The sequence below is a fragment of the Dendrobates tinctorius genome, unplaced genomic scaffold, assembly GCF_039654945.1.
Source record: "Dendrobates tinctorius isolate UK_male_01 unplaced genomic scaffold, ASM3965494v1 ptg000106l, whole genome shotgun sequence".
Taxonomy (NCBI): Eukaryota; Metazoa; Chordata; class Amphibia; order Anura; family Dendrobatidae; genus Dendrobates; species Dendrobates tinctorius.
Genome location: NW_027361774.1, coordinates 827777 through 971955, shown reverse-complemented (window position 1 = coordinate 971955; position 144179 = coordinate 827777). Strand labels below are relative to the sequence as shown.

The window sequence follows — 144179 nt, the reverse complement described above, 5'->3', positions numbered from 1 at the left end:
TAGCCCTTTCCTCAGACTGTAGCTCCTGGGAACAGGCCCTCACTCCTGTCCCTTCACTATGAAGCCTGGGCCTCATACAGCTGTACAGGGGTCTAGTGAAGGTTTTTTAGCCCTTTCCTCAGACAGTAGCTCCTGGGAAAAGGCCCTCACTCCTGTCCCTTCATTATAAAGCCTGGGCCTCATACAGCTGTACAGGGGTCTAGTGAAGGCTTTTTAGCCCTTTCCTCAGACTGTAGCTCCTGGGATCAGGCCCTCACTCCTGTGCCCTCACTATGAAGCCTGGGCCTCATTATACAGCTGTACAGGGGTCTAGTGAAGGCTTTTTATCCCTTTCCTCAGACTGTAGCTCCTGGGCACAGGCCCTCACTCCGGTCCCTTCACTATGAAGCCTGGGCCTCATTATACAGCTGTTCAGGGGTCTAGTGAAGGATTTTTAGCCCTTTCCTCAGACTGTAGCTCCTGGGAACAGGCCCTCACTCCTGTCCCTTCACTATAAAGCCTGGGCCTCATACAGCTGTACAGGGGTCTAGTGAAGGCTTTTTAGCCCTTTCCTCAGACTGTAGCTCCTGGGAACAGGCCCTCACTCCTGTCCCTTCACTATAAAGCCTTGGCCTCATACAGCTGTACAGGGTTCTAGTGAAGGCTTTTTAGCCCTTTCCTCAGACTGTAACTCCTGGGAACAGGCTCTCACTCCTGTCCCTTCACTATAAAGCCTGGGCCTCATTATACAGCTGTACAGGGGTCTAGTGAAGGTTTTTTAGCCCTTTCCTCAGACTGTAGCTCCTGTGAACAGACCCTCACTCCTGTTCCTTCACTATAAAGCCTGGGCCTCATCATATAGCTGTACAGGGGTCTAGTGAAGGCTTTTTATCCCTTTCCTCAGACTGTAGCTCCTGGGCACAGGCCCTCACTCCTGTCCCTTCACTATAAAGCCTGGGCCTCATTATACAGCTGTACAGGGGTCTAGTGAAGGCTTTTTAGCCCTTTCCTCAGACTGTAGCTCCTGGGCACAGACCCTCACTCCTGTCCCTTCACTATGAAGCCTGGGCCTCATTATACAGCTGTACAGGGGTCTAGTGAAGGCTTTTTAGCCCTTTCCTCAGACTGTAGCTCCTGGGAACAGGCCCTCACTCCGGTCCCTTCACTATAAAGCCTGAGCCTCATCATACAGCTGTACAGGGGTCTAGCGAAGGCTTTTTAGCTCTTTCCTCAGACTGTAGCTCCTGGGAACAGGCCCTCACTCCTGTCCCTTCACTATAAAGCCTGGGCCTCATTATACAGCTGTACAGGGGTCTAGTGAAGGCTTTTTACCCCTTTCCTCAGACTGTAGCTCCTGGGCACAGGCCCTCACTCCTGTCCCTTCACTATGAAGCCTGGGCCTCATACAGCTGTACAGGTGTCTAGTGAAGGCTTTTTAGCCCTTTCCTCAGACTGTAGCTCCTGGGAACAGGCCCTCACTCCTGTCCCTTCACTATAAAGCCTGGGCCTCATACAGCTGTACAGGGGTCTAGTGAAGGCTTTTTAGCCCTTTCCTCAGACTGTAGCTCCTGGGAACAGGCCCTCACTCCTGTCCCTTCACTATAAAGCCTGGGCCTCATACAGCTGTACAGGGGTCTAGTGAAGGCTTTTTAGCCCTTTCCTCAGACTGTAGCTCCTGGGATCAGGCCCTCACTCCTGTGCCCTCACTATAAAGCCTGGGCCTCATTATACAGCTGTACAGGTGTCTAGTGAAGGCTTTTTATCCCTTTCCTCAGACTGTAGCTCCTGGGCACAGGCCCTCACTCCTGTCCCTTCACTATGAAGCCTGGGCCTCATTATACAGCTGTACAGGGGTATAGTGAAGGCTTTTTAGCCCTTTCCTCAGACTGTAGCGCCTGGGAACAGGCCCTCACTCCTGGCCCTTCACTATAATGCCTGGGCCTCATACAGCTGTACAGGGGTCTAGTGAAGGCTTTTTAGCCCTTTCCTCAGACTGTAGCTCCTGGGAACAGGCCCTCACTCCTGTCCCTTCACTATAAAGCCTGGGCCTCATACAGCTGTACAGGGGTCTAGTGAAGGCTTTTTAGCCCTTTCCTCAGACTGTAACTCCTGGGAACAGGCCCTCACTCCTATCCCTTCACTATAAAGCCTGGGCCTCATTATACAGCTGTACAGGGGTCTAGTGAAGGCTTTTTAGCCCTTTCCTTAGACTGTAGCTCCTGTGAACAGGCCCTCACTCCTGTCCCTTCACTATAAAGCCTGGGCCTCATTATACAGCTGTACAGGGGTCTAGTGAAGGCTTTGTATCCCTTTCCTCAGACTGTAGCTCCTGGGCACAGGCCCTCACTCCTGTTCCTTCACTATAAAGCCTGGGCCTCATTATACAGCTGTACAGGGGTCTAGTGAAGGCTTTTTTGACCTTTCCTCAGACTGTAGCTCCTGGCCACAGGCCCTCACTCCTGTCCCTTCACTATAAAGCCTGAGCCTCATTATACAGCTATACAGGGGTCTAGTGAAGGCTTTTTAGTCCTTTCCTCAGACTGTAGCTCCTGTGCACAGGCCCTCACTCCTGTCCCTTCACTATAAAGCCTGGGCCTCATTATACAGCTGTACAGGGGTCTAGTGAAGGCTTTTTAGTCCTTTCCTCAGTCTGTAGCTCCTGGGAACAGGCCCTCACTCCTGTCCCTTCACTATAAAGCCCGGGCCTCATTATACAGCTGTAAAGGGGTCTAGTGAAGGCTTTTTAGCCCTTTCTTCAGACTGTAACTCCTGGGCACAGGCTCTCACTCCTGTCCCTTCACTATAAAGCCTGGGCCTCATTATACAGCTGTACAGGGGTCTAGTGAAGGCTTTTTACCCCTTTCCTCAGACTGTAGCTCCTGGGAACAGGCTCTCACTCTTGTCCCTTCACTATGAAGCCTGGGCCTCATAGAGCTGTACAGGGGTCTAGTGAAGGCTTTTTAGCCCTTTCCTCAGACTGTAGCTCCTGGGAACAGGCCCTCACTCCTGTCCCTTCACTATAAAGCCTGGGCCTCATACAGCTGTACAGGGGTCTAGTGAAGGCTTTTTAGCCCGTTCCTCAGACTGTAGCTCCTGGGAACAGGCCCTCACTCCTGTCCCTTCACTATAAAGCCTGGGCCTCATACAGCTGTACAGGGGTCTAGTGAAGGCTTTTTAGCCCTTTCCTCAGACTGTAGCTCCTGGGATCCGGCTCTCACTCCTGTGCCCTCACTATAAAGCCTGGGCCTCATTATACAGCTGTACAGGGGTCTAGTGAAGGCTTTTTATCCCTTTCCTCAGATTGTAGCTCCTGGGCACAGGCCCTCACTCCTGTCCCTTCACTATGAAGCCTGGGCCTCATTATACAGCTGTACAGGGGTCTAGTGAAGGCTTTTTAGCCCTTTCCTCAGACTGTAGCTCCTGGGAACAGGCCCTCACTCCTGTCCCTTCACTATAAAGCCTGGGCCTCATTATACAGTTGTACAGGGGTCTAGTGAAGGCTTTTTACCCCTTTCCTCACACTGTAGCTCCTGAGCTCCAGGGCACAGGCCCTCACTCTTGTCCCTTCACTATGAAGCCTGGGCCTCATAGAGCTGTACAGGGGTCTAGTGAAGGCTTTTTAGCCCTTTCCTCAGACTGTAGCTCCTGGGAACAGGCCCTCACTCCTGTCCCTTCACTATAAAGCCTGGGCCTCATACAGCTGTACAGGGGTCTAGTGAAGGCTTTTTAGCCTTTTCCTCAGACTGTAGCTCCTGGGAACAGGCCCTCACTCCTGTCCCTTCACTATGAAGCCTGGGCCTCATACAGCTGTACAGGGGTCTAGTGAAGGCTTTTTAGCCCTTTCCTCAGACTGTAGCTCCTGGGAACAGGCCCTCACTCCTGTCCCTTCACTATAAAGCCTGGGCCTCATACAGCTGTACAGGGGTCTAGTGAAGGCTTTTTAGCCCTTTCCTCAGACTGTAGCTCCTGGGATCAGGCCCTCACTCCTGTGCCCTCACTATAAAGCCTGGGCCTCATTATACAGCTGTACAGGGGTCTAGTGAAGGCTTTTATCCCTTTCCTCAGACTGTAGCTCCTGGGCAAAGGCCCACATTCCTGTCCCTTCACTATAAAGCCTGGGCCTCATTATACAGCTGTACAGGGGTCTAGTGAAGGCTTTTTAGCCCTTTCCTCAGACTGTAGCTCCTGGGATCAGGCCCTCACTCCTGTCCCTTCACTATAAAGCCTGGGCCTCATTATACAGCTGTACAGAGGTCTAGTGAAGGCTTTTTAGCCCTTTCCTCAGACTGTAGCTCCTGGGAACAGACCCTCACTCCTGTCCCTTCACTATAAAGCCTGGGCCTCATACAGCTGTACAGGGGTCTCGTGAAGTCTTTTTAGCCCTTTCCTCAGACGGTAGCTCCTGGGAACAGGCCCTCACTCCTGTCCCTTCACTATAAAGCCTGGGCCTCATACAGCTGTACAGGGGTCTAGTGAAGGCTTTTTAGCCCTTTCCTCAGACTGTAACTCCTGGGAACAGGCCCTCACTCCTGTCCCTTCCCTATAAAGCCTGGGCCTCATTATACAGCTGTACAGGGGTCTAGTAAAGGCTTTTTAGCCCTTTCCTCAGACTGTAGCTCCTGTGAACAGGCCCTCACTCCTGTCCCTTCACTATAAAGCCTGGGCCTCATTATACAGCTGTACAGGGGTCTAGTGAAGGCTTTTTATCCCTTTCCTCAGACTGTAGCTCCTGGGCACAGGCCCTCACTCCTGTCCCTTCACTATAAAGCCTGAGCCTCATCATACAGCTGTACAGGGGTCTAGTGAAGGCTTTTTAGCTCTTTCCTCAGACTGTAGCTCCTGGGAACAGGCCCTCACTCCTGTCCCTTCACTATAAAGCCTGGGCCTCATTATACAGTTGTACAGGGGTCTAGTGAAGGCTTTTTACCCCTTTCCTCAGACTGTAGCTCCTGGGCACAGGCCCTCACTCCTGTCCCTTCACTATGAAGCCTGGGTCTCATACAGCTGTACAGGGGTCTAGTGAAGGCTTTTTAGCCCTTTCCTCAGACTGTAGCTCCTGGGAACAGGCCCTCACTCCTGTCCCTTCACTATAAAGCCTGGGCCTCATACAGCTGTACAGGGGTCTAGTGAAGGCTTTTTAGCCCTTTCCTCAGACTGTAGCTCCTGGGAACAGGCCCTCACTCCTGTCCCTTCACTATAAAGCCTGGGCCTCATACAGCTGTACAGGGGTCTAGTGAATGCTTTTTAGCCCTTTCCTCAGACTGTAGCTCCTGGGATCAGGCCCTCACTCCTGTGCCCTCACTATAAAGCCTGGGCCTCATTATACAGCTGTACAGGGGTCTAGTGAAGGCTTTTTTTCCCTTTCCTCAGACTGTAGCTCCTGGGCACAGGCCCTCACTCCTGTCCCTTCACTATGAAGCCTGGGCCTCATTATACAGCTGTACAGGGGTCTAGTGAAGGCTTTTTAGCACTTTCCTCAGACTGTAGCTCCTGGGAACAGGCCCTCACTCCTGTCCCTTCACTATAAAGCCTGGGCCTCATACAGCTGTACAGGGGTCTAGTGAAGGCTTTTTAGCCCTTTCCTCAGACTGTAGCTCCTGGGAACAGGCCCTCACTCCTGTCCCTTCACTATAAAGCCGGGGCCTCATACAGCTGTACAGGGGTCTAGTGAAGGCTTTTTAGCCCTTTCCTCAGACTGTAACTCCTGGGAACAGGCCCTCACTCCTGTCCCTTCACTATAAAGCCTGGGCCTCATTATACAGCTGTACAGGGGTCTAGTGAAGGCTTTTTAGCCCTTTCCTCAGACTGTAGCTCCTGTGAACAGGCCCTCACTCCTGTCCCTTCACTATAAAGCTGTACAGGGGTCTAGTGAAGGCTTTTTATCCCTTTCCTCAGACTGTAGCTCCTGGGCACAGGCCCTCACTCCTGTCCCTTCACTATAAAGCCTGGGCCTCATTATACAGCTGTACAGGGGTCTAGTGAAGGCTTTTTAGCCCTTTCCTCAGACTGTAGCTCCTGGGCACAGACCCTCACTCCTGTCCCTTCACTATAAAGCCTGGGCCTCATTATACAGCTGTACAGGGGTCTAGTGAAGGCTTTTTAGCCCTTTCCTCAGACTGTAGCTCCTGGGCACAGGCCCTCACTCCTGTCCCTTCACTATAAAGCCTGAGCCTCATTATACAGCTGTACAGGGGTCTAGTGAAGGCTTTTTAGTCCTTTCCTCAGACTGTAGCTCCTGTGCACAGGCCTTCACTCCTGTCCCTTCACTATAAAGCCTGGGCCTCATTATACAGCTGTACAGGGGTCTAGTGAAGGCTTTTTAGTCCTTTCCGCAGTCTGTAGCTCCTGGGAACAGGCCCTCACTCCTGTCCCTTCACTATAAAGCCTGGGCCTCATTATACAGCTGTACAGGGGTCTAGTGAAGGCTTTTTAGCCCTTTCCTCAGACTGTAGCTCCTGGCACTGGCCCTCACTCCTGTCCCTTCACTATAAAGCCTGGGCCTCATTATACAGCTGTACAGGGGTCTAGTGAAGGCTTTTTAGCCCTTTCCCCAGACTGTTGCTCCTGGGAACAGGCCCTCACTCCTGTCCCTTCACTATAAAGCCTGTGCCTCATTATACAGCTGTACAGGGGTCTAGTGAAGGCTTTTTAGCCCTTTCCTCAGACTGTAGCTCCTGGGAACAGGCCCTCACTCCTGTCCCTTCACTATAAAGCCTGGGCCTCATTATACAGCTATACAGGGCTCTAGTGAAGGCTCTTTAGCCCTTTCCTCAGACTGTAGCTCCTGGGAACAGGCCCTCTCTCCTGTCCCCTCACTATAAAGCCTGGGCCTCATTATACAGCTGTACAGGGGTCTAGTGAAGGCTTTTTAGCCCTTTCCTCAGACTGTAGCTACTGGCACAGGCCCTCACTCCTGTCCCTTCACTATAAAGCCTGGGCCTCATTATACAGCTGTACAGGGGTCTAGTGAAGGCTTTTTAGCCCTTTCCTCAGACTGTAGCTCCTGGGCACAGGCCCTCACTCCTGTCCCTTCACTATGAAGCCTGGGTCTCATACAGCTGTACAGGGGTCTAGTGAAGGCTTTTTAGCCCTTTCCTCAGACTGTAGCTCCTGGGAACAGGCCCTCACTCCTGTCCCTTCACTATAAAGCCTGGGCCTCATACAGCTGTACAGGGGTCTAGTGAAGGCTTTTTAGCACTTTCCTCAGACTGTAGCTCCTGGGAACAGGCCCTCACTCCTGTCCCTTCACTATAAAGCCTGGGCCTCATACAGCTGTACAGGGGTCTAGTGAATGCTTTTTAGCCCTTTCCTCAGACTGTAGCTCCTGGGATCAGGCCCTCACTCCTGTGCCCTCACTTTAAAGCCTGGGCCTCATTATACAGCTGTACAGGGGTCTAGTGAAGGCTTTTTTTCCCTTTCCTCAGACTGTAGCTCCTGGGCACAGGCCCTCACTCCTGTCCCTTCACTATGAAGCCTGGGCCTCATTATACAGCTGTACAGGGGTCTAGTGAAGGCTTTTTAGCCCTTTCCTCAGACTGTAGCTCCTGGGAACATGCCCTCACTCCTGTCCCTTCACTATAAAGCCTGGGCCTCATACAGCTGTACAGGGGTCTAGTGAAGGCTTTTTAGCCCTTTCCTCAGACTGTAGCTCCTGAGAACAGGCCCTCACTCCTGTCCCTTCACTATAAAGCCGGGGCCTCATACAGCTGTACAGGGGTCTAGTGAAGGCTTTTTAGCCCTTTCCTCAGACTGTAACTCCTGGGAACAGGCCCTCACTCCTGTCCCTTCACTATAAAGCCTGGGCCTCATTATACAGCTGTACAGGGGTCTAGTGAAGGCTTTTTAGCCCTTTCCTCAGACTGTAGCTCCTGTGAACAGGCCCTCACTCCTGTCCCTTCACTATAAAGCCTGGGCCTCATTATACAGCTGTACAGGGGTCTAGTGAAGGCTTTTTATCCCTTTCCTCAGACTGTAGCTCCTGGGCACAGGCCCTCACTCCTGTCCCTTCACTATAAAGCCTGGGCCTCATTATACAGCTGTACAGGGGTCTAGTGAAGGCTTTTTAGCCCTTTCCTCAGACTGTAGCTCCTGGGCACAGACCCTCACTCCTGTCCCTTCACTATAAAGCCTGGGCCTCATTATACAGCTGTACAGGGGTCTAGTGAAGGCTTTTTAGCCCTTTCCTCAGACTGTAGCTCCTGTGCACAGGCCCTCCTGTCCCTTCACTATAAAGCCTGGGCCTCATTATACAGCTGTACAGAGGTCTAGTGAAGGCTTTTTAGTCCTTTCCGCAGTCTGTAGCTCCTGGGAACAGGCCCTCACTCCTGTCCCTTCACTATAAAGCCTGGGCCTCATTATACAGCTGTACAGGGGTCTAGTGAAGGCTTTTTAGCCCTTTCCTCAGACTGTAGCTCCTGGCACAGGCCCTCACTCCTGTCCCTTCACTATAAAGCCTGGGCCTCATTATACAGCTGTACAGGGGTCTAGTGAAGGCTTTTTAGCCCTTTCCCCAGACTGTTGCTCCTGGGAACAGGCCCTCACTCCTGTCCCTTCACTATAAAGCCTGGGCCTCATTATACAGCTGTACAGGGGTCTAGTGAAGGCTTTTTAGCCCTTTCCTCAGACTGTAGCTCCTGGGAACAGGCCCTCACTCCTGTCCCTTCACTATAAAGCCTGGGCCTCATTATACAGCTGTACAGGGTTCTAGTGAAGGTTCTTTAGCCCTTTCCTCAGACTGTAGCTCCTGGGAACAGGCCCTCTCTCCTGTCCCCTCACTATAAAGCCTGGGCCTCATTATACAGCTGTACAGGGGTCTAGTGAAGGCTTTTTAGCCCTTTCCTCAGACTGTAGCTACTGGCACAGGCCCTCACTCCTGTCCCTTCACTATAAAGCCTGGGCCTCATACAGCTGTACAGGGGTTAGTGAAGGCTTTTTAGCCCTTTCCTCAGACTGTAACTCCTGGGAACAGGCCCTCACTCCTGTCCCTTCACTATGAAGCCTGGGTCTCATACAGCTGTACAGGGGTCTAGTGAAGGCTTTTTAGCCCTTTCCTCAGACTGTAGCTCCTGGGAACAGGCCCTCACTCCTGTCCCTTCACTATAAAGCCTGGGCCTCATACAGCTGTACAGGGGTCTATTGAAGGCTTTTTAGCCCTTTCCTCAGACTGTAGCTCCTGGGAACAGGCCCTCACTCCTGTCCCTTCACTATAAAGCCTGGGCCTCATACAGCTGTACAGGGGTCTAGTGAATGCTTTTTAGCCCTTTCCTCAGACTGTAGCTCCTGGGATCAGGCCCTCACTCCTATGCTCTCACTATAAAGCCTGGACCTCATTATACAGCTGTACAGGGGTCTAGTGAAGGCTTTTTTTTCCCTTTCCTCAGACTGTAGATCCTGGGCACAGGCCCTCACTCCTGTCCCTTCACTATGAAGCCTGGGCCTCATTATACAGCTGTACAGGGGTCTAGTGAAGGCTTTTTAGCCCTTTTCTCAGACTGTAGCTCCTGGGAACAGGCCCTCACTCCTGTCCCTTCACTATAAAGCCTGGGCCTCATTATACAGCTGTACAGGGGTCTAGTGAAGGCTTTTTAGCCCTTTCCTCAGACTGTAGCTCCTGGGAACAGGCCCTCACTCCTGTCCCTTCACTATAAAGTCGGGGCCTCATTGTACAGCTGTACAGGGGTCTAGTGAAGGCTTTTTAGCCCTTTCCTCAGACTGTAGCTCCTGGGAACAGGCCCTCACTCCTGTCCCTTCACTATAAAGCCTGGGCCTCATTATACAGCTGTACAGGGGTCTAGTGAAGGCTTTTTAGCCCTTTCCTCAGACTGTAGCACCTGTGAACAGGCCCTCACTCCTGTCCCTTCACTATAAAGCCTGGGCCTCATTATACAGCTGTACAGGGGTCTAGTGAAGGCTTTTTATCCCTTTCCTCAGACTGTAGCTCCTGGGCACAGGCCCTCACTCCTGTCCCTTCACTATAAAGCCTGGGCCTCATTATACAGCTGTACAGGGGTCTAGTGAAGGCTTTTTAGCCCTTTCCTCAGACTGTAGCTCCTGGGCACAGACCCTCACTCCTGTCCCTTCACTATAAAGCCTGGGCCTCATTATACAGCTGTACAGGGGTCTAGTGAAGGCTTTTTAGCCCTTTCCTCAGCCTGTAGCTCCTGGGCACAGGCCCTCACTCCTGTCCCTTCACTATAAAGCCTGAGCCTCATTATACAGCTGTACAGGGGTCTAGTGAAGGCTTTTTAGTCCTTTCCTCAGACTGTAGCTCCTGTGCACAGGCCCTCACTCCTGTCCCTTCACTATAAAGCCTGGGCCTCATTATACAGCTGTACAGGGGTCTAGTGAAGGCTTTTTAGTCCTTTCCTCAGTCTGTAGCTCCTGGGAACAGGCCCTCACTCCTGTCCCTTCACTATAAAGCCTGGGCCTCATTATACAGCTGTACAGGGGTCTAGTGAAGGCTTTTTAGCCCTTTCCTCAGACTGTAGCTCCTGGCACAGGCCCTCACTCCTGTCCCTTCACTATAAAGCCTGGGCCTCATTATACAGCTGTACAGGGGTCTAGTGAAGGCTTTTTAGCCCTTTCCCCAGACTGTTGCTCCTGGGAACAGGCCCTCACTCCTGTCCCTTCACTATAAAGCCTGGGCCTCATTATACAGCTGTACAGGGGTCTAGTGAAGGCTTTTTAGCCCTTTCCTCAGACTGTAGCTCCTGGGAACAGGCCCTCACTCCTGTCCCTTCACTATAAAGCCTGGGCCTCATTATACAGCTGTACAGGGCTCTAGCGAAGGCTCTTTAGCCCTTTCCTCAGACTGTAGCTCCTGGGAACAGGCCCTCTCTCCTGTCCCCTCACTATAAAGCCTGGGCCTCATTATACATCTGTACAGGGGTCTAGTGAAGGCTTTTTAGCCCTTTCCTCAGACTGTAGCTCCTGGCACAGGCCCTCACTCCTGTCCCTTCACTATAAAGCCTGGGCCTCATTATACAGCTGTACAGGGGTCTAGTGAAGGCTTTTTAGCCCTTTCCTCAGACTGTAGCTCCTGGGAACAGGCCCTCACTCCTGTCCCTTCACTATAAAGCCTGGCCTCATACAGCTGTACAGGGGTCTAGTGAAGGATTTTTAGCCCTTTCCTCAGACTGTAACTCCTGGGAACAGGCCCTCACACCTGTCCCTTCACTATGAAGCCTGGGTCTCATACAGCTGTACAGGGGTCTAGTGAAGGCTCTTTAGCCCTTTCCTCAGACTGTAGCTCCTGGGAACAGGCCCTCACTCCTGTCCCTTCACTATAAAGCCTGGGCCTCATACAGCTGTACAGGGGTCTAGTGAAGGCTTTTTAGCCCTTTCCTCAGACTGTAGCTCCTGGGAACAGGCCCTCACTCCTGTCCCTTCACTATAAAGCCTGGGCCTCATACAGCTGTACAGGGGTCTAGGGAATGCTTTTTAGCCCTTTCCTCAGACTGTAGCTCCTGGGATCAGGCCCTCACTCCTGTGCTCTCACTATAAAGCCTGGGCCTCATTATACAGCTGTACAGGGGTCTAGTGAAGGCTTTTTTTCCCTTTCCTCAGACTGTAGCTCCTGGGCACAGGCCCTCACTCCTGTCCCTTCACTATGAAGCCTGGGCCTCATTATACAGCTGTACAGGGCTCTAGCGAAGGCTCTTTAGCCCTTTCCTCAGACTGTAGCTCCTGGGAACAGGCCCTCTCTCCTGTCCCCTCACTATAAAGCCTGGGCCTCATTATACAGCTGTACAGGGGTCTAGTGAAGGCTTTTTAGCCCTTTCCTCAGACTGTAGCTCCTGGCACAGGCCCTCACTCCTGTCCCTTCACTATAAAGCCTGGGCCTCATTATAAAGCTGTACAGGGGTCTAGTGAAGGCTTTTTAGCCCTTTCCTCAGACTGTAGCTCCTGGGAACAGGCCCTCACTCCTGTCCCTTCACTATAAAGCCTGGGCCTCATTATACAGCTGTACAGGGCTCTAGTGAAGGCTCTTTAGCCCTTTCCTCAAACTGTAGCTCCTGGGAACAGGCCCTCTCTCCTGTCCCCTCACTATAAAGCCTGGGCCTCATTATACAGCTGTACAGGGGTCTAGTGAAGGCTTTTTAGCCCTTTCCTCAGACTGTAGCTCCTGGCACAGGCCCTCACTACTGTCCCTTCACTATAAAGCCTGGCCTCATACAGCTGTACAGGGGTCTAGTGAAGGATTTTTAGCCCTTTCCTCAGACTGTAACTCCTGGGAACAGGCCCTCACACCTGTCCCTTCACTATGAAGCCTGGGTCTCATACAGCTGTACAGGGGTCTAGTGAAGGCTTTTTAGCCCTTTCCTCAGACTGTAGCTCCTGGGAACAGGCCCTCACTCCTGTCCCTTCACTATAAAGCCTGGGCCTCATACAGCTGTACAGGGGTCTAGTGAAGGCTTTTTAGCCCTTTCCTCAGACTGTAGCTCCTGGGAACAGGCCCTCACTCCTGTCCCTTCACTATAAAGCCTGGGCCTCATACAGCTGTACAGGGGTCTAGTGAATGCTTTTTAGCCCTTTCCTCAGACTGTAGCTCCTGGGATCAGGCCCTCACTCCTGTGCTCTCACTATAAAGCCTGGGCCTCATTATACAGCTGTACAGGGGTCTAGTGAAGGCTTTTTTTCCCTTTCCTCAGACTGTAGCTCCTGGGCACAGGCCCTCACTCCTGTCCCTTCACTATGAAGCCTGGGCCTCATTATACAGCTGTACAGGGGTCTAGTGAAGGCTTTTTAGCCCTTTCCTCAGACTGTAGCTCCTGGGAACAGGCCCTCACTCCTGTCCCTTCACTATAAAGCCTGGGCCTCATACAGCTGTACAGGGGTCTAGTGAAGGCTTTTTAGCCATTTCCTCAGACTGTAGCTCCTGGGAACAGGCCCTCACTCCTGTCCCTTCACTATAAAGCCGGGGCCTCATACAGCTGTACAGGGGTCTAGTGAAGGCTTTTTAGCCCTTTCCTCAGACTGTAACTCCTGGGAACAGGCCCTCACTCCTGTCCCTTCACTATAAAGCCTGGGCCTCATTATACAGCTGTACAGGGGTCTAGTGAAGGCTTTTTAGCCCTTTCCTCAGACTGTAGCTCCTGTGAACAGGCCCTCACTCCTGTCCCTTCACTATAAAGCCTGGGCCTCATTATACAGCTGTACAGGGGTCTAGTGAAGGCTTTTTATCCCTTTCCTCAGACTGTAGCTCCTGGGCACAGGCCCTCACTCCTGTCCCTTCACTATAAAGCCTGGGCCTCATTATACAGCTGTACAGGGGTCTAGTGAAGGCTTTTTAGCCCTTTCCTCAGACTGTAGCTCCTGGGCACAGACCCTCACTCCTGTCCCTTCACTATAAAGCCTGGGCCTCATTATACAGCTGTACAGGGGTCTAGTGAAGGCTTTTTAGCCCTTTCCTCAGACTGTAGCTCCTGGGCACAGGCCCTCACTCCTGTCCCTTCACTATAAAGCCTGAGCCTCATTATACAGCTGTACAGGGGTCTAGTGAAGGCTTTTTAGTCCTTTCCTCAGACTGTAGCTCCTGTGCACAGGCCCTCACTCCTGTCCCTTCACTATAAAGCCTGGGCCTCATTATACAGCTTTACAGGGGTCTAGTGAAGGCTTTTTAGTCCTTTCCTCAGTCTGTAGCTCCTGGGAACAGGCCCTCACTCCTGTCCCTTCACTATAAAGCCTGGGCCTCATTATACAGCTGTACAGGGGTCTAGTGAAGGCTTTTTAGCCCTTTCCTCAGACTGTAGCTCCTGGCACAGGCTCTCACTCCTGTCCCTTCACTATAAAGCCTGGGCCTCATTATACAGCTGTACAGGGGTCTAGTGAAGGCTTTTTAGCCCTTTCCCCAGACTGTTGCTCCTGGGAACTGGCCCTCACTCCTGTCCCTTCACTGTAAAGCCTGGGCCTCATTATACAGCTGTACAGGGGTCTAGTGAAGGCTTTTTAGCCCTTTCCTCAGACTGTAGCTCCTGGGAACAGGCCCTCACTCCTGTCCCTTCACTATAAAGCCTGGGCCTCATTATACAGCTGTACAGGGGTCTAGTGAAGGCTTTTTAGCCCTTTCCTCAGACTGTAGCTCCTGGTCACCATGTGAATATATATATATATTTTATTATTATTTTAGCCTAAAATACAAAGGCCATGTGTCATCTTAGAGGTTCGGCCTTTTAGAGATCATTTCATCTTCATGTTACTACTGCTCACAATAACGGTCATTTTGACCAGGGGCGCCCACACTTTTACATGCCGCTGTCAATGCTTCATCCCGCTGGTGCTCAATATTTAATAGGGTCTCTCTATTAAAGTTAATGAAAAGTTCGGTGAATTCCTTTGAGCTGTTATTACTAGAGATGAGCGAATATCGTCGGAGAAGTTGTTATTGGCTAATATCGCTTACCGAATAGCTGCATCGGGACCCCGGATCCCTGGAGCGCTCCCGATAATCAGTTGCATGTGTCGCTCTCCATGCAGGTGCTGTGACTATCACACAGCGCGACACATGCAGCTGATTATCGGGAGCGCTCCAGCACACTGAGTCCTGCACACACTGAGGCCCCTGATCATGTGACCCCTGACTCCTCCCCTCCTGTGACCTCATCACAGGTCCTGTGCACAGAGCAGCCATATATGTGGCAGACACTCCTGGATCTTCTGCTTTCTGGGCAGGTTCCTCCTGTGAGTCCTATTAACCCTTTCACTCCCTGTATTCTCCTTTCTGACAGGACAATATCTGAATTTGGACAGTGTGACAGGAATTTAAGCAATGTGGAAGGAAAAAAATGACAATTTTACTTTTTTCCTCACAAAAATGTGACTTTAGCCCCAAAATTGGCAGCGTAACAAATCCTTATTTTCCCTATTGTAGTTTGTAGACTCCATATACAGATCCCTTAAGTGCTAAAAGAGCTGAATTCCCCACTTAAGTTATTGCATTTTGGAAATTGCCCCCACTGGGAATTTATCTCCAGGTAAAGGCACAATTGTGTCTCCATGGGGGTTGTGCTCACAGCCCAACATCGTGTGGCCTCCAAAGAAATGCCACCCCACACCATTACTGACCACTGCCAAACCGGTCATGCTGAAGGATGTTGCAGGCAGCAGATCGCTCTCCACGGCGTCTCCAGACTCTGTCACGGCTGTCACATGTGCTCAGTGTGAACCTGCTTCCATCTGTGATGAGCACAGGGCGCCAGTGGTGAATTTGCCAATCCTGGTGTTCTGTGGCAAATGCCAAGCATCCTGTACGGTGTTGGGCTGTGAGCACAACCCCCATCTGTGGACGTCGGGACCTCAGACCATCCTCATGGAGTCAGTTTCTAACCATTTGTGCAGACACATGAACATTTGTGGCCTGCTGAAGATCATTTTGCAGGGCTCTGGCAGTGCTCCTCCTGTTCCTCCTTGCACAAAGGTGGAGGTAGCGGTCCTGCTGCTGGGTTGTTGCCCTCATACGACCCCCTCCACATCTCCTGTTGTACAGGCCTGTCTCCTGGTAGCGCCTCCAGCCTCTGGACACTACGCTGACAGACACAGTAAACCTTCTTGCCACAGCTCACATTGATGTGCCATCCTGGATGAGCTGCACTACCTGAGCCACTTGTGTGGGTTGTAGAGTCCGTCTCATGCTACCACAACTGTGAAAGCACAACCAACATTCAAAAGTGACCAAAACATCAGCCAGAAGCATTGGTACTGAGATGTGGTCTGTGGTCCCCACCTGCAGAACCACTCCTTTATTGAGGGTGTCTTGATAATTGCCAATAATTTCCATCTGTTGTCTATTCCATTTGCACAACAGCATGTGAAATTGATTGTCAATCAGTGTTGCTTCCTAAGTGGACAGTTTGATTTCACAGAAGTTTGATTTACTTGGAATTATATTCTGTTGTTTAAGTGTTCCCTTTATTTTTTTGAACAGTGTATATAGAGAGATAGATTTTTTTTTTCTTTACGTTGGAGGGTCCAATTCCAGCTATTGCTGTGGGATCTGTGATTTCTATCTACTCCACTGTGTACAGGATAATAGAGTATAATAAAGTAGTTATGGACGTGACGTAACTAACATTGTGCAGTGACTCTGCTTTCCATATAGTGATGGATGTTTCTTGTTGCTGAAACTGAGATATTTTTTCCACTTTATACCTTTTTTAAACCCCTCTGATCAGTGCGATCATACAACATACAAGCCTCTGATGGCTCCGGTGATGCCCTGTACTACTGTAGTGCCGTGTATCATCACTGCCTGTCAGTGTAATACTAACGGCCCCACACACATGAGATCAGAGTTGGCTGAACGGTCATTTGGCAGACGGCGATCTCTCCCGACTCCCCCATACACACAAATATTCCAGCTTTCCTGTGGTCTGTATGAGAGAGTCGCCTCCAGACTCCTCTAGAGGAGGATTATCTACAGGAAGAACAAACAGATTATCCTCTGAAATTCAGGATGCCAGATCCTTCTCTGCCCTGACATCATCTGTCAGGAGGCCCCCAAATACATTATATGGTCGGCCAAACCCCCCGAAGTCAGTGCTTTCATGGAACTTTAGTCTAATGTGTATGGGGCGTTATAAGGTAACTTATTGGACGCTGCCTCTGGCCCGATCTAATAGACCTTCATACATTGCAGCCCAGACCCCATTATTAGGCATGTAAGTATCGCAGTAACTAGGCCGCCCCATACTATCGAGTACTTGGGGGCGGGGGGCATTCAGCCAAACTCTGTCACACCTTCTTAGATGTCATGTTTGCTTTTCAGGGTTTTTGTTGAAGCCTCATCTGTGCCGTCCCTGCGGTGTACATCTATGTTCTGGGGCACAAAATATTCATTTCTTTTTAATAAATGTTTAACATGTCAACAATTATAATATGCGTCTTCTGCTTTTTGCTTATTTTTTTCTTCTTACAAGAATTGTTGGAGACAATTTTTCTTTAGAAACATTTTAACCCCTTCACCCCCAAGGGTGGTTTGCACGTTAATGCCCGGGCCAATTTTTACAATTCTGACCACTGTCCCTTTATGAGGTAATAACTCTGAAACGCTTCCATGGATCCTGGTGATTCTGACATTGTTTTCTCGTGACATATTGTACTTCATGTTTGTGGTAAAATTTCATTCATATAACTTGCGTTTATTTATGAAAAAAACGGACATTTGGCGAAAATTTTGAAAATTTCGCAATTTTCCAACTTTGAATTTTTATGCTTTTAAATCACAGAGCCGTAGCACGCAAAAAACTTAATATGTAACATTTCCCACATGTTTACTTTACATCAGCACAATTTGGGAATCAAAATTTTTTTTGTTAGGAAGTTATAAGGGTTAAAAGTTGACCAACGATTTCTCATTTTTGCAACACCATTTACTTTTAGGGATCACATCACATTTGAAGCCACTTTGAGGGGTCTATATGATAGAAAATACCCAAAAGTGACACCATTCTAAAAACTGCACCCCTCAAGGTGCTCAAAACGACATTCAAGATGTTTATTAACCCTTCAGGTGCTTCACAGTAATTTATTGAATATTTTAAAAAAAATGAACATTTAAGTTTTTTTCACAAAAAAACTACTTCAGGTCCAATTGGACTGCAAAAGTTATTGTGCAATTTGTCCTGAGTACGATGATACCTGATATGTGGGGAGGAACCACTGTTTCGGCGCATGGCAGAGCTCAGAAGGGAAGGAGCGCCGTTTGACTTTTTCAATGCAAAATTGGCTGGAATTCAGATCGGACGCCATGTCACATTTGGAGAGCCCCTGATGTACCTAAACAGTGGAAACCCCCCACAAGTGACCCCATTTTGGAAACTAGACCCCCAAGGAACTTATCTAGATATATGGTGAGCACTTTGAACCCCCAAGGGCTTCACAGAAGTTTATAAAGTACAGCCGTACAATTAAAAAATCATATTTTTTCACAAAAATGATCTTTTTACCCCCAATTGTTATTTTCCCAAGAGCAACAGGACCCCAATAGTTATTGTGCAATTCGTCTTGAGTACGATACGTGGGGGTAAACCACTATTTGGGCGCATGGCAGAGCTCGGAAGGGAAGCAGCGCCATTTGACGTTTTTGGCTGGAATTGAGATCGGACGCCATGTTGCGTTTGGAAAACCCCTGATGTGCCAAAACAGTGGAAACCCCCAATTCTAACTCCAACCCTAACCCCAACACACCCCTAGCCCTAACCCTAGCCCTAATGGGAAAATGGAAATATTTTTATTTTTTATTTTATTATTTTTCCCTAACTAAGGGGGTGATAACGGGGGGTTTGATTTACTATTTATGGCGGTTTTTATGTTTGGCAGCTGTCACACGCTAAAAGACGCTTTTTATTGTAAAAATTGTTTATGCATCACCACATATTGAGAGCTATAATTTTTCCATATTTTGACCCACAGAGTCATGTGAGATCTTATTTTTTGCGGGACGAGTTGACGTTTTTATTGGTACCATTTTCGGGCATCTGACTTTATTGATCGCTTTTTATTCCGATTTTTGGGACGCAGAATGAATAAAAACCAGCGTTTCATGAATTTCTTTTGGGGGGTGCGTTTACACCGTTCTGCGTGTGGTAAAATTGATAAAGCAGTTTTATTCCTCGGGTCAGTACGGTTACAGCGATTCCTCATTTATGTCTTTTTTAATGTTTTGGCGCTTTTATGCACTGAAAACAATTTTATATAAAAAATAATTATTCTGTGAGCTATAACTTTTTTATTTTTTCGCTGATGATGCTGTGTGGCGGCTCGTTTTTTGCGGGACAAGATGACGTTTTCAGCGGTACCATGGTTATTTATATGCGTCTTTTTGATCGCGCGTTATTTCACTTTTTGTTCGGCAGTATGATGATAAAGCATTATTTTTTGCTTCATTTTTTATTTTTTAAGAGGTTCAATAAAGGGGTTAATTAGTGGGACAGTTTTATAGGGCGGATCGTTACGGATGCAGCGATACCAAATATGTGTACTTTTATTTATTTTTTTTTCAAAAAATGAATTTATTAGGGAATATATATATATTTTAAATTTATTTAGCGATTTTTTTATAAATTATTTTTACACTTTTTTTTTTAACTTTATTACATTGTCCCAGGGGGGACATAACTGTCATGTGACAGATCGCTGATCTGTCACATCACAGATCGCTGTGAGAGATCAGCGATCTGTCACAGGCAGTGCTGCAGGCTTCCTCATGCTGTCGCTTTGCAGCCATGAGGAAGCCGCCTCCCTGCAGGCCCCCGAAGGTCCCCGCCGCCATTTTGGTTTTGGGGACCTGCAGGGAAGGAGACCCCCGCAGCAGTGCTGCACATCGCGCTGCTGTGGGGGTCTCAGGGAAGCACGGAGGGAGCCTCCTCCTTGCCGATGCTTCCCTAAACCCCCGGTACACTGCGATCGTGTTTGATCGCAGTGTGCCAGGAGTTAACGTGTCGGGGGCGGTCCGTGACCGCCCCTGACACATAGTGTCGGGTGTCAGCTGTGATAATCAGCTGACACCCGGCCACGATCAGCTGCGTTCCCCCCGTGAGCGCAGCTGATCGCGCTAGACGTACTATTCCGTCCTTGGGACTTAGGTCCCAGGTCACATGGACAGAATAGTACGTCTAATGTAGGAAAGGGGTTAATATCGGCTTTCTCTGGAGTTTTTCTTGTAATATAGGAAAGCCTAAGGCCAGAAATAATCCCCATAAATCACTGTACATGGAGACTTTGGGATCAGATCATTTCTGTCCGCGTTGATTGTGGAAACTAAAAATCTTTTGTAAAAGCCTCAAACTTCTGTGTGTGACTCAGAGCTGAGATCTAACATGATAGAAGATTCCAGTGCGGGGAAGACGGGAAACCTTCATATAGACGGCCGGTGGGGATGGAGGCAGTGACCGACTCTGGCCACATCTGTCTCTAGAGCCGTAGTAGAAGATGAAGATGTCGTCCTCATCATGAAGGAGTTATTTCTCATGTCGCGTGTAATGAATATCTCCTGCAGTATTGCTAATGCCGATTCCAGTGTCGGTAATGAGACGAGAATTAGCGTTATGGAAGATGAGTCTATGAGGAACGTGTTCAGCTGCCGAGGAAACTGCTTGTTGTCTGTGGCCTAAATATATAGGTTTTATAACTAAACCCTGTAAGATAATAAATCTCCTCATATGTTTCCCTCATTATCTCCAGTAAGTGTATTATTACACAGGATTCTTATGATGTTACATCGGATCATCTTCTTCTCATTCAGGTCTCTACAATATCGGATCCTCTCAGTGAAGATCTTCTACAGAAGAGAATTTTCCTGATTTACCCATCAAGGATGGATATGGACAGAGACAAGATGGCGGAGAGGATGTTACACCTCACCCTAGAGATCCTCTTCCGTCTCACTGGAGAGGTGAGAGATTCTGATGACGTCACATTACATCATTCTTATCTATGGGAATAACAGATGGACAGAACTGGAGAGGTGAGGACTCTGGAAATGTCTGTAGTGAGATTTATTAATGTGTCTCTCCATAACCAGGATTACACAGTGGTGAAGAAGACCTCTAGTGATCGCTGTCAGGACCCTGTGTCTGAGGGATGGGGAAGACCCGTGAGCCCAATCATGGGGCCTCCACCTCACCCCCTGATCCATGAGGACATCAATGACCAGAAGATCCTAGAACTCATCTACAAGATGATTGAGCTGCTGACTGGAGAGGTGACACTGCAGGGAATGCTGGGACATTATACAGTAACACTATGAAGGGATCGGGGGATGACGGTATCATTGTATGTGTCAGGTTCCTATAAGGTGTCAGGATGTCGCTGTCTATTTCTCCATGGAGGAGTGGGAGTATTTAGAAGGACACAGAGATCTGTACAGGAACGTCATAATGGAGGTTCCCCGGCCCCTCACATCTCCAGGTAATAGACAGGACTAAATACACACGGCCTATAATTATCTGTATGTAGAGAATGAATTCAGTCCCTGTATGTGTTTCCTCCAGATCTATCCAGTAAGAGGACAACACCAGAGAGATGTCCCCGTCCTCTTCTTCCACAGGACTGTAACCAAGAAGATCCCAGTGCTCCTCAGGATCATCAGGTAGATGGAGAGGTGTCAGGAGATCTCCCCTATGATGTGTAGACGGCTGTGAAGGTCTTGTGCTCAGTCTTGTTTTATCCACCAGTATTATATGTTTTATACTTGTGTAATGAGAACGGTAGAGATGGCAGGATTAGAGCTGATCATAGATGGGACTTCTCCATCTGTCGGTGACTTTTACAATATTTGTTTCAGGGTGAAGATCTGACCCATATTAATACTACAGAGACATATGTGAGGGGTGATGAGCGGTGTAAAGAGGAGATTCCCACATATGACTACCCAGGTGAGTAGTAACCACTGAATGCAGAGAAGTCACAGATTCCTCTCAGTCACCGGCTGTGGCTGCTTTATCGGTGGTGTAGTCCGGCCGTATTACCATGATCACCATTTTGTCTCTAGACCACAATATTCTCCTCCACCCAAAACTGTTCAAGTGACTTTGGGCATTGAAAGCCCTTTTCTATAGAACTTCCCACCTGTTAGATCCACCTACCCCGTAGTATTAGAAGACGCTGACCGTTACCTGCCCAGATCTGTAACTATAAAGCCAAATGACAGCGTACGTAGAATGTGCTGACAAGATAGAAAATCACTTGAAGAATAATATTATGCTGGGCCTGTAAGAGAAAGCGGAGGGTAATGATGCTGTTGGCTTCCTAGATCCCTGAGATCTTATCGGATGAATCTTCTCTCCCTTCTGTGCTGCTGAATGTCTCATGGTCCCTACAAGACCAGGTCCAGTCTTTCTGGCCAAACTTCCCTTTTATGAGTGACAACAGTAAATGTGCAGTGAGGCCAAGTGTGAATTTCTGTCCAATAGCAGCAGAGTTTCCCTTTATCCTGACTTTTCAATTTGTATTAAAACCAACTAACTTCAAGGAGGATTGTGATAATCTCCAGGACAAACATTCCACCTGTGCCCTGATAGATCTCTAAGCTGTGCGTGGCTGAGGGCTGTAATATACATTTATTCCCGCCTGCAGGAGATGTGTTGGCTCCAGCCCTGGTGTCATGGATTCACTCCTCGTCATAAATTACATTGTTTTTGATCCTAAGGAATTCAGATTACTGCACAATCTCTCCTGAAATGGGGGCGCTAATACTTTCTCTACTCTTCTGGTCAGGACTCACAGTGGCTCCAATGGTCCACCATAAATGAGGGCAGCTCTGTTTTAGTGTTGGAGTTCTCCATATTTACGTTGTTGTTGGTGATGTTACATAGAGTAATAAATTATGTCTTTTTTACCTGTTCATTCTGTATGATGGTAGAGGTATAGTATTGAGGCGCACACAGTCTAATAGGGGAGGTGCTGGTGTAAGGACTGAGAAGTCCCAAATAAAAGAGAGTCAAGGGTTCACCGCTCATATAATTTATAATGCAGAATTTCATTTATTACTGTCCAAAAAAAGCTGCTCTTACAAATGAGCGGGTCTTACCTTTTATGTTACTTATTCTTTTGTTCGTACTTACAGTTTTGTCTGTTTCGTTGTATTTACATGTTATTCTTTTCTTTTAGTGATTCAGTGAGTAAGACCCGGGAGGGCGAAATGTCTGATGTAGCTGTTGTCGCTTTTTACAACCTTGGTTGCTATGTTTATGACTACCGCTCATTTAGAAGACCAGTATTTTGGACTGTAATAAATGAAATTCTGCGTTATACATCTTATGAGTGTGCACTGAACCCTTGACTCTCTATTCTGTATGATATTTTGTGGCGGGATCGGCCGGCCTCACTTATGTGAGTCTGTAACTCCCTGATAGTCTTGAAAAGAATCTCCCCATTGCCTCTTCCAAATGCCTAATGTCTAAATTTAAGGTGAACCTGTCAGCAGGATTGTGCTCAGTAACCTACAGACCCTGTCAGGTCAGCGCCGTTATACTGATTACATTGATACCTGGTGATGAAATCCGTCTTGTGGTTGTTGTTTAATCTGTATTTGTAGTTTTCAGTTAATGACATTCTCGTGCTCTGGGGCGGGGCTGTGGGAGGCCTGTGGGCGGGGCTTTATGTGGTGCTCTGATTACATATTCAACTGTATTGGCTTATGACAGGTCGCTGACCCCTCACTGAACTGCCCCCATTATTACATAATGCATATAATAGCATTGATATTATTGTTGATAATGCCTATAATTTTGTGGCTATTGTGAGGCTTAGAAAAAATAATTTACATCCAGCAAAATGACACCTGCGGCGCCTGTCCAGTAGCACCTATCTCTTACTTATTATAGGTGCTTCTGTGCAGGCGCCGCCACCACTGGTGACGTTTTGCTGGCTGTAATTTTTTTTCTAACCCTCACAATAGTCATCTATAGATTATCAAAAATAAGGGAGCGAGAGCGAAACGTGCGTCGGGGCCTTGGCGTGGCGCACAGGCATCTTTGAACATGGGTAAGAGGGTTTGGTTCAATCTCATGTGAGCATTGGCTTTCATATTTTGTTACTGTTTTTTTTCTCTCCACAATACATGTGTCTATGGTAATATAATAAGGAACGATACTCTCACTTTGGCAATATGTGGTGTGCATACGTATTCCTATATTTGCCAGTGTTTATTTGCTGAATGTACATTTGCGGTTTGATTGTCTTTCTAAACGCCTCTTTTCATGTTCATGTGTGATTAAGGCATCTTTCACACATCCGGTTTTACATAACATTTGCCGGATCCGGCGCTCCGGCACGACGCCGGATTGCGCCTGACGGCGAAAAACTGATGTGTGAAAGTAGCCTAAGGGAGCTTCGCACATGTAATAGTCCTCTTAGGTTACTATCACATCGTGTTGCTCTCTGTCTTAATTACCTCATGCCTGTGTGGCCGCACCATGGTTGTGTTGCTGTCCGCCTGATTTTATTAGCTTTTGTACATAAGGTGTGGAGCATTTTATATGTATATTTATATGCCCTGTTTTGGTGGATTTAAATAAAGGCTTTGTCATACTTTTTTTGATAAGTAGGGATAAGATGGAAGTTGTGACTTTACTTATGCACACACCTTCTTTTGACTCTGTTCTAGGGATCTAAGCTCCCAAAGGTTCATTATTGCTTTTCATGATTCATGGAGAGTATATCTAATCAAGAAATATGATTGTTATATCTACCTTTGATTCTAGCTATGTTTTCATCACTATTATATGCATTATGTAATAATGGGGGGCAGGTCAGTGAGGGATCAGCGACCTGTCATAAGCCAATACAGATGAATATGTAATCAGAGCACCACATAAAGCCCCGCCCACAGCCCCGCCCCAGAGCACGAGAATCTCATTAACTGAAAACTACAAATACAGATTACACAACAACCACAAGACGGATTTCATCACCAGGTATCATTGTAATCAGTATAACGGCGCTGACCTGACAGTGTCTGTAGGTTACTGAGCACAATCCTGCTGACAGGTTCCCTTTAACCCCTTCCTGACATCCGACGTACTATCCCATCCACGGTACCCGGGCCCGTATGACCGTGGACGGGATAGTACGTCTACCGCGATCAGCGGCGCCCACGTGGTGAGTGCCGCTGATCGCGGCCGGGTGTCAGCTGATTATCACAGCTGACACCCGGCACAATGTGTCAGGGGAGGTCACGGACCGCCCCCGACACGTTAACCCCTTGCACACCGCGATCAAACACGATCGCGGTGTACCGGGGGTTAAAGGGAAGCATCGGCAGGGAGGGGGCTCCCTCCGTGCTTCCCTGAGCCCCCCACGGCAGCGCAATGTGCAGCGCTGCTGCGGGGGGCTCCTTTCCTCCAGGCCCCCGAATCCAAGATGGCGACGTGGGCCTTCGGGGGCCTGCAAAGCGCAGGCATGAGGAAGTCTTCTTCAATGCCTGTGACAGATTGCTGATCTGTCACAGTGATCTGTGATGTGACAGATCAGCGATCTGTCACAGGACAGTGATGTCCCACCTGGGACTATTTAATAAAGTAAAAAAAAAATAAAAAAAAGTGTAAAAATAATTTAAAAAAAATCGCCAAATAGAAAAAAAAAAAAAATATTCCCCCAATAAATCCATTTTTTGGAAATAATAAAAAAAAAACCAATAAAAGTACACATATTAGGTATCGCCGCGTCCGTAACGACCCGCCCTATAAAACTGTCCCATTAGTTAACCCCTTTAGCAAACCCCTTAAAAAATAAAAATAAAAAACAAAGCAAAAAATAATGATTTATTATCATACCGCCAAACAAAAAGTGTAATAACGCGCGATCAAAAAGACGCATATAAATATCCATGGTACCGCTGAAAACGTCATCTTGTCCCGCAAAAAACGAGCCACCACACAGCATCATCAGCGAAAAAATAAAAAAGTTATAGCTCGCTGAATAAAGCGATGCAAAAATAATTATTTTTTATATAAAATAGTTTTCATTGCATAAAACCGACAAAAACATAAAAAAACGACCTAAATGAGGTATCGCTGTAACCGTACTGACGTGAAGAATAAAACCTCTTTATCAATTTTACCGCACGCGGAACGGTGTAAACGCACCCCCCCCAAAAGAAATTCATGAAACGCTGGTTTTTGTTCATTCTGCGTCCCAAAAATCGGAATAAAAAGCGATCAAAAAATTCCACGTGCCCGAAAATGGTACCAATAAAAACGTCAACTCGTCCCGCAAAAAATAAGACCTCACATGACTCTGTGGGTCAAAATGCGGAAAAATTAGAGCTCTCAGTATGTGGTGATGCAAAAACTATTTTTACAATAAAAAGCGTCTTTTAGCGTGCGACAGCCGCCATACATAAAAACCGCCATAAATAGTAAATCAAACCCCCCGTTATCACCCCCTTAGTTAGGGAAAAATAATAAAATAAAAAAAATGTATTTATTTCCATTTTTCCATTAGGGTTAGGGTTAGGGCTAGGGGTGTGTTGGGGTAGGGTTAGGGCTAGGGCTAGGGTTAGGGTTAGGGCTAGGGTTAGGGTTAGGGGCGTGTTGGGGTTCGGGTTGGAGTTAGAATTGGGGGTTTCCACTGTTTAGGCACATCAGGGGCTCTCCAAATGCAACATGGCGTCTGATCTCAATTCCAGCCAATTCTGAGTTGAAAAAGTCAAATGGTGCTCCTTCCCTTCCAAGCTCTGCTATGCGCCCAAACAGTGTTTTACCCCCACATGTAGGGTATCAGCCTACTCAGGACAAATTGCAAAACAATTTTTGGGGTCCAATTTCTCCTGTTACCCTTAGGAAAATAAAAAATTGGGGGCAAAAATATCATTTTTGTGGAAAAAAATGATTTTTTTATTTTCACGTCCGAGTGTTATAAACTTCTGTGAAGCACTTGGGGGTTCAAAGTGCTCACCACACATCTAGATAAGTTCCGTGGGGGGTCTAGTGTCCAAAATGGGGTCACTTGTGGGGAGTTTCAATAGTTTAGGTACATCAGGGGCTCTCCAAACGCACATGACACCCGCAGACCATTCCATCAAAGTCTGCATTCCAAAACGTCACTGCTTCCCTTCCGAGCCCCGACGTGTGTCCATACAGTAGTTTTCTCCCACATATGGGGTGTCAGCGTACTCAGGACAAATTGGACAACAACTTTTGGGGGTCCAATTTCTCCTGTTACCCTTGGGAAAATGAAAAAATTGGGGACTAATTGATCATGTTTGTGGAAAAAAATACGATTTTTTTATTTTCATGCCCGGGCAATATAAACTTCTGTGAAGCCCTTGGGGGTTCAAAGCGCTCACCACACATCTAGATAAGTTCCTTAGGGGGTCTCATTTCCAAAATGGGGTCACTTGTGGGGGTTTCCACTGTTTAGGTACATTAGGGGCTCTCCAAAGGCAACATGACACCCGCAGACCATTCCATCAAAGTCTGCATTCCAAAACGTCACTACTTCCCTTCCGAGCCCCGACGTGTGCCCATACAGTAGTTTTCTCCCACGTATGGGGTATCAGCATACTCAGGACAAATTGGACAACAACTTTTGGGGTCCAATTTCTCCTGGTACCCTTGGGAAAATAAAAAAATGGTGACTAAAAGATCATGTTTGTGGAAAAAATACGAATTTTTTATTTTCACGCCCGGGCGTTGTAAACTTCTGTGAAGCACTGGGGGGGTCAAAGTGCTCACCACACATCTAGATAAGTTCCTTAGGGGGTCTAGTTTCCAAAATGGTGTCATTTGTGGGGGGGTTCCACTGTTTTGGTACATCAGGAGTTTTCCAAACGCGACATGGTGTCCGATCTCAATTCCAGCCAAAAACGTCAAATGGCGCTGCTTCCCTTCCGAGCTCTGCCATGCGCCCAAATAGTGGTTTACCCCCACATGTGGGTGTATCAGCGTACTCAGGACAAATTGCACAATAACTTTTAGGGTCCTGTTACCCTTGGAAAAATAAGAATTGAGGGTGAAAAGATCATTTTTGTGGAAAAAATATGATTTTTTAATTGTATGGCTTTATGTTATGAACTTCTGTGAAGCCCATGGGGGTTCAAAGTTCTCACCACACATCTAGATAAGTTCCTTAGGGGGTCTAGTTTCCAAAATGGTGTCATTTGTGGGGGGTTTCCACTGTTTTGGTACATCAGGGGTTTTCCAAACGCGACATGGTGTCCGATCTCAATTCCAGCCAAAAACGTCAAATGGCGCTGCTTCCCTTCCGAGCTCTGCCATGCGCCCAAATAGTGGTTTACCCCCACATGTGGGGTATCAGCGTACTCAGGACAAATTGCACAATAACTTTTAGGGTCCTGTTACCCTTGGGAAAATAAGAATTGAGGGTGAAAAGATCATTTTTGTGGAAAAAATATGATTTTTTAATTGTACCGCTGTACGTTATAAACTTCTGTAAAGCCCTTGTGGGTTCAAAGTTCTCACCACATATCTAGATAAGTTCCTTGGGGGGTCTAGTTTCCAAAATGGGGTCACTTGTAGGGGGTTTCCACTGTTTAGGTACATCAGGGACTCTCCAAACGTGACATGGCGTCCAATCTGAATTCCAGCCAATTTTGCATTGAAAAAGTCAAACGGCGCTCCTTCCATTCTGAGCTCTGCCATGCGCCGAAACAGTCGTTCCCCCCCACATATCAGGTATCTGCGTACTCAGGACAAATTGCACAATATCTTTTGCAGTTCAATTTCTCCTGTTAACCTTGGTAAAATAAAAAAAATTGAACCTGAAGTATTTTTTTTATGAAAAAAAGTTAGATGTTCATTTTTTTTTAAATATTCAAAAAAATTTCTGTGACGCACCTAAATGGTTAATAAACTTCTTGAATGTGGTTTTGAGCACCTTAAGGGGTGCAGTTTTTAGAATGGTGTCACTTTTGGGTATTTTCTATCATATAGACCCCTCAAAGTGGCTTCAAATGTGATGTGGTCCTAAAAATAAAATGGTGTTGTAAAAATGAGAAATCGCTGGTCAACTTTTAACCCTTATAACTTCCTAGCAAAAAAAAATTTTGGTTCCAAAATTGTGCTGATGTAAAGTAAACATGTGGGAAATGTTAGTTATCAAGTTTTTTGTGTGCTGTATCTCTGTGATTTAAGGGCAAAAAAATTCAAAGTTGGAAAATTGCGAAATTTTCAAAATTTTCGCCAAATTTCCGTTTTTCTCACAAACAAACGCAAGTTATTTGAATGAAATTTTACCACTAACATGAAGTACAATATGTCTCGAGAAAACAATGTCAGAATCACCGGGATCCATGGAAGCGTTCCAGAGTTATGACCTCATAAAGGTACAGTGGTCAGAATTGTAAAAATTGGCCCGGTCATGAACGTGCAAACCACCCTTGGGGGTGAAGGGGTTAAGACATCTCAGCTCTGCACTATTATACACAGCTCTCTATAAATGTGTAATATTTCTTCATGAAACTCATCTGACAGAAAATATTGGTCCTTACGATAGTTTAGATTGTGACGTCACCGAGACCCATACGCTATTTATACTCTGATTTAACCTCTTCCCACAGCCAGTTTTGTGTTCTTAATCAGGCCCCATTATTAATATCTGACATGTGTCACTTTATGTGGTGGTAAGTTTGGAATTCTTCACAAAGGATAATAGAAAACAAATGGATCTTACAAATTATTTTCCAGCTTCGCACTATACCCTACATACGGTTGTACACTACTGTCTGGGCACATGGCAGTGTTCAGAAGGGAAGGAGCGCCATTTAGCTATTTGAATGCAGATCTAGCTGGAATAGATTGCAGACACAATGTATTGGGAGCACTGTTCATGGTCACCTGGCAGCTCAAAAGATGTCCACCATGAACATGCTTGGCTCTATCTTCTCTGCTTTCCATATCCCAAGGATTGCCTTGCTCATCGCCCTTTAACACCCTCTCATCTGGACTTGCACTGGGACCCCTAGGCTTGGACCATGGTGTTACCTGCTATTCTGTGGTGTTAGATGGTAAGAAGAATAGTCAGGTAGCTGGGTCAGAACCAGAAGGACAGAATACAGAATCAGAAGACACAAGAGTAGTCAGTAAACGGGCCACGGTCACAGCAGGAAACAAATACACAAGCCACAAGCTGAGCACAGAGGACTGAACCAGAGGAGAACAGCGCTGTATCTGGCAGATTCCGGCCATGTGCTTTGCGCTTTAGTAGGGTGTGGTACTTTCCAATTGGCTGAAGTAGGGAGCAGATTACTCCAGCTGGACAGCAGGAACAGATCCCAGATGAGATTGGACACACCATATGCAGAAGCCCTAATGTAACTAAATGACATAAAACCAGAATAGTCGAAATCCCCATAAAGTGATTCCAGTTTATAAATTAATTCACTGAGGGTTATAATCCTTAGGAGGAGTGAATATTTTGACTCCACAGCCACTTTCTGGAAATTAACATGTAGTGGATGTTGGAGAGTGAAAATTACACATTTGTCATTTTTTTACCCAGCACATAGTGCCCAGATTGTGCTCCAGGAGACACACACCAAATATTAAGTGGATTCTTCTCACTATAATATTGCTAAATACAGGGATCCTAAATGTTGTTTGCGCACACTGCAAGACTCCGAAGTGAGAGCGGACTTTGCTGGATTGGTTTATAGAAACCTTGTTGGTTTTCAGCAGCCTTTGAGCCACTAATAGTGTGGGAACCTCTGTTTTTCCATTGACAAATGATGGACCTGAGTGGGGACTTGTTTTGGTGAGATGGGAATTGGTATTATTTTCGCCTACATAACATTGATTGGTTTCTTTTTATTCGATATTTGGGAGGCAGAATGAACAAACAGTTGAACACCACACACTACTGGCTCATCCAACAAGGTTTTCTTTTAGACTGTGAACTGTCATTGTCTTGGCACTCCCCACTTTACCCCAAAATTTGGGGGAACAAAATTGCATCTTATAAAGCGAAAAATACGGTATATGTTTTTTCTATTAGTCATCTATTGACTAACCTTCAGGGGCAAATTATGGGTATAGTTTTAGATTTGGAATTAATAAAGTTTAGTTTTATCCTTTTGTCAGCAAACATGAGGAATGACAAGAGACAACGCATTTAAGAAGATTCAATTTTGGTTAAAACTATTTCAACACTACGAACATAAAAAAGGCTTCTCTCGTATGTGACATCTCTGATGTTTATTAACACTTGATTTCCAAGTATAATATTTCCCACATTAAGAAAATGAAAAAGGCTTCTCCTCTGTGTGACTGCTCTGATGGCGATCAAGAAGCACTTTCTGGTTAAAATATTTCCCACAGTCTGAACAGGAAAAAGGCTTCTTCCCCGTGTGAGTTCTAAGGTGATTAGCCAAATTTGATTTCCGGTTAAAACATTTCCTACATTCTGAACATGAAAAAGATTTCTCCCCTGTGTGAATTCTCTGGTGATTAACCAATTGTGAGTTCCGGATAAAACATTTCTTACATTCTGAACATGAAAAAGGTTTCTCCCCTCTGTGAGTTCTTTGGTGCCTAACCAATTCTGATTTGTTGACAAAACATTTCCCACATTCTGAACAGGAAAAAGGCTTCTCCCCTGTGTGAATTCTCTGGTGCTTAACACAATCTGATTTACTGTTAAAACATTTCCCACATTCTGAACAGGAAAAAGGCTTCTCTCCTGTGTGGATTCTCTGGTGCTTAACACAATCTGATTTACTGTTAAAACATTTCCCACATTCTGAACAGGAAAAAGGCTTCTCCCCTGTGTGAGTTCTAAGGTGACTAATAAGATGCTCTTTCTTGTTAAAACATTTCCCACATTCCGAACAGGAAAAAGGCTTCTCCCCTGTGTGAGTTCTATGGTGATTAACCAAATCTGATTTCCGGTTAAAACATTTCCCACATAATGAACAGGAAAAAGGCTTCTCCCCTGTGTGAGTTTTTTGGTGCCTAACCACTTCTGATCTATTGATAAAACATTTCCCACATTCTGAACAGGAAAAAGGCTTCTCCCCTGTGTGAGTTCTTTGGTGCCTAACAAAATGTGATTTCCATGTAAAACATTTCCCACATTCTGAACATGAAAATGACTTCTTTGCTTTAGGAGCAGTTTGTTTTTTACTGCCTCTTTTGTGACTTTGATTTTCCTTAGTAGTCAGTAATGAATCAGAAGATGGGACCTGTTTCATAGGATCAGATGACAGATTTTTGCTGTGAATGGATGATGGTATATCTGGAGTAATGGCATTCACTTCAGTTGTATCTTGTAGGATCTCAAGATCATCAGATTTAAAAATTGAAGATGTGAGCTGTCCTTCTGATCTCCTGGTACAGTCATCTGCTAAGATAAAAAACATTTTTTTTAATAACATATCCTTGAGTTTTATATTTTTAAACATTTCTACTTAAACTGTCCATAAAAATGACAAGCTATGTAAAAAACTTTAATTATTTACCAAGACAATAACTGTTCACAGTCTAATAGGAAACCTTGTTGGATGAACCAGTAGTGTGTGGTGTCCAACTGTTTGTTCATTCTGCCTCCCAAATATCGAATAAAAAAGGAACCAATCAATGTTATGTAGGCGAAAATATTACCAATTCTCATCTCACAGAAAAAAAAGACCCCACTCAGGTCCATAATTTGTCAATAGAAAAACAGATAAGGCAGGTTACAGTTAGCGCTATAGTTAGGGTTAGTGTTGGGGTAAAGTTAGGGTTACTTTTAGGTTAAAGTTAGGGTTAGTGTTATGCTAAAGTTAGTTACTGTTAGGCTAAAGAATTAGGCTTTTCTCAATTGTCTCCCCAATAATTTGGTCACGTCAGTCATGTCAGAGATTTCTATTTCCGGAAAAAGAAATAAAAACAAATAAAATGGCCCGTCAGTATTATAGTGCAGAGGAGGCTTATGCACTTTTTACGTTCTGACAGTGAAAAAAGCGCAGTGTCAGATGGTGATGTGGATTTCGAGGGTTTTAGTAGCAGTGAGAGTGATAGCTCAGAAATGAGCAGTGATTCTGGTCCATCCTCACACACAAGGACCAGTACAACAAGAAGGACAAATAGCGCTTCTGGAGAAATGTCTCCAACTCAGGGAACAATGCCCAGTACTAGTGCTGTCCCTAGTGCTCGTGAATTGGTGCACACCAATGTCCAAGGGGCTTTGCCTCTCGATGTAGCATTTCCCAGATGGGAGGCTTCGGATTCGGCTACTCCATTCATCCCTAATTTTAATGCCATTCCTGGTATAAATGTGGAGGTGGAAAATTTTGGACCAATTATTTTTTTAATTTGTTTATGACAGATAGCTTGCTAGAGCATATTGTCCTACAAATTTATATGCGTCCCAATTCGTCAGCCAGAATCCACGATCCGATTATGCTAGGTCAAATTTATGGACACCAACTAATGTCCTAGAAATGAAAACATTTTTAGGACTTACATTCGCTATGGGGCTTGTTAAAGAAACGAGCATGACGTTGGTAGTGTCGAGTTGCCACCAGACAGGCGTGGGAACAAATCTCACCCTGTCACCAAACCTCCCCCCGCATCACCTACAATAATCCCCACCACAGAACACGGAGACTCGGAATTTCTTTTGGAATGTTATGGCCACAGCAGCCTTTATTATAAACACCAAAAACACAAACAGTGAATCATAAATCACTTTAACAAAAACATGAACCTGAGAAGGAGTCCTTGAAGCCCCAAGATCTTGGTGAATAACCCCAAAAATTGCTGTGGACAAAAACCCCTCATGATTGCTCCCAGCCGATACCCCACTGGCTCGGGAGCACCAACACCGATATATCTTGTCCACTAAGCTACTCGGGGATCCACCACTTCGGCCGGAAACTCCCCCACCACCTTTCACCAGATCACCCCCAAGATACCTGTTTAACGAAGGAGACCCTAGACACTGAGTCTCCAAACCCAATTTTTACCGACTTCAAGGACTCCCCCCCTCTCGAAACCGCCATGACCCAAAATAAAAATAACCAACAACACACCAAGAACACAAAGGGAGGGAGGGCGGGACTTCTTCTTGGGGGGACCAGATCCAAAGAGGAAGGGGACACCCACACCCCTCCTCTATATACTCCCCCACTCCAGGGTAATCCCCCTGGTAGCCGACCACCCCCCCGTCATGCTGGCCCCCGCCTATGCCTCCTTGGGGGGGGCAGGGGAGGCTCAGCTCCGGCCAATTCTTGACGTTGGTAGTGTCGAGTTGCCACCAGACAGGCGTGGGAACAAATCTCACCCTGTCACCAAAATTCCCCCCCCGCATCACCTCCAATAATCCCCACCACAGAACACGGAGACTCGGAATTTCTTTTGGAATGTTATGGCCACAGCAGCCTTTATTATAAACACCAAAAACACAAACAGTGAATCATAAATCACATTAACAATAACATGAACCTGAGGAGGAGTCCTTGAAGCCCCAAGATCTTGGTGAATAACCCCAAAAATTGCTGTGGACAAAAACCCCTCATGTTTGCTCCCAGCCGATACCCCACTGGCTCGGGGGCACCAACACCGATATATCTTGTCCACTAAGCTACTCGGGGATCCGCCACTTCGGTCGGAAACTCCCCCCCCCACCTTTCACCAGATCACCCCCAAGATACCTGTTTAACGAAGGAGACCCTAGACACTGAGTCTCCACACCCAATTTTTACCGACTTCAAGGACTCCCCCCTCTCGAAACCGCCACAACGAAGGCCCATTGAACACCTCAATGGCCCGAGACCCCCCGAACCCGCCATGCCATGGGCCGCTCAATACCCTCCTGGAATCCGAGAGCCCAAATGTCAGAACCAACCGAATTCAAATGAACCTCATCGGCCAGTCAGAAATCACCCTCGCCTTTTTCCAAATCAAAGTGTCGCACCGCCACCCCTCCATTCCTGATAACAAAAGAAGACACAGCCCTGTTCACTTTTATCCGGGCTTTATTAACCTTAGCGAGAGACCTCATGGAACGCCATCACCTCTGAGGAACAATGTCGGACCAAACGATAGTGACCCCTCGGTACAATAACCACAAGCGCAGACAGTCCTGTTTGATGTCCCGTATCAACTCCCGAAAAGGTCGAACCGCCAAGTCACTACCCCCCAACATGCAACACCAGGATGTCTGGAGCACGGTCCAACCGAACGCACTCGTGTATCTCCGGCAAGACACGTCTCCACTCCATCCCCCTAAAACCACACCAACGCACCAAGGCCGTGTTCCTGGAAAAGCCGAGCTGTCTGCCTTCGTTCCGGACATCCACCCGCAACGCTCCCCAGTAAACGAAGGAATGACCAAAAATCCACACCAGCAACGGCTCGACACCTGGAATAAAAAAGGCGATGCCAATATCAAACACAAACACCATTAACGTGAATGCCGCCCTCCGCCTTACCCATCACCACCCACCGACCTAACATAACTTCGGTAACGATTGGACGCCCAACCACCAATGCGCCGAATCGAAGCCACATCCAAACCCCGAACTGCTGCTTCTGATGTCGCCCCAATCCTGAACGAATTAGAAGCGAAACGGGATTCATCCAAACCCAACGATCGGATGGACCTCTTGAGAACAGCACCAAATTGGTATCTCGACAAACAAGAGCCATCCACGTGACACAAAAGGGGGCCGCTCAAACTAGGACACAGCTCCCAAAACCCCTGCAAACACTGAACGGGACACATCAAAGACCCGGGCACATGGCCCAACACCACTCGGCGACCTTTACCCGCCTGATCCATCTAAGACCGTCGCAACCAAAACTCAATGCCCCGCACAACATCCCTGGCCAATATACCCCCGGCTGACTGCTTGTTCCCCGATACTAGTTCCCCTACCCTTAATGCGCCAAAAAATGCCAACGAAAAGGCTAGGCGAAATAACAAAACCTCATAGCGTGAAGAACACACCGTCTCCAAAATGCCGCCCAACCGTTCAAGCACCTCAAAAGATATCGGACGCCTCAAGTCACCCCCGCTTTTTAACCGGCGAAACCCTTTCGCCGCTTGTTTCACCAAAAATGTTTTCGTCCAATCGCGGCAGCCGCGCAAGCGAAATCCAAAGGACAAACCCGCTAAAACACGCATGGCTTTTGCACCCGACCAACCCTCGGAGGCCCCCCACCCCAACCAAGACAACAAAACTCCCTCCTGATCCAAGCCGGGCCCGACTGCTACGTCAGCCGCTAACTTCCTCCCACTTGCACCATACAGCCCGTAAGCCTCCCAGGTCTTTGGAGCCAAAGACGACTCAATCAGCGATGCCGCGGCCCGTAGGCCACTATCCACAGCTCCTCCGGACAAGCTAAACCCATGACCTCCGCTTCTGGCACCAAAGAGCGAAACCGATCCCACTGTAAACGAGAGAGTCAGCGATATCGTTCTTAACACCTGGAACATGCGTCGCGGTCACTTGTGCATTCAGGTCCAAACAGAGGAGAACCAACCGCTGTAACACCCGAACGACTGGGGGAGACGATGCAGTAAGACCATTAATCGCGCACACAGCGCCCATGTTATCGCAATTAAAACGCACCCGCCGATCCCGAAACTCACGTCCCCACAAATGGACGGCTACCAGAATCGGAAAGATCTCCAGCAAAGTGATATTGCGCACCAAGCCATCCGCAATCCATTCCTTAGGCCACCGGGACGCGCACCACTGCCCCCGAAAGTAAGCCCCAAAACCAACACCGCCAGCCGCATCTGTGAACAACTCCAACGAGTCACTGCTGACCACCTCTTCCATCACCAACGAACGGCCGTTGTACCCCTCCAAGAATGACTCCCAAATCGCCAAATCGGCCCTGAGTTCCGCTGACAACCTGATGAAATGATGAGGGGCTCGAACACCCCCGGTCGCACTGGCCAGACGACGTGAAAAAACACGCCCCATTGGCATGACTCGACATGCAAAATTGAGCTTTCCCAGCAACGACTGGAGATCACGCAGCGACAACTTCTTGACCCTGCGCGCTCGGACCACCTCCGCCCGCAAATCAGCCAACTTATCCTCAGGCAGCCTGAACTCCCAATTCACCGTATCAATGACAATTCCCAAAAAACGCAAACGCCTTCGGTTTTTTCAGGCGCGAGAGGAACACCAAAACGCTCCGCCACCCACTCGATGGCCTGTAACAGTCTCTCGCAACAATCGGAATCCCCGGAGCCCACGCACAAAAAATCATCCAAGTAATGAATGACCGAATCAAAACCGGAAACATCGCGCACGACCCACTCCAAAAAAGAACTGAAGGCTTCAAAATACGCACAAGACAACGAACATCCCATGGGTAGACACCTGTCCACAAAAAACATGCCTTCCCAATAGCAACCTAACAACTTCATGCTATCCAGATGAACCGGGAGCAAACGAAAAGCGGATTCCACGTCCGTTTTAGTCATAAGGGCACCCCGACCACATTTTCGCACCCACCGCGCTGCTTCATCAAAGGAGGAGTAAACCACCGAACAGATTTCCGGATCGATACCATCGTTAACAGAACCCCCGCGAGGGTACGACAAATGTTGGATAAGCCGAAACTTATTCGGCTCTTTCTTCGGAACCACTCCTAGAGGAGAAACAACCAAATCCGAAAAAGGGGGGGAAACAAAGGGGCCAGCCATACGGCCCAACGAAACCTCCTTTTCCAGCTTTTCTGAAACCACTGAACCATGTAACAAGGCCGAATGCAAATTTTTTTAAACCCGCGGAATAGCAAAAGGGGTGAGGGATAACAAAACCGTCCTTGAAACCCGTGTACAGCAAAGCCGACTTCTCCCTGTCCCCATATCTATTTAGATAAGGGACCATCCTTTCCAGCCTCACTGGAGTCTCCCCCTTGGGAATTACCACCGCCGGTTCGGGGCTTCCCTTTCTTGAAACACTTGGCGGCTCCATGGGACGCGCTATTGCAGTTGGAGCAAAGATGTTTAAATTTGCAGTTCGCCCCGAATTTACATGGGCCGTCGTTGAACTGCCAGCACACCCCCAACTTATGATTTCCCGTTTGAACCTGCCCGCCCCCTCCTGAGACGCCGGAACTGCCGCTACTCTGGCTGGTACTCCCAGCCCCCCCATGAAAGGAGCTACCAAATTTATTTTGAGCTATGACCCGCATCCACAGCCCAATGTCCTTCTGGTCCCAACGGATAGCCGGACGGACGGCCTTCCTCTGCCGAAATTGCTCATCATAGCGCAACCAAGCCTGACCCCCGTACACCCTATAGGCCTCCCCGATGGCGTCAAAATAGCAAAATAACGCCGAGCAATTATCAGGGGACTTTTCTCCAATGACGCTCGCCAAAATAGCGAACGCCTGTTGCCAATTAACGAACGTTTGCGGGATCAGACGCCATCTACGCTTCTCTTTATCCTCCTTTTTGCTATCCTCCTTCTTGCCCTTATCCAAATTAAATTTCTCTAATGGCAAGAGGGAAAATATTTCCACATACTCGTCCTTCCAAATGCACTCCTTTACTTCTTTCTTTAAATGAGCCCCCAACTGACCCTCAAAACAAACATACACCTCCCCATGCGCTCTATCGTCCAAGTGTTTGCGACATTCTTTCTCTTTCTCAGTCTGCACCGACACCGGTTCACTTGCGCGCCAGGCCAAATCCGCCCCACTCCGCCCAGCAGGACTCCCAGCTTGTGCCCAAGCTGCTACTGGTGACGATGAAGCGAGACCCCGCTCCAGACGTGACACCAAATTCCGCATATCCGCAAGCACATCGCTAACCCCCCCGGCCGCGGCTACGCCACCAAATCCCAACCCCCCACTGACCCCGAGGGATTCCGCCAACGGCCCCCCACCCAACCAGGATGATGTTGCAACTGGAAGACAAACAGGGGACACAGAGCCATACTCACCGGGCTGCGAGGGGGCTGTGTGCCCTCCAGCCGGAAAACCTGGGTCCTCGGATGTACCTTCGCCAGCTTGCTGTCGACCTCTGGGACTCCCCGCAGGAGGAGCCAAATGATGATGACTGGGCCCCCCGAGGGACCCCGATGACGGGACCCCAGCAATGGACGCTGCCCGGGACACCGTGAGTTCTGCTCCCGCTGCCACGGCTGGCTCCTGCAGCGAAGCACTAAAGGCCCCCCGCTGCGCCTACAGGCCCCCGGAAAAGAGCCCATCGCCACTGTACATGGGCATCGCTGTTAGCGGCCCCACAGGGGAGCATGCCGCGGTCCTGGTGTGGAGACGTCCCCCTCCTCTTGCAGCGGCCCCCGAAGCGGACAGCTGATGCTGGGCCCCTTCACCGTGGCCCCCTGCCGCACTCGGTGTTCCCCCACTGCCTGGGGATGATGATGGCAGCCCTGCCAGGCTGCAGGCCGAAGCTCCCCCGACGTCCGCCCCCCTGCTGGAGGGGGAGGCAGGCCGCGCGGCGAGGAGGTTACCGCCGCGGCCTCCCGCTGATGCAGGAGCTTGCCGCCGCCCGGCGCCTGACAGGCCCGCCCCCCGCCTGGAGGTAGGCCGCGGGCCCTCGCCTGGCCTGCGGATTCCTCCCAGGCCGGGTAGCGGCGACAGGCACAGAATGCTGCGCCCGGCCTGGAGGGTCCCCGGAGGGGCTCCGGCGGCGTCGCCAGGCCCTGGGGGATGAATCGGGTGAGAGCCGCTCGGGATGCCTCACCCATCTGTAGCGCCGTTCCCTCCCCGCTGCTGCTGCAGACTCTCCGGATGTCCCAGGAACAATGCCGGCCACCCGTGATGCCAGCCAGCCTGGGGGCTGTGACCGCGCCGTCGCTCGCAGCTGCTCCAACACCCGCTCCACATCAGACATGGTAAAGGTGACTTCTTCTTGGGGGGACCAGATCCAAAGAGGAAGGGGACACCCACACCCCTCCTCTATATACTCCCCCACTCCAGGGTACTCCCCCTGGTAGCCGACCACCCCCCCGTCATGCTGGCCTCCGCCTATGCCTCCTTGGGGGGGGCAGGGGAGGCTCAGCTCCGGCCAATTCTTTCAGTCCTATTGGTCCAACCGCCCTGTTCCAGCCACGCCCTACTTATTTGGGGACATCCGGAAAAATCGTTTGGGAGCTGATAACTCCATTTTTACAAAAAGGCTACAATCTGTAAGTTGACAACTACTACACCAGCATACCCTTATTTAAAACTCTGGTTGAACTTAACATAGGGGCTTGTGGGACCATTTGCAAAAACCGTCAGGGGTTTCCACAATCAGTGGTCAGCAAAAAGTTCCGAAAGGGGCAGCCAGGGTCTTTACACAATGGAGAGCTGCTTGCCCTTAAGTATAAGGATAAAAAGGATATTTTCATCCTGAGCTCGATCCACACAGAAGCCACAAGGGCCACTGCAGACCAACAGGGATCCACTACTCCAAAACCTGTGTCTGTCACTGACTACAACAAATATATGGGGGTGTGGACCTTGCAGATCAGGTTCTACAGCCATACCAGGTATCAAGAAAATCATATGTCTGGTATAAAAAGTTAGTCATGTATTTGTTTCAGGTGGCCACATATATTTCTTTTGTGTTATCCAGAAAAGCCGGAAATGCAGATACTTTCCTTGATTATCAGGAAAAGGTCACTGAAAATCTTGTTTCTGACAATGTTGTCCCCGCCAATCCTTTAGAATGTGAAGATGTCAGAAGACTCACTGAGCGACATTTTATTGCACTCATCCCAGTAACTGAAACAAGAAAGAACCCCCAGAGAAGATGTCGTGTATGTTCCTAGAGAGGAATGAGGCATGATCCCCGCTATTATTACCCACAATGCCCATCATTGCCAGCATTATGCCTTCATGACGGCTTTACAATCTTCCACACAGGACCACGTTTTTGAACTGTTTTGACATTCAAGCATTTGGTTTATTTAGTGACAGACACATTTGAGTAGAGCTGACTTAACAATTTCCGGGGGTAGGTGGGGGGAGGTCTCCAGAGACACGAGCTGGGCACAATATGTTATTGTGAGGCTTAGAAAAAAAATGACATCCAGCAAAATGTCACCGGTCATGGCGGCTCCTGCGCAGTAGCATCTATAAGTAAGAGATAGAGGTTACTGCGCAGGCGCCGCTGGTGTCATTTTGCTGGATGTAATTTTTTTTTCTAAGCCTCACAATAGCCACAATATTATAGGCATTATCACCAATAATATCAATGCTATTATATGCATTATGTAATAATGGGGGCAGGTCAGTGAGGGATCAGCGACCTGTCATTAGCCAATACAGATGAATATGGAATCAGAGCACCACAAAGCCCCGCCCACCACCCCGCCCCAGAGCACGAGAATCTCATTAACTGAAAACTACAAATACAGATTACACAACAGTAAACCAGAGTTGCCCTCATTTATGGTGGACCATTGGAGCTACTATGAATCCTGAGCAGAAGATTAGAGAAAATAATATTGCTCCCCATTTCAGGAGAGATTGTGCAGTAATCTGAATTCCTTAGGATCGAAAACAATGTAATGTATGACGTGGAGTGAATCCATGACACCAGGGCTGGAGCCAACACATCTCCTGCAGGCAGGAATAAATGTATATTACAGCCATCAGCCACGCACAGCTTAGAGATCTATCAGGGCACAGGTGGAATGTTTGTCCTGTAGATTATCACAATCCTCCTTGAAGTTAGTTGGTTTTAATACAAATTGAAAAGTCAGGATAAAGGGAAACTCTGCTGTTATTGGACAGAAATTCACACTTGGCCTCACTGCACATTTACTGTTGTCGATCATAAAAGGGAAGTTTGACCAGAAAGACTAGACCTGGTCTTGTAGGGACCATGAGACATTCAGCAGCACAGAAGGGAGAGAAGATTCATCCGATAAGATCTCAGGGATCTAGGAAGCCAACAGCATCATTACCCTCCGCTTTCTGTTACAGGCCCAGCATAAGATTTTTCTTCAAGTGATTTTCTATCTTGTCAGCACATTCTACGTACGTTGTCATTTAGCTTTATAGTTACAGATCTGTGCAGGTAACGACCAGCGTCTCCTAATGTGAAGGAGAGAATGGCTAATGAAATCAGTTATTAACCTTTATACAAGTCAGTTCACATATGGTGTACCAAGATGGTGTCTGTGCCTTCAGACAACACCCTGGAAGGAATCCTTGGAATGCAGAAGCTGAGATACTGGATACCATATATGGAAGTGAAGGTGAAATGGACCTATCATAGACTGACACTGGCTACTCAGGAGATTGTGTGACACCCATCTCCTGTCTCTTTGTCTTGAGAATAAACTTCAGTTGTGTGCAAGCCTTTGCTGAGAAAGGAGTAGACATCTAACTCTGTGTTCGGTGTGACTCCTTAAGCGCGCACTCGGCCTATATTAGGTCAGGTACAAGCAATCATATAGATCTCGCTTTAAAGGTTCACCTTCACACTAATACCAGGGGGTAGGTGGATCCTCCAGGTTGTAAGTTCTATAGAAAAGGGCTTTCAATGCCCAAAGTCGTTGAACAGTTTTGGGTGGAGGAGAATGTTGTGGTCTAGAGGCAAAATGGTGATCATGGTAATACGGCCGGACTACACCACCGATAAAGCAGCCACAGCCGGTGACTGAGAGGAATCTGTGACTTCTCTGCATTCAGTGGTTACTACTCACCTGGGTAGTCATATGTGGGAATCTCCTCTTTACACCACTCATCATCTCTCACATATGTCTCTGTAGTATTAATATGGGTCAGATCTTCACCCTGAAACAAATATTGTAAAAGTCACCGACAGATGGAGAAGTCCCATCTATGATCAGCTCTAATCCTGCCATCTGCACCGTTCTCATTACACAAGTATAAAACATATAATACTGGTGGATAAAACAAGACTGAGCACAAGACCTTCACAGCCGTCTACACATCATAGGGGAGATCTCCTGACACCTTCTCTCCATCTACCTGATGATCCTGAGGAGCACTGGGATCTTCTTGGTTACAGTCCTGTGGAGGAAGAGGACGGGGACTTCTCTCTGGTGTTGTCCTCTTACTGGATAGATCTGGAGGAAACACATACAGGGACTGAATTCATTCTCTACATACAGATAATTATAGGCCGTGTGTATTTAGTCCTTTCTATTACCTGGAGATGTGAGGGGCTGGGGAACCTCCATTATGACGTTCTTGTACAGATCTCTGTGTCCTTCTAAATACTCCCACTCCTCCATGGAGAAATAGACAGCGACATCCTGACACCTTATAGGAACCTGACACATACAATGATACCGTCATCCCCCGATCCCTTCATAGCGTTACTGTATAATGTCCCAGCATTCCCAGCAATGTCACCTCTCCAGTCAGCAGCTCAATCATCTTGTAGAGGAGTTCTAGGATCTTCTGGTCATTGATGTCCTCATGGATCAGGGGGTGAGGTGGAGGCCCCGTGATTGGGCTCAGGGGTCTTCCACATCCCTCAGACACAGGGTCCTGACAGCGATCACTAGAGGTCTTCTTCACCACTATGTAATCCTGGTTATGGAGAGACACATTAATAAATCTCACTACAGACATTTCCAGAGTCCTCACCTCTCCAGTTCTGTCCATCTGTTATTCCCATAGATAAGAATGATGTAATGTGACGTCATCAGAATCTCTCACCTCTCCAGTGAGACGGAAGAGGATCTCTAGGGTGAGGTGTAACATCCTCTCCGCCATCTTGTCTCTGTCCATATCCATCCTTGATGGGTAAATCAGGAAAATTCTCTTATGTAGAAGATCTTCACTGAGAGGATCCGATATTGTAGAGACCTGAATGAGAAGAAGATGATCCGATGCAACATCATAAGAATCCTGTGTAATAATACAATTACTGGAGATAATAAGGGAAACATATGAGGAGATTTATTATCTTACAGGGTTTAGTTTTCTTCCCTGACATCTACTAATAAAACCTATATATTTAAGGCCACAGACAACAAGCAGTTTCCTCCTCGGAGTCGGCAGCTGAACACGTTCCTCATAGACTCATCTTCCATAACGCTAATTCTCGTCTCATTACCGACACTGGAATCGGCATTAGCAATACTGCAGGAGATATTCATTACACGCGACATGAGAAATAACTCCTTCATGATGAGGACGACATCTTCATCTTCTACTGCGGCTCTAGAGACAGATTTGGCCAGAGTCGGTCACTGCCTCCATCCCCACCGGCCATCTATATGAAGGTTTCCCGTCTTCCCTGCACTGGAATCTTCTATCACGTTAGATCTCAGCTCTGAGTCACACACAGAAGTTTGAGGCTTTTAGAAAAGATTTTTAGTTTCTACAAACACAACGGACAGAAATGATCTGATCCCAAAGTCTCCATGTACAGTGATTTATGGGGATTATTTCTGGCCTTAAACTTTCCTATATTACAAGAAAAACTCCAGAAAAAGCCGATATTAAAATGTTTCTAAAGAAAATTGGCTCCAACAATTCTTGTAAGAAGAAAAAAATATGTAAAAAGCAGAAGACACATTTTATAATTTTTAACATGTTAAACATTTATTAAAAAGAAATTAATCTTTTTGGGCCCCAGAATATAGATGTACACCGCAGGGACGGCACAGGAGGGGCTGCAACAAAAACCCTGAAAAGCAAACATGGCATCTAAGAAGGTGTGACAGAGTTTGGCTGAATGCCCCCCGCCTCCAAGTACTCGATAGTATGGGGCGGCCTAGTTACTTCGATACTTAGGCCTGTTTCACACTTCAGTTTTTGTCCATCAGTCAAGATCCGCCGTTTTGCAAAAAAAACGGATCCGCTTTTTTGCGGATCCGCCAAAATTTTGCCGTCCACCGACATGCCTGAACAGAGCATGTAACGTTTTTTCGGGCGGCAGGATCCGCACTTCACACTGTGCATGCCCGAAAAACTTCACTCACTCTGAAATTTAACCCTAAAGTCTGTTCTGGCGCCTGGAAAAAAAAAATCTCTCTCTCTTTCTCTCTCTCCCCCCTCCTCCCCCCCCCCCCCTGGGCTGCAGTTCCTTTAAAATTCTTCATTCATCGGATCCGTTAAAAAAAACGGTCCGGTGGCATCTGTTCACATCAGTTAGCAACGGATCCGCTTTTCGCCATTTTGGCGGATTTTAACTGACACAAAAAAACTGAAGTGTGAAACAGGCCTTACCTGCCTAATAATGGGGTCTGGACTGTGTATCTAAAGTTTAATACCTTGAATTCTTCATAACGTGTGGATATTACAGACTGCAATGTATGAAGGTCTATTAGGCCGGGCCAGAGGCAGCGTCCAATAAGTTACCTTATAACACCCCCATACACATTAGACAAAAGTTCCATGAAAGCTCTGATTTCGGGGGGTTTGGCCGACCATATAATGTATTTGGGGGCCTCCCGACAGATGATGTCAGGGCAGAGAAGGATCTGGCATCCTGAATTTCAGAGGATAATCTGTTTGTTCTTCCTGTAGATAATCCTCCTCTAGAGGAGTCTGGAGGCGACTCTCTCATACAGACCACAGGAAAGCTGGAATATTTGTGTGTATGGGGGAGTCGGGAGAGATCGCCGTCTGCCAAATGTCCATTCAGCCAACTCTGATCTCATGTGTATGGGGCCGTTAGTATTACACTGACAGGCAGTGATGATACACGGCACTACAGTAGTACAGGGCATCACCGGAGCGATCAGAGGCTTGTATGTTGTGTGATCGCACTGATCAGAGGGGTTTAAAAAAGGTTTAAAGTGGAAAAAAAATATCACAGTTTCAGCAACAAGAAATATCCATCACTATATGGAAAGCAGAGTCACTGCACAATGTTAGTTACGTCACTTCCATAACTACTTTATTATACTCTATTATCCTGTACACAGTGGAGTAGATAGAAATCACAGATCCCACAGCAATAGCTGGAATTGGACCCTCCAACGTAAGGAAAAAAGAAATCTATATCTATATACACTGTTCAAAAAAATAAAGGGAACACTTAAACAACAGAATATAACTCCAAGTAAATCAAACTTCTGTGAAATCAAACTGTCCACTTAGGAAGCAACACTGATTGACAATCAATTTCACATGCTGTTGTGCAAATGGAATAGACAACAGATGGAAATTATTGGCAATTATCAAGACACCCTCAATAAAGGAGTGGTTCTGCAGGTGGGGACCACAGACCACATCTCAGTATCAATGCTTCTGGCTGATGTTTTGGTCACTTTTGAATGTTGATTGTGCTTTCACACTCGTGGTAGCATGAGACGGACTCTAAAACCCACACAAGTGGCTCAGGTAGTGCAGTTCATCCAGGATGGCACATCAATGTGAGCTGTGGCAAGAAGGTTTGCTGTGTCTGTCAGCGTAGTGTCCAGAGGCTGGAGGCGCTACCAGGAAACAGGCCAGTACACCAGGAGATGTGGAGGGGGTCGTATGAAGGCATCAACCCAGCAGCAGGACCGCTACCTCCACCTTTATGCAAGGAGGAACAGGAGGAGCACTGCCAGAGACCTGCAAAATGATCTTCAGTAGGCCACAAATGTGCATGTGTCTGCACAAACGGTTAGAAACCGACTCCATGAGGATGGTCTGAGGGCCCGACGTCCACAGATGGGGGTTGTGCTCACAGCCCAACACCGTACACTTGGCATTTGCCACAGAACACCAGGATTGGCAAATTCACCACTGGCGCCCTGTGCTCTCCACAGATGGAAGCAGGTTCACACTGAGCACATGTGACAGACGTGACAGAGTCTGGAGATGCCGTGGAGAGCGATCTGCTGCCTGCAACATCCTTCAGCATGACCGGTTTGGCAGTGGGTCAGTAATGGTGTGGGGTGGCATTTCTTTGGAGGGCCACACGATGTTGGGCTGTGAGCACAACCCCCATGGAGACACAATTGTGCCTTTACCTGGAGATAAATTCCCAGTGGGGTGCTAAAAAGTCATTCACTAGACCCCTGTACAGCTGTATAATGAAGCCCAGGCTTTATAGTGAAGGGACAGGAGTGAGGTCCTGTTCCCAGGAGCTACAGACTGAGGAAAGGGCTAAAAAGCCTTCACTAGACCCCTGTACAGCTGTATAATGAGGCCCAGGCTTCATAGTGAAGGGACAGGAGTGAGGACCTGTGCCCAGGAGCTACAGTCTGAGGAAAGGGCTAAAAAGCCTTCACTAGACCCCTGTACAGCTGTATAATGAGGCCCAGGCTTTATAGTGAAGGGACAGGAGTGAGGGCCTGTGCCCAGGAGCTACAGTCTGAGGAAAGGGCTAAAAAGCCTTCACTAGACCCCTGTACAGCTGTATAATGAGGCCCAGGCTTTATAGTGAAGGGACAGGAGGGAGAAAACTGGGGAAAGGAGCCAGAAGAGCCGGACTGCCCATCACTAACCTGCAGAGCCGCACTCCACATATATGGCTGCTCTGTGCACAGGACCTGTGATGAGGTCACAGGAGGGGAGGAGTCAGGGGTCACATGATCTCCGGAGTGCAGACCTCCATGGAGGCTTCTCCTCAGTCAGTGACATTCCTGCCATTATTCGCCCTCACTACTGGCACAATTACCCCGCGCCGCCTTCTCTACACAGTGTTATGTGTGGAATGTAACGTGTGATTTCTCTGGAGGGAAATAGACCCCACACAGGAGGGAATTCTCACCGGTTACCGGCCGTCTACTATATGGCGGCATATGATTGTGCTATCGACTCCTCACCAGGAGCTAAAATGCCCAAATCTCTAATGTAACCGCTGTAAGAGAAGATATAACAAATTTCCCCTAAACTCACACAGCGGAGGAGGCCTCACTTGGAGCAATGTGACTCGCGCACAGAAAATCTATTCCCGGTTCTGTGATAAGTTATCGGCCGACAGGAAGAAGAAAGGTCTGAATTACAGCCCAGACTGGAGGAGAAACTGCAGGAGTTAGAATTGGCCAATCAGCGCTCTTCACCCCTATACTTATCTACACAAATACAAGATATGAAATGACAATTAGACGCCATTCTCACCACCAGAACGGAGAGGCGCCAACTTGGAGTAAAGCCGCGTTTTATCACCATGCCAATAAGCCTAATAAGATGCCGCTCGTAAGCTCAGAATGAGAGAGTCACTGCATATAATCTCCTCTATAAAAGACCCTAAGGGTCAGATCTCAGCCCACCCCGATGTCATGTATAGCACTTATAATGAATACTCCCAGAGTTTGTATTCGCCCCCACAATCACCCCCCTCACTACTGGAGTCATTCCTTCACACACTACATCTACCTAACCTGACTGAGTCCGCGGCACAACAACTCCATCTACACATCTCTGAGGAGGAAATAGTTTCATCAATCAAAAAACTAAAAAGATGAAAGGCCCCGGGGCCGGATGGTCTTACAGCAATATATTATAAAAAATGCAGCGATGTGCTGACACCACATATAAAAACCTCTGTAATTCACTACTAAATGGCTCACAGCTGCCCCCTGAGTTCTACGTGGCGCATGTAACCGTAATCCCTAATCCTAAGAAAGATCATCTCACAACAAATTATAGACCTATATCCCTCTTATACATTGACTTCAAAATCTTTACATCCATTGTGACTAACAGGATCAATCCTCCCTCACCTCATCCATCGGGATCAGGTTGGTTTTATACCAGCGCGACAGGCCCCATATAATATTAGGAGAGGGTTAAATATTATTCATACAACTAACCTACAGCGAAAGCGACTTCTCCTGCTTGCATTAGATATTGAGAGGGCTTTCAATTCGGAGTCCTGGACATATCTCTTTACGGTTCTATCGGAAGTCGGATTCTCCCCTAAACTTATAAAGTGCCTCCAATTGTTATATGATAGCCCTATCGCTTATGTAAAACTCCCGTCACCACATCACCCTCCAATTAATATTCAGAGGGTACCAGGCAGGGCTGTCCTCTATCTCCGGATCTTTTTACACTTGCAATGAAACCCATTGCGGAAGCAATAAGGAGAGATCAGAATATCCTGGGCCCTGAGAATATGGGAGACCAATATAAAGTCAGCCTCTTTGCGGATGATCTCCTGCTAACATTAATAAGTCCCCACACTACACTCCCTCACTTGTTTTCTCTCCTTCACAAATTTGAGAAGATCTCAGGGTTAAAGATTAACATTGATAAACCCAAAGCATTATTTGTAAATTTTCCTAAGACAGAGCAAACTAATATAGCCTCCCATTTTGGGTTTATACACAAAGAACATTGTCTAACATATCTGGGTATCAACTTAACAGCCAAGAGGTCAACTCTGTTTAGGTGGAATTACACTCCACTGATCCAAAACTTCCAGAGGGACCTGGATAGATGGGCTTCCTCAAAGTTATCCTGGCTCGGCAGAATACAGGCATTAAAAATGGTGTCACTGCCTCGCTTCTTATATCTATTTAGGTCCCTCCCAATTATGGTACCAGCCAGAACGATCACTCAGTTACACTCTATGATGTCTAAGTTTCTTTGGCTTGGAAAACAACTCAGAATTGTGCAAAAACTTATGTTCCGTCACAGTAAAGAAGGGGGTTTATCCCTCCCTAATTTTACACTTTATTACAAGTCGGCACAGATTGCTCCATTAATAAGTGCGTGTTCATATCCCAATAGTCCGAGATGGGTTATTCTGGAATCATTTCTCTCCAAACCATTCTCTTTATCAGGCCTAATGTGGACCACAGACCGACTTCCACAGGGGTTAATGAATGTGGCTCCTTTTACAGTCCACTCGTTGCTTCTTCGGAGGTAAGTCCGGTTAAATATAACTTACAATCAAGCCCTTCTCCCTGACAGCTATATTACAAAACCCCATGTTCCCCCCAGGCCTTGAGCCACAAATTTTTTCTTGGTGGAAGCTGAAAGGTATTCATATACTTAAACATTTGTGTTCCCCATTTAATATCTTACTTGACAGACAGGAATTTGTTCAAAAATTTGAACCTCCAGTTAGGGAGGTAATGCGACTGAACCAGATCTTCCACGATGCAAAGCAGATCCTCCCGAGCGGTACTACTCTCAGGGCAACAAGTTTTGAAAATAAATGTTTAAATGACCCTTTGGGCAGGGAAACGATCTCATTGATCTACTATGCTATAAATTCTCCACAAAATGATAAAAAATTGAAGTATACAGTATGTTACAGTGGGAGGAGGATTTGAGGTTTGAACAGTCAATTGATGAATGGTATCGTAGCTATGACACCATATCAAGAGGTAGTCACCAGACTTCCCTTCTTGAGACGTATGTGGTACAGTAAAGGGTGTTTTACTGGATGTGAGATACATTTCTCCAAGCAGGTTAATGTTTGGATGGGTTTTTCCCTAAAGACAGGACCTGCAATGATGTCATGGTCACGTGATCAGCCCATGTGATATTTACCTCACTTGTAGGAGGGGTTATGGGCTATGTAATGGAGGTTGGTGTTTGGCACATGGTGAGTGTGTGTCTGGAAGTTACAGGAGCTTGGCTAGACTTAGCATGAACTTGTATACAGGATCCCCATGCTGCAGGACTATAGCAGGAAGACTCTCAACAACCCTGGGAATGGCACCTGGCGGATGCCGCAAACCTGGAAGCCACTTAGTTAAGCCCATCCCGTGCAAGGGGTGAGTCTGGGACCAGTGGTTCTCCAAGCTGGAGTATATTTATGTTTTTCCTTACTTTCTGTTAATCTCCTGTTTGCAATGTGACATTAAACTTGGACTTTAAGCCTGTGTGTTGCCTCGTTACTGCAGCCCTGCCATTACCTACAAGAGTGATTCCCTACAATTGGTGGAGAATGTGGGCAAACGCAGTGAGGCCAGGCTGTTTTTCTTATTTTTGATTTGTACCCCAGCCTATGTCCTGGGTGAAACGAATGGCACAGACCCAGGCGGGGAACTTTCCAGAAATGGAGGCCACGGTAAAATCGCTCATAGAGGCCATGCGACAGCAGCAGCAGGTTATGCAGCAGCAGGCTACACAGCAGAAGCAGGCTATGCAGCAGCAGCAGGAGGTCATGCGGCAACAGCAGCAGGAGGCCATGCGACAGCAGGCTATGCAGCAGCAGCAGGAAACCAATCAGACATTGATACAGCATATCACGACAGCGCAGACAAAAGGAACTAACCGGGGAATCTATGATGTCCGGAAAGTGGTTCGTACCGCGGTTTTCAAAATGGAGAAGTCAGACGATGTGGAGGCGTACCTGGAGATGTTCGAAGGAATCGCTGAGAGAGAAGCTACCCCGGACCAGTGGGCAGAAATCTTCACTCCGTTTCTAGCCCCAGGACCTTTGAAAGTGTATCAGGACCTACCCACGCAGCAAAGAGCGGACTACACGGTTGTCAAGGGTCGTCAAAGCACGTCTTGGGGTAAATGTGTTAGTTCGGGCGCAGCGGGTACACCAGTGGGAGTTTACCCCCTCCAAGCTGGCTCGGTCCCAGTATTACGACCTGATGCACCTGTTGCGAAAGTGGTTGCAGCCTGAGGTGTTGTCCCCCACGGCCATGCTGGACCACATAGTGACTGATAAGTTTTGGAGGGCATTGCCCCCCCCTCCAGACATGGGTCAGACAGGCATCCCCTACTAATGCCATGCAGATGATAGACCTCACAGAAAGAGCTACAGGGAGGGACTCCCCACAAGGTAACAGGAAGATTCCCTAAGTCTCCACCCTTTGTTCGGTGAACGGAGCCCAGGAAGGCAGCTCAGGACTTATCTGTGTTTCCTCCTGCTACTAATGTACCTATACCCGACATTGCTATTTCTGTGTGTGGTTCCACTATTACTCCCCAGCAACATGCCCGCTGTCTTGGGGTCATACTTGATTCCGAGCTTTCCTTTGCCCCCACATTCGATCACTGGCTCGCTCTTGTCATCTGCACCTCAAAAACATTTCTAGAATTCGACCTTTTCTTACTTTTGACTCTGCAAAAACTCTTACTGTTTCTCTTATTCATTCTCGTCTCGACTATTGTAACTCTCTTCTAATCGGTCTCCCTCTTACCAAACTCTCCCCTCTCCAATCTGTCTTGAATGCTGCAGCCAGGATCATATTCCTCGCCAATCGTTACACCGATGCCTCTACCTTGTGCCAGTCATTACACTGGCTACCCATCCACTCCAGAATTCAGTATAAACTTATTACTCTCACCCACAAAGCCCTCCATGGCTCAGCACCACCCTACATCTCCTCCCTTGTTTCAGTATACCACCCTACCCGCGCCCTCTGTTCTGCTGATGACCTGAGGTTAGTATCCTCAATAGTCAGAACCTCCCACTCCCGTCTCCAAGACTTTACACGTGCGGCGCCAATTCTTTGGAATGCACTTCCCAGGTCAATACGATTAGTCCCCAATCCCCACAATTTTAAGCGTGTCCTGAAAACGCATTTATTCAGACTGGCCTATCGCCTCAACACATTAACCTAACCTATCCCTGTGTGGTAGAGACAAAAGTTTTACCATAACCAGGTTCCCAGCATCATGTTCCCACATGCTTTATGCATCCATTAGCCCTCTGTGTCTGTACTGTTACACACTTAACAGTTGCTCTGATTGTATGGACCAGCCATAATGTTACCACCCACCTTTCGTGTCTCCCTCTTTCCTCATAGACTGTAAGCTTGCGAGCAGGGCCCTCACTCCTCTTGTTATTTGTTATAATCTACTGTATGTGATTATTGTTATGCTGTAATGTCTATTGTCTGTACAAATCCCCTCTGAAATGTGAAGTGCTGCGGAATATGTCGGCGCTATAAAAATAAAATTTATTATTATATTATTATTATTATCTGGGGAAGTAAGGAAGGAGCCTCATAATCATATGAGAGCTTATTGCCCCCACCTGGCTGAGCCCATGGACACAAACTTTGGGTACCGCCAATCTCACTATGCCGAACCGATGTGTGCAGTGGGCACCCCGAAAGGTCCCAATATGGAACATTTGTGTCGGGTTGAAATGGAAGGCACTCCGGCTGTGGCCCTATTGGACTCAGGGAGTCTTATAACCCTGGTACGAGCCAGCTGGATACAAACCAGCGAGTATACGGGTCAGAAAATAGGGGTGTTGTGTATATGGGGACTTAAAAGACTATCCCACCACACTAGTGGTGATAAACACACCAGCGGGAAGGCAGTGCCACAAGGTGGGGGTTGTGACTAATCTGCACTATGAAGTGATAATTGGAAGAGACTTTCCTTTAGTATCTGTGATGTGTTCATCTGTTGTCCCACCCACGGAGCAACTGCCAGCACCAGAGGCAACCAGGTTACATTCTCCAGAAGTAGGGCATGAACCTGGTGGCCCAGAGGAAGAAGTACTGGCGGTAGGGGTAACCTTCCCTTCGGTGGAGGAGTGGAAGAATTCTCCCATAGAAGTATTGGCTGGAGAGGTGGAAGACTTCCCGCCAGGACCCGAGTTGTCAGACTTGAATGTAACAGGTGATAATTTTGGTACGGTGCAACTCCAAGACCCTACTTTGGCCCGGGCCAGAGAAAATTAACTGTTTGTTAATGGGGAACCTCAACAATCTGGGGCAGCTACAGTGTTGCCACTCTTTGAGCTGAACCAAGATTTGTTGTACCAAGTGGAGAAAATACGTGGGGAAATGGTAGAACAGTTACTGGTACCTCAGGCATATCGTAGGCTGGTAATGGACTTAGCGCATGCACATGTACTTGGGGGCATTTGGGCCAAAAGAAAACCCTAGACCAAATTCTGCAGCGGTTCTACTGGCTAGGGGTCCTTGAAGAAGTTAAACGGTACTGTAATTCCTGTCCAGTGTGCCAGGTAAGCAGTCCCCAGCCTCACTGTCGGAGTCCCTTTCGGAGTCCCTTGGTGCCTTTATCAATCATAGAGGTACCCTTCGAAAGAGTGGCAATGGATCTGGTCGGGCCTCTCAATAAGTCGGCAAAGGGACACCAACACATCTTGGTAGTTCTAGATTATGCTACCTGATATCCTGAGGCCATTCCTCTGCGCCACACATCAGCTAAGCTTATAACAAAGTAACTCATGGGTATGTTTTCGTGGGTGGGAATTCCTCAAGAAATTAATAACAGAACAAGGAACCCCCTTTATTTAAAAAATTATGAAGGAACTCTGCCGTTTGCTAAATGTTAAACAGTTGCGCACATCGGTCTATCATCCCCAAACAGATGGTCTGGTAGAAAGAGTCAATAAGACGCTGAAGAACATGTTAAAAAAAGCAGTTTCCAAAGATGGGAAGGACTGGGATCTCTTATTGCCATATTTGTTGTTTGCAGTGCGGGAGGTGCCTCAGGCATCTACGGGGTTCTCGCCCTTTGAACACTTGTACGGCAGACATCCACGGGGCTTACTCGATATAGCCAAAGAGGCCTGGGAGAACCAACCTACCCGCCACAAAAGTGTGATAGAACATGTTGCAAAAATGCAAGACAGAATGGAGACAGTCCTATACTTAGTCCGGGAACATATAGAGGCAGCACAACAGTCACAGAGTCGGGTCTATAACCGGGAGGCTCGGGTAAGAACCTTTAGCCCTGGGGATCGGGTGTAGGTACTTGTGGCTACTGTAGATAGCAAATTTCTTGCAAGGTGGCAGGGACCCTACGAGATCATTGAAAGTGTGGGGCCAATAGACAACAAGGTACACCAGCCAGGACGGAGAAAGCCAGAACAGGTTTACCATGTAAATTTGCTTAAACCATGGAAAGATAGGGAAAGCCTTGGTGGGGATAGTCTGCTGCCTGCGTTTCAGATGGAGAAGGCTCCATCACCTCGGGGCAAGGCAGGAGAAGCCAAACCCGCAGTCAAAATTGCAGACTCTTTGTCTCCTAGACAATTTCAGGAGGTCCGGGAGGTCATTAGTCTAAATACAGATGTCTTTTCGGAGCTCCCCAGACGCACCTCCCTAATCCAACATGACATTGTCACGGAGCCACAGGTCAAAGTCCGACTAAAGCCATATCGGGTGCCTGATGCCCAGCGACAAGCCATCTCGGAAGAGGTAAAAACTATGCTACAGTTAGGGGTCATAGAGGAGTCCCAAAGTGAGTGGGCCAGTCCAATAGTCCTAATATCCAAGCCTGATGGGTCGCTAAGATTCTGTAATGATGTTAGAAAACTTAATGACATTTCAAAGTTTGTCGCCTACCCTATGCCTTGGGTTGACGAGTTGATAGAGCGATTTTGGCAGGCACGGTATTTTACAACTCTGGACCTCACAAATGGTTATTGGCAGGTACCTCTAACAGAGGCGGCGAAGGAAAAAACGGCTTTTGTAACACCCGAGGGGCTGTTCCAGTATAAGGTGTTACCCTTTGGATTGCATGGTGCACCAGCAACGTTCCAGCGATTGATGGATATTGTTCTCTGTCCCCATCGCCGTTATGCCTCAGCCTATCTAGACGATATTATTGTGTACAGCACTGACTGGGAAAGTCACTTAGACTCTCTGCGACAAGCAGGGCTAACTGCCAACCCAAAGAAGTGTTCCATAGGGTTGGAGGAAGCTCGGTACTTGGGTTACGTCATTGGGAGAGTTCTCAAGCCTCAAGTAAACAAAGTGGAGGCAATTCAGAACTGGCCCCGTCCCCTCACAACAAAACAGGTAAAATCCTTTTTAGGTTTGGTGGGATATTACAGGCGGTTCATTCCCAACTTTGCAACCCTGTCTGCGCCTTTAACAGACTGCTTAAAAGGGAGGAAATCTGTGATGGTCCACTGGAATGATCAGTTAGAGGAGGCCTTTACAAAGTTAAAAGGAATACTGTGTGGTACACCAGTCCTGATCACTCCAAATTTCAAAAAAGAGTTTGTTGTGCAGACGGATGCCTCTGAGATAGGGCTCGGGGCCATCCTGTCCCAGTAGGAAGAGCATCCCGTTAGTTTCCTAAGCCGGAAGCTTACCCCAGCTGAAACTAGGTACAGTATTGTGGAGAGAGAGTGACTAGCCATCAAGTGGGCACTGGAGTCATTGTGCTACTATTTGCTGGGGAGAACATTTCGGTTGGTGACAGATCATTCACCTCTTACGTGGATGAGTCAAGCTAATGAGAGGAATGCCCGAGTCACCAGGTGGTTCTTGTCCCTGCAGAATTTTAAATTTTCAGTAGAACATCGGACAGGCAGACTACAGGGGAATGCAGATGCCGTGTCCAGAGTTCACTGTATGTCATGTGTCCACCCCCTTAGGGTTGAACATAGGAGGGAGGTATGTGGTACAGTAAAGGGTGTTTTATTGGATGGGAGATACATTTCTCCCAGCAGATTAATGTTTGGCTGGGATTTTCTCTAAAGACAGGACCTGCGATGATGTCATGGTCATGTGATCATCAGCCCATGTGATGTTTACCTCACTTGTAGGAGGGGTTATGGGCTATGTAATGGAGGTTGGTGTTTGGCACAAGGTGAGTGTGTGTCTGGAAGTGACAGGACCTTGGCTGGACTTAGCCTGAACACGTACACAGGATCCCCGTGCTGCAGGACCAGAGCAGCAAGACTCCCAACAACCCTGGGAATGGCATCTGGCGGTTGCCACGGACCTGTCAGCCGCTTAGTTAAGCCCGTCTTGTGCAAGTGGTGAGTCTGGGACCAGTGGTTCTCCCAGCTGGAGTATATTTCTGTTTTTCCTTACTTTCTGTTAATCTGCTGTTTACAACGTGACATTAAAACACTGAAATTGGACTTTAAGCCTGTGTGTTGCCTTGTTACTGCAGCTCTGCCACTACCTACAAGAGCGAATCCCTACACCTCCTTAAAACTATTGTACAGAGTCTATTATGTACCGGAAAAAATTCACAGCATTTTTCCTAGAATCTCGGGAGACTGCTTTAGGGGCTGTGGAATATCTGGTGACATGAGACATATTTGGTGGTCTTCTATGGTGGTTTCTGGGCTTTGGGAGAAGGTGAAGCGTCTTATAGCACAGATGTATGGTGGACCGGTTGATCTGGAACCTTCTACCCTTTTACTGGGAACCAGGCCTTCCCGGCTTCCAGAAAGCTTTCAGAAGCTAGTAAACTACTTATGTATGGCCACTAAAATCCACATTGCGGCCAAGTGGAAGTCGCCCTCACTGTCAATATCTATGGTGAAAGATAAGATGAACGACATTATGTTATTCTCATTTGTGGCCCCAGCGTTTCTTGTAGAATAAATCCCTTTCTCACACAGTCCTGTAGTAATGACTTTGTTCTCACGTTTTGTAGGAGGGTTCGTCTGACTCCATCTTATGTTATCAGTATAAGTGCTGTATAAGAGAGATGAGAGACCGACGACCGCAGTTTTACCGTGTGTGTCCGGCGTCAGTTCTACAGTGTGAGATATGCAGGGTCTGTGACCGAAGCTGGGGGTATACGGGTGTATACAGCATACACAAGGGTCTGTGACCGAAGCTGGGGGTATACGGGTGTATACAGCATACACAGAGGGGTCTGTGACCGAAGCTGGGGGTATACGGGTGTATACAGTGTACACAGAGAGGTCTGTGACCAAAGCTGGGGGTATACGGGTGTATACAGCATACACAGGGGTGTGTGACCAAAACTGGGAATATACGAGTGTATACAGAGTAAACAGGAGTCTGTTACCGAAGCTGGAGATATACGGGTGTATACAGCATACACAGAGGGGTCTGCGACCGAAGCTGGGGGTGTACAGAGTAGACATAGGGGTCCACACAAACGCGGTTTCGCTCCGTACACCTCGTACACACGCGGCTCCGCTCCGTACACCTCGTACACACGCGGCTCCGCTCCGTACACCTCGTACACACGCGGCTCCGCTCCGTACACCTCGTACACACACGGCTCCGCTCCGTACACCTCGTACACACACGGCCCTGCTACATCCACCCTGTAAACCCCTCCTGACCCCACACATAAACTTCCCCTCATCCAGCACCATGACAACCAGCACAGCAGAGTCCTGCACACACTGAGGCCCCTGATCATGTGACCCCTGACTCCTCCCCTCCTGTGACCTCATCACAGGTCCTGTGCGCACAGAGCAGCTGTAGAAATCTCCGGCCTCGGGGGTCTCACCAGACTTCGCTCTTTTCTTGCAGGGGCCGCAGTGGATTTCATCCTGGATCCATAGAGCTGAATAGAGGAGCGATGTTCCTTCACTCTGATGGGAATTGATGGTGACGTTTGTCCAACGTCCACGTTACCGAGTAAATCCCCCCAGGACTGCAGCCGGTAAAGACCCCGATATCTACAGGTGTCCCCTCTAATTGGGGGAAAGGGATAGAAAAGCCTCTTATCCCGAGGGGAAACCCTGTACATGGAGACATCGGCCTCAGATCTCTCCTGTCCTGTTCTTCCAGAAAAGCCTCAAACTTCTGTGTGTGACTCAGAGCTGAGATCTAACGAGAAGATTCCAGTGCGGGGAAGACGGGAAACCTTCATATAGACGGCCGGTGGGGATGGAGGCAGTGACCGACTCTGGCCACATCTGTCTCTAGAGCCGCAGTAGGAGATGAAGATGTCGTCCTCATCATGAAGGAGTTATTTCTCATGTCGCGTGTAATGAATCTCTCCTGCAGTATTGCTAATGCCGATTCCAGTGTCGGTAATGAGATGAGAATTAGCGTTATGGAAGATGAGTCTATGAGGAACGTGTTCAGCTGCCGACTCCGAGGAGGAAACTGCTTGTTGTCTGTGGCCTAAATATATAGGTTTTATTAGTAGATGTCAGGGGAGAAAACTAAACCCTGTAAGATAATAAATCTCCTCATATGTTTCCCTTATTATCTCCAGTAATTGTATTATTACACAGGATTCTTATGATGTTACATCGGATCATCTTCTCATTCAGGTCTCTACAATATCGGATCCTCTCAGTGAAGATCTTCTACAGAAGAGAATATTCCTGATTTACCCATCAAGGATGGATATGGACAGAGACAAGATGGCGGAGAGGATGTTACACCTCACCCTAGAGATCCTCTTCCGTCTCACTGGAGAGGTGAGAGATTCTGATGACGTCACATTACATCATTCTTATCTATGGGAATAACAGATGGACAGAACTGGAGAGGTGAGGACTCTGGAAATGTCTGTAGTGAGATTTATTAATGTGTCTCTCCATAACCAGGATTACACAGTGGTGAGGAAGACCTCTAGTGATCGCTGTCAGGACCCTGTGTCTGAGGGATGTGGAAGACCCCTGAGCCCAATCACAGGGCCTCCACTTCACCCCCTGATCCATGAGGACATCAATGACCAGAAGATCCTAGAACTCATCTACAAGATGATTGAGCTGCTGACTGGAGAGGTGACATTGCTGGGAATGCTGGGACATTATACAGTAACACTATGAAGGGATCGGGGGGATGACGGTATCATTGTATGTGTCAGGTTCCTATAAGGTGTCAGGATGTCGCTGTCTATTTCTCCATGGAGGAGTGGGAGTATTTAGAAGGACACAGAGATCTGTACAAGAACGTCATAATGGAGGTTCCCCAGCCCCTCACATCTCCAGGTAATAGACAGGACTAAATACACACGGCCTATAATTATCTGTATGTAGAGAATGAATTCAGTCCCTGTATGTGTTTCCTCCAGATCTATCCAGTAAGAGGACAACACCAGAGAGATGTCCCCGTCCTCTTCTTCCACAGGACTGTAACCAAGAAGATCCCAGTGCTCCTCAGGATCATCAGGTAGATGGAGAAGGTGTCAGGAGATCTCCCCTATGATGTGTAGACGGCTGTGAAGGTCTTGTGCTCAGTCTTGTTTTATCCCCCAGTATTATATGTTTTATACTTGTGTAATGAGAACGGTGGAGATGGCAGGATTAGAGCTGATCATAGATGGGACTTCTCCATCTGTCTGTGACTTTTACAATATTTGTTTCAGGGTGAAGATCTGACCCATATTAATACTACAGAGACATATGTGAGGGGTGATGAGCGGTGTAAAGAGGAGATTCCCACATATGACTACCCAGGTGAGTAGGGACCACTGAATGCAGAGACGTCACAGATTCCTCTCAGTCACCGGCTGTGGCTGCTTTATCGGTGGTGTAGTCCGGCCGTATTACCATGATCACAATTTTGTCTCTAGACCACAACATTCTCCTCCACCCAAAACTGTTCAAATGACTTTGGGCAGTGAAAGCCCTTTTCTATAGAACTTACAACCAATTACGTTGTTTCTGATCCTAAGGAATTCAGATTACTGCACAATCTCTCCTGAAATGGGGAGCAATATTATTTTCTCTAATCTTCTGCTCAGGATCCATAGTAGCTCCAATGGTCCACCATAAATGAGGGCAACTCTGGTTTACTGTTGTGTAATCTGTATTTGTAGTTTTCAGTTAATGAGATTCTCGTGCTCTGGGGTGGGGCTGTGGGTGGGGCTGTGGGCGGGGCTTTATGTGGTGCTCTGATTCCATATTCATCTGTATTGGCTTATGACAGGTCGCTGACCCCTCACTGACCTGCCCCCATTATTACATAATGCATATAATAGCATTGATATTATTGTTGATAATGCCTATAATATTGTGGCTATTGTGAGGCTTAGAAAGAAATTACATCCAGTAAAATGTCACCGGTGATGGCGGCGCCTGCGCAGTAACATCTATATCAACTATATCAATTTTTTTTTTCATTAGGAAGTTATAAGGGTTAAAAGTTGACCAGCGATTTCTCATTTTTACAACAAAATTTACAAAACCATTTTTTTAGGGACCACCTCACATTTGAAGTGAGTTTGGGGGTCAATATGACAGAAAATACCCAAAAGTGACACCATTCTAAAAGCTGCACCCCCTCAAGGTGCTCAAAACCACATTCAAGAAGCTAATTAACCCTTCCGGTGCTTCACAGGAATGAATGGAATATGGAAGGAAAAAATAAATATTTACTTTACTTTTCCATTAGACCTATTTTTTTTTTTTCACTTTCGCCAGGGTAAAAGGAGAAAATGGACGATACATTTTGTTTTGCAATTTCTCCTGAGAATGCTGATACCTCATATGTGGGGGAAATCTACTGTTTGGGCGCGCGGCAGGGCTCAGAAGGGAAGGCGCGCCATTTGATTTTTTGAATGTAAAATCTACTGTAATAATTAGTGGTTGCTATGTTGCGTTTGAAGAGCCCCTGATGTGTGTAACCAGTGGAAACCCCCAACAAGTGTCACCATTTAGGGAACTAGACCCTTTAGGGAACTTATCCAGATGTGTGTTGAGCACCTTGAACCCACAGGTGCTTCACAGAAGTTTATAACATGGCGCCATGCAAATAAAAAAAAATAACATTTTTCACAAATCTTTAGCTCCATATTTTGCATTTTCATAAGGGGAACAGGAGAAATTGCTCCATACAATTTGTTGTGCAATTTCTCCTGAGCACGCCGATACCCCATATGTGGGAGAATACTACTGTTTGGGCGCATGGCAGAGCTTGGAAGGGAAGGAGCGACATATTGGAGAGCAGATTTTGCTGGAAGTGTTTGTGGGTGACATGTCACATTGTCAGAGCCCCTGAGGTGCCAGAACTGCATAAGCCCCAAAAGTGACTGCATTTTACCAAATACTTCCCTGAATGAATTCTTCCAGTGGTGCAGTGAGCATACTGACCCCACAGCTGTTCCATAGAAAATTATACCTTTGGACAGTGAAGAAAAAATAATTACTGTATTTTTCGGACTATAAGACGCACCCCAAATTTTCAAAAGGAAAATAGGGGAGAAAATGTGCAAAATGGGGGTCCGTCTTACATCCGAATTCAGCTTACCGGTTGTCCAGGCTGGTGCGGTGGCCTCCAGAAACTCCCATTCCAGGCTGGTGTGGCAGCAGTGCTCTGTGCTTGGGTGGAAGTGCTCTGCGCTGGGTCGGCAGCGCTGCACCTGTGGCGGCGGCAGCGCTCTGTGCTGGGGCAGCGGCACTCTGTGCTGCATGGGGGGCTTTTCAGCCATTTTGTCAAAGCCTTAGGCCCCTGCAGCTCCATTGATGTGATGGCCTCCGGGAGAATGGCAGCTGGGGGCGGCACATGCTCAGATTTAGATCTCGGCAACGAGATCTCGGGGCGAGATCTGAATCTGAGCATTCGCCGTTCACAGCGGCCATTTTTCTGGAGACCACCGCATCACAGCAATGGAACTGTGTGGGTCTCTGGACTTTGACAAAATTCCAGTGGAGCCCTCCACGAAGCACAGAGCGCCGCCGCCACAGCATTTGTAAGTATATTCCTACTATAAGACGCATCCCCATTTCCCCACAAAATTTTTTGGCAGAAAGTGCGTCTTATAGTCCTAAAAATATGGTACATTTTTATCACTAAAATGTTGTTTTAACCCCAGATATTACATTGGAAATTAGGTAGATAGGTAAATGGTCACTACACCCATAGATGCATTCACAGAGGAGTGTCATTTCTAATTCCCAGAGGGGTGTCATTTCTAAAATGGGGTCACTTCAGGAGGATTCTGCTGTTGTGGCACTTTGGAGAGCCGCTAAGTGCCAGAACAAGAGAATCCCCCTGAAGTGACCCCATTTTGGAAATGACACCCCTCTGGGAATTCATCTATGGATATAGTGACCATTTTCACTACATGGATGATTTCCAGAAACACGTAGTGGAAGTTTCAGAGCAAAAATTGCAAAAATGTCATAGTAGTGCCCAATATATTGTGCCCAGCTTGTGTCTCTGGAGACCTCCCCCACCTACCCCCGGAAATTGGTAAGTCAGCTCTACTCAAATGTGTCTGTCACTAAATAAACCAAATGCTTGAATGTCAAAACAGTTCAAAAACGTGGTTCTGTGTGGAAGATTGTAAAGCCGTCATGGAGGCATAAGGCTGGCAGTGATGGGCATTGTGGGTAATAATAGCGGGGATCATGCCTCATTCCTCTCTAGGAACATACACGACATCTTCTCTGGGGGTTCGTTCTTGTTTCAGTTACTGGGGTGAGTGCAATAAAATGTCGCTCAGTGAGTCTTCTCACATCTTCAGATTCTAAAGGATTGGCGGGGACAAAATTTTCAAAAACAAGATTTTCAGTGACCTTTTCCTGATAATCAAGGAAAGTATCTGCATTTCCGGCTTTTTTGTATAACACAAAAGAATTATATGTGGCCACCTGAAACAAATACATGACTAACTTTTTATACCAGGTATGTGATTTTCTTGATTCCTGGTATGGCTGTAGAACCTGATCTGCAAGGTCCACACCCCCATATATTTGTTGTAGTCAATGACAGACACAGGTTTTGGAGTATTGGATCCCTGTTGGTCTGCAGTGGTCCTTGTGGCATCTGTGTGGATCGAGCTCAGGATAAAAATATCTTTTTTATCCTTATACTTAATGGCAAGCAGCTCTCCATTGTGTAAAGCCCCTGACTGCCCCTTTCGGAAATTTTCTTTGACCAATCATTGTGGAAACCCCTGATGGTTTTTGCGACTGGTCCCACAAGCCCCTATGTTATGTTCAACCAGACTTTTAAATAGGGGTATGCTGGTGTAGTAGTTGTCAACATACAGATTGTAGCCGTTTTGTAAAAAAAAAGGCTCAAAACCATTTTCCAGACGTACCCCGATAAGTAGGGCCTCCTGGTGGGTTTAGTTCGCTGTCTTTCCCCTCATAAATGTGAAAAGCTGATGTGTATCCGGTTGAACTCTCGCACATTTTATAGAGCTTTATTCCGAACCTTGCCCTCTTAGAAGGAATAAATTGCTTGAGGTGTAGTCTTCCCTTGAATTTTACAAGGGACTCATCAATTGAAATGTTTTCTGTTGGGGTGTAGAGCTTTAAGAACTTTTCTGTCAAGTTTCCGATGATGGGTCTGACTTTGAATAGTCTGTCGTGTTCTGGGGCATTTCTGGGCAGGCACTGACTATTGTGATTAAAATGCCAAAACCTCATGAGCATCTCATAACGGGTCCTAGGAAGAATGGCAGAAAACATAGGGGTGGCTTGAACAGGCCGGTTGGACAAATAGGACCGAATGCTCGTTTTTTAACAAGCCCCATAGTGAATGTAAGACCTAAAAATGTTTTCATTTCTAGGATATTAGTTGGTGTCCATAAATTTGACCTAGCATAATAGGATCGTGGATTCTGGCTGATGAATTGGGACACATCTGGGAAATGCTACATCAAGAGGCAAAGCCCCTTGGACATTGGTGTGCGCCAATTCACGAGCACTAGGGACAGCGCTAGTACTGGGCATTGTTCCCTGAGTTGGAGACATTTCTCCAGAAGCGCTATTTGTCCTCCTTGTTGTACTGGTCCTTGTGTGTGAGGATGGACCAGAATCACTGCTCATTTCTGAGCTATCACTGTCGCTGCTACTAAAGCCCTCGAAATCCACATCGCCATCTGACACTGCACTTTCTTCACTGTCAGAACATAAAAGTGTATAAGCCTCCTCTGCGCTATAATACTGACGGGCCATTTCATTCATTTTTTTTTTTCCTGGAAATAGAAAACATTGACGTGACCAAATTATTGGGGAGACAATTGAGAAATGCCTAATTCTTTAGCATAACCCTAACTTTAGAATAAACACTAACTTTAGTCCCAACACTAACCCTAACTATAGCACTAACCCTAACCTGACTTATCTGTTTTTTTACTTTATAGCACAATCGCTGACTGGCACAGCTGTTGGCAGCAGCACTTGTAACACTGTTTCTCCTCTAATCTCTCACTGACAGGAGATCTGAGGAGAAACAGCGTTTTTATGGGGCAGATCGCCCGGGAAAGTTCGCTGCTACAACAAACTTTCCTAGTGATTTGTCTCATTGGCTGGTGTGACACTGATGTCATAAAGACCTGTACCGATCAGGTCTCAATGAAGTAGGAGGTCACAGGAAGCATTTTGGGGTGGAATCCCCTAGTTATAAGGAAGGTGGGGTCCCGATGAGCACAAAACTGCCGACCGTAGACAAACGACTGCGCTGCACAAAGTCCTGCTAGCGCCGGCGTTTATCTACCATTGGCGGTCATGAACCAATTACGTTAAGGCCTATTTCATGAGTTTTAATTGTTTAAAAATTCTGTGGAAGCATGGCTGAAAAGCAATGTCTGACTTTCATTTGTTCATTGTCATAGATTTTTGATTTATTTCTACTTTTGTCAGATTAAAGTTCTGTGACCATTGTGGGTTTATCTGTCATTAAACGAGGGGTACCAACAATTTAGACCACGTGTGTAGGAGGAGTGAATATTTTGACTCCACAGCCACTTTCCGGAAATTAACACGCAGTGGATGTTAGAGTGAAAATTACACATCTGCCATTTTATTACCCAGCACATAGTGCCCAGATTGTGCTCCAGGAGACACTGCAAATTAAGTGGATTCTTCTCACTATAATATTGCTAAATACAGGGATCCTAAATGTTGTTTGCGCACACTGCAAGACTCCGAAGTGAGAGCAGATTTTGCTGGATTGGTTTATAGAAACTCTGTTGCTTTTCAGCAGCCTTTGAGCCACTAATAGTGTGGGAACCTCTGTTTTTCCATTGACAGATGATGGACCTGAGTGGGGACTTGTTTTTTTTGACATGAGAATTGGTATTATTTTCGCCTACGTAACACTGATTGGTTTCTTTTTATTTGATATTTGGGAGGCAGAATGAACAAACAGTTGAACACCACACACTACTGGTTCATCCAACAAGGTTTTCTATTAGACTGTGAACTGTCATTGTCTTGGTAATTAATTAAAGTTTTTTACATAGCTTGCCATTTTTATGGACAGTTTAAGTAGAAACGTTCAAAGATATAAAACTCAAGGATATTTTATTAAAAATAATTGTTTTATTTTATTTTAGCAAATGACTGCATCAGGAGATCAGAGGGACAGCTGACATCTTCAACTTTTAAATCTGATGATCTTGAGATCCTACAAGATACAACTGAAGTGATTGCCATTACTCCAGATATACCATCATCTATTCACAGCAAAGATCTGTCATCTGATCCTATGAAACAGATCCCATCTTGTGATTCATTACTGACTACTAAGAAAAATCAAAGTCACAAAAGAGGCAATATAAAACAAACTGCTCCTAAAGCAAAGAAGTCTTTTTCCTGTTCAGAATGTGGGAAATGTTTTAAACAGAAATGGAATCTTGATATACACCAAAGAACTCACACAGGAGTGAAGCCTTTTTCCTGTTCAGAATGTGGGAAATGTTTTAACCGGAAAGGGAATCTTAATGAACACCAAAGAACTCACACAGGAGAGAAGCCTTTTTCCTGTTCTAAATGTGGGAAATGTTTTGCACATAAATCACTGCTTGTTACTCACCATAGAGCTCACACAGGGGAGAAGCCTTTTTCCTGTTCAGAATGTGGGAAATGTTTTGCACGTAAATCACTGCTTGTTACTCACCATAGAACTCACACAGGGGAGAAGCCTTTTTCCTGTTCAGATTGTGAGAAATGTTTTAAACAGAAATGGGATCTTGATATACACCAAAGAACTCACACAGGAAAGAAGCCTTTTTCCTGTTCAGAATGTGGGAAATGTTTTAAACAGAAATGGAATCTTGATATACACCAAAGAACTCACACAGGAGAAAAGCCTTTTTCCTGTTCAGAATGTGGGAAATCTTTTAACCAGAAAGGGAATCTTAATGAACACCAAAGAACTCACACAGGAGAGAAACCTTTTTCCTGTTCTAAATGTGGGAAATGTTTTGCACATAAATCAGTGCTTGTTACTCACCATAGAGCTCACACAGGTGAGAAGCCTTTTTCCTGTTCAGAATGTGGGAAATGTTTTGCACGTAAATCACTGCTTGTTACTCACCATAGAACTCACACAGGGGAGAAGCCTTTTTCCTGTTCAGATTGTGGGAAATATTTTAACTGGAAAGCGCTTCTTGTTAGACATCAGAGCAGTCACACAAAGGAGAAGCCTTTTTCATTTTCTTAATGTGGGAAATATTTTACTTGGAAATCAACTGTTAATAAACATCAGAGACGTCACATAAAGAAGAAGCCTTTTTTATGTTCATAATGTTGATATAGTTTTAACGGCGAGTACTCTGGCAGCTGTGCTCTGCTTGTGAGCAACGCATTATGTCCCTGCCATGTGCTGCTTACAAGCATAAAGCAGTTGCTGGTATCAGAGCAGGATTCAGCAAGGGAGTGCCGGGTAGGTAAGTGTAATGCTTTTTTTTAAAGTTTTGTGATGGGGCCATGGATACCAGGATGGGGGCCAATTATAAGGATTGAGCTATGCATTCCAGGACTGGAATGGGGGGCCAGTCATACCCGAATAGTGATGGTGCCCTGCATACCAGGATAAGGATGGGGGCCATGCATACTATGATGAGATGGGGCACTGCATACCAGGAGCGGGATGGGGCCAATCATGCCAGAATAGGGATGGGACCCTGCATACTAGGACAAGATGGGGGCCCTGCATACCAGGATAAGGATGAGGACCATGCATACTATGACAAAATGGGAGCTCTGCATACCAGGATAAGGATGGGGCCATGCATACTAGGATAGGGATGAGGGATCTATGTATACCAAGGTAGGGATGAGGGGGCCATGTGTTATGAATGAGTCACCGGAGGAGGAAAAAACAAAACTGCAAGCTAAGTCCAGAAAACCGGAGAGGTTGGTAGCTAGCGGATTGCAGACCCCTGAGCCTATTCACAACAACTAACAGTAGCCGTGGAGCGTTCCTACGGTGGTCCTAGACGCCTCTTCATAGCTGGAGAACTAAATAAGCCTAAAGAAAGAAAGGGGAAATCTAAACTGCCCCAGAGCAGACCCCAAAGCAATAGACAGCCCCCAACATGTATTGTCAGTGAAAACAGATGAAAACACAAACACAGACAGAAAGACAGGCAGAGCAAACAATGGGGCCCAACTAACTAGATAGGAAAGGACAGAAAAGATGCTGGCTGCAATCCGCAAAAACCCTACCAAAAATGTCTCAACACGTCTGATAGGAAAAACGGCCCTGAAGTCACTAGACTTCAAAATCCCTATCTCAGCACTCCGATATATTCTGAAGACAGAGCAAAAGAGATTTGACCGATCAGGGACAAAAATGGAAATTCAGCAGAGCCCCAGCCGGGGCTGGCAGAACACAAAACTAAGCAAATCAGACAAAATCTCATGGAACAATAACAGAGCAAAACTTAGCTTTTGGAGACAGGAACTGAACTGGAGGCCAGAGCTCAGAGCAGAGAAATCACCAGCAACCCTACAAGGCTGCCTTATATCCACTCAGAGATTCCGGATGTCCAATCGCAATCCACCTATTCAGGTGACAGGTTTCTCCCATCCAAATCAGTTTCACCACCTCCTTTCACCAGTAGAGGGAGTTCATCGGACATCAAAGGTGAACGAGAAAATGAGCTCACAACAGTACCTCCCCCTTGAGGAGGGGTCACCGAACCCTCATCCACGCCACCAGGCCAATCAGGATGGGCCTGATGAAAAGCACAAACCAATCTTTCGGCATGAATATCAGATGCAGAGACCCAAGAATTATCCTCCTGGCCATAACCCTTCCACTTAACCAAATACTGGAGTCTCCGTCTAGTCAGACGAGAATCCAGTATCTTCTCAACCTCATATTCCACATTACCTTTAACCAATACAGGGTCAGGAGGTGCCACCACAGGAACTACTGGCTCGACAAACCTCTTCAACAGAGACTTATGAAACACGTTATGGATCTTAAATGTAACAGGAAGAGCCAATCGAAAAGAGACCGGAAAAGAATCTCCAAAATCTTGTAAGGTCCAATAAATCTAGGTTTCAACTTTGGAGAAGCCACCTTCATAGAGATATTCTTTGATGACAACCAAACCATATCACCCACCTTAAACCGTGGTCCAATGGTCCTATGCCGGTTGGAAAACCGCTGGGCCTTTTCCTGGGAGAGAGACAACTTATCCACCACTTGGTCCCAAATCTGGTGCATTCTCTCAACCACAGTGTCAACACCTGGACAGGCAGAAGACTCCACCTGCCCTGAAGAGAATAGAGGATGAAACCCAAAGTTACAAAAAAAAAGGTGACATCAAAGTTGCAGAACTAGCTCTATTATTTAAAGCAAATTCGGCCAAGGTCAAAAATGAGACCCAATCATCCTGATCAGCAGAGATAAAACATCTCAAATAAGACTCCAAAGTCTGGTTTGTTCTCTCCGTCTGCCCATTGGTCTGAGGGTGAAACGCAGTGGAGAAGGACAACTGAATTCCCAGCTTGGAACAAAAAGTCCTCCAAAATCTAGAGACAAACTGAACTCCTCTGTCAGATACAATGTTCTCAGGAATCCCATGCACGCGATCCACCTGTTGCAAAAACAAGGGCACCTACTCTGAGGAAGATGGCAACTTAGGGAGTGGTACAAGATGGACCATCTTAGAGAATCTATCACAAATCACCCAGATAACAGTCATTCTCTGAGAGACAGGCAAATCAGAAATAAAATCCATTGAAATATGGGTCCATGGCCTCCTGGGCACCGGCAAAGGCATCAACAACCCACTAGAGCGAGAGCAAGGTTTAGACCAGGACTAAGTCCCTCAGGACTGCACAAAATTCCTGATATCAAGAGATAATGCGGGCCACCAAAAAGACCGACTCACCAGATCTCTAGTACCAAAAATACCTGGTTGACCAGCCAATGCGGAGCAATGAACTTCAGACATTACTCTCTTCCTCCACTGGTCAGGAACATACAATTTTCCAATGGGACAACGCTCAGGTTTGTCCTCCTGAAACTCTTCCAGAGCACGTCTCAAATCGGGCGAGATGGCAGTAAGAACTACCCCCTCACCTAAGTTGGTAGCAGGCCTGGTCACAATAGGAGAATCAGCAAAGAAACTCCTAGAGAGGGCGTCTGCCTTGACATTCTTAGCGCCCAGAAGAAAAGAGACCACAGAATCAAAACGTGTGAAAAACAAGGCCCACCTAGCCTGTCTAGGATTCAAGCGTTTGGCTGACTCAAGGTAAATCAAATTCTTGTGGTCAGTGAGGACCACGACTTGATGTCTAGCTCCCTCCAACCAATGTCTCCACTCCTCAAATGCCCATTTCATGGCTAACAGTTCCCGATTCCCCACATCATAGTTGCGTTCAGATGGGGAGAACTTTCGGGAAAAGCACAGGGATTCATTTTAGATATTACCGGATCTTTTTGGGACAAAACAGCTCCTGCACCAATCTCAGAAGCGTCCACTGTTATGATTGAGTCACCGTAGGAGGCAGACACAAAAATAGAAGCTACGTCCAGAAAATCAGAGAAGTTGGCAACTATCAGATTGCAGACCCCTGAACCTATCAACACAACTAGCAGTAGCCGTGGGGGGTTCCTACGATGCCCTAGACCCCTCGATCACAGCCGGAGCGCTAAATAGCCTAAAGACCGAAAAGGAAATCTAAACTGCCCCAGAGCAGACCCCAAAGTAAAAGGCAGCCCCCAACATATAATGACGGTGAAGCAAGATGAAAAAACACTCACACAGATAGAAAGATAGGCTGAGCAAACGATGGGGCCCAAGCTAGCTAAACAGAACAGGAAAGGAAGGTTGCTGTCTGCAATCTGCCAAAACCCTATCAAAGACATAAGCCAACAAGCTGATATGAAAAAGACCCTGAAGCAGCTAGGCTTCAAAAACTAAATCAGCACTCAGGTATTTTCAGAAGACAGAGCTAAAGGAATTCAGCACACCCCAGCAGGGAAAGGCAGAAATCCAGAAAAACAAAGCAAAACAAAGTCTAAGCACAAATGCAAAAAGCCGAGCAGAAAACTTAGCTTTAGAGGAGCAGGAATTCAGACTGGTCTCCAAGGATCCCACAGAGAAATCACCCGCAGGGCAGAAGGGCGTCGGCAGCCTTATATCCAGTCAGTAACTCCACTCAGCCAGTCATCATCATCAGACTCAGGTGTTTGATAATCAGGCTCACTACCTTTCTTTACCAGAAGAGGGAGTTCCTCGGGCCTCAGTAGTGAAGGGGAAAATGAACTCACAACAGTCCACCTCTACCTGAAACGGGAGTGAGACATCAGGTTGCCGCAAAACCGGAGCAGAAGTGAACCTCCGCTTCAGCTCCTGAAAGGAAGAAACAACCTCTGGAGACCAATTCAGCACATCAGCACCCTTCTTAGTCAAATCAGTCAATGGTTTGGCAATACCTGAAAAATTAGCTATAAATTTACGATAAAAGTTAGCAAAACCCAAAAACTTCTGGAGGGCCTTCAAAGAAGTGGGCTGAACCCAATCATAAATGGCCTGTACCTTGGCCGGGTCCATTTCAGTAGTTGATGGAGACAAAATAAATCCCAAAAATGAAATCCTCTGTACACCAAAAAGGCATTTCGACACCTTAACATACAGGGAATTCTCCCTCAAAATCCGGAACACAGTCCAAACATGTTCCACATGAGAATCCCAATCCCTGGAAAAGATCAAAATATCATCCAGATAGATGATCAAAAATTTATCCACAAAGTCCCGGAAAATATCATTCATGAAGCACTGGAAGACAGAAGGGGCATTAGTGAGCCCAAAAGTGATCACCAGGTACTCAAAATGTCCCTCCGGAGTATTAAACGCTGTCTTCCATTCATCCCCATGCTTAATGCGAATAAGATTATATGCCCCCCTGAGGTCAAGCTTGGTAAACCAGCAAGCACCTTTAACTCTGGAGAATAGATCAGAAATCAGGGGTAACGGATACTGATATTTAACAGTAATTTTGTTGAGGGAACGATAGTCAATACAAGGCCTTATTGAACCATCTTTCTTGGCCACGAAAAAAAACCCAGCACCCAAGGGTGAAGAGGATGGTCTAATATGACCCTTCTCCAACGACTCCTTAATATAAGATCGCATAGCCTCATGCTCGGGTACAGATAAATTGAAAAGTCGACCCTTGGGAAATTTAAACCCAGGGCTCAGCTCATTTGCACAGTCATAACTCCTATGAGGAGGCAAAGATGCAGACTTATTCTCACTAAATACGTCATAAAAATCAGCCAAATAGTCAGGAACATCATGCGACTGGGGAGAGGTGGAGAAAACAGGACACTGACAACCCCAACTCACCACAGACACAGATTTCCAATCCAAAACTGGATTATGGATTTGCAACCAGGGAAACCCCAGAACAATGGTATCATGCAAATTATGCAACACCAAAAATCTGCAATTTTCTTGATGGTCTGGAGCGACCCGCATTACCACCTGGGTCCAAGACTGAGGTTTATTCTTCGCCAAAGGAGTAGCATCAATACCCCTCAAAGGGATAGGTGTATGCAGAGGTGTCATAGGAAACCAACAATGTTTAGCAAAATCCAAGTCCATCAGGTTCAGAGCCGCTCCTGAATCCACAAAAGCCTTAGCGGAAAATGTGGACAGGGAGCAGATCAGAGTAATTGCCAGAAGAAACTTAGGTTGTACACCACCCACAGCAAATGTGTGTGCAAAACGTTTCTCTCCTTTAGGGCAGACAGAAATATTATGAGAGGCATCTCCACAGAAAAAACACAGCTTATTACGCCTTCTGAAATCCTGACGTTGCGCCCTAGACAAAACTCTATCACATTGCATAGGTTCAGAAATTTGTTCAACAGGTGGCAGCATTTCTCGTGTAATTTTACATTCACGTAAACGCCGATCAACCTGAATGGCTAATGACTAGAGTTGAGCGACTTTTGGTTTTTTAGGGTCGAGTTTCGTTTCGTGAAACCCGACTTTTCCAAAAGTCGGGTCGAGCAAGATCGTCCGATTATAGGGAAAAGTCGGGGTCGTCCCGAAAAACGAAACCCAATGTAAGTCAATGGGGAATAAAAGTCGGCAGTGAGAGGAGGACAGGAAACACACCTACAGTGCCCATTTGAATGCCAAAAGCATCAATTCTTCTTACTTAAGCTTGTCAACCTTAATTAACTTCATAATACAAGTTACGCACTGAAAAATGGGGGTTATTTGGCTAAAGTTGTGGGGGGGGAGGGCTGACTGCAGGTTTTCATGTGCCCTGGGCGAAAGAGCGCCCCTGTCATGGTCACGTGTGTCGGGACGCAGATGATACCGCAAGGCAGACCCATAACACACGTGACCCTGGATACACCGCCTACAGTGGGGCACATTTAAATAATAAAACGTGCAGGTGGATACGCCTCCTCCACCCGGCGAATTTAGGTATTACACGTTATACATACAATAATCAAATAACGGGGGAACCTGGGAAACTTTAACAATGGTGGGCCCTGCGATAGGGAATGGGGACATGGAGACCTCCTAAGCTCCCCTGAGCCAGTGTCCCTGCACTCCTTACATTCCCTAAACAGGCTCCGCACCTGTCGCCGCACGCGTACCTTAACGCCCTTGCTCACCCTGACCCTAAACCCTCACTAGGGAATGGGTCGGTGCGGAGACTAATCCCACCACTGCACTAATAACACACATGAGGAAAGAGACAATACAGGGGAAACACCACTTAGCTTTGCTCTGTTGCGTGCGCTCCTAGCAACAGAGCCCTCCACCTGAGTGCATCTTCTCCTCCACCCGGATCCATCACCATAACAGGATCCTTCACCTTAGTGCAACCTTGGAGCAGAGTCCAACACCAGTTGCAGCTGCTTAGTACCAGAGTCCCAAGGAAGTGTTCAGCTTCTGCCACGAAGTCAAGCATGCTTGAGTCCAGCTCAGCGGCCAAGTCCCACATGGTGAGTGCCACTCTCCATAGTAGCCACTCCACCAGACCATGCAGACACTTCCCGCTGACTCCATCACTGCGACCCCACCACGCCATGCGAGCCCTTCGTCCAGACACCATAGCTGCAACACGTCCCCCCTGGCTAAGCTGCGCAGGACTCCTCACCAGCTCCATCTTTCCTCCAGGCCCTCCAAACCAGAGTGAAACACAAACTCACAATATCACAGGCAGTGATTACACACCCCTAGCACACCTTTATAGGGTGTCACACCTGATCCCTAATTAAGTGCACAAAAACCTAAAGTGCGATACCGCTAACCACCACCGGGGACAGTCAAGACACCTTGGAACTTTCCAAAGTAAAAAAAGTTCACCCAGTGCAATCTAAAACTGTCAGATCATGACAGCCCCTTTAACACATACCACAACTCATCATGCTCCGATACGGCAGAGAAATAGCGGTATAGTACAATGAAAAATACTTCACTTTTTACATCTCATGACGAGGCCCATCTATTTCTCCATACAGAATCATTGGTACAATATAATGTTTGAAACAGTATATGATGAGCTCCACATAATGCTACAGTATATGTTGGTCCCCATGGATGAAGCTCCACTGTCTTATGGGCCCAAATAATGCTCCAAACATAATGGGCCCCATTTCTAATGCTCTAGTGTATAATGGGCCCTGTAAATGCTGCTCCAGTGTCTGATGTCCACCTTTGGAATGTTCCAATGTATGGTGGGCCCCATCTATCATTCTCCAGAGTATAGTGCTCCCCAAAAATTGCTGTCCCAACATTTAAAACAATCAAATAAGTCTCCTCGCTAGGGAATCCCTGTACTTGTCTGGACTCCTCGTCGTCCCCATCTTCCAACTCACTGCACAGTATTTCAACTTTGCAAGTGCTGTGATCCTGAGCAAGCAGGGGGGGCCCACTCATTGGCGACGGCACTGGCACAGGGCCCCTGATAGTACGGTGGTGTGTCTGATGGCGGGTGGGCCGAACCTGCACTTTCATCTGCAGCTTCCTCTTTGTCACCGTGTAAGATGGAACTGTATATGGGAAGGGTAACCTGAGTTTCATCAGGGTCAGATTCAGGTCGTGTAGCATGCGAGGGGAATGTAGTGGTCTGGGTCAATGTACCAGCAGATTCATCGAGCAGTGGCTGGGCATCAGTGCACTTGTGTCGCCCCCAGGAGTACGGTCGCCACAGTGGCATTACCTTCTTCCTAGGGAGTGTGATGTCATGCTTGGGAGCAACGAAGGATCTCTCTAGCAGGTTAACTGATTGGGCGGCGTTATTCCCACAAGTCATGACCCTCCAAACAGCGTTCATGAAGGCAAAGTGTTTGTTTTACATGGGCAGTATGGTTGCAAAGCTGAACCTTAAAGGAATGTCCAGAAGGGCACCACCAGGAGTGGAGCCTACGGTTAAATTCTACTCCACCTGGGAAACCTCAACCATGCCAGCTACAGAACAGATGCACACATTGCAAGCTTAATTCCATTAACGAACGAGACTCCATCATGCCCCGCAGTCCGAGTCCGGCTTACTAGAGGGACACGTGAGGCTCTGGCACATGAGATTGGCCAATAACTGGTGTGTCATGCCCTTACATGTCCGTGGCTGCATGTGCGCTACACTGAAAAGGCCAGCGTTTGTCGCTTACAGGTGCAGATAACCCGCTGAACAACGTTAGTGATGGGGATCACTGATTACAATTAGGGATGGGCGAATCCTGAAATACTCGGAATCGCTAGACTGTAACGAGTCCGAGTCGGAAACTCGCTATTCGTTGCGAGTCTAGCGAGTCCAATGTTAATGAATGAGGATGCGAGTATTGCAGCGATTCCTGTGCTGGGGAGAGAGAGAGATTGATATTACTACAAGCAATCCTAGTTTCTTAGCGATTTTGTGTCCCCCTGCTGACACAAAATCGCTAAGAAACTAGAATTGCTTGTATTAAACTCTGAAAAAAAAAAAAATAGGAGTCTTAGCGATTTTGTGTCCCCTGCTGACTAGTGTTGAGCTTTCCGATTGGCTGCCGAAATGACGTCATCATGATGCGCTGTCTGTGCGCATCATGATGCGCCATCAGTTCGGGCCTTCGAGGGGGCTGTGCCGACTGTCCGGGGGTCTGTACCGGCCTGCCGGTGGTCTGTGCCGGCCTGCCGGTGGTCTGTGCAGGCTCCGGTGGTCTGTGCCGGCCTGCCGGGGGGCTGTGCAGGCTCCGGTGGTCTGTGCCGGCCTGCCGGGGGGGCTGTGCAGGCTCCGGTGGTCTGTGCCGGCCTGCCGGGGGGCTGTGCCGGCCTGCCGGGGGGCTGTGCAGGCTCCGGTGGTCTGTGCAGGCTCCGGTGGTCTGTGCCGGCCTGCCGGGGGGCTGTGCCGGCCTGCCGGGGGGCTGTGCAGGCTCCGGTGGTCTGTGCAGGCATCGTCCGATGGGACTACAAGTCCCATCGGGCGATGCCTGCTACCATGACAGTGATTGACACATTAGCCAATGATGGGACAGTAGTAGTCCCATCATCCGGCTAATGTGTTGAATGTAAAAAAAAAAAAAAAAAAAATTACATGCTACATACATGCTACATACATACAACATGCATACTACATATATACTACATGCAACATACATACTACATACACTCACTGGCCACTTTATTAGGTACACCATGCTAGTAAGGGGTTGGACCCCCTTTTGCCTTCAGAACTGCCTCAATTCTTCGTGGCAGAGATTCAACAAGGTGCTGGAAGCATTCCTCAGAGATTTTGGACCATATTGACATGATGGCATCACACAGTTGGCGCAGATTTGTCGGCTGCACATCCCTGATGCGAATCTCCCGTTCCACCACATCCCAAAGATGCTCTATTGGATTGAGATCTGGTGACTGAGGAGGCCATTTGAGTACAGTAAACTCATTGTCATGTTCAAGAAACCAATCTGAGATGATTCGAGCTTTATGACATGGCGCATTATCCTGCTGAAAGTAGCCATCAGATGTTGGGTACATTGTGGTCATAAAGGGATGGACATGGTCAGCAACAATACTCAGGTAGGCTGTGGCATTGCAACGATGCTCAATTGGTACCAAGGGGCCCAAAGAGTGCCAAGAAAAAATTCCCCACACCATGACACCACCACCACCAGCCTGAACCGTTGATACAAGGCAGGATGGATCCATGCTTTCATGTTGTTTACGCCAAATTCTGACCCTACCATCCAAATGTCGCAGCAGAAATCGAGACTCATCAGACCAGGCAACGTTTTTCCAATCTTCTACTGTCCAATTTCGATGAGCTTGTGCAAATTGTAGCCTCAGTTTCCTGTTCTTAGCTGAGAGGAGTGGTACCCAGTGTGGTCTTCTGCTGCTGTAGCCCATCTGCCTCAAAGTTCGACGCACTGTGCGTTCAGAGATGCTCTTCTGCCTACCTTGGTTGTAACGGGTGGCAATTTGAGTCACTGTTGCCTTTCTATCAGCTCGAACCAGTCTGCCCATTCTCCTCTGACCTCTGGCATCAACATGGCATTTCCGGCCACAGAACTGCCGCTCACTGGATTTTTTTTCTTTTTCGGACCATTCTCTGTAAACCCTAGAGATGGTTGTGCGTGAAAATCCCAGTAGATCAGCAGTTTCTGAAATTCTCAGACCAGCCCTTCTGGCACCAACAATCATGCCACGTTCAAAGGCACTCAAATCACCTTTCTTCCCCATACTGATGCTCGGTTTGAACTGCAGGAGATTGTCTTGACCATGTCTACATGCCTAAATGCACTGAGTTGCCGCCATGTGATTGGCTGATTAGAAATTAAGTCTTAACACACAGTTGGACAGGTGTACCTAATAAAGTGGCCAGTGAGTGTATATACTACATGCAACATACATACTACATATATACTACATGTAACATACATACTACATATATACTACATGCTACATACATGCAACATACATACTACATACATGCTGCATACTACATGCATACTACATACATACTGCATACAACATATATACTACATATACTACATGTAACATACATACACTCTACATGCTACATACATGCAACATACTACATACATGCTACATACATGCAACATATATACTACATATATACTATATATACTACATGCTACATACATACACACTACATGCTTCATACATGCAACATACATACTACATACATGCAACATACATACTACATACATACTACATACTATATGCATACTACATACATACTACATACATACAACATATATACTATATATACTACATGTAACATACATACTACATATATACTACATGCAACATACATACTACATACATGCTACATACATGCTGCATACTACATGCATACTACATACATACTACATACAACATATATACTACATATACTACATGTAACATACATACATGCTACATACATGCAACATACTACATACATGCTACATACATGCAACATACATACTACATACATGCTACATACATACAACATATATACTACATATATACTGTATATACTACATGCTACATACATACACACTACATGCTACATACATGCAACATACATACTACATACATACTACATACTATATGCATACTACATACATACTACATATATACTACATGTAACATACATACTACATATATACTACATGCTACATACATGCAACATACATACTACATACATGCTGCATACTACATGCATACTACATACATACTGCATACAACATATACTACATATACTACATGTAACATACATACACTCTACATGCTACATACATGCAACATACTACATACATGCTACATACATGCAACATACATACTACATACATGCTACATACATACAACATATATACTACATATATACTATATATACTACATGCTACATACATACACACTACATGCTTCATACATGCAACATACATACTACATACATGCAACATACATACTACATACATACTACATACTATATGCATACTACATACATACTACATACATACAACATATATACTATATATACTACATGTAACATACATACTACATATATACTACATACAACATACATAATACATACATGCTACATACATACTACATACATGCTGCATACTACATGCATACTATATACATACTACATACAACATATATACTACATATACTACATGTAACATACAAACATGCTACATACATGCAACATACTACATACATGCTACATACATGCAACATACATACTACATACATGCTACATACATACAACATATATACTACATATATACTATATATACTACATGCTACATACATACACACTACATGCTACATACATGCAACATACATACTACATACATGCAACATACATACTACATACATACTACATACTATATGCATACTACATACATACTACATACATACAACATATATACTATATATACTACATGCAACATACATACTACATATACTGTATACTACATGCAACATACATACTACATACATGCTACATGCATACTACATACATACACTACATGCATGCAACATGCATACTACATATATACTGCATATATACTACATGCATGCAACATACATATATACTACATACAATACATACATATAGACATACAGTACATATAACATAGAGTACATACTCACCGTCACCGTCACCGTCACTTGTCACTTTGATCCCCGAAGCCATGGTCACCTGAGGGTTAAATATCAAAATAAAAAAACACCAATATACTTACCCCGATCCGCAGAAGTCCACGAGGGTCCCACGTCGATCTTGCGTGGAGAACAGCAGCATCAGCTGATGCTACCGTTCTCTACCAGCTCCAGGAATACAATGACGGAAGGTAGGTATCCTTCCGCACTGTATTCCTCCACCACTTTAAAAAAAAAAAAGTCCCTAGTCTCACTTTTTGCCATTGCTGCGTGGGAATTTCCCATGCAGCAATGGCATAAAGTGAGACTAGGGACTTTTTTTTACAGTGGTGGAGGAATACAGTGCGGAAGGATACCTACCTTCCGTCATTGTATTCCTGGAGCTGGTAGAGAACGGTAGCATCAGCTGATGCTGCTGTTCTCCACGCAAGATCGACGTGGGACCCTCGTGGACTTCTGCGGATCGGGGTAAGTATATTGGTGTTTTTTTATTTTGATATTTAACCCTCAGTTGACCATGGCTTCGGGGATCAAAGTGACAAGTGACGGTGAGTATGTACTCTATGTTATATGTACTGTATGTCTATATGTATGTATTGTATGTAGTATATATGTATGTTGCATGCATGTAGTATATATGCAGTATATATGTAGTATGCATGTTGCATGCATGTAGTGTATGTATGTAGTATGCATGTAGCATGTATGTAGTATGTATGTTGCATGTAGTATATATGTAGTATGTATGTTGCATGTAGTATATATGTAGTATGTATGCTACATGTAGTATATATAGTATATATGTAGTATATATGTTGTATGTATGTAGTATGTATGTAGTATGCATGTAGTATGTAGCATGCATGTTGCATGTATGTAGCATGTAGTATATATGTAGTATGTATGTTACATGTAGTATATGTAGTATGTATGTAGTATGTATGTAGTATGTATGTAGCATGTAGTATATATGTAGTATGTATGCTACATGTAGTATATGTAGTATGTATGTAGTATGTATGTAGCATGTAGTATATATGTAGTATGTATGTTACATGTAGTATATGTAGTATGTATTTAGTATGTATGTAGCATGTAGTATATATGTAGTATGTATGTTACATGTAGTATGTTTGTAGTATGTATGTAGCATGTAGTATATATGTAGTATGTATGTTACATGTAGTATATGTAGTATGTATGTAGTATGTATGTTGCATGCATGTAGTATGTAGTATGTATGTTGCATGTAGTATATATGTAGTATGCATGTTGTATGTATGTAGCATGTATGTAGCATGTAATTTTTTTTTTATTTTTTTTTTACATTCAACACATTAGCCGGATGATGGGACTACTACTGTCCCATCATTGGCTAATGTGTCAATCACTGTCATGGTAGCAGGCATCGCCCGATGGGACTTGTAGTCCCATCGGACGATGCCTGCACAGACCCCCGGAGCCTGCACAGCCCCCCGGCAGGCCGGCACAGCCCCCCGGAGCCTGCACAGCCCCCCGGCAGGCCGGCACAGCCCCCCGGCAGGCCGGCACAGACCACCGGAGCCTGCATAGACCACCGGCAGGCCGGCACAGCCCCCCGGCAGGCCGGCACAGACCACCGGAGCCTGCACAGCCCCCCCGAAGGCCCGAACTGACGGCGCATCATGATGCGCACAGACAGCGTATCATGATGACGTCATTTCGGCAGCCAATCGGAAAGCTCAACACTAGTCAGCAGGGGGACACAAAATCGCTAAGACTCCTATTTTTTTTTTTTTTCAGAGTTTAATACAAGCAATCTAGTTTCTTAGCGATTTTGTGTCAGCAGGGGGACACAAAATCGCTAAGAAACTAGGATTGCTTGAATTAAACTCTGAAAAAACTAGGATTGCCTTTGTTTTGTTTTGGACTCGTTACTGTGCGAGTAATCGCTTGGAAACTCGCAGAGTACCGACTCCTGCGAGTCCCCTACTACTCGCAGAGTAACGAGTCCTAATGAGTAGATTCGCCCATCCCTAATTACAATTATTACCCGCGAACAATAATTTCCCAGTAAGTGCAGGTCAACCGCAGTTCCGGAATTAGGCCTAACCGTCATTCCTGAAAAAATGAAAAACTTACGTGTGCAAACCACAGGTGCTGTAGCTTGCTTAACAGCTCGCCAGCCATTCTCACGCCCAGTATGGATTACACGTGATTGCACAAAGGTGAGAAAGGGTACCGTATCCCCAGATAACATGTATGGATAGCGTACACATTCAAAATATATGTCTATACATCAGGAGGCTGGCTCAGACGGTGTTAGGCCCAGTATGGATTGCACGTGATTGCACAAAGGTTAGAAAGGGTACCGTTTCCCCGGATAACATGTATGGATAGCGTACACATTCAAAATATATGTCTATACATCAGGAGGCAGGCTCAGACGGTGTTAGGCCCAGTATGGATTGCACATGATTGCACAAAGGTTAGAAAGGGTACCGTATCCCGAGATAACATGTATGGATAGCGTACACATTCAAAATATATGTCTATACATCAGGAGGCAGGCTCAGACGGTGTTAGGCCCAGTATGGATTGCACGTGATTGCACAAAGGTTAGAAAGGGTACCGTATCCCCAGATAACATGTATGGATAGCGTACACATTCAAAATATATGTCTATACATCAGGAGGCAGGCTCAGACGGTGTTAGGCCCAGTATGGATTGCACGTGATTGCACAAAGGTTAGAAAGGGTACCGTATCCCCAGATAACATGTATGGATAGCATACACATTCAAAATATATGTCTATACATCAGGAGGCAGGCTCAGACGGTGTTAGGCCCAGTATGGATTGCACGTGATTGCACAAAGGTTAGAAAGGGTACCGTATCCCCGGATAACATGTATGGATAGCGTACACATTCAAAATATATGTCTATACATCAGGAGGCAGGCTCAGACGGTGTTAGGCCCAGTATGGATTGCACGTGATTGCACAAAGGTTAGAAAGGGTACCGTATCCCCGGATAACATGTATGGATAGCGTACACATTCAAAATATATGTCTATACATCAGGAGGCAGGCTCAGACGGTGTTAGGCCCAGTATGGATTGCACATGATTGCACAAAGGTTAGAAAGGGTTCCGTATCCCCAGATAACATGTATGGATAGCGTACACATTCAAAATATATGTCTGTACATCAGGAGGCAGGCTCAGACGGTGTCAGGCACAGTATGGATTGCACGTGATTGCACAAAGGTTAGAAAGGGTACCGTATCCCCAGATAACATGTATGGATAGCGTACACATTCAAAATATATGTCTATACATCAGGAGGCAGGCTCAGACGGTGTCAGGCACAGTATGCATTTGACGGCCCAGACTACACAGCGGAGGAGCAAGGAGAGGTAAAGATTGCAAATGCTGGGGCCCTGCCCAAGCAAGGGGGGCCCACTCGTGGGCGTCGGTACTGGCACTGGGCCCCTCATAGTACGGCGGTGTGTCTGACGGTGGGTGTGCACCACCACCGTCAGAGACACTTGATTGCACTATGAAGGACCCTGTGCCAGTGCCCGTGCCCAAGAGTCGGCCTACCCACCTGTCCAGGGCAACGGCACTCGCACGGTGTCGTGCGCTAGGTGGTGACCCCGGCCATGGGGGGGGGAGGCAGCACAGTTAGGGAGTTTTAGAAAGTGGCATATGTTGATGTTGGACATTCAGCTGATGCAAAAGGTGAAATAGGTCAAGTCCCAGGAAGAGGTGGACCAAAGCAAGCCATTTTTCTGTCACCCTATGTGTCATCAGGGGAAGGTGGGACAAAATCCTTGGAAACCCATGCGTGGTTCATTTTAATGAAGGTTAGATCATCCACATTTTGGGTTGACAGACAGGTCCTTTTTTCTGTCAGGATTGATCCAGCTGCACTGAAGACTCTTTCCGATAGCACACTTGCAGCTGGGCAAGCGAGCTCCTGTAAGGCATATTGTGCCAATTCAGGCCAGGTGTCCAGTTTAGCGGCCCAATAGTCAAAGGGGAATGACCTGTGTGGGAGAATATCGATATGGGAGGAAAAGTAGTTTGTAACCATAGTTGACAACTGCTGTCTCCTGTCACTTTCCATCGATGCAGTATTACCAGTTGTGTGAGCGGTACTTGAAAAATCAGTCCACAACATTGTCATGAAACCCCTGTCTCCAACGCCACTTCTGCTGTGTGCACCACGAACACCTCTGCCAAGCTGCCCCCGGCCCGTACGGCTCGTGTGAGAACCATCACCGCTGCTGTGTGCTGGAAATGCCTCAAGCAACCGATTTACCAGAGTTGCTTGTTTATTAGCCAATATTAGGTCAAGGTTCTCCTGTGGCATGATGTTTTGTAATTTGCCTTTATAGCGTGGATCCAGGTTGCTGGCCAACCAGTAGTCATCATCGTTCATCATTTTGGCAATGCGGGGGGTCCCTTTTTAGGATCTGCAAGGCATAATCTGACATGTGGGCCAATGTTCCCGGTGTCAATGATGCACTGCGAGTGCTGGTTGGAGGAGCACTTTCTGGCAAATCCACATCCCTCCAGTCACGCACAAACCCTGTACCAGACCTTGCCACGCCAACATTTTCACTTGCCCCACGAGATGCATCCTCCTCCCCTAAGTAATCATCCCCATCATCCTCCTCCTCCTCCTCTTCTTCCTCCATCTCGTCCAGGAGAGGTCCCTGAGCAGACAATGGCTGAATGTCATCAAGGATTCCCTCCTCCTCAACATTGGCTGCAGACGCCTGCTCCTTAAGGTGCGTCAAAGTTTGCATGAGCAGACGCATAAGTGGGATGCTCATGCTTAGGATGGCGTCGTCTGCGCTTACCAGCCGTGTGCATTCCACAAAACACTGAAGGACTTTACAGAGGTTTTCAGCTTCGACCACTGCACACCTGTCAACTCCATGTCTGCTCTCAAAGTGCCTGGCCGTGTATCCTCCCACAAATGCATTATGGCCTGCCTCTGCTCGCACAGCCGCTCCACCATGTGCAGGGTGGAGTTCCACCTTGTTACAATGTCGATAATGAGGCGGTGGTTGGGAAGGTGGAGCAATCGCTGCAGCTTCTGCATACGAACGGAGTGTACAGGCGACCGGCGGATGTGCGCGCACAGTCTTCGCACCTTCTGGAGCAGGGCTGTTAATTCCGGATAATTTTTGAGGAAGCACTGCACCACCAGGTTCAAGGTGTGAGCCAAGCAAGGTATATGGCTGAGTTTTGAAAGGGCTATGGCTGCCACAAAATTACGGCCGTTATCACTAACTACCTTGCCTGCCTCAAGATGTACACTGCCCAGCCATGACTCAGTTTGTCGCTTCAAGTACTCGGCCAGCACCTCGGCGGTGTGTCTGTTGCCCAAACACATCATCTGCAACACAGCCTGCTGACGCTTTCCACTAGCTGCTCGATAGGGGGACACATCGTGTGCAACAGTGGCAGCTGCAGATGGAGTGCTCGTACGACTGCGCTCTGTGGACGAGCTTTCGCTTCTGGAGGAGGAGGAGGAGGAGGAGGAGGGTCGAACGCCTACAGCCAACTGTTTCCTATACCGTGGGCTAGGCAGCACTGTCCCACCACCGCTGTCCCCTGTGGACCCTGCATCCACCACATTAACCCAGTGCGCAGTGATGGACACGTAACGGCCCTGGCCATGCCGACTGGACCATGCATCAGTTGTGAGGTGCACCTTTCCGCTCACTGACTGCTTGAGTGCATGGACAATGCGGTCTTTCACATGATGGTGGAGGGCTGGAATGGCTTTGCGAGAGAAGAAGTGGCGACTGGGTAGGTCATAGCGTGGTACTGCATAGGCCATGAGTTCGCGGAAAGCTGTGCTTTCCACCAACCGAAAGGGCATCATCTCAAACGAGATTAGTTTGGCAATGTGGGCGTTCAAACCCAGTGTACGCGGATGAGAGACTGAGTACTTTCTTGACCTACTCATAGTGTCTGGGAGGGTGAGCTGGACTTGAGAGCTGCATATGGTGGAAGTAGCGGTGGACAGGGCGGACTGAGAGAGGGTTGATGATGGTGATGGAGTTGGTGTTCTTTCTGATGGCCTAGAATCAGTCTTTCGTTGATATAACAGTGGGATTCCCTGACTGCTGTGGCCTTGCAACGACACCTCAACATTTGCTGCTGTGCTAACCGGTGGGCTTACAGTGGGGGAAACAATGTAGCGTTGCTGACTACCTTCGTTGTGATCAGTTGCACATGTGGCACTTGAGGTTTGGTGTTGTGTCCACGCTTGCGAGTGCATGCTGGTTAAATGTCTAAGCATGCAACTGGTATTCAAATTTTTCAGATTTTTCCCTCGGCTAAAGGTCTTTGCGCACTTCTTACAGATAACCTTGGCCTGATCATGAGGATTTTGGTCAAAAAAGTGCCACACTGCACTCTTCCTACTTTGGCAGACATTTTGCGGCCTAGCACGCTGTGATCTTTTGACCCTCTGGACAAGCTGTCCAGCAACTCTTTTGATGTTTGGAACCTGTCTTTGGAGTGCTCCGGGCCTGCCAGATAACAGCTGTTGCGATGTCGATGTCTGCTGTGGATGCTCCTCATCTGAGCTATTGGAAGCAGCACCCTCTTCCCCCAATGGATGCCAATCTGGGTCAACAACTGGGTCATCCATCACCTCCTCTTCTATGTCATGTGCACCTTCCTCTGTGTCACCGTGTATGGTGGTATTGTGTACGGGAAGGGGCACCTGAGTCTCATCAGGGTCAGAATCTGGCTCTGTACACTGCGAGGACAATGTAGTGCTCTGAGTGAATGTACCAGCAGAATCATCCATCAGCGGCTGTGCATCAGTGCACTCCATGTCAGATTCATCTTGGCCTGGGTAATTCACCATTTGACTTGATAATCCAGGCATGGTATGTGAAAACAGCTCCATGGAGTAATCAGTAGTATGGCCTGCGTCATCCTTCAATCTTGGTTGGGGTGAAGGACACAAGGAAAGGTGTGGTTAATGAACATGAGCCTCCAATGACGACTCAGTGCTTTTACTTTTTACAACTGAAGAAGAGGAGGTGATAGAGCTGGAGGCTGAGTCAGCAATGTAAGACAAAACTTTTTCCTGATGCTCTGGCTTTAAAAGCGGTTTGCCAACTCCTAGAAAACTAAGCATTCGAGGCCTTATGTAGCCAGACGATGACGCAGGCTCAACACCTCCTGCATTCGGTCCTATTTTGCTCTTGCCACTACCATCAGATCCACCACCAACACCATCATTACCAGCTGCCAACCCCCGCCCAATTCCACGGCCTCTTCCACCAGCCTTCCTCATTTTTGGTAGAAATGTAGACAAATCCAACAAACTATATAGTAATGTAAAACAAGGTACAAGGTGTCTATAGGACAGGGGAGATTTTGAATTTCTGCAGACACTTGTGGACACTGGACACTTTTGGATTGTGTGAGGCCCACTGATATCTGAGCGCTATGTCACAGGCTCGATGGCACAGCTGTGACAAAAGTGACGAGAGGATAAGGGAGATTTTGAATTTCTGCAGACACTTGTGGACACTGGACACTTTTGGATTGTGTGAGGGCCACTGATATCTGAGCGCTATGTCACAGGCTCGATGGCACAGCTGTGACAAAAGTGACAAGAGGATAAGGGAGATTTTGAATTTCTGCACACACTTGTGGACACTGGACACTTTTGGATTGTGTGAGGCCCAATGAATATCTGAGCGCTATGTGACAGGCTCGATGGCACAGCTGTGACCAAAGTGACTAGAGGATAAGAGAGATTTTGAATTTCTGCACACACTTGTGGACACTGGACACTTTTGGATTGTGTGAGGCCCAATGAATATCTGAGCGCTATGTGACAGGCTCGATGGCACAGCTGTGACAAAAGTGACGAGAGGATAAGGGAGATTTTGAATTTCTGCACACGCTTGTGGACACTGGACACTTTTGGATTGTGTGAGACCCAATGAATATCTGAGCGCTATGTGACAGGCTCGATGGCACAGCTGTGACCAAAGTGACTAGAGGATAAGGGAGATTTTGATTTTCTGCACACACTTGTGGACACTGGACACTTTTGGATTGTGTGAGGCCCAATGAATATCTGAGCACTATGTGACAGGCTCGATGGCACAGCTGTGACCAAAGTGACTAGAGGATAAGGGAGATTTTGAATTTCTGCAGACACTTGTGGACACTGGGCACTTTTGGATTGTGTGAGGGCCACTGATATCTGAGCGCTATGTCACAGGCTCGATGGCACAGCTGTGACAAAAGTGACGAGAGGATAAGGGAGATTTTGAATTTCTGCAGACACTTGTGGACACTGGACACTTTTGGATTGTGTGAGGCCCACTGATATCTGAGCGCTATGTCACAGGCTCGATGGCACAGCAGTGACAAAAGTGACTAGAGGATAAGGGAGATTGGATTGCTTTTAAAAAAGCAGCTTGCAGAGCAGTGGGTAAACAGCAATGCCAGCCTGTCAGGAAGCCTTAAAAGGCAGCCCAACAACCAACACCACTGATACACCACAATATAGCCTCCCCTTGCACTGCACACACAGTGACTGGTGTGTTGTGCAGGCCAAATCGCTAGCAGCAGAAGCAGTTTTTTTTTCTTCTCAGCAGGACAAAAAAAAAAATTGGGATTGCTTTTAAAAAAGCAGTTTGCGGAGCAGTGGGTAAACAGCAATGCAGGAATGTCAGGAAGCCTTAGAAGGCAGCCCAACAACCAACACCACTGATACACCACTATATAGCCTCCCCTTGCACTGCACACACAGTGACTGGTGTGTTGTGCAGGCCAAATCGCTAGCAGCAGAAGCAGTTTTTTTGTCTTCTTCCCTGCCTAACGCTCTCCCTACAGAATCAGCAGCAACCTCTCCCTATACTGAGATCGGCAGAAGTAAGATGGCGGTCGGCGTGCACGCCCTTTTATATCCCCTGTGACGCCCACCAAAGCAAGCCAATCACTTGCATGCCCTTCTGAAAGATGGTGGTGACCCCTGCCTATGTCATCATGTTGCCCACAGTGTCCGTGGATCCTGATTGGCTGAAAAAGAGCGCAAAACAAACTTTTGAAACGCGACTTTGGCGCGTAAGTCGCCGACCTCGTGGCCGACCTCATCCTAGGGTCGGGTTTCGTTTCATGAAACCTGACTTTGCCAAAAGTCGGCGACTTTTGAAATTTTTCGACCCGTTTCGCTCAACTCTACTAATGACATAGAATTGCCAAGACCAGAGGGAACAGGAAATCCCACCATAGTATCTTTTACGGTTTCTGACAAACCCTTCCGAAAGAGAGCTGCCAAGGCACCATCATTCCAGGTAGTAAGGACCGCCCACGTTCGGAATTTTTGACAGTACAACTCTGCAGAATCCCGACCCTGGCTCAGTGCCAACAGGGCTTTTTCAGCTTGATCAATAGCATTAGGTTCATCATACAACAACCCCAAGGATTGAAAAAATGCGTCCACATTAGTTAGAATAGGATCATCAGGTGTCAAAGAAAACGCACAATCCTGGGGATCGCCGCGCAGCAAAGAGATGATAATTTTAACCTGCTGTGCAGAGCTCCCCGATGAACTAGGCTTCAAGGCAAGAAATAATTTACAATTATTCTTAAAATTCAAAAATTTAGACCGATCCCCAAAAAACACATCAGGAGTAGGAATCTTTGGTTCAGCAGCATGTGAATGAGCAAGATAGGCAGAAATTCCCCGAACTTCAGCAGCGAGCTGCTCCACATGATCAGACAATTGCCTAATCTCCATTAAGAAAAAATTCCTCCTACGGCCCCAGAGAAAAAGAGGAAAAAATATACATAAAAAAAAAAAAATTCTGACACTTTTTTTTTTTTTTTTTACAATTCCTTCCTGCTATTGAGTACCCTAGAATCTGCGGTATGGCTGGTGATTCTGTTATGAATGAGTCACCGGAGGAGGAAAAAACAAAAATGCAAGCTAAGTCCAGAAAACCGGAGAGGTTGGTAGCTAGCGGATTGCAGACCCCTGATCCTATTCACAACAACTAACAGTAGCAGTGGAGCATTCCTACGGTGGTCCTAGACGCCTCTTCACATCCAGAGAACTAAATAAGCCTAAAGAAAGAAAGGGGCAATCTAAACTGCCCCAGAGCAGACCCCAAAGCAATAGACAGCCCCCAACATGTATTGTCGGTGAAAACAGATGAAAACACAAACACAGACAGAAAGACAGGCAGAGCAAACGATGGGGCCCGACTAACTAGATAGGAAAGGACAGAAAAGATGCTGGCTGCAATCCGCAAAAACCCTACCAAAAATGTCCCAACACGTCTGATAGGAAAAACGGCCCTGAAGTCACTAGACTTCAAAATCCCTATCTCAGCACTCCGATATATTCTGAAGACAGAGCAAAAGAGATTTAACGGATCAGGGACAAAAATGGAAATTCAGCAGAGCCCCAGCCGGGGCTGGCAGAACACAAAACTAAGCAAATCAGATGAAATCTCATGGAACAATAAGAGCAAAACTTAGCTTTAGAAGACAGTAACTGAACTGGAGGCCAGAGCTCAGAGCAGAGAAATCACCAGCAACCCTACAGGGCGTCGGCTGCCTTATATCCACTCAGAGATTCCAGATGTCCAATCGCAATCCACCTGTTCAGGTGACAGGTTTCTCCCATTCAAATCAGTTTCACCACCTCCTTTCACCAGCAGAGGGAGTTCATCGGACATCAAAGGTGAACGAGAAAATGAGCTCACAACAGCCATGTGTATCAGAATAGGGATGAGGGGACCATATATACCAGGATAGGGGATATTAAGTACAGAATTAACCACATTTTTTGCTTCAATTTTTTTTTCCTAATTTCCTGTAAAACCTAGGTGTGTCTTATAGTGCAAAAAATATGGTATATATATATTTTTTTTTCTCAGTGAGCTCATTCCTCACGTTTAGAAAGAACACCGTGAGCACAACTCAAGATGGTGCTAAGGTTAGGTTCCCAAACCGTTAAAGCAACAAATATGAACCTAGCACTCAACTTAAAGGTATTTGTAAGGCAGTTTATTGTAGTACACGAAAAAAGACGTTTCGGTCAATTTGACCTTCTTCAGTAACGTGTGGTATATAGATTGTGTAGAGCTTATAGGCATCTATCAGAAAGGACGATGGTGCTTTAGGCATTGAGGAGAATGATCTCTCTAAGGTAATGAGCTTGTCAGTATATAGGAGAGGGGCAAATGTGCCTCCAGATGCGGTGTCCACCGCATTCCTCACGTTTGGCCTCATTAAAATAAAAACACTCCTACTCCGCTGGCGTGCCGGCTCCACTTCAGTGGTGTTGAGACTCACTGTCCCGGGGCTTATGTGATGTTGTCACATCACACGAGCCCTGCACCCAATCAGCGGCAGCTTCACTGTTCCTTCCTTCGGACATATTGAACATGAACAGGAAGCCAGGGCTGCGGCTGCTCTCTGATGGCCTCATGATGCTTGATTTGTCCGAAGGTGGGGACAGTGACGCAAGCGCCGATTGGGCACAGGGCTCACATGACGTAAAAACCTCAAGAGACCCCAGAAAGCAAGTACCAACAACCTTTTTTAACATCAAAAATCCCACACAGGGAAAAGTCATTATTATACCTAGAGTGTGAGAAATGAATTACAGGAAAATCGTATTTTGTTGACCTTCAAAAATAACTCAGACGGGGAGAACCTATATATATTATTCACAGATTGTACAAAAACATGATGCACGTGGCGTGCGTTCAAGGATGGAATATTATATGGGAGTTTTATAGGATAAATTCAAGGTGAGAATATTATATGGGAGTTTTATAGGATAAATTCAAGGTGAGAATATTATATGGGAGTTTTATAGGATAAATTCAAGGTGAGAATATTATATGGGAGTTTTATAGAATAAATTCAAGGTGAGAATATTATATGGGAGTTTTATAGAATAAACCAAATACCAACAGAAAATAAACGACCCAAAACAAACATTTATCAGTAAAATTAACTCATCTTAATTAGGTAAAGTATGAAAGAATTGCACCATTTTCCGATACCAGTCGCATCTTCATTTTTCATGATCTTGGGTTGGGTGAAGACTTATTTTTTGTCTGCCGAGCTGACGCTTTTAATGATACCATTTTGGTGCAGATATGATCTTCTGATCGCCTGTTATTGTATTTTAATGCAATAGTGTGGCGACCAAAAAAACTTAATTCTGGCATTTTTTTAATGTTTTTTCTCATTACGCCATTTAGTGATTGGGTTAATTCTTTTTTTATGTTGATAGATCGGGTGATTCTGAATGCAGCAATACCAAATATGTATTTTTTTTATTGTTTTATTTTAAATGGGGCAAAAGGGGGAATTTGAACTTTCATATTTTGTTTTAACTTTTTTAATATTTTTAAAAACATTTTTTTTTAACTTTTGGCATTGTGAAGACATACAGCATTGTTCCTTAATTAACCAGATGACTATTTTTTAGCAAACGAAGAATAATAGAATGTTATCTGTATGTTGGCTTTAAATTTAAGTGTTTAATTTCTAGTTGGTCAAGAAAACAGACTTTTGTGTGTGTAAGCCTGGAATATTGACTTTTATTGTGCGCTTATCCTTGATCACTAGTGATGATTGCTGATATGCTAATGATGCATTGTGTTATGGAGCCAGTTTGTTGACTTCTAAAGCAGAGAGGGAAAAACTATGTAAATAGTTTAAATAATCAAGTAATGCTACTTGATCTCATCTCCATTCTTACCCTTTATGTAAATACTGAATGAGGGACACTTGTTAAGTCTAAAATTAGGTTACAGGCCTCTGTTTAAAGAGACTGAGAGAGAGAAACAGCCAGAGAGATTCTGCCAAGACATCCATACATCCCAAAAGGACCAGAGACAGGACAGCAGCCATTTACATCATGGCTCCATTACGAGGGACACGGGTCTATCATTCTATAGGAAATAACCTAGGGATTTTCAGCCTCGGTTGGAAGAATACAGATCTGCTCCATTGACCATTGCTGAACCATGGATATATTTAGAGAAGCCAGGTTGTGATCCTCGGATCAACTGGCCTTGCACCTTGTATGGACTCAATGGACTGTCATTTTCCTACACTTGTTGTTATCCCATCTCTGTGTGCGTGCCACAGGTGGAGTAGTTGACAGCTGACATGTGCCTGAAAAGATGTGGGCTCAGCGACGGAGCCCACATCAAAGGAAGGGAGTCCGACATTGGCGTACATTTATGCCCAATATCAGGAAGGGATTAAAGGGGATTGTTTTTACAGAGACAGAAGTGGTAATCAATCATGTATACATACAGATAGTTGCAAAAATACACAGCTTCTAATGGTAAATAGTATAGAGTTACCACAAGAAAATATAATTTGTGTAAACCATGTGTAGATATAAAAATGCAGGCAAATGTCAAATGTTTTAGCTCCACAAATAATTAAGAGTGGTGTAAGGTATGAAAGTGTGGTGTACTTAATTATTTGTACCAACTGTCCAACTGGGGGTCTGTATGTGGGAGAGACAGGGCAAAAACTTAGAACAAGGATGAATTCTCACAACTACACAATAAGAGAAAAAAGAATAGATCTACCTGTGGCAAAACATTTTTGCAGCCCTGATCACAGCACCATGGACATGAAATTACTTGTATTAAAAAGGTAACTTCAAATCTCAGAGAAACAGAAGGATCTGGGAGTATAAACTCATGACAGCCTTTGACACTCTCAATGCAGGAATGAATGTGTCACATGGATTTATGTCTTTTTATATAAATTAAGGAATTTTCTTCTCAGACCTTGTTGGGTATCACAACACAGAACCAGACCCCTACCAGGGGACAATAAAACTTTCACACTCCTAATCTATGAACTGTTCCAATATTTGTGGCCACCACTGTTTATCCCTCTCCCATAATGATAGTTCTACTTCACGTCATTTGTCTTACCTATTGCATTATGTCTGTGCTATGTGATTCTTCAGATTTTGTATTATTCTATGCCTGAAGAGACCTGAGTAGTCTGGAAAGCTTGCAATGTGTTACCATATTTTCAGTTAGCCATTAACCCCTTTACCCCCAAGGGTGGTTTGCACGTTAATGCCCGGGCCAATTTTTACAATTCTGACCACTGTCCCTTTATGAGATAATAACTCTGGAACGCTTCCATGGATCCCGGTGATTCTGACATTGTTTTCTCATGACATATTTTACTTCATGTTAGTGGTAAAATTTCTTTGACATGATTTGCGTTTATTTGTGAAAAAAATGGAAATTTGGTGGAAAATTTAGCAATTTTCCAATTTTGAATTTTCATGCCCATTAATCACACAGATATGTCACACAAAAGACTTAATAACATTTCCCACATGTCTACTTTACATCATCACAATTTTGGTAACCATAAGGTTTAGGAAGTTATAAGGGTTAGAAGTTGACCAGCGATTTCTCATTTCTACAACACCATTTTTTTTAGGGACCACATCACATTTGAAGTCACTTTGAGGGGACTATATGATAGAAAATACCCAAAAGTGATACCATTTTGAAAACTGCACCCCTCAAGGTGCTCAAAACCACATGTCAGAAGTTTATTAACCCTTCTGGTGCTTCACAGGAATTTTTGGAATGTTTTAAAAAAAAAATGAACATTTAACTTTTATTCATAAAAACATTACTTCAGATCCAATTATGTTTTTTCCCCAAGGGTAACAGGAAAATTTGGACTGCAAAAGTTATTGTGCAATTTGTCCTGAGTACACTGATACCTGATATGTGGGGGTAAACCACTGTTTGGGCGCATGGTAGAGCTCGGAAGGGAAGGAGTGCCGTTTGACTTTTTCAACACAAAATTGGCTGGAATTGAGATTGGACGCTATGTTGTGTTTGGATAGCCCCTGATGTGCCTAAACAGTGGAAACCCCTACAAGTGACCCCTTTTTGGAAAATACACCCCCAAGGAACTTATCTAAATGTGTGATATGAACTTTGAACGCCCAGGTGTTTCACTAAAGTTTATAGCGTCTGGGCGTGAAAATATAAAAATAATTTTTTCTAAAAACATGATTTTTAGTCTCCAATATTTTATTTTCCCAAGGGCAACAGTAGAAATTGGACCCCAAAAGTTGTCCAATTTCTCCTGAGTACACTGATGCACCATATGTGGCAGAAAAGTACTGTATGGGTGCACATTGGGGCTCAGAAGGGAATTAGTGATGTTTTAGAATGCAGACTTTGATGGAATGGTCTGCCCGTGTCATGTCGCGTTTGGAGAGCCCCTGATGTGCCTAAACAGTGGAAACCCCCCACAAGTGACCCCATTTGGGAAACTAGACCCCCCCAGGGAACTTATCTAGATGTGTGGTGAGCACTTTGAACCTCAAATGCTTCACAGAAGTTTATAACATAGAGCCATAAAAGTAAAAAATATTTTTTTCCACAAAAATGATCTTTTCTAAGCCAATTTTTTATTTTCTCAAGGGTAACAGAAGAAATTGGACCCCAAGAGTTATTGTGCAAATTGTCCTGAGTATGCTGATACCCCATATGTGGGGGTAAACAACTGTTTAGGTGCATGGCAGAGCTCAGAAGGGAATGAGCGCTAGATTTTACTGTTATGGTTTGCAGGTGCCATGACACACTGGGAGAGCCCATGAGGTGCCAGAACAGCAGAACCCCCTATAAGTGACCCCATTTTATGAATTACACCTCTCAATGAATTCATTTAGGGTTTGCAGTGATCATATAGACATCATAGGTGTGTCACAGAATTTTATACCATTGGGCAGCCATGCGGAGAGACTCGGGAGGAACGGAGTGCTATTTGCCTATTCAAGTGAATGGGTCTGTGCACATGTCAGTGTGTTTCCACGGACCATGTGTCCATGAGCAAAACACGCTGACGTCGATTTTGAATGTCAGCGTGGGCCAGCATACGGGCACACATAAAACACATGGATGTCATTCATGTGACACGCATTGGCACCGGGGAAGAAGCGTTACAGTAAGCGCTGTTCCCCCGTGCCAGGTGCTGAACACGACTCTCATCATTCTCCCCTGCTTGTGCCGATCGCCAGCACAGCACCAGTACCTGAAATATCAGGACATGTGAATGAGGTGTTATAGCTGGTTTTTACGTTTGGCAACTGTCACAAATTAAAAGATGCTTTTCATTGTAAAAATAGTTTTTGCATCACCACATTTTGAGAGCTATAATTTTTTGACATTTTTTGATCACTTTTTATTCTGATTTTTGGATGCAGAATGACCAAAAACCATCAATTCATGAATTTCTTTTTTTTTTTTGGGGGGGCGTTTATACCGTTCCAGGTGTGGTAAAATTGATAAAGCAGTTTTATTCTTCGGGTCAGTACGATTATTACAGCAATACCTCATTTATATCATTTTTCATGTTTATACAATAAAAACTATTTTTCATGTTTATACAATAAAAACTATTCTATATAAAAAATAATTATTTTTTCATCGCTTTTTTCTGAGAGCTATAACTTTTTTATTTTTCCACTGATGACACTGTATGGGGGCTTTTTTTTTGCGGGAGAAGATGACGTGTTCAGCGGTACCATGTTTATTGATCACGTGTTTTTCCACTTTTTGCTTGGCGGTATGATGACAAAGCGTTGTTTTTTGCCTTTGCTTTTATGGTGTTCACTAAAGGGGTTACCTAGTGGAACAGTTTTATAGGTTGGGTCGTTATGGACATGTCAATACCAAATATTTGTACTTTTACTGTTTAGATTTTTTTAAATTCAAATATTTATTTAATGTTAGAATAAATATTGACTTTTTTATTATTATTATTATTATTTTTTTTTTTATATATTTTTACAATTAGTTACATGTTTTTTTCATTTCATTCTATCTTTTACACTTTGTCCCACTATGGGACAGTCATTTTTTACAGGCTGATCGTTTCTATGGCAGGCAGATGAAGCAGCATCCCCATGCTATAGAACAGGGGTGGGAATCTTCTTTCTTCCAAGGGCCATTTGGATATTTATACCATCCTTCGGGGTCCGTACAAGCTCCGCCCACAAAGTACATCCTGACTCTGGCACTGGTTTCATGACTTAATCTTTCATTGCATGCCCTTCAATGTTCAGTAGTGAACACTGCGTGTGTGTGCTAACAGAGCAAGGAGAAATTATTGAGCTTGTGGCAATCAAAATACAGCTCCCTGCCCAAGAATGCAGTCCCTGAGAATCTGCTCGGGGGCCTGATAAAAGGTCATCGAGGGCCGTAAATGGCCCTGGGGCCTGAGGTTCCCCACCCCTGCTATTGAAGCTGTCAGCGCTGCACTCAGTGCCCTGACACTGAGAGACCGCCTGACTTGCACTGCGCATAACCAGGAAGTTTCTTCGCTCTGGTCATGGCAACATCAGGTTACCATGGCAGTGATCGCGACCTCGCGTCACGTTGTAGGGTCTCCGATCCAAAGGCAGAGGGACTGTCAGACCTCTGCCTGCTCCTGGAATGCTGTGATCGTGTTTGATTGCAGTATTTCGGGGGTTAAAATGCCGGGAGTGGTCTGTGACTGCTCCTGGCACTTAGTGCTGGGTGTCAGCTGTGAGAATCAGCTGACACCTGGCCGCGATCGGCCGCACACCACCCGTCACAGAAATTGCATTATAAGCTGTGGCCCTCATTCAGTGACAGCTCTTTTTCTTGTCTCTTGTACTCCTGCACCGGGTCATCTCTTACAATGGTCCAACGTTATCTACAAGCATTGATGGATTCCATTGTCCTTGATCTCTTTTTTCCATAGGTGCAATATCTTGGTGAAATCTCTCACCGTGCTCATCGCTCACGACTTCACAGTTTGGTTGAAAAATGTCTTGATGCGAATGTAAGAAATGAATCTTTAAGGACATGTACAGCCAAGATCCTGACACAGTGCGGAAAATAAGTATTTGATACGCTGCCGATTTTGCACGTTTTCCCTCCTACAAAGAATGGAGAAGTCAGTAATATTTATCACAGGTACACTTCAACGGTGACAGAAAATCTAAAAATAAAAAAAACAGAAAATCACATTGTATGATTTTAAAATAATGAAATTGCATGTTATTGCATGAAATAAGTGTATGATCACCGACCAACCACCAAGAATTCAGACTCTCTCAGACCTGTTAGTTTTTCTTTAAAAAGCCCTTCTACTCTGCTGTGACCTGTATTAATTGCAACCAGTTTGAACTTGTTGCCTGTATAAAAGACACCTTTCCAGATAATCAGTCACACGTCAACCTCTCCACCATGGCCAAGACCAAAGAGCTGTCTAAGGACACCAGGGACAAAATTGCAGACCTGCACAAGGCTGGGGTGGGCTTCAGCACAATAGGCAAGCAGCTTGGTGAAAAGGCAACAATTGTTGACAAAATTATTAGAAAATGGAAGAAACACAAGTTGACTGTCAGTCTTCTTTGGTCTGGGGCTACATGCAAGATCTTGTCTCGTGGGGTAAGGAAGATTCAGAGAAAGGTCAGAAATCAGCCCAGAACTACATGGTAAGACTTGGTCAATGACCTGAAGAGAGCTGGGATCACAGGACTGGGCCTGCTCAGGAAGTGTGCACAGCTAATCAGCTACCTAGCGTTCACTGGTGGATACAGACTGACCTGCAGGTAGCCGCCAGGTACCACTCCGGGGCAGAACCCAATATTGCAGCTGCAGACCCCAGGGGTCAGGTTCGCTGACATTGAATAGGGATAGGTCTCTGTTCAGACTAGTAAGTTCTGGTACCTCTACAGAATGGTTACTGACACTGATTAGGGCAAGGTTAAGACACTCTGGTCTATGATACTGGAACAGGGTTTGGGCGAACACAGACCAGATGACAATGTTCAGGCACTGGCCACTCATGGACAAGCTTCAAGCACTGGCCGCTCCGGGAATGAGATTCAAGCCATGGCCTTTCTGGATCCAGGGGACTACGGATACAGGACTTGCCACACCGGAATGAGTTTCAGACACTGGCTGCTCGGGGACCAGGGGATGACGGATTCAGGACTGGCCACACTGAGGCAAGGAATACAGGTTTAGGACACTAGCCAAACCAGGACCAGGGGACCTCATAACTCACTAGTAGTACACCTTACTGACTAATGATTCTACACGTTGCATGGCGAATCCCTAAGGGAGAGGGAGTCTTTTATATAGGATGACTCCCAGCAATTAGCTGGAAGCCATCTTCCAGGTGTAGTAATTATACTAAATATCTCTGAGCAACAAGCTAAGAGTATTTAGTATATACTTGCTCTGCCCCTTTAAGAATGGGGGAGTGCGCGCATGTGTGTACTAGGTGCATTGCTTAGAGCTGCGGCTCTCACACAACCAGGAAGCAGGAGAACGCTGAGGATTGTGCCGAGGGTCTGAGGCAGTGAGTAAGCTGGCATCCCACCATGCAGGGGTGCCAGTAATAGAGCTACAAGCACACTATGCCATCATGGATTAAAATCTTTCAGGGCACGCAAGGTCCTGCTACTCACACCAGCATATGTCAAGGCCCATTAGAAGTTTGCCAATGGCCATCTGGATGATCCAGAGGAGGCAAGGGAGAATGTCACTTGGTCAGATAAGACCAAAATAGAACTTTTTGCTATCATCACCACCCGCCATGTTTGGAGGAAGAAGAAGGATGAGTGCAAATCCAAGAACACCGTCCCAACCATGAAGCACGGTGGGGGGAAACATCATACTTTAGGGGTGTCTTTCTGCAAAACAGACAAGATGACTTCACCGTATTTAAGGGAGGATGGATGGGTCAAGGATCGCAAGATTTTAGCCAAAAACCTCCTCCCTCAGTTGGAACATTGAAAATGGGTCGTGGCTGGGTCTTCCAGCATGGCAATGACCCAAAACACAGCAAGAGGAACTAAGGAGCATTTCAAGGTCCTGGCGTGGCCTAGCCAAACTCTGATCCTGAACCCAATAGAAAATCTTTGGAGGGAGCTTAAAATCAATGCTGCCCAGCGACAGCCCTGAAACCTGAAGGATTAGGAGAAGATCTGTATGGAAGTATGGGCCAAAATCCCTGCTGCAGTGTGTGCAAACTTGGTCAAGAACTACAGGCAACGTCTGACCTCTGTAATTACAAACAAAGGTTTCTGTACCAAATATTAAAAGTTATCCACTACCCTAATTCGTTTAATTTTGTATTCATTAATCTTACTATTATGTGCCAGTAATGGATCCATACTCTTATTATAGTAATATATACCTTTATAAGGCAGATAGCATCACTTGGTGTCTGCCAGATGCAGCTCTGATGTTTATCAGTCACTTCTTGTCCCCCGGCGTACTGCACTCTAATACTACAAGCTCCGTTATGCGTTGCAGTGGCCTGTGAGCCAGCACTTAGCACGCCTTCTCCATTTTCCACACAAACTCCTCCCTGCCTCCTCACCATCACCATATGTATATACACACACACTGTATATATGTATACATAGACATATGCACACACATTTCCTATTCTTTGGCATGTTTGTATCAGATCACCAAACAAATGTAAATATTAGCCAAAGATAACACAAAATGCAGTTTTTTTAATGAAGATCTTTATTATATAGGGAAAAAGAAATCCAAACCTTCAGGGCCCTGTGTGAAAAAGTGATTGCCCCTAAACCTTTTAACTGGTTGGGCCACTCTTAGCAGCAACAACTGCAATCAAGCGCTTGCAATAATTGGCAGTGAGTTTCTGGAGGAATTTTGACTACTCATCTTAGTAGAATTTCCGAGCATGGACCGCCTTTTTAAGGTAATGACACAACAGCATCTCAAATGCATAGCTCCCAACCATCCCAGATTCAGCTGGACTGTCATGTCCCGTCTCAGCTGTTCTCCCAACCTCTATATTCCTCTCCGACATTTTCATCGCTCCTGTAGCTCCTCCTGCTCGGAGGGATTGGCCGCTTCTCTCTGCTAAGTCTCTCTTATGCTAAGTGCATAAATTAGATTATAGATTCACTTCCTCTCCCTTCAGTGATTGGTCTCCCCAGGACTATGAGCTTCCATCTCAGTATCCACAGGCTGCTGCTTTACCAGTGAGCCACAGCTCACGATGCTGGAGATGGGAGAATTTGGTCATATTGACCACTATATTGCCGGCAATGAACTCAGAAGCAGAGTATACATATCCATAGCAATACATTGTGTATAAGAATGCTTTTTCTGGTGCCTGTATACTGAGGTGAAGAAAAAAATATATTTTTGTTCCTATAAAAGTATTTAAAATAATAAGCAATTTACAAAAATGTATTTTTTAATGTTAGACTCCCAGATCCTGAACCCACAGCCTCAACATTACTGACAGGCACTGTAAGCTGCTGAGCCACAAGCTCCGGTGAAGTGACTGCAGGATTGTGTGCACTTGATTCATATTCCAGGCTCTGACTACAGGCAGATTATTCTGATAGAAATACACTGCTGTGTACAATGGATGTTTCTGAATTCTAGAGGAGAATAAGAGATTTTTTCATCCCATAAAATTACTAATAATAATGAAAAACACTTGATAATGAAAAAAATGTCATTTTAATGCGTTTTTTAAATAATAAGCATCACAGATCAGTGAATAACCCGGACATAGTTGTGCCAATATAACTGTAATGACCCGCAGAACGCAGCGATTAGATTATTTACAGGAATCGGTAAATTACGGGAGAAACAAAATGGCGTAATTGATATTTTTCTCTATAAAACCCATAAAATAATGTGATAAAGCTGTAATGCGGAGGACGTGTTCACACGTAGCGTAAATGCTGCGTTCTTTCTTCTGTAAATGTCTGACCCAGATGACGTAGTGACAATCTTCCCTGATTATAGCGCGTTTGCTGCCTTTTTTGCATTTTCCCCCATATTTGATGTTATTTGGCGGATATGAAGCCGCGTTTAACACTTGTTTATTAGTACAGAAAAGCTTTGATTCTGCGCTTATAAATGTGACGGCGGTTTTCTCTTCATACATTTTTTTTCTTAATATGTTTTTTTCAGAAGAAGCCTATAAAGGGGAAATGCATCAAAGCCCCAGAGGTCCGCAGGGTCTTCAGACCACAGAGAGCGCAGATTTCATGAGAACTGCGGCGCTATCAGACTCCAACACTCAGTATCTTCCATGGTGTAACAGTCAGGATTCCTCTAGATTCTCGTCTCTCCGCCTGGTTACAGCTGTTCTTCCTTTCTCCCCTTTTCTTTCCTCGCCTTTCCCATTCCTTCTCTTCTCCTCCCGCCTCTTAAATGTTTTATATATAAGGTATTATATGTGTCCCGTAACCCCTTTCCCGGCCTATCCTGTGCAGACCAATCTTTTTCATTTTCTTTCTATCCCTTTCATTTTTCCCTTTTCCCCATTTTCCTTAACCCCTCCATGACCGTCCTAGTACGGTGCAGGTAGCTTCTCTCCCTTTGATGTCGGCTCCGGTGGTGAGCCCGCATCTTTCCCAGCACACGTCAGCTCAAGTGAGGTATTCTGCTACATACAGGTGACCTGATCATCGCCTGTACGTAGCAGAGCCGACCGAGTTATGGCAGCTTCTAGTCTCCCATGGAAACTATTGAAGCAGGCCAAAAGTAAAAAAAAGTTTTTAAAAATATATAAAAAATATAAAAGTTTAAATCCCCCCCTTTCACCTCACTCAAAATAAAACAATAGAAAAATCAAACATACACAAATTAGGTATCACCGAGTTCAGAATCGCCCGATCTATCAATAAAAAAAGGAACAAACTGATCACTAGACGTTGTAGTGAGAAAAAAAAGTAAAAATGCCAGAATTAAGGTGTTTTGGTCGCCGCGACATTGCATTAAAATGCAATAATGGATGGTCAAAAGATCGTATCTGCACCAAAATGGTATCAATAAAAACATCAGCTCGGCGCACAAACAATAAGCCCTCACCCAACCCAAGATCATGAAAAATGGAGATGTGACGGATCTTAGAAAATGGCACTTTTTTTTTTCCCAACAAATTTTTGATTTTTTTTCACCACTTAAATACAAAAGAACTGAGACATGTTTGGTGTCTATGAACTTGTAATGACTTGGAGAATCATAATGGCAGGGCAGTCTTAGCATTTCGTGAATATGGTAAAAAGAAAATCAAAAAAAAGTTGTGGAGTTGCACTTTTTTTGCAATTTCATCGCACTTGGAATTTTTTTTCCCATGTTTGAGTACACGATATGGTAAAACCAATGATGTCGTTCCAAAGCACAACTTGTCCCGCAACAAACAAGCCCTAACATGGCCATACTGACGGAAACATAAAAAGTTATGGCTGTGGGAAGAAGGGGAGCGAAAAACAGAAGCGCAAAAATGAAAAAGGGCAAGGTCTCTAAGGGGTTAACAAACCCTATTTTTCCTTCCCCATTCTCCTCCTTAACCCTTTTCCCCGCCTCTCTCTTTCATGACTTTACATTTCTCTCTTTTGCTGTTGTTTGGTTCTTGTCTGTATTACTGGGTATTTATAATCTGTCTCCCTTTTTTCTTTACCCCATTTATGTAAATAAATCCTTAATAAAAACTACTTTACCATAAAAGGCGCCCGCTGTGCGCCCAAGGCACGCGGCTGATCTGTGCGGATTTGGGGCTTTTCTCTCTAATAAAATCGCAGGTAAAAAACTGCAGAAACTTTATTAAGTGCAGAATCAAAGCTTTTCTGTCCTCTAAAAAGCGCATTAAAAACGCGGCTTCACATCTGCACCAAGAACGCATCAAATAAGGGGGAGAAGATCGTTATTGCAGATGGTGCGGATCCTGCAGAAAACAAAAAACACCGTATTTCTACAATGTGTGAACACGGCCTTACAGACACAAATAAGCCGGATGTCGTATAGTGACGCTACATAAAGAGGAGACCGTTCTGGAGGCTCCGACTGTGAATGACGGCACAAAAAATAATCCCCAGGTCCCACGCACGCTGGACCAGAGACCCATGAATCCACCTGCTCATCTCTAGTCCCAACTGTCCTGGATACAGCAGTCAGTCCCAGAATTGGGTCTACGTCCTGCAGTCTCAGGCGTCTGCTGAATTTCCCACACTACCAGCGCCCCTCTGACAACTCCTCCTGCCGGGGGAGAAAGAAGCGGTAAATGGCCGTGGATTAGGGTAAGGCCAAAATTTGCTGCTATGTGCGCCGCATGCTCTGTGCCTCTATCTGTGCTTCAAAAGTTGTGAGGTGTGCACAGTTACTTGGTGTAACACTGGTGGATGTGGACCCACTGCACCATCAGCCAGGCTTACCCTAGAGAGGTGTAACTGGGTGTCCACCAGGTCTTCACTAGAGCTACTGGTGGAGAGGATAGGCCAGACAGCCGGTAGACACCAGGAACTACTCCACGGTAGTCCCCAAGACTACCTCAGCTGATTGGTGGGTCAGAAACACAAGTGTGAGGTACAACAGGCAAAGTGAACTGCCTAGGAACCAACATCCAGCAGAAAGCGGATGGTGGAGCTGCCTAATATAGGACCTGCCGGCACAGGATAGGCTGGGGAACCTAATCTGTGAAGGACACAGCAGGGTTAAATTCCTTTAGAGACTGGCCAATCCCCCAAGGCTAAATGGAAGCAACATGCTGAAAAGCTGCAGTGACCATAGTGAGTAGGGAGGCGCTGAGAGGAACCACCATAACACCTGGTTAGGAGCCCACTCAGATGTTTCCCCACCTGTGCTGCACCTCGGAACAAATGTCATATTATCTTCACAGCAAGTGGTAAAGAAATCAGTGACACCTGTAAGATAAAAATGCCCATTACACCCTTAGATGACTTCCTGATGGGTACAGGGTCTGAAATGGGGTCACTTTAGGGGGTTGTATGTTGTCCACAATCATCGGGGACTTTACAATTGGCCCCCACAAGCGAGAACTGCCAAATTAGTGCTCCAAAAGCAAAACAGTGACTGTCCCCATTGGAGCCCGGCCGTGTGCAGTCATTCCTGGCCTCAGGTTTGGGAAACATTTCTCTGTAAATTGTGGCTCCATTTTACTCTGTGAAATTGAAAAATTGGATTCTAAAACATTACACCTCATACATGCAGCTCTGCTCCGTACACCTCGTACACACAGGGCTCTGCTCCGTACACCTCGTAAACACACAGCTCCGCTCCTTACACCTCGTACACATAAGGCTCCGCTCCGTACACCTCGTACACACACAGCTCTGCTCCGAACACCTCGTACACACATGACTCCGCTCCGAACACCTCGTACACACATGACTCCGCTCCGAACACCTCGTACACACAGGGCTCCGCTCCGTACGCCTTGTACACACACGGCTCCGCTCTGTACACCTCGTACACACACGGCTCCGCTCCGTACACCTCGTACACACACGGCTCCGCTCCATACACCTCGTACACGCACGGCTCCGCTCCGTACACCTTGTACACACAGGGCTCCGCTCCTTACACAGCAAAACAGTGACTCTCGCCATTGGAGCCCGGCCGTGTGCAGTCATTCCTGACCTCAGGTTTGGGAGAAATTACTGTGTAAATTGTGGCTCCATTTTACTCTCTGTGAAATGTAAAAATTTGAGTTTAAAACATTTCACCTCGTACACACAGGGCTCCGCTCCGTACACCTCGTACACACAGGGCTCCGCTCCGTACACCTCGTACACACACGGCTCCGCTCCGTACACCTCGTATACACACGGCTCCGCTCCTTACACCTCGTACACATGCGGCTCCGCTCCATACATCTCGTACACACAGGGCTCTGCTCCGCACACCTCGTACACACAGGGCTCCGCTCAGTACACCTCGTACACACACGGCTCCGCTCCTTACACCTCGTACACACGCGGCTCTGCTCCGTACACCTCGTACACACAGGGCTCTGCTCCGTACACCTCGTACACACAGGGCTCTGCTCCGTACACCTCGTACACACACGGCTTCGCTCCATACATCTCGTACACACGCGGCTCCGCTCCGTACACCTCGTACACACGCGGTGTCATGATGTATATATTTTTCCCTGTCCTGTATTTGTATAATATGCCACGTAACTGTTCTCTGCTTGCATTTGCTGTGTTAACCATGTTTCCCTTCCCCCAATGCTTTGCAATGCCATGTGATGTGTGTAATTGTTCTCTGGTTCTATTAGCTGTAACTAACCTGACTTCATTCCTGAGACTATAATGTAATTAACTTGGTCAACAGATTGGGAGAGATTAGCTATTGTTTAGTAAGCAGAGGACTACTTTCAGTGCAAATCCTTGTAGACACAGCGGTGCCTTGCTGTGGGCCAAACCATTGCATAGGAGGAGTGGAACCCTCCTCCACTACACACATGGGCTGATCCAGGAGCAGAGCAACTCAGAGCAACTCAGTCAGATGTGAGTTGGATGCTGAAAAAGAAGGACGAGGCTGTCTGAGGAAGCCTCGGCCTCTGTGTGATTGTGGTGGATTTCTGGGACTCTTAAAGGACTATGGTTTTGTGATCTGGCACAAGGATTGTCGGGAGGTGCCCCTGAATCAGTTTCCTATGGACTTATTTTGGGACTCTGCAAATTACCTTCGTGTTGTTCCTGTTTTCTGGTCAATAAATCTGTTGGATAGTTCCCAGGCCTGTTGTCCCTCCTTGCTCTTGAGAATACTCCCGTCACAAACTGGTTGGCAGCGGTGGGATCAGAGCAGAAGAAATGGAGGACAACGGCCCATCAACTTCTGGAACCAGAGCCTCAGAGTACAAGAACTGGACTGCGAAGAACCTACAAACAAAGGCCCGTGAACTGGGAGTCAGCTACAAGGGACTCTCCAAGGAGCAGCTGATTGAGGCTTTGGAAGCAGTTCGCCTGCAAGACGATGCTGAGGAAGGATCCTCACAGCAAAGAGAGGAAAGACGGCAGCCGGAGGTAAATACCCAAAAAAGTCAGTGGGTTGTGTGGTACGAGGAGGAGATGGCCTTGCTGGGAGAAGGGGTCTCCATAGAATATAAGATGGAGGTCATATGCAGAGCCGAGGAGAGGCAGTGCAGGATGGAGGAGAGGGCATTGCTAGAGGGGCAGAGGGCAATGCTGGAGAGGGAGATCGCTTTGGAGGCAGCGAGAAGCTCCAGACAGACTGTACCCACAGCATCCCCCATGAGGGAACTCCCCAGAGTGTCCCGCAAAGACTTCAAGCCGTTTAATGAGGCTTCCGGTGACATTGAGGGCTTCTTCCAGGACATTGAGCATCAGTGTCGATTAATGGAAGTCCCGGAAAGGGAGCGCGTCCGACATCTGGTGGGGCTCTTAGAGGGTGGAGCTGCCGCAGCCTATAGAGCTATGGACCCTCGGTGAAACTGTGAGTATGCAGAGATTAAACGGACTGTTCTAGAACATTATGCTGTGACCCCAGACACTTACAGGACCCAGTTTCGTACTTTAGCCTGTAATGAGGAAGTGTCTTTCAAGATGTATGCCCATAAACTCAAACAAATATGTAATCGCTGGCTGGAGGCAGAGGAGGCCTTAACCTGGAACACCTGTCTCCAGGTTATCCTAAAAGAACAATTTTTTGCCCAGTGCCCCGCTGAGATCAGGGAATGGGTGCGTGAGAGGAAACCTGCTACAGTGGAAGAAGCTGCATCTCTCGCTGATGAGGATCTCACCATCAAGCCTCAGTGGAGAGTTCTGTTGGAGGATGGAGAGAGGCCTACCTGCTCCACAACACCGGTGGCCCCCAGTTCTTCTGTCCCCATTGTTCCCCGTTCCTCTGAGCCACCACCTCGTGTTGATACCTGTGTTAATGTGCCTCCTGTTGCTTCTACTGCGCCTTCTGGAATACGACGAGGAGAGGAAGTAGCAGAGCGCAGGTGTTATGGTTGTGGGCATCCGGGGCATCTGCAGGCCTCATGTCCAGCCAGCCCATGGAGGAGTCGTCCTCAACCCCCTACAGCACCTTCAGGTGGGAGCCGACCGGCAGGTTCCCTTACTCCTCGCCCAAGAGGACGCATTGGATGGAGTGAGACACAGCACAGATGCTATCGATGTGGGCAGCCGGGGCATCTGCAAGCCTCCTGCTCAGCTGTTCAAATGAGGATTGATCCTGTACCCAATCATATTATTAATTATGTACAGCCAAGTGCCATGGAGGAAGACGTGTCACCACTACATGAGGACTGGCCTAGTGCCTCACCCACCCATGTTGCACCACTAGGAGTTTATGGTGTGCGACCCGCAGCTATGACGACTTCAGCTCATCGAGGTAAGCACTTGCAGGAGGTCGTCCTGGATGGACAAAGACTTGTTGGATTTTGTGACTCAGGGGCTTTCCTCACGCTGGCTGATCCCCGAGTGGTTCGGCCTGAGGCAATCCATAGAGGACCTGGGATTGTCATTGAACTGGCTGGTGGACAATGGAGGAGTATTCCCACAGCCACTATGGATCTGAACTTTGGTTTTGGGGTCAGGCGATGTGTGGTTGGGGTGATGGGTGGTCTGCCTGCAGCTGTTCTCCTGGGCAATGATGTGGGAAAGCTAGGATGCCAATTCGTGGCTGCATGAAGCCACATGTAAGTTACGCCATGCCTGTGTGTACTTAACCAGTGACCTGTAGAGGTCCCTAGTACATACACAAATTGGGAGGGGAAGGGATTGTCATGATGTATATATTTTTCCCTGTCCTGTATTTGTATAATATGCCACGTAACTGTTCTCTGCTTGCATTTGCTGTGTTAGCCATGTTTCCCTTCCCCCCAATGCTTTGCAATGCCATGTGATGTGTGTAATTGTTCTCTGGTTCTATTAGCTGTAACTAACCTGACTTCATTCCTGAGACTATAATGTAATTAACTTGGTCAACAGATTGGGAGAGATTAGCTATTGTTTAGTAAGCAGAGGACTACTTTCAGTGCAAATCCTTGTAGACACAGTGGTGCCTTGCTGTGGGCCAAACCATTGCATAGGAGGAGTGGAACCCTCCTCCACTACACACATGGGCTGATCCAGGAGCAGAGCAACTCAGAGCAACTCAGTCAGATGTGAGTTGGATGCTGAAAGAGAAAGACAAGGCTGTCTGAGGAAGCCTTGGCCCCTGTGTGATCGTGGTGGATTTCTGGGACTCTTAAAGGACTATGGTTTTGTGACCTGGCACAAGGATTGTCGGGAGGTGCCCCCAAATCAGTTTCCTGTGGACTTATTTTGGGACTCTGCAAATTGCCTTCGTGTTGTTCCTGTTTTCTGGTCAATCAATCTGTTGGATAGTTCCCAGGCCTGCTGTCCCTCCTTGCTCTGGAGAATACTCCCGTCACATGCGGCTCTGCTCTGTACACCTCGTACACACGCGGCTCCGTTCCGTACACCTCCCACATACAGGGCTCCGCTCCGTACACCTGGTACACACGCGGCTCTGCTCTGTACACCTCGTACACACATGGCTCCGCTCCGTACACCTTCCACATACAGGGCTCCGCTCCGAACACCTCGTACACACGCGGCTCCGCTCCGTACACCTCGTACACACGCGTCTCCGCTCCGTACACCTCGTACACACGCGGCTCCGCTCCGTACACCTCGTACCCACTCGGCTCCGCGCCGTACACCTCGTACACACGCGGCTCCGCGCCGTACACCTCGTACACACGCGGCTCCACGCCGTACACCTCGTACACACGCGGCTCCGCTCCGTACACCTCGTACACACACGGCTCCGCTCCGTACACCTCGTACACACGCGGCTCCGCTCCGTACACCTCGTACACACGCGGCTCCGCTCCGTACACCTCGTACACACGCGGCTCCGCTCCGTACACCTCGTACACACGCGCCTCCGCTCCGTACACCTCGTACACGCGGCTCCGCTCCGTACTCCTCGTACACACGCGGCTCCGCTCCGTACACCTCGTACACACGAGGCTCCGCTCCGTACACCTCGTATACACGAGGCTCCGCACACCTCGTACACACGCGGCTCCGCGCCATACACCTCGTACACACGCGGCTCCGCTCCGTACTCCTCGTACACACGCGGCTCCGCTCCGTACTCCTCGTACACACGCGGCTCCGCTCCGTACACCTCGTACACACGCGGCTCCGCTCCGTACACCTCGTACACACGCGGCTCCGCTCCATACACCTCGTACATACGCGGCTCCGCTCCGTACTCCTCGTACACACGCGGCTCCGCTCCGTACACCTCGTACACACGAGGCTCCGCTCCGTACACCTCGTACACACGCGGCTCCGCACACCTCGTACACACGCGGCTCCGCTCCGTACTCCTCGTACACACGCGGCTCCGCTCCGTACACCTCGTACACACGAGGCTCCGCTCCGTACACCTCGTACACACGAGGCTCCGCTCCGTACACCTCGTACACACGCGGCTCCGCACACCTCGTACACACGCGGCTCCGCTCCGTACTCCTCGTACACACGCGGCTCCGCTCCGTACACCTCGTACACACGCGGCTCCGCACACGTCGTACACACGCGGCTCCTCTCCGTACACCTCGTACACACGCGGCTCCGCTCCGTACACCTCGTACACACGCGGCTCCGCTCCGTACACCTCGTACACACGCGGCTCCGCTCCGTACACCTCGTACACACGAGGCTCCGCTCCGTACACCTCGTACACACGCGGCTCCATACACCTCGTACACACGCGGCTCCGCTCCTTACACCTAGTACACACGCGGCTCCGCTCCTTACACCTAGTACACACGCGGCTGCGCTCCGTACACCTCGTACACACGCGGCTGCGCTCCGTACACCTCGTACATACAGGGCTCCGCTCCGTACACCTCGTACACACGCGGCTCCGCTCCGTACACCTCGTACACACGCGGCTCCGCTCCGTACACCTCGTACACACGCGGCTCCGCTCCGTACACCTCGTACACACGCGGCTCCGCTCCGTACACCTCGTACACACGCGGCTCCGCTCCGTACACCTCGTACACACGCGGCTCCGCTCCGTACACCTCGTACACACGCGGCTCCGCTCAGTAAACCTCGTACACACGCGGCTCCGCTCCGTATACCTCGTACACACACGGCTCCGCTCCGTACACCTCGTAAATACACGGCTCCGCTCCGTGCACCTCGTACACACAGGGCTCCATTCCGTACACCTCGTACACACAGGGCTCCGCTCCGTACACCTCGTACACACACGGCTCCGCTCCGTACACCTCGTACACACGCGGCTCAGCTCCGTACACCTCGTACACACACGGCTCCGCTCCGTACACCTCGTACACACGCGGCTCAGCTCCGTACACCTCGTACACCCGCGGCTCAGCTCCGTACACCTCGTACACACACGGCTCCGCTCCGTACACCTCGTACACACACGGCTCAGCTCCGTACACCTCGTACACACGCGGCTCTGCTCCGTACACCTCGTTCACACACGGCTCCGTACACCTCGTACACACGCGGCTCCGCTCCGTACACCTCGTACACACGCGGCTCCGTACACCTCGTACACACGAGGCTCCGCTCCGTACACCTCGTACACACGCGGCTCCGTACACCTCGTACACACGCGGCTGCGCTCCGTACACCTCGTACATACAGGGCTCCGCTCCGTACACCTCGTACACACGCGGCTCCGCTCCGTACACCTCGTACACACGCGGCTCCGCTCCGTACACCTCGTACACACGCGGCTCCGCTCCGTACACCTCGTACACACGCGGCTCCGCTCCGTACACCTCGTACACACGCGGCTCCGCTCCGTACACCTCGTACACACGCGGCTCCGCTCAGTACACCTCGTACACACGCGGCTCCGCTCCGTATACCTCGTACACACACGGCTCCGCTCCGTACACCTCGTATACACACGGCTCCGCTCAGTGCACCTCGTACACACAGGGCTCCGTTCCGTACACCTCGTACACACAGGGCTCCGCTCCGTACACCTCGTACACACAGGGCTCCGCTCTGTACACCTCGTACACACAGGGCTCCGCTCCGTACACCTCGTACACACAGGGCTCCGCTCCGTACACCTCGTACACACGCGGCTCCGCTCCGTACACCTCGTACACACACGGCTCTGCTCTGTACACCTCGTACACACAGGGCTCCGCTCCGTACACCTCGTACACACGCGGCTCAGCTCCGTACACCTCGTACACACACGGCTCCGCTCCGTACACCTCGTACACACGCGGCTCAGCTCCGTACACCTCGTACACCCGCGGCTCAGCTCCGTACACCTCGTACACACGCGGTTCCGCTCCGTACACCTCGTACACACACGGCTCTGCTCTGTACACCTCGTACACACAGGGCTCCGCTCCGTACACCTCGTACACACGCGGCTCAGCTCCGTACACCTCGTACACACACGGCTCCGCTCCGTACACCTCGTACACACACGGCTCAGCTCCGTACACCTCGTACACCCGCGGCTCAGCTCCGTACACCTCGTACACACGCGGCTCCGCTCCGTACACCTCGTACACACACGGCTCAGCTCCGTACACCTCGTACACACGCGGCTCTGCTCCGTACACCTCGTACACACACGGCTCCGCTCCGTACACCTTGTACACACACGGCTCTGCTACATCCACCCTGTAAACCCTTCCTGACCCCACACAGAAACTTCCCCTCATCCAGCACCATGACAATCAGCACAGCAGAGTCCTGCACACACTGAGGCGCCTGATCATGTGACCCCTGACTCCTCCCCTCCTGTGACCTCATCAAAGGTCCTGTGTGCACAGAGCAGTCATATATGTGGCGGACCCTCCTGGACCTTCTGCTTTCTAGGCCGGTTCCTCCTGTGAGTCCTATTAACCCTTTCGCCCCCTGTCTTCTCCTTTCTGACAGGACAATCTCTGAATTCGGACAGTGTGACAGGAATTTCAGCAATGTGGAAGGAAGAAATGACAATTTTCCTGTTTCCCTCACAGAAATGTGACTTTCCCCCAATGTATCATTGTCCTACAGGTGACAGGAGCGCTGAGGCCGCACAGTGCGCCGTGTCTCCTGAGTGCCGATACCCCACAGGCTCGGGAGGGAAGGGGCGCCATTGTGGCTGGGATAGACGGCGGACGCCGTGTGACGTGTGAAGAGCTCTGACACCAGAACAGCAGAGACCCCACAAGTGGCCCCATGTTACCCCCTCCACCTCTGGGGGCTCATCTAGGGGGCAGGGAGGATTATTAACCCTCAGGGGGTCACAGAATTGTGTAACATTGAGCGGAGGAATGAAATGTTCCCACTAAAATGTCGCTCTGTCCCCGAGTCTGTAATTATCACACGGGAGAAGAGGAGAAAACAGAAACCACTTGTTCCACAATTTCCCCTGAGCGCCGATACCCCATAAGGGGCCGGACACAGGAGGGAAGGAGCGCCGTCTGACCGGGCAGAGTCTGCTCTTATGGTGTTAGGGGGTCACATTATCAGAGCCCCCAATAAGAGGCGCCATGTTACACCCCCCACCTCTCAATTACTCATCTTTCTCCCAGAATTTTATACCATTGGGCGATGAGGAAAAAATAATTACATTTTACCACAAAAAATAGTTTTCTCCCCAGAGCAGCCATAGAAGCTGTCAGTGCTGAGAGACTGGATTGTTACAGGAGCCTGAAGAAGGAGCCGCTGTGCTCTGCAAGCTGCAAAAATTCTATTATCTGGTTATAAAGGCGTCACTCCGAGAATAGTTATATCATCATTGGGCAGAAAAGTCTTCACATCGATCTTGTAATATAGGAAAGTCTAAGGCCAGAAATAAACCCCATAAATCACTGTACATGGAGACTTTGGGATCAGATCATTTCTGTCCGTTGTGTTTGTGGAAACAAAAAATCTTTTCTAAAAGCCTCAAACTTCTGTGTGTGACTCAGAGCTGAGATCTAACGAGAAGATTCCAGTGCGGGGAAGACGGGAAACCTTCATATAGACGGCCGGTGGGGATGGAGTCAGTGACCGACTCTGGCCACATCTGTCTCTAGAGCCACAGTAGGAGATGAAGATGTCGTCCTCATCATGAAGGAGTTATTTCTCATGTCGCGTGTAATGAATATCTCCTGCAGTATTGCTAATGCCGATTCCAGTGTCGGTAATGAGACGAGAATTAGCGTTATGGAAGATGAGTCTATGAGGAACGTGTTCAGCTGCCGACTCCGAGGAGGAAACTGCTTGTTGTCTGTGGCCTAAATATATAGGTCTTACATAAGTTCCCTTCATCCAGCAGGATAACAACCAGCACAGCAGAGTCCTGCACACAGTGAGGCCCCTGATCATGTGACCCCTGACTCCTCCCCTCCTGTCACCTCATCACATGTCCTGTGCACAGAGCAGCCATATATGTGGAGTGCGGCTCTGCAGGTTAGTGATGGGCAGTCCGACTCTTCTTGCTCCTTTCCCCACTTTTCTCCCTCCTGTCCCTTCACTATAAAGCCTGGGCCTCATTATACAGCTGTACAGGGGTCTAGTGAAGGCTTTTTAGCCCTTTCCTCAGACTGTAGCTCCTGGGCACAGGCCCTCACTCCTGTCCCTTCACTATAAAGCCTGGGCCTCACTATACAGCTGTACAGGGGTCTAGTGAAGGCTTTTTAGCCCTTTCCTCAGACTGTAGCTCCTGGGCACAGGCCCTCACTCCTGTCCCTTCACTATAAAGCCTGGGCCTCATTATACAGCTGTACAGGGGTCTAGTGAAGGCTTTTTAGCCCTTTCCTCAGACTATAGCTCCTGGGCACAGGCCCTCACTCCTGTCCCTTCACTATAAAGCCTGGGCCTCATTATACAGCTGTACAGGGGTCTAGTGAAGTCTTTTTTGCCCTTTCCTCAGACTGTAGCTCCTGGGCACAGGCCCTCACTCCTGTCCCTTCACTATAATGCCTGGGCCTCATTATACAGCTGTACAGGGGTCTAGTGAAGGCTTTTTAGCCCTTTCCTCAGACTGTAGCTCCTGGGCACAGGCCTTCACTCCTGTCCCTTCACTATAAAGCCTGGGCCTCATTATACAGCTGTACAGGGGTCTAGTGAAGGCTTTTTAGCCCTTTCCTCAGACTGTAGCTCCTGGGAACAGGCCCTCACTCCTGTCCCTTCACTATAAAGCCTGGGCCTCATTATACAGCTGTACAGTGTTTCACCGCTCCGCCATACTCACCCGGCCTCCACTCCTACGCCGCAGTCGCCCTCCGCTCCCACGCCGCAGCCTCTCTCCACCCGACGGCCGCGGCGGTCACCTGAGACAGGTCCGTGACCGATGCCTTCCCTGCATGCTATGCGCATGCGCCATAGGCCGCGGCCGCGCCTCCTTCCTGCTTCTTATGCTCCGGCTGTGCCCTAACCCGGAAGCACCTGTGGACCAATGGCTGACCAGACGGGGCCATATCAGGCCGCTTCCCCCTGAGGGAGGCGCCTGATCGTTGTGTTTCCTGACACTCTGGCCTCGCTCCTTCGTGCACACACTGCTGCTGCAGTTCCTGTCTCGGCTGCTCTCACAGCAGCTTCTCAGTCCCGCTACCTGTGTTCCTGCCGACCTACTCCAGTCCTGCCTTGTGTTCCTGCCGACCTACTCCAGTCCTGCCTTGTGTTCCTGCCGACCTACTCCAGTCCTGCCTTGTGTTCCTGCCGACCTACTCCAGTCCTGCATTCAGTGTTCCTGTCGTCCTACTCCAGCCCTGCCTTGTGTTCCTGCCGTCCTACTCCAGTCCTGTCTTCAGTGCTCCTGCCGTCCAACTCCAGTCTCAGTCTTACTCCGGTCCATCCTGAGCCGCCCCTCTCGGTATCGGCTACCGTGGTACTCGAACCCCTGGGCCTGCTCCTAACGGTCCCTGTATAGGGGTCGGTTCCACCTGGCAGCTCGCCCGGGGCCCCTCGGTGCCACGGTCCAGAGGGTCCACTCTCGGAGTTCCCGCTCCTGACCACCCACGCTAACAGTACGATCAGGCCATGGACTCTGCCGGTACTACGGCTGCTACCCAGAAAGAGTTGCTATTCCTACGGGAGAATCAGGGGCGCATTATGTCAATCATGAAGTCGATGGACACCCGTTTGTCGGCCTTACAGGTGGCCGATCCTGGAAATGCCACTCAGCTGGCCAGTCTCCAACAGGAGCTGGGTTAGCAGCAAGATACTCAAACCCACATTTTGTCCTACATGGCCTCCTTTGATAGTCGCTTGTCGGCCCTCCAGGCTGCCGCTGCAGTGCCGACACCTCCCCCTGCGTCTACTGCTCCTCCGACGCCCCGCCTCGCCAAGCCGCCTCGTTTCACTGGGGATCCCAAGCTCTGTAGGGGGTTCTTAAATCAGTGTAGTCTCCACTTTGAATGGCTGCCGCAGCAATACCCCTCGGACCGGGCCAAAGTGGCCTTCATCATGTCCCATCTGGAGGGAGAGGCCCTTTCTTGGGTAAACCCGCTCTGGGAACGTGACGACCCGGTCGTTTCGAGTCTCCCGGTTTTCCTGGATACGTTTCGTAAGGTTTTCGATGAGCCGGGCCGGTTAGCCTCTCTCACTGAGTCACTCTTTAACTTACACCAGGGCTCTCTCACGGTCGGACAGTACGCTATTTGCTTTCGCACTATTTCCTCCGAGCTCGGCTGGAATAACGCAGCTTTGGTGGGGGCATTCTGGCGCGGTCTTTCTAGTAAAATAAAGGATGAACTCGCAGGTCGAGATACCCCGTCCACCTTAGAGGACCTTATCTCGCTGGCTACCCGCATTGACCTGCGCTTCCTGGAGCGCGCTCGGGAGTCAGTGAGAGACAGGCGCTCCTCCAGGTCAGTTTCTCCTTTCACTCAGTCGGCCAGCTCACGTTCAGTTGGATCTTCTTCCCTCTCTTCGGGTGAGCCCATGCAGATAGATCATCTCAGGTTGGCCAAGTTACATCAGAGAGAGAGACGGGCACAAGGTCTGTGCCTCTATTGCGGTCATTCGTCACACTATATCCGCACCTGTCCTAAGAGACAGGGAAACGACTCCACCTAGGTCAGGTAAGAGAGGCCTTCCTAGGTGATGATGATGATTCCTCTCAACCCCTTATGATTTCTGTGCTTTTGGTTTCAGGAGGGTGGCGTGGTTCCGAGGTGGCCTACGTGGATTCGGGCTCAGCGGGTAACTTCATTCGGCCGGAGGAGGTAGACAAATACCGAATTCCTGTAGTCACTCTACCTAACCCAATTCAGATTGCCACCGTGGATGGCAAACCGCTACAGGTGTCCGTCACCTTAGTCACTGAAGAGGTGGAATTGCAAATCGGAGCCTTACATTGAGAGAAGATAGCCTTTTACGTTTTACCTAAGCTCTCTCACGCCATTCTACTCGGTCTTCCATGGTTAAGGACTCATCAGCCTGTTCTCGACTGGTCTTCTGGGGAGATACTCCGCTGGGGGCACCCGTGCCAAGCTCGCTGTCTGATTCCTGTCCGCCTGGCGGCCGCTCCACGGTCACCTCCAGACCTCCCGGGTCTTCCTCCAGCTTACAGCTCCTACGCCGATGTTTTTGATAAGAAGGAAGCAGGGGTCCTCCCTCCACACCGGCCGTTTGACTGCCCAATTGAACTTGTTTCTGGTTCAACCCCCCCAAGGGGCAGAATCTACCCTCTGTCTCCCGTGGAGACCACTGCCATGTCTGAGTACGTCCGAGAGAACCTCGCCAAAGGCTTTATATGGAAATCCTCTTCGCCCGCAGGAGCCGAGTTCTTCTTCGTCAAAAAGAAGGACGGGACTCTTCGGCCATGCATCGACTATAGGGGCTTGAACGAGATTACCATCAAGAACAGGTACCCTTTTCCACTCATTCCAGAACTGTTTGACCGTCTCAGAGGGGCTCGGGTCTTTACCAAGCTGGACCTCAGAGGAGCCTACAATCTGGTCCGTATCCGTGCAGGTGACGAGTGGAAGACCGCTTTCAACACTCGAGATGGCCATTATGAGTACCTGGTCATGCCCTTCGGTCTTTGCAATGCTCCTGCAGTCTTTCAAGAGTTCGTCAATGAGATCTTCCGGGATCTCTTGTACTCCTGTGTGGTCGTGTACTTAGACGACATCCTCGTCTTCTCGCCGGACCTCTCGTCCCACAGAAAGAGTGTCCGCCTGGTGCTTCAGCGGCTTCGGGAGAACCGTCTGTATGCAAAGATCGAGAAATGTCTCTTCGAACAGACCTCTCTGCCATTTCTGGGATACATTATCTCCGACGCTGGTCTAAGGATGGACCCCGAGAAGTTGTCTGCCATCCTCAAATGGCCTCGCCCCGTCGGATTAAAGGCGATACAACGATTCCTCGGGTTCGCCAACTATTACCGGCAATTTGTCTCCCACTTCTCCGCGATCACAAGACCCATTTCTGTGCTCACCCGTAAAGGGTCTACTTCCAAGGATTGGTCTCCTGAGGCAGAGCAGGCCTTTCTGACCCTAAAACGGGCTTTCTCCACGGCTCCGGTCCTGCATCGCCCTGAGAGCGATCGACCTTTTGTACTCGAGGTGGACGCTTCCTCGACTGGTGCCGGGGCGGTGTTGTCCCAGAGAACCGTCTCCGGTCGCCTGCACCCTTGTGGCTTCTTCTCGAAGGCCTTTTCTCCATCCGAGTGTAACTACTCGATCGGTGACCGGGAACTTTTGGCTATCAAGTTGGCCTTGGAGGAATGGCGCCACCTCCTGGAAGGAGCTGTACATCCTTTTGTCATCTTCTCGGACCACAAGAATCTGGCCTATCTCCAGTCTGCCCAGAGACTAAACCCTCGCCAGGCCAGAAGGTCTTTATTTTTTGCCCGATTTGATTTCGAGCTCCGATTCCGTCCCGGCAACAAGAATTCCAAAGCCGACGCCCTGTCCAGGGTCTTCCAACCACACGAATCCATGGAGGAACCGTCACATATCATTGATCCCACTAGGATCATCACCGTGGCTCCAGTGAACTGGCTTACTCCTCCGCCTGGCAAGACGCTTGTGCCAGAGAATCTCAAGCAAAAGGTTCTTCTATGGGGGCACTCCTCCAAACTGGCCGGCCATGCCGGAACTAAGAAGACTCTTGACCTTATCAAATGTCACTACTGGTGGCCCTCACTTCGCCAAGATGTACTCGACTTTGTGGCTTCTTGTCCATCCTGTGCAAAAAACAAGGTGCCACGAAGATCTCCGTCCGGCTTGTTGCTTCCGTTGCCTGTCCCTACGGTTCCTTGGGAGAACATCGCCATGGATTTCATCACCGATCTACCCTGCTCTGCGGGCTGCACAGTCATCCTGGTGGTGGTGGATCATTTTTCCAAGATGGCTCACTTCATCCCTCTGCCGGGCCTTCCCTCAGCGCCAGAGCTGGCCAAAATCTTCATTCATCAAGTCTTCAGGCTTCATGGTCTACCTCGACGCATTGTGTCTGACCGAGGGGTTCAGTTTACCTCCAAGTTCTGGCGTTCGCTTTGTAAGCTCATGAACGTTTCCCTCGACTTCTCCTCGGCCTACCATCCACAGTCCAACGGACAAGTAGAGCGTACCAACCAGACGCTTACGGGATACTTACGCCACTTCTCTAACGCCCACCAGAACGATTGGGTCAACTTACTCCCCTGGGCAGAGTTCGCTTATAACAACCATGCTGGTGAGTCTTCGGCCAAGTCTCCGTTTTTCATTGTTTTTGGCAGACATCCTGGTGTTCCTCTTCCGATAACCCCTGCCTCTGAGGTACCCGCGGCCAATGCCTTGTCCTCGGAATTTTCTAAGATTTGGGCTGAGACCAAGAGATCCGCTGATCAGATGAAGAACTATGCTGACAAAAAGAGGTTGGATTCTCCTCCGTATCGTGTTGGCGACAAGGTCTGGCTCTCCTCCAAATTCGTCCGACTAAAACTGCCCTCTTACAAGTTGGGTCCACGCTACATTGGTCCGTTTGAAATTCTGGGACGTATTAACGAAGTTGCCTACAAATTGAGGTTGCCTGCTTCGCTCCGGATCCCGAACACCTTTCACGTCTCTCTCCTGAAGCCTGTGGTGCTGAATCGTTTCCACTCCTTGCTTGATCTTGGTCCTCAGCCGGTGGGGGCCGACAACATTTTTGAAGTACAGGACATCCTCGCTGTGAAAAGTGTTAGAGGTAGGACTTTCTTTCTCGTTGATTGGAAGGGCTTTGGTCCTGAGGAGAGATCCTGGGAGCCTCGGGAGAATATTAATGCTCCCCGTATCCTCAAGAGGTTTCTTGTTAACCTCCGGGGGGGCGGCTTAGGGGAGGGGGTACTGTTACACCGCTCCGCCATACTCACCCGGCCTCCACTCCCACGCCGCAGTCGCCCTCCGCTCCCACGCCGCAGCCTCTTTCCACCCGACGGCCGCGGCGGTCACCTGAGACAGGTTCGCGACCGATGCCTTCCCTGCATGCTATGCGCATGCGCCATAGGCCGCGGCCGCGCCTCCTTCCTGCTTCTTATGCTCCGGCTGTGCCCTAACCCGGAAGCACCTGTGGACCAATGGCTGACCAGACGGGGCCATATCAGGCCGCTTCCCCCTGAGGGAGGCGCCTGATCATTGTGTTTCCTGACACTCTGGCCTCGCTCCTTCGTGCACACACTGCTGCTGCAGTTCCTGTCTCGGCTGCTCCTCACAGCAGCTTCTCAGTCCCGCTACCTGTGTTCCTGCCGACCTACTCCAGTCCTGCCTTGTGTTCCTGCCGACCTACTCCAGTCCTGCCTTGTGTTCCTGCCGACCTACTCCAGTCCTGCCTTGTGTTCCTGCCGACCTACTCCAGTCCTGCCTTCAGTGTTCCTGTCGTCCTACTCCAGCCCTGCCTTGTGTTCCTGCCGTCCTACTCCAGTCCTGTCTTCAGTGCTCCTGCCGTCCAACTCCAGTCTCAGTCTTACTCCGGTCCATCCTGAGCCGCCCCTCTCGGTACCGGCTACCGTGGTACTCGAACCCCTGGGCCTGCTCCTAACGATCCCTGTATAGGGGTCGGTTCCACCTGGCAGCTCGCCCGGGGCCCCTCGGTGCCACGGTCCAGAGGGTCCACTCTCGGAGTTCCCGCTCCTGACCACCCGCGCTAACATACAGGGGTCTAGTGAAGGCTTTTTAGCCCTTTCCTCAGACTGTAGCTCCTGGACACAGGCCCTCACTCCTGTCCCCTCACTATAAAGCCTGGGCCTCATTATACAGCTGTACAGGGGTCTAGTGAAGGCTTTTTAGCCCTTTCCTCAGACTGTAGCTCCTGGGCACAGGCCCTCACTCCTGTCCCTTCACTATAAAGCCTGGGCCTCATACAGCTGTACAGGGGTCTAGTGAAGGCTTTTTAGCCCTTTCCTCAGACTGTAGCTCCTGGGAACAGGCCCTCACTCCTGTCCCTTCACTATAATGCCTGGGCCCCATTATACAGCTGTACAGGGGTCTAGTGAAGGCTTTTTAGCCCTTTCCTCAGACTGTAGCTCCTGGGATCAGGCCTTCACTCCTGTCCCTTCACTATAAAGCCTGGGCCTCATTATCCAGCTGTACAGGGGTCTAGTGAAGGCTTTTTAGCCCTTTCCTCAGACTGTAGCTCCTGGGCACAGGCCCTCACTCCTGTCCCTTCACTATAAAGCCTGGGCCTCATTATACAGCTGTACAGGGGTCTAGTGAAGGCTTTTTAGCCCTTTCCTCAGACTGTAGCTCCTGGGATCAGGCCTTCACTCCTGTCCCTTCACTATAAAGCCTGGGTCTCATTATACAGCTGTACAGGGGTCTAGTGAAGGCTTTTTAGCCCTTTCCTCAGACTGTAGCTCCTGGGAACAGGCCCTCACTCCTGTCCCTTCACTATAAAGCCTGGACCTCATTATACAGCTGTACAGGGGTCTAGTGAAGGCTTTTTAGCCCTTTCCTCAGACTGTAGCTCCTGGGCACAGGCCCTCACTCCTGTCCCTTCACTATAGAGCCTGGGCCTCATTATCCAGCTGTACAGGGGTCTAGTGAAGGCTTTTTAGCCCTTTCCTCAGACTGTAGCTCCTGGGATCAGGCCTTCACTCCTGTCCCTTCACTATAAAGCCTGGGCCTCATTATACAGCTGTACAGGGGTCTAGTGAAGGCTTTTTAGCCCTTTCCTCAGACTGTAGCTCCTGGGAACAGGCCCTCTCTCCTGTCCCTTCACTATAAAGTGTGGGGTGCAGCACGCAAGCATCCCATAAGCAAAGCATCACAGAAGCTAAGCATCCAGCAAAACGGCAGTTATACATGTCAGGTAGTCAGGGCAGGAGTCAGGTAACCCACACTTTGCTCTCCCCTTTAACCATGCGCTTTATTTTTATCCTCCTGTGTTCCCTTGCCATCCACATTCACCACCCTATCCCCCCTCCATCATGACTCGTACACATCAGCCCCTCTATACTTCCCTTTCCCATGTACAGCTCACATGTACTCCTCACCTTCCTGAGAAACCCTAGCCCATCTTGCCCAAACACATCGCAGAAAATAACTACTTACAATTCCAACAACTATTTGTTCTTTATCTTCCTACTCCTACTGATTTCATGGGACATCTCCCCCAACCCTGGTCCACCATCCCCCAACCTCAACCCCTACCCTACCTCATATCGAAACCATAATAATCTTATTAACTTTACTTGCACTCCCTCATTTCCATCTTTTAAGATCATAAGATAAGATCATCCTTTAATCGTCCCACCATGGGGAAATTCAGAGCATTACAGTAGCAAGGCAGGAACAAGTACAGATACAGATGCATAAAGGCATTACATTGACAGTAGGTAGGTACATATACGGGGGAAAAAAAAAAAATGTAACCGGACTGTCACAACTTTGGATCTATCAGTTCACTGTTTGGGTCGTTCTCCGTTTTGGACAGTGCTGGTTATACAGCCTAACTGCAGCAGGAAGGAAGGACTTTCGATAGCGCTCCCTCTCACATTTAGGATGAAGTAGTTTAATTGTGCCCTCTGGAATCCATGGTCTGCTTGTAACAAGCTTCCTTTCCTACACAACTACTTTCTGAACAACTCTCTTAATCTGTTGGCCCTCACTGAAACCTGGATTCAGGATTCTGACACTGTCTCTCCTGCTGCCATTTCCTACGGTGGCTTACAATTCTCTCACTCCCCGAGACCCACAAACAGACATGGTGGTGGAGTCGGCATACTCCTGTCCCCACAATGCACTTTCCAGGTCATCCCCCCCCAGTTCCATCACTCTTATTCCCTTTTGAGGTCCACACCATCAGGCTCTTCCGTCCCCTCTCCCTCAGGGTAGCGGTCATATACCGGCCCCCAGGCTCACCCACCCACTTCCTTGACCACTTTTCAGCCTGGCTGCCGCACTTCATGTCCTCAGAACTTCCAACCCTCATCCTGGGAGACTTCAACATCCCCATTAACAGCCCTACTTCCACATCTTCATCCCAGCTTCTATCACTAACCACCTCTCTAGGCCTCTCGCAGCTTTCAACCTCTGAGACACACAAGGACGGTAACACCCTTGATCTGGTCTTTGTCCGGCTCTGCTCAATCTCCCACCTAAATAACTCACCGCTTCCACTCTCTGACCACAACATTCTCTCCTTCACACTCACAAATCCTTGCTCACCCCAGCTCACTCCTACCTCCCACACAGTCAGAAATCTACAAGCCATTAACCCTCAGACATTTTCAGATTCCCTACACTCATCACTGTCCCCTATCTCCTCTTTTTCCTGTCCTAATCTGGCTGTTCATCACTACAATGACACGCTTAGAAGCACCCTTGACCAAGTAGCTCCCCTCACCCTCAGAACCTCAAAACACAGAGTAAAATAGCCCTGGCTCACATCACAAACTCAACTTCTCCAGCGATGCTCTAGGAGTGCTGAACGCCTATGGAGAAAAACCCTCATACCAGAAGACTTCATCCACTTCAAATTTATGTTAGGAACCTATAACGCTGCCCTTCACCTCGCCAAGCAGACCTACTTCACCACCCTGATCTCCTCACTAGCCAACAACCCCAAGAAACTTTTTGACACTTTTCACTCCCTCCTCAGGCCAAAAGCACAAGCCCCTATCACAGACATTTGTGCTGATGACCTGGCCTCTCACTTTACAGAAAAAATAGATAATATCCGTCAGGAAATCTGCTCCCAACCACCAAGTGCTGTGACTCCCATCCCTTCCTGCATCTCCCCTGGCTCACTTTCCACATTTGATCCCATCACAGAAGAAGAAGTCTCCAGACTCCTCTCTTCTTCTCGTCCGACTACATGCACTACTGACCCCATGCCCTCACATCTCCTCCAGTCTCTCTCTCCAGTCGTCACAACCCACCTAACTACAATCTTTAATCTCTCCCTCTGCTCGGGCATTTTCCCATCCTCCTTCAAACACGCCATTGTTACTCCATTACTAAAGAAACCTGCTCTCGACCCATCCTGCACAAACAACTACAGACCAGTCTCCAATCTCCCCTTCATCTCTAAACTTTTGGAGCGCCTAGTTTACTCCCGCCTTACCCGTTACCTCTCCACTCACTCCCTTCTAGACCCTTCACAGTCCGGCTTCCACCCCCTACATTCGACTGAAACTGCACTTATCAAAGTGACCAATGACCTTCTGACAGCAAAACGTAATGGTGACCACTCTCTGCTCATTCTTCTCGATCTATCTGCAGCTTTCGACACTGTTGACCACCATCTCCTACTCTCTAGGCTCCAGTCACTAGGCATTAAGGACACTGCACTCTCCTGGTTCTCTTATCTCTCTGACCGCTCCTTCAGTGTTTTGTTCTCTGGCTCCACGTCATCTCCTCTTCCTCTTGCTGTCGGGGTACCTCAGGGCTCAGTCCTTGGCCTCCTTCTTTTCTCTCTCTACACGGCCCCAATTGGACAGACCATCAGCAGATTTGGCTTTCAGTACCATCTTTATGCTGATGACACACAACTATGTACGTCTTCCCCCGACCTTACCCCCTCTGTACTACAGAACGCCAGTGACTGTCTGTCCGCAGTCTCCAACGTCATGTCCACTCTCTATCTGAAACTCAACCTCTCTAAAACTGAACTTCTTCTGCTCTCGCCGTCTACTAACCTCCCTTAAATCTGACATTTCCCTCTCCGTGAGTGGTACCACAATAACAACCCTGCAGCAGGCGTGCTGTCTGGGTGTTATGTTTGACACCAATATCTACTTCACATCCCATGTACAATCTCTTGCCCGCTCTTGCTGCTTACACCTAAAGAACATCTCTAGAATTCGCCCTTTTCTCACCATGGAAACAACAAAAACCCTCACTGTAGCATTGATCCACTCCCGCCTGGATTACTGCAACGCTCTATTAATTGTCCTCCCCGTCACTCGACTATCCCCTCTCCAGTCCATACTTAATGCAGCAGCAAGTGTCATCCATCTGGCTAATCGGTACTCGGACGTGTCCGCTCTTCGTCAGTCATTACACTGGCTGCCCATTCATTATAGGATCCGATTCAAAGTACTTGTTCTCACCCACAAAGCTCTCCATGGTGCGGCACCCCCCTACATCTCCTCCCTCATTTCTTTCTATCGGCCTAGCCGATCGCTGCGCTCTGCAAACGACTTTCGACTAACCTCTGCACTAATCCGTACCTCCCACTCCCGACTCCAAGACATCATAGAATCATAGAATCACAGAGTTGGAAGGGACCTCCTGAGCCATCTGGTCCAACCCCCTGCTCAAAGCAGGATTCGCTAAATCATCCCAGTCAGATGGCTGTCCAGCCTCTGTTTGAAGACATCCATTGAAGGAGAACTCACCACTTCTCGTGGCAGCTTGTTCCACTCATTGATCACTCTAACTGTCAAAAAGTTTTTTCTAATATCTAAGGCTGGTTTCACACTTGCGTTTTTTTTCGCGGTATTTTAGCGCTAAATAGCGCATGCGTTTTTTTTTTCCTATACTTTGCATGGGATGCGCTTATGTGCGCATACACATGCGTTTGTACGCGTTTTTCCACGCATGCGTTTTTTTGCGGTATGCGCTCGGGCGCACAAAATGCATCCTGTTGCATTTTTTGGGCGTCCGACTTGCCTCAAAAAAACGCATGCGCGCGCAATGCGTTTTTTTTACAGCAAGACACCCATTATAAGTCTATGGGTGCGCATATGTGCGCATTGGCATGCTTATGTATGCGTTTTTTTGCACATGCGTTTTTTTTGTTAACCATGGAATTTAGGGGTTTGGGTTAGAGTTAGGGTTAGTTAAGGGGGTTTAGGGTCAGGGTTAGGGTCAGGGTTAGGGTCAGGGTTAGGGTTAGGGTTAGGGTCAGGGTTAGTTAGGGTTTAGGGTTTGGGTTAGGGTTAAGTATGGTTTGGTTAAGGGTTAGGGTCAGGGTTAGGATTAGGGTCAGGGTTAGGGTTAGGGTCAGGGTTAGGGTTAGGGTCAGGGTTAGGGTTAGTTGGGGTTTAGGGTTTGGGTTAGGGTTAAGTATGGTTAGGGTCAGGGTCAGGGTCAGGGTTAGGGTTAGGGTTAGGGTTAGTAAAGTCATGGTTTGGGTTAGCGTGAGGGGCCACCTAATGTTTGGAAAAACGCAAACGCTGTAAAAATGCACTAAAAACGCATACAAACGCATAAAAACGCTGCGTTTTTTTCATGCATGCTCATAAAAATGCTTGAAAAAAACGCAGCAGTTGTATGCTTTTGTATGCGTTTTTTCAATGCGTTTTTTTGCGGGAAAAACGCGCTGCAAAAAAAAGCAAGTGTGAAATTAGCCTAATCTGTGTCTCCTCCCATTCAGTTTCATCCCATTGCTTCTAGTCTTACCTTGTGCAAATGAGAATAAAGTTGATCCTTCTACAATGTGACAGCCCTTTAGATATTTGTAGACAGCTATTAAGTCTCCTCTCAGTCTTCTCTTTTGCAAACTAAACATTCCCAAATCCTGCAACCTTTCCTCATAAGACAGGGTTTGCAGACCGGTCACCATTCTGGTCGCTCTTTTCTGAACTTGCTCCAGTTTGTTGATGTCTTTTTTAAAATGCGGTGCCCAAAACTGGACACAATATTCCAGATGAGGTCTGACCAAAGAGGAGTAGAGGGAAATAATGACTTCACGTGATCTAGACTGTATGCTTCTGTTAATACGTCCTAGAATTGCATTTGCCTTTTTTGCTGCTGCATCACACTGTTGACTCATATTCAGTCTGTGATCTATTAGTATACCCAAGTCTTTTTCACATGTGCTGTTGCTTAGCCCTATTCCTCCCATTCTGTATATGCTTTTTTCATTTTTATTGCCCAGATGTAGTACTTTGCATTTTTCCCTGTTAAAAACCATTCTGTTAGTTGCTGCCCACTTCTCCAGTTTATTTATATCTTTTTGAATCCTCTCTCTCTCTTCTCTAGTATTAGCTATCCCTCCTAGCTTTGTGTCATCAGCAAATTTAATCAGTTTACCCTCAATTCCTTCATCTAAATCATTGATAAAGATGTTGAACAATACAGGGCCCAGGACAGAGCCCTGTGGTACCCCACTTGAGACATTCTTCCAGCTGGATGTGCAGCCATTTACGACCACTCTTTGGGTCCGATCACTAAGCCAGTTATGAATCCACCTAACAGTTGCCTTGTCCATTCCATACTTAGTCATTTTTTCAATAAGGATTGTATGAGATACTTTGTCAAATGCTTTGCTGAAGTCAAGATATACTATATCTACAGCATTTCCTTGATCCACCCAATCAGTGATTCCGTCATAGAAGGAAATTAAGTTAGTCTGACATGACTTATTAGTTACAAACCCATGCTGACTCTGTTTAATCACTTCATTCTTATCCAGGTACTGACATACATGTTTAATAATTTGCTCAAAGATCTTTCCTGGTATAGAAGTCAGACTCACCGGCCTATAGTTGCCTGGGTCCACCTTCTTCCCCTTTTTGAAGATAGGAACAACATTTGCTCTTCTCCAGTCTTCTGGGACTTCTCCCGTTCTCCAAGAATTTTCAAAGATTATGGAGAGGGGTTCAAAAATTTCTTCTGCTATCTCCTTCAGTACTCTGGGGTGTAATTCATCTGGACCTGGAGACTTGAATTCATTTAGGTTAGCTAAGTGTTTCCTCACTATCTTTCTGTTTATAGATATCCTGGATTCTTCTATTCCCTTAATAGGACAGTGAAGAACAGTTGATGTTACATTTCCTTTCTGAGAGAAAACAGATGCAAAATAGGAATTTAAAAGCTCGGCCTTCTCAACATCCTGTCTTACCATTTCATCATTTTCATCCTGTAAAAATCCTATAGCATCTTTGACTTTTCTTTTACTTTTGACATATCCCCAAAATCCTTTATTATTGCTTTTGACATCTCTTGCAAGCCTCAATTCATTGTCAGCTTTAGCTAATCTGATTTGTGCCCTGCAGGTTCTGCAGACAGCATTATATTCTTCTTTAGATATGCCTCCCTCTTTCCATTTTATAAACATTTTTTTCTTCCTTTTTAGCATGTGCTTAAGTTCTGTGTTCATCCATCCTGGCTTCCTTAAATGCTTCCTATTCTTCCCTCTTTTCGGAATTGTTAACAATTGTGCTTTGAGAATTTCATTTTTCAAGATTTCCCATCCTTCCTGGACATTTTTGTCTTTAAGGATATCCAGCCATTGGATCCCTCCAATTCTCTTTCTGAATCCCTTAAAATCTGCCTTTCTGAAATCTAACCTTGACGTCTGAGTCTTCACAGGTCTTCCTCCTCTAGTTATCCAAAATTCTAAAATAGCATGGTCGCTACCTCCTAGGGTCCCAGCCACTTTTACCTCCTCAACCATTTCCTCCCTGTTTATAAGGATTAAATCCAAGGTAGCAGTTCCCCTTGTTTTCTCCCTTACCTTTTGGAACATAAAGTTGTCAGCAAGAGAGGATAAGAATTTCCTTGACCTGTTAGTTTTGCCTGAGAGAGATTCCCAACAAATGTCTGGATAGTTGAAATCTCCCATGACAACTATGTCATATTTTTTGGAGAACTTGGCCATTTGATGCATTCAGCTTGCACAGGTGGCCTGTAGTAAATGCCTACAATGGTGTCCTTTCCATTGTTCTGTCCTTGTATTCTTACCCAAACAGTTTCCACAGAACTCCCAGTCTCTGAAGCTTCAATCTCTGTGCAGATATACGCGTTTCTAACATACAATGTGACACCCCCTCCTCGTTTATCTATTCTGTTTCTTGCAAATAAGTTGTATCCTTCTAGTATTGTATTCCAATCATGTGTATTGTCCCACCAAGTCTCAGTGATTCCAATGACATCATATTTCTTTTCCTGTGTTAGTAGTTCCAATTCTCCTTGTTTGTTGCCCATGCTTTGTGCATTAGTATAGAAACATTTTAGTTTGTGATTGGTTTCTCTTTCTCCAATATTTTTATTAATTAGATTCTTTTGTCTTTGTTCTTCCTTTCCACTTCTAATAGCAGAGTTCTCAATAGCATTTGTCAGGTGTATGGCTTTTTCTGGTCTTTTGCTTCCCTTCCCATGTTGTTCTAGTTTAAAGCTCTCCTTACAAGTGTAGCAAGGCGACTTCCAAATACATGTTTTCCAGACTTCGTAAGGTGCACCCCATCTCTAGCAAGTAGTCCATCGTAAAGGTAATTCAATCCGTGATCCATAAATCCAAATCGTTGCTGACGGCACCATCGACGTAGCCAGTTGTTCACCTGCAGAATCTTATTCCACTTCCTTGTTCCATGGCCATCCACTGGGAGGATGGAAGAGAAGACCACCTGCGCTCCCAGTTCTTTCACTTTCTTGCCTAAGTCTTCAAAGTCTCTGCAGATGGTTTCCAGGTCGTTTCTTGAGGTGTCATTTGTCCCCACGTGTAGTAGCAGGAATGGGTAGTCATCTGTAGGTCTGAAGAATCCTGATATCCTGTCAGACACATCTTTAATTTTTGCACCTGGAAGACAGCACATTTCTCTTGAAGTTATATCCGGTCTGCAGATAGCGGCCTCTGTTCCTCTCAACAGGGAATCCCCCATGACCACCAGTCTCTGTTTCTTCTTCACAACGTTCTTCTTTCTCCATCCAGGAGGACTCTGAAGGCGTACAAGGTTGCTGTTTGTGGGCAAAGTCTTATCCTGATGTATTTCTTCATCGTTTTCCTGCGTGAGAGCCTGGTACTGGTTCCTGAGAAGTATGGGTGCTGACTGCCTCCTGATCCTCTTGCTTCTCTGGGTCACTTGTTTCAATTCCTCTGTTTCTTCAGGTGCACTTCGAATTTCTTGAACTTCGAACTTCTCCCGTGCTGCTCCTATACTCTGGAATGCTCTACCCCAAGAAATTAGGACTAACCACAGTTTGCATAGTTTTAGGCGCTCCTTCAAAACACATTTGTTCAGAGCGGCTTATCACGTTCGCTAATCAAAGTCATTCTATGTGTGAGTGTGCTTGTGTAGCCCATTCACTATCTCCATCCATCCTTCACTCCCTCAAGATGGCTGGACCTTCATTGTAAATATACAATTGTAAATTCACACCTGTACTTTGTATCTCCCCCACCTCATTGTAGATTGTAAGCTCTCACGAGCAGGGTCATCTTATTTCGTCTTATTTTGCTTTAATTATTGTATTGTTAACGTTGTTACTTATGACTTGTGTTTTGAAACTGTTAAACTGTAAAGCGCTGCAGAATATGTTGGCGCTATATAAAGATTATTATTATTATTGAAGATTACAGTGCGGGGAAGCCGGGAAACCTTCATATAGACGGCCAGTGGGGATGGAGTCAGTGACCGACTCTGGCCAAATCTGTCTCTAGAGCCGCAGTAGAAGATGAAGATGTCGTCCTCATCATGAAGGAGTTATTTCTCATGTCGCGTGTAATGAATCTCTCCTGCAGTATTGCTAATGCCGATTCCAGTGTCGGTAATGAGATGAGAATTAGCGTTATAGAAGATGAGTCTATGAGGAACGTGTTCAGCTGCCGACTCCGAGGAGGAAACTGCTTGTTGTCAGTGGCCTAAATATATAGGTTTTATTAGTAGATGTCAGGGGAGAAAACTAAACCCTGTAAGATAATAAATCTCCTCATATGTTTCCCTTATTATCTCCAGTAATTGTATTATTACACAGGATTCTTATGATGTTACATCGGATCATCTTCTTCTCATTCAGGTCTCTACAATATCGGATCCTCTCAGTGAAGATCTTCTACAGAAGAGAATTTTCCTGATTTACCCATCAAGGATGGATATGGACAGAGACAAGATGGCGGAGAGGATATTACACCTCACCCTAGAGATCCTCTTCCGTCTCACTGGAGAGGTGAGAGATTCTGATGACGTCACATTACATCATTCTTATCTATGGGAATAACAGATGGACAGAACTGGAGAGGTGAGGACTCTGGAAATGTCTGGAGTGAGATTTATTAATGTGTCTCTCCATAACCAGGATTACACAGTGGTGAAGAAGACCTCTAGTGATCGCTGTCAGGACCCTGTGTCTGAGGGATGGGGAAGACCCCTGAGCCCAATCACGGGGCCTCCACCTCACCCCCTGATCCATGAGGACATCAATGACCAGAATATCTTAGAACTCATCTACAAGATGATTGAGCTGCTGACTGGAGAGGTGACACTGCTGGGAATGCTGGGACATTATACAGTAACACTATGAAGGGATCAGGAGGATGACGGTATCATTGTATGTGTCAGGTTCCTATAAGGCGTCAGGATGTCGCTGTCTATTTCTCCATGGAGGAGTGGGAGTATTTAGAAGGACACAGAGATCTGTACAAGAGCGTCATAATGGAGGTTCCCCAGCCCCTCACATCTCCAGGTAATAGACAGGACTAAATACACACGGCCTATAATTATCTGTATGTAGAGAATGAATTCAGTCCCTGTATGTGTTTCCTCCAGATCTATCCAGTAAGAGGACAACACCAGAGAGAAGTCCCCGTCCTCTTCTTCCACAGGACTGTAACCAAGAAGATCCCAGTGCTCCTCAGGATCATCAGGTAGATGGAGAGAAGGTGTCAGGAGATCTCCCCTATGATGTGTAGACGGCTGTGAAGGTCTTGGCCTCAGTCTTGTTTTATCCCCCCAGTATTATATGTTTTATACTTGTGTAATGAGAACGGTGGAGATGGCAGGATTAGAGCTGATCATAGATGGGACTTCTCCATCTGTCTGTGACTTTTACAATATTTGTTTCAGGGTGAAGATCTGACCCATATTAACACTACAGAGACATATGTGAGGGGTGATGAGCGGTGTAAAGAGGAGATTCCCACATATGACCACCCAGGTGAGTAGTAAACACTGAATGCAGAGACGTCACAGATTCCTCTCAGTCACTGGCTGTGGCTGCTTTATCGGTGGTGTAGTCCGGCCGTTTTACCATGATCACCATTTTGCCTCTAGACCACAACATTCTCCTCCACCCAAAACTGTTCACATGACTTTGGGCAGTGAAAGCCCTTTTCTATAGAACTTACAACCAATTACATTGTTTTTGATCCTAAGGAATTTAGATTACTGCACAATCTCTCCTGAAATGGGGAGCAATTTTATTTTCTTTGTGCAGTGGATGATTTCGCAAACTCCCCTCTCCTGCTCTCTGACCACAATCTTCTCTATAAAGAACTGCCAGGCTGCTCAGGTCACCCCCACTGTCCAGACTTATAGAAACATACAGGCCATTAACACCCAGAAACTTATGAAGAACTTGCAGTCTTCATTGGCCCCTATCTCCTCCCTCTCATGTCCTGATTCTGCATTGAAGCATTACAATGAAACACTTCAAACTGCCCTGAATGAATTTGCACCTCCTATAAATAGAACACCACAACGCAGACGGCGACAACCCTGGCACACCCTGCAAACACGTTTCCTGCAGCGGCTCCAGGTGCGCCGAACGTCTGTGGAGAAAATCCAATCTACACGAAGATTTCATCCATTATAAGTTTATGCTTAGAACATACAACACTGCCCTTCACCTCTCCAAACAAACCTATTTCAACACCCTCATCACCTCACTGTCCAATAACCCGAAACGTCTCTTTGACACTTATCATTCTCTACTCAACCCAAGAGTCCAGGCCCCAACCACGGAGCTCTGAGCTGACGATCTGGCCAATTACTTCAAAGAAAAAATTGACCAGATTCGACAGGAAATTATCTCCCAATCACCTCATACCATGCACTGTCCTCCCTCCCCCACTGCACCTAGCTCACTCTCTGATTTTGAACCAGTAACAGAAGAAGAAGTAAGCAGGCTCCTTGAATCTTCTCGCCCAACCTTTTGCATCAGTGACCCATTTCCGTCACATCTCCTCCAGTCCTTTTCCCCTGCTGTCACCCCTCACCTAACTAAAATATTTAACCTCTCTCTCTTCTGGTATCTTTCCCTCCTCATTTAAGCATGCCATCATACATCCACTACTTAAAAAACCATCCCTCAACCAAAACTGTGCCGCTAACTATAGACCTGTCTCTAATCTTCCCTTCATCTCTAAACTCCTGGAACGCCTGGTCCACTCCCATCTTATCCGCTATCTCTTTGATAACTCTCTTCTCGACCCTCTCCAATCCGGTTTACGCTCCTTACACTCTACTGAAACTGCCCTCACTAAAGTCTCTAATGATCTACTAACAGCTAAACCAAATGGTCATTACTCCATGCTAATTCTCTTGGATCTATCTGCAGCATTCGACACTGTGGATCATCAGCTCCTCCTCACTATGCTCCATTCCATTGGCCTCAAGGACACCGTTCTCTCCTGGTTCTCCTCCTATCTCTCTGACCGCTCCTTTACTGTATCTTTTGCTGGTTCCTCCTCCTCTCACCTTCCCCTTACTGTTGGGGTTCCTCAAGGATCGGTTCTAGGCCGCCTCCTCTTCTCCTTGTACACTGCCCCTATTGGTCAAACAATCAGTAGATTTGGTTTCCAGTACCATCTCTATGCTGATGACACCCAATTATACGCTTCTTCTCCTGACATCGTGCCAGCCTTTCTAGAAAACACCGGCGATTGTCTAAACGCAGCGTCCAATATCATGTCCTCACTATATCTGAAACTGAACCTGTCAAAGACTGAACTCCTTGTGTTTCCTCCCTCTACTAATGTACCTATACCCGACATTGCCATTTCTGTGTGTGGCTCCGCTATTACTCCCCAGCAACATGCCCGCTGTCTTGGGGTCATACTTGATTCCGAGCTTTCCTTTGCCCTCCACATTCGATCACTGGCTCGCTCTTGTCATCTGCACCTCAAAAACATTTCTAGAATTCGACCTTTTCTTACTTTTGCAAAAACTCTTACTGTTTCTCTTATTCATTCTCGTCTGGACTATTGTAACTCTCTTCTAATCGGTCTCCCTCTTACCAAACTCTCCCCTCTCCAATCTGTCTTGAATGCTGCAGCCAGGATCATATTCCTCCCCAATCGTTACACCGATGCCTCTACCTTGTGCAAGACATTACACTGGCTACCCATCCACTCCAGAATCCAGTACAAACTTATTACCCTCACCCACAAAGCCCTCCATGGCTCAGCACCACCCTACATCTCCTCCCTTGTTTCAGTTTGCCACCCTACCCGCGCCCTCCATTCTGCTGTTGACCTGAGGTTAGCATCCTCAATAATCAGAACCTCCCACTCCCGTCTCCAAGACTTTACATGTGCTGCGCCAATTCTTTGGAATGCACTTCCCAGGTCAATACGATTAGTCCCCAATTCCCACAATTTTAAGCGTGCCCTAAAAACGCATTTATTCAGACTGGCCTATCGCCTCAACACATTAACCTAATCTATCCCTGTGTGGCACAGCCAAAAGTTTTACCATAACCAGGTTCCCCGCATCATGTTCCCACATGCTTTATGCATCCATTAGCCCTCTGTGTCTGTACTGTTACACACTTAACATTATGGCTGGTCCATACAATCAGGGCAACTGTTACCACCCACCTTTCGTGTCTCCCTCTTTCCTCATAGACTGTAAGCTTGCGAGCAGGGCCCTCATTCCTCTTGGTATTTGTTATAATCTACTGTATGTGATTATTGTTATGCTGTAATGTCTATTGTCTGTACAAGTCCCCTCTGAAATGTAAAGTGCTGCGGAATATGTCGGCGCTATAAAAATAAAATTTATTATTATTATTATTTTCTCTGATCTTCTGGTCAGGATTCATAGTAGCTCCAATGGTCCACCATAAATTAATTCAACTCTGGTTTACTGTTGTTTAATCTGTATTTGTAGTTTTCAGTAATGAGATTCTCGTGCTCTGGGGCGGGGCTGTGGGTGGGGCTGTGGGCGGGGCTTTATGTGGTGCTCTGATTACATTTTCCTCTGTATCGGCTTATGACAGGTCGCTGATCCCTCACTGACCTGCCCCCATTATTACATAATGCATATAATAGCATTGATATTATTGTTGATAATGCCTATAATATTGTGGCTATTGTGAGGCTTGGAAAAAAATTACATCCAGCAAAATGTCACCGGCGATGGCGGCGTCATTTGACTTTTTGAATGTAAAATATGCTGGAATAATTAGCGGTTGCCATGTCGTGTTTGGAGAGCCCCTGATGTGCCTAAACAGTGGAAACCCCCAACAAGTGACCCCATTTTGAAACTAGACCCTTTAGGGAACTTATCCAGATGTGTATTGAGCACGTTGAACCCACAGGTGCTTTATAGAAGTTTATAGCGTAGAGCCATGGAAATAAAAAAAATAAAATTTTTCCTAAATCTTTTTACCTCGATATATATTTTGGTTTGTCCTGAGTATGCTGACACCCCCATATGTTGGGTTAAACCACTGTTTGGGCGCATGGCAGGGCTTGGAAGGGAAGGAGCGCCATATTGGATTGCAGATTTTGCTGGAATTGTTTGTGGGTGACATGTCACATTGTCAGAGCCCCTGAGGTGCCAGAACAGCATAAGCCCCCAAAAGTGACTGCATTTTACCAAATACTTCCCTGAATGAATTCTTCTAGTGGTGCAGTGAGCATACTGACCCCACAGCTGTTCCATAGAAAATTATACCATTGGGCAGTGAAGAGAAAACAATTATATTTTTACCACTAAAATATTGTTTTAACCCCAGATTTTACATTGGAAAATAGGTAGATAGGTAAATGGTCATCATAGGTAAATCTATGGGTGTACATAGATGAATTTGCAAGGGGTGTCCATTTCCAATTCCCAGAGGGGTGTCATTTCCAAAATGGGGTCACTTCAGGGAGGATTCTGCTGTTGTGGCACTTTGGAGAGCCGCTAAGTGCCAAAACAACAGAATTCCCCCTGAAGTGACCCCATTTTGGAAATGACACCCCTCTGGGAATTCATCTATGGATATAGTGACCATTTTCACTACATGGATGATTTCCAGAAACACGTAGTGGAAGTTTTAGAGCAAAAATGTCATTGTAGTGCCCAATATATTGTGCCCAGCTTGTGTCTCTGGAGACCTCCCCCCACCTACCCCCGGAAATTGTTAAGTCAGCTCTACTCAAATGTGTCTGTCACTAAATAATCCAAATGCTTGAATGTCAAAACAGTTCAAAAACGTGGTTCTGTGTGGAGGATTGTAAAGCCGTCATGGAGGCATAAGGCTGGCAGTGATGGGCATTGTGGGTAATAATAGCGGGGATCATGGCTCGTTCCTTTCTTGGAACATACACGACATCTTCTCTGGGGTTCTTTCTTGTTTCAGTTACTGGAATGAGTGCAATAAAATGTCGCTCAGTGAGTCTTCTGACATCTTCAGATTCTAAAGGATTGGCGGGGACAAAATTTTCAAAAACAAGATTTTCAGTGACCTTTTCCTGATAATGAAGGAAAGTATCTGCATTTCCGGCTTTTTTGTGTAACACAAAAGAATTATATGTGGCCACCTGAAACAAATACATGACTAACTTTTTATACCAGATATATGATTTGTCTGATACCTGGTATGGCTGTAGAACCTGATCTGCAAGGTCCACACCCCATATATTTGTTGTAGTCACTGACAGACACAGGTTTTGGAGTAGTGGATCCCTGTTGGTCTGCAGTGGCCCTTGTGGCATCTGTGTGGATCGAGCTCAGGATAAAAATATCTTTTTCATCCTTATACTTAAGGACAAGCAGCTCTCCATTGTGTAAAGACCCTAACTGCCACTTTTGGAAATGTTCTTTGACCAATGATTGTGGAAACCCCTGATGGTTTTTGCGAATGGTCCCACAAGCCCCTATGTTATGTTTAACCAAACTTTTAAATAGGGGTATGCTGGTGTAGTAGTTGTCAACATACAGATTTTAGCCTTTTTGTAAAAAAAGGCTCAAAACGATTTTTCCAGATGTCCCCAGATAAGTTGGGCATCCTGGTGGGTTTAGTTGGCTGTCTTTCCTCTCATAAATGTGAAAAGCTGATGTGTATCCGGTTGAACTCTCGCACATTTTATAGAGCTTTATTCCGAACCTTGCCCTCTTAGAAGGAATAAATTGCTTGAGGTGCAGTCTTCCTTTGAATTTTACAAGGGACTCATCAATGGAAATGTTTTCTGTTGGGGTGTAGAGCTTTAAGAACTTTTCTGTCAAGTCTTCGATGATGGGTCTGATTTTGTATATTCTGTCATGTTCTGGGGCATTTCTGGGCAGGCATTGACTATTGTCATTAAAATGCCAAAATCTCATGAGGATTTCATAACGGGTCCTAGGAAGAACGGCAAAAACATAGGGGTGGCTTGAACAGGGCTTTTTTAACAAGACACATAGCGAATGTAAGTCCTAAAAAAAATTTAATTTCTAGTTGGTGTCCATAAATTTGACCTAGCATAATAGGATCGTGGATTCTGGCTGATGAATTGGGACGCATATAAATTTGTAGGACAATATGCTCTAGCAAGCTATCTGTCATAAACAAATTAAAAAAATAATTGGTCCAAAATTTTCCACCTCCACATTTATACCAGGAATGGCATTAAAATTAGGGATGAATGGAGTAGCCGAATCCGAAGCCTCCCATCTGGGAAATGCTACATCAAGAGGCAAAGCCCCTTGGACATTGGTGTGCGCCAATTCACGAGCACTAGGGACAGCGCTAGTACTGGGCATTGTTCCCTGAGTTGGAGACATTTCTCCAGAAGCGCTATTTGTCCTTCTTGTTGTACTGGTCCTTGTGTGTGAGAATGGACCAGAATCACTGCTCATTTCTGAGCTATCACTGTCGCTGCTACTAAAGCCCTCGAAATCCACATCTCCATCTGACACTGCACTTTCTTCACTGTCAGAACATAAAAGTTTATAAGCCTCCTCTGCACTATAATACTGACGGGTTATTTTTTTTTTTTTTTCGTAAATAGAAAACTACGACATGACGTGACCAAATTATTGGGCAGGCAATTGAGAAAAGCCTAATTCTTTACCCTATCCCTAACTTTAGGATAAATCCTAACTTTAGTCCCAACACTAACCCTAACTCTAGCACTAACCCTAACCTGCCTTATCTGTTTTTTACGTTACAGCAAAATCGCTGACTGACACAGCTCTTGGCAGCAGCACTTGTAAGGCTACTTTCACACTAGCGTTTCCTGGAGCTGTGGAGGGATGCGCATGGCCGCCCCTCCTCCGGTCAGCTCCGCCTATGGGCACATGATGCTGCATGCGACCTGCGTATCCTATCTTTAGCATTGGGTACGCAGGCCGTGCGCAGGTATGTATTTACCGGCGCATGCGTCCTTTTGACGGTGCGCCGAGCGCACCAAAATGCAACACGGTTAAAGTTTTTTGCATAGCTTGCCATTTTTATGGACAATTTAAAGAGGTTGTCCACTACTTTTTAGTAACCCCCCCTATTGTATCCCCCCGGGACCCATAATGATTTTTGTAATTACCTTGCGTTGCCAATTCTGCCTGTGAGCGGCGCTATGCGGGCGGCTGAGTCCAAGTCATGTGACCGCCAGGCTACAGCCGCTGCTAACATCCGCTGATGTCATGTCAATTTCCTGACTATGGAAATTGATGTGACATCATCAGCAGGCGTGACCCAGTATCAACACACTGCTGTCACTCATCAAGAGTCACAGTAGTGTGTGGGCGGTGCTGCACCACACATCACAGCCCCGTCACTCTGCAGCGTCTGTCTCCTCACCCATCAAGAGTGACGGGGCTGTGTAGGGGTTGGACAGGCTGTCTGCCAGCTGTGCGAGGGGTGGACAGGCCGTGCAGGGGTCTGCAGGCTGTCTGCTGGCTGTACGGGAGGTGAAGGGGCTGTGTGGGGTCTGCGGCCTGTCTGCCAGCTGTGCGGGGGGTGGGCGGGCTGTGTGGGGGTATGCAGGCTGTCTGCTGGTGCCGGCTCTGCGGGGGGTGGAAGGGTCGTGCGGGGGTCTGTGGGCTGCTGTGCAGGGGGTGGTGGGCGGGCTGTGCTGGGGTCTGCAGGCTGTCTGCTGGCTGTGCAGGGGGTGGACGGGCCGTGCGGGGGTCTGCCGGCTTTGCGGGAGGGTGGGCGGGCTGTGTGGGTGTTGCCAGGGCTGTGCGGGGGAGTCTGCGTGCTGTGCTGGCGGTGCCGGGGCTGTGCGGGGGGGTGTGTGTGTGTGTATGCAGGCAAGCATCATCCAGTGGTACTACAAGTCCCATCAGGTGATGCTTGCTACACTGTCAGTGAGTGACACATTAGCCAATGATGGGACAGAAGTAGTCCCATCATCCAGCTAATGTGTTGAAAGTGAAAAAAAAAAAAAACCACAAACTGAACATACAACATATAGAATATATATATAACATACAACACATAACATAGAGTATATACTTACCAATCACCTAGTTCCCGAAGCCATCGATCTTCTGTAATAAAAATAAAATAATAAAGCAACCTATACTCACCTTTCCGCTGTAGTCCAGATAATAACGAGGGTCCCACGACGATCTCCCGTGTAGAGCAGCCGCATCAGCTGATGCGACCGCTCTCCAGGGGCCCCAGCAATGAAATGATAGACGGAGGTAATCCTCCGCTGTGTATCCCTCCGCCGCCGGGAAAGTGGTCCCGTAACCCGAACCCTAATTCTCTCGCAGAATTGGTGGAAAGTGAGAGCCTGAACTCATGTAACCTCAGTGATGCACTGCAGGAGCCATTGTCTCCTGTCAGTTCACCACTGGGAGGTGCTATAGAGCGGTCACATCACCTGATGTCACTGTTCTATAGGGGAGATCGTCGTGGGACACTCGTTATTAATTGGACTGTGCCGGACAGGGAGTATACGGTTTGTTTATTTTTTTACTTTTTATTAGAGGAGACCGAGGGTGTCGCTTTGATCTGGGCATGAAATAAAAATATGATATCCATGTTGTGTTTTATTTCATTAAAATACTTTATTCTTATGTGTGTGGTTTTTTTAACCCTTTATTACTATAAGATTAATAATGGAGAGGCTGACGCCACTCCATTGTTAACCGGGCTTAATGTCATTTTCCAATAGCAAGGTGACATTAACCCCTTATTACCCCTTATTACCCCTTATTACCCCATATCCCACCGCTACACGGGAGTGGGAAGAGAGGGGCTAAGTGCCAGAATTGGCGCATCTTATATATGCGCCATTTCTGGGGCGACTGTGGGCTGGTATTTGTAGCTGGGGGGTCCAATATCCATGGCCCCTTCCTAGGCTATGAATATCAGCCCGCAGCATAAAATTTAGGGGGACCCCCACGTCATTTTTTGGGGGGTCCCCTATTTTAATAGCCAGTAAAGGCTATGAAGACAGCTGCGGATTGATATTCATAGCCTGGGAAAGGGCCATGGGTATTGTCCCATTCCCAGGCAAAAAATATTGGCCCCCGGCAGTCGGCTTTCCTCTGGTGCAGAAAATTGCGCGGGAGCCCACGCAATTTTTTTTTTTACTTTCTAAAATGAAACATTGTTCATTAATAAACATGGATATGGAAATATCTATAGAAATATCTGGAAATATCTATGGAAATATCTATGGATAGATAGATCTATCTCATATCTATCTATCCCATATCTATCTATCTATCCCATATCTATCTATCTTTCTATCTATCTGTGTGTAATGGAGTGTGGGTTGGACAAGTGTAAAAGAGGAGGTCAGACAGAAATTACATCACAAATCTTTTTTTGTTAAATAACATATCTTTATTTAGGTTACAAAAACGCATACAATTCACAAGCAAAAACCGCATAAAAAATGCATCAAAAACGCATCAATAACGCACCTGCATTTTCTACCAACAGCTGCGGATTCTGTCTGGAATAATGCGCCCAGGAATCCGCCCGGTGTGCACACAACCTTATAGCTCTCAGCACTATAACGGTGTGTACACGGGGACTTATTATTAAGAACGTCTGTGTCTGTGCACGCTCCTGTGTGTGTGCGCTCATGATGCTTGCAATGTGTTTTATGTGAACACGTGGCGGATTGTGCTGAGGATTTTTCCGTGCAGATTTTGCTATATCCGCAGGTACAATGACCGGCGTTTTACCTGCGGATTTTGTGCGACTTTCACCTGCGTTTTGACACCTGTGGATTCTTATAATGGAGTAGATGTAAAACGCTGCGGAATCCGCACAAAGAATTGACATGCTACAGAAATGAACCCTCAGCGTTTATGCTGCTGATTTTCTGCACCATGTGCACAGCGGTTTTTGGTTTACATTGACTATAATGGTACTGTACAATGCAGGAGAATCTGCTGCGGATCCGCAGGGCCAAATCCGCTGCGGATCCGCAGTAGGATCCGCAACGTGTGCACAGACCCTTACAATAAGATGCTTCAGATTGAAGAGAGGGGAGGGAGGGGTTTGGGTGTGTTTTGGAGTGGGTGTGCTAGGTGCTGGCTTACAGGCCAGTGCAATGCATCATGGAACTTGTAGTATTAGAGCACAGTAAGTTGGGAGAAAGGAAGTTGTCGATTAACCCGATGAGAGCTGGAGCCAGCACTGAAAATGTGCTGCTAGAGCATGATAAAAGGTAATATTGCTAAAATAAACATAGTGGATGTTTTTACTGGCACATAATAGCAAGATTTATGAAAAAAAAGTTACAGTAGTGGACAACTTATTTAAGTAGAAATGTTCAAAAATATAAAACTCAATGATATTTTATTAAAGAAAATTGTTTTTTGTCTTAGCAGATGACTGTACCAGGAGATCAGAAGGACCGCTGACATCTTCAATTTTTAAATCTGATGATCTTGAGATCCTACAAGATACAACTGAAGTGATTGCTATTACTCCAGATATATCATCATCCATTCACAGCAAAGATCTGTCATCTGATCCTATGAAACAGATCCCATCTTCTGATTCATTACTGACTACTAAGGGAAACCAAAGTCACAAAAGAGGCATTAAAAAACAAACTGCTCCTAAAGCAAAAAAGTCATTTTCTTGTTCAGATTGTGGGAAATGTTTTAACAAGAAATCTCATTTTGTTACACACCAGAGAACTCACACAGGGGAGAAACCTTTTTCCTGTTCAGACTGTGGGAAATGTTTTAACCAGAAATCAGATTTGGTTAATCACCATAGAACTCACACAGGGGATAAGCCTTTTTCCTGTTCAGAATGTGGGAAATGTTTTAACCGGAAATCAAATTTGGTTAAACACCAGAGAATTCACACAGGAGAGAAGCCTTTTTCCTGCTCAGAATGTGGGAATTGTTTTGCAGATAAATCACATTTGGTTAATCACCATAGAATTCACACAGGGGAAAAGCCTTTTTCCTGTTCAGAATGTGGGAAATGTTTTAACCAGAAATCAAGTTTGGTTGATCACCATAGAACTCACACTGGGGAGAAGCCTTTTTCCTGTTCAGATTGTGGGAAATGTTTTAACCAGAAATCAAATTTGGTTGATCACCATAGAACTCACACTGGGGAGAAGCCTTTTTCCTGTTCAGAATGTGGGAAATGTTTTAACCAGAAATCATATTTTGTTAAACACCAGAGAATTCACACAGGGGAGAAGCCTTTTTCCTGTTCAGAATGTGGGAAATGTTTTAACCAGAAAATACATTTTGTTATCCACCAGAGAACTCACACAGGGGAGAAGCCTTATTTCTGTTCAGATTGTGGGAAATGTTTTAACCAGAAATCACATTTTGTTAAGCATCAGAGAACTCACACAGGGGAGAAGCCTTTTTCCTGTTCAGAATGTGGGAAATGTTTTATCCAGAAATCAAATTTGGTTAAACACCAGAGAATTCACACAGGGGAGAAGCCTTTTTCCTGTTCAGAATGTGGGAAATATTTTAACCAGAAAGCGCTTCTTGAACGCCATCAGAGCAGTCACACAGAGGAGAAACCATTTTCATTTTCTTAATGTGGGAAATATTTTACTTGGAAATCAACTGTTAATAAACATCAGAGACGTCACAGAGGGGAGAAGCCTTTTTTATGTTCATAATGTTGGAATAGTTTTAACCAAAATAGAATCTTCTTAAATTGGTTGTCTCTTGTCATTCCTCATGTTTGCTGACAAAAGGATAAAACTAAACTTTATTAATTCCAAATGTAAAACTATACCCATAATTCACCCCCTTAAGGTGAGTCAGTAGGTGACTAATAGAAAAAACATGTACCCCAAAGTTCAGTATATAGGGTGAGGTGATGTACACTGCGTGCAGAATTATTAGGCAAATGGGTATTTTGATCACATCATCCTTTTTATACATGTTGTCCTACTCCAAGCTGTGTAGGCTTGAAGGTCAACTGCCAATTATGTAAATCAGGTGATTTGCATCTCTGTAATGAGGGGTGTGGTCTAATGACACCAACAACCTATATAAGGTGTGCTTAATTATTAGGCAACTTCCTTTCCTTTGGCAAAATGCAGGACGCATGCAAGGAAATGGCCATATTACCTATTGTTTCTAATATCATATTTCATGCGTCCAAAATGTGAATGGCATCACAAACAGGTTAATGCGTAAACTAACAATTTAACATACATTCAATAAACTTCAAATAATTAAGGAGAGACAGGACATAGACGGGGTAGGGAAAGGCACAAAGGATTTAATTATATGATATCCAATAATCTATAATGTTATCATCAATAACCAATCCAGGGTGTTTAAAGCGGTTATACAACTCACTATTGTAGGATCATATATGAATCCCGTCCCAGGCTGTGACCAGTTCTCAATTGGCTACGGAGAGAGCCTCGGTGCCTGATCCAGTCGAATATCTGAGTGAAGCTCCATCCAGGGATGCCAAACCCTGAAGAAAGAATCCCACCTGTCGGTTCTAGTTGCTTCTATTCTTTCGTATAACATAATGTCGTTCATCTTCTCTTTTACCATAGATATTGGCAGTGAGGGCGACTTCCACTTTGCCGCAATGTGGATTTTAGTGGCCATACATAAGTAGTTTACTAGCTTCTGAAAGCTTTTTGGAAGCCAGGAAGGCCTGGCTCACAGTAAAAGGGTAGAAGGTTCCAGAAGAACCGGTCCACCATACATCTGTGCTATCAGACGCTTCACCTTCTCCCAAAGCTCAGAAACCACCGTACAAGACCACCAAATATGTCTCATGTCACCAGAAAATCCACAGCCCCTAAAACAGTCTCCCGAGACATTAGGAAAAATGCTGTGAATTTTTTCCGGTACATAATAGACTCTGTGCAATAGTTTTAAGGAGGTCTCCATAAGGGAAGTTTGGTGATTACCTTTTGATAGGGTGTCACAGCTACGATACCATTCATCAATTGACTGTTAAAACCTCAGATCCTCCTCCCATTGTAACATATACTTCAATTTTTCATCATCTTGTGGAGAATTTATAGCATAGTAGATCAATGAGATCGTTCCCCTGCCCAAAGGGTCATTTAGACATTTATTTTCAAAACTCGTTGCCCTGAGTGTAGTGCCGCTCGGGAGGATCTGCTTTGCAAAGTGGGAGATCTGGTTCAATCGCATTACCTCCCTAACTGGAGGGTCAAATTTTTTAACAAATTCCTGTCTGTCAAGTAAGATCTTAAATGGGTAACACAAATGTTTAAGTATATGAATATGGGTCGCCCACCAGGGCGGTGGGGTACTCGGTACCGGGCCAGTATCTGAGAGGGAAGTGTCACAGCACGGTGACCTGGTCCGTGGCCCTGGGCGCCCATGTATAAGGGGTTTAAGAGTGGATGAATAAAGTTTATGAGTGAATGATACGTGATGCCACCTGTGGTGCTCAGCAATGAAGATGGTAAGCCGAAGCTGCAGACAGATCCTCTGGGACAGATGGTATATGGCAGCAAGATGTGATAGCTCCCCACAGGTAGAGCTGTAGTCCCAGGGCAGTGAGAATAGGTGTTGATGAAGAGGGTGCAGTGTTAGGCACAGAGATGTAGCAGTGCTGAAGAGGTTGTGGGAAGAAGGCAAGGACACAACAGGGTGCAGTTTCTTTTACCTTTACTTTGCTTGGCAAATGCAATCCAGAGTACAGATGGAACAGGAGCTGGTTAGCCTGGAAGCAATTTAGGAACCTCTCTATGCAGATGGGTTGTGTAGTCTCCTTCCTAGCGCTTATTTGAGGAATATGCAGTACTGTGTTACACTGAAGTTCCTCCTTGTTCTCTCTTAGAACTCCCTCGTATGGCAGACAGCTGTAGCCTTCTATCTCTCCTGGCTCACACGTTGCTGTTGTGCCTCCGAGTCTTATAGGGGAACAGAGCATTTACAGCTTCCTAT

At 46.9% G+C, this 144179-nt stretch overlaps 1 protein-coding gene across 1 annotated transcript; it reads left to right on the top strand.

Annotated features, from left to right (window-relative positions):
- The first annotated feature begins 59260 nt into the window (after positions 1 to 59260).
- LOC141100551 (uncharacterized) lies at positions 59261 to 141947 on the top strand. The gene is made up of 3 exons (XM_073589113.1): positions 59261 to 59304; positions 65139 to 66164; positions 140895 to 141947. The coding sequence occupies exons 2-3, from the start codon at positions 65291 to 65293 to the stop codon at positions 141818 to 141820; spliced, it is 1800 nt and encodes a 599-aa protein (XP_073445214.1). The 5' UTR covers positions 59261 to 59304; positions 65139 to 65290; the 3' UTR covers positions 141821 to 141947.
- Positions 141948 to 144179: the final 2232 nt, after the last annotated feature.

Excerpts from the sequence above, each read along its gene's own strand:
- LOC141100551 (XM_073589113.1), top strand. The coding sequence starts at position 65,291 with ATGAAACAGATCCCATCTTGTGATTCATTACTGACTACTAAGAAAAAT. Across the intron at positions 66,165-140,894 it reads GCCTTTTTCCTGTTCAGATT|ATTGTGGGAAATGTTTTAAC; the intron begins GTGGGAAATATT and ends TTTCTTGTTCAG.